Here is a 123,120-nt window from a genome sequence, read left to right on the forward strand (position 1 = left end):
GGCCCTCACAAAGCAATAATAAGTCCTTGTTATGTTTTTTTGTTTTTAAAATAAAAGTTTTTTAAAAACTGAGTACTCTGGAATACTTTTAGATTTACAAAAGAGTTGAAAAATAGTATGGCCAGGTGCGATGGCTTACCCCTATAATCTCAACACTTTGGGAGGTCAGGGTCAAGGTTGTGAGCTCCCTTCTTCTGAGACTTAAGGGGAAAAATTACAATGAGGTAGACGCTGAATCTGGATTTCTCTCCAAATCACACTGGTTAGCTAAACTGAGCTGGACTTGATCCTGAGTTGAGAAATTGTGGAGAATTCAAGTATGAAAGTCTCCATGGAAGTATGTTTAGAGACTGATAAGCTTGCGGAAATCCAGAAATGATAGTTAGAGCACTTGAGAAATTACTTTCTTATCTTTAATCAAATAACATTTACTAAACCCTTAATTATATATTGATTTTTAAATTATATCCTGGGTTCGGTGTTAAATATTGCAGAAGTAGTTCAGATGTGATTGACACTGACTATTTTGAAATTACTCATATTTCAAAGTCAAGTCTCAAATTGAGTTATACTTTCCTCAACTAGGAAGTATAAATAACTAATGCAAATCTTCTTGGATGCTTGCTGGGAGATTTGGATGACTTAATGCATAGTAATTAGTAATTTCTCAATACAAAGATTGTTTTTGAAAGATGAAGTTAAATTATTCTAGTAAGGGTCTATGGTTAAGCAAAAAATTATTTCTTTCAGGAATTGCAAGTAACAAAAGTGACTGGAATAACAAACCACAGGGAAAGGTGGGAGAATGAAAAGATGTATAAGGGTCATACCCTACAGGTGTTGTGGCCACACCAAATGATCTGACTCATGTGGAGTGGGCAGATACGTTTATTTGTAAGTGTATCCTCAGCCACTTGTACTAAGCTTTGGGCATTTTGATTACTCTACAAATGTTGACTAAATTATTTTTCAGAAATGTTTTTCTGGAGTAATGGGAACAATACACTAAGCTGGGGGAAGACAGGATGTTTCCAAAGTAGTTAGGATGTCCTAGACTTTCTCATAGAAAGTATTTCATCGAGCTCATTGAGGAGTAATAGTATATTTATACTCTTCAAAATATCTTATACATGAAACCGACATAGCTTGGGAACAATTGCCCCTCTTCCCTTTGTCTTTATTGCTAACATTCTCTCCTGATGTAAAAAATGTGGGACCTGGGAATAAACTAAATGTTTCCCTTCTCTTCTCTGAGCTCCCAGAAGCAGAGTTTATGCAGAAATATGAGGAGCTATGGAGAAAGTCACTAGAGAGGTGTGCAGGCTCATTTCTTGAGCAAATAAATGTATAGTCCTAAATTTAGTTATCTTCATTTGCTAAAATATGCTCCTTTGTTGCAGAAGCAGTTCCAGAAGCTGGGTTGTAGTCAGAGAATATTAGCAGCTCCAGGTGCCAAGTTGGAGTCACAGAGAGTTCCTAGACCTAAGATGTGAATCTTAAATCACCCCTCATATCTAAAGCTACTTTTCATGAACTGGAGTTCTGTGAATCCCAGGAAACAATGTAACTTTAGAGAGCGTCTTTAGTGTGTGACTTTTCATTTCTAGTCCCAAATGCAATGTGCAAACAGCTAAGGAATTCTGGGTTGTCATTTCTTAGTTATGTGGTTGGTTGTTTCCTTTAATTTACTTGTGATATTTCATCCATCCATTTACCGCATCTTCGTGTCTCTGCTTTTCTGTTCCTGTCTCTTTCTGTCCTCTTTCCTCAACTTACAAATGTCAATTTAAATTTATATCATAGTACTCTATTAGTAATACATACTTAGATGTGAAAACTGCTTCCTGGAAGATAACAATCAGATGTTGCGAAGTTACTATTATAAGCTTTTCAGCTGTTTTTATTTCCAATCAACTCTAGATGTTTTGATAATTACACAAACAAATGTTAGAAATGTTTATTCATTTTAATTTTGATATAATTTTAAAGGTACCAAAAATTGCCAAAATATCAAAAGAACTACTCTTCTTTATCCATTTAGCATTTACTTCATTCCCTTTACCCGTTTCTCCTGAGCTGCAGATATCATACCCTTTACCTGAAATTCATCAATATGTATAAGAACAAAAAGATCATTTTATGTAACCGAGTACAATTATCAAACAAAAATATATTATTATATTATGCAAAGTTCATATGCGAATATTGCCAATTGTTTCAATAATATTATTTGTAATGACTTTTTCTTCTCATCCAGGATTCAGACAAGGATCATGCATTGAACTTAATTGTCATGTCTCTTTATAAAGTCTTCTTTGATCTAATGAATTCAGAATATTATAGATAAATGTATAGATATATGGATGGATAGATATACATCAATACATATAGATATATAGATAGATAATACATATAAATATGTATATGTATGTAATATGTGTGTGTGCATACATGTGTATGTATATCTATTTTTCCATCTTTCTGCTGAGACGAGTATGCCTTAGCTTGAGCATCCATAACAAAATACCACAGACTGGTAGCTTAAACCACAGGAATTTATTTCTCACAGTTCTAGAGGTTGGAAAGTCCAAGATCAACATGCCAGATGATTTGGTTTCTGGTAAGGGCTTTCTTTCTGGCTTGCAGACAGCCATCTTCTCACTGTGGTCTCACATGGTGAAGACAGAGCACTCTGATGTCTCTTCCTCTTCTTATTAGGCAGCAGCCCTGTCAGATGGGACTCACACCCTATGATCCCATTTAACCTGCATTACCTGCTTAAGGCCCTGTCTCCAAATATAGTCACAGCAGAGATTAGGGATTCAACATATGAATTTTGGAGGGACCAACTGAATATATATCAGACTACAAATGACACTTCAGGAACAATTAGATCACTTAGAACTCAGATATTGCTTTCTAAATTTTATTTCTCTCTAAAATAAACCAGGGCTCCTTGGAAAGGTGCCTGATTCTAGGGTTGGGGAAGAGAAAGCACAAGATAAGTCTGAAAACTGTAATTGTCCCATAAGTTAAGGAAGTCAAAGAATGACGTAAATGGGTCTAAAGGACATAGGAACTAATATGAGGGGCTCCTGCTGGCCAAATGTGAGATGGCTTTGCATCAATATAAATAATGTTAGCAATAGGATATAATCATTCAATGAAGTAAGAGCTTTTGAATTTATATTGAATAAATAAAGAAAATAAAGTAAATAGGGAAGAAGAAAAAGCTCTTACTAACAGTAGAATTTCAACAAATAAAGTAAAATCATGAATGGATTTAAAAATAACTTTTGGCAATCATCATATTAACAACTGATAGTATATGAATGTTAACTCTGGTAAGTGAGAGATGATAGAATGAACAGATTGACAAATCCTGTCTCCCAAAAGGAATTATAAAACTAAACAAAACAGTCAAAACTGACCATTTTAGAACTCTGGAAACTGACCAAAGGCAAAAAATAGTTTGAGAACTATTTATTCAAGAAAAATGACTAAACTTAGAGTAAGAACAGTGGAAATCTTTGGCTTTATTGCTGGGGTTGCTCTCTTCTCCCCACATCTCTAAAAATAGAAACCACCAGAGGACTAGGAGGGTATTTAACAGGGAGATCTGGTAAGCGAGATAGCAATAGATGAGCCATATAGGATTCCACACATTCCTGACTGACTGAAGACCACACACACATGCAGAAGAAGAGACAAAAGAGACTCTATAGAGAAATTTGAAACAAGGGCAGACTTTAAAAGTACCTGAACTTAGAATATGTTTCCTAACACACAGAGAGATCTATTGGCAGAGGATGAAGCTTTACCGGTTCAGTGTGTTTGGGTGCAATGTTTAACCAATTACTGGCTGAACACTAAGCTAGACAGATAGAGGGATGACCTGTTTAAAATCCAGGTTTGAAAATAAAAACAAGAATAAAAAACTCGGCAGAGACATCAGAGGCTGCATAGTATGGAGGACTTAGAGTCCATAGATGTAGTCCAGGCAAGTTAGCAGACAAGTAGATCAAAAAACAAACAGCAACAACAACTGCCCTGGGGAAGACAGATTAGAAACCAGAATTACTGCAGTATATTATCTAAAATGTACAGATCTAAACAAACAAAAAAGAGATATGAAAGAAACAGGGAAGTGATCTATTCATACCAAGAAAAACAAAAGCAATCAATGAAAACTAGCTCTGAGGAGGCCCAGGTGCTGGACTAAATAGAGAAAGACTTCAAAGTAGTTATATAAGTAAGTTTGAAAAACTAAAGAAAATCATATTTAAAGAATTAAAGAAAAATATAATGACAATGGCTCTACAAATAAGAAGAAATAAAATCTGTAAAACAAAAAACAATAGGAATTCTTGAGTTGGAACATGAAATAAATGAAATGATAAGTTTATAAAAAGGCTAAATGGTAAATTTAAAATTCCAGAAGAGAAAAAAATGCAGCAAATTTGTAGTTTAATAGAGATGATCAATCTTAAGAACATGGAAAAAAATACTGCAGAAAAATTAACAGAGCTTGTATATCAGCACACATGTAAAGGGAGGCATAGAAGAAGAGAGAAAGAGGTAGAAAAATATTTGAAAAAAATAACAGCTGAAAATGTCTCAGATTTGTATATTAATTTGAAAATCCAAATAATCCAGTGAAACTTAAGGAAGAAACACAAATAAATCCTTATCTAGATACCATCAAGCTGTTGAAAGATAGGGACAAGGAGAAAATCTTGGAAACAGTAAGAGAAAAATGATTCATCATGTGCAAGAAAACAACAATACGATTAATGTTGCATTTAATGGAAGTTCAAAAAATAATATAATAAGAATTAATAATCTTTATTTTATGTAGGTGAATAATTTCATTCATTTATACATGAGAGAGGACAGACAAAAGAGTGACAGAAACATTCCAAAATGTTAACAGTGCTTATTTCAGAATGATAGACTTTTTCGTATTTATTATTGCTCTTTCAATATTTTTGAAACATGTATTGATGTTATAATAAAAACTTAAACTTTCCAAACATAGAAATAGGGACAGCTCTTTATTTTAGTGTGTGGATCTATAATAATTTTAGTACAGTACAACAATATTAATGAAATATATATTAATTGGCTAGGATTAAATTGTAGTCTTTAAACTCTCTACTACATTTCCTCATAATATACACTGCAAACATATTGCACAGAGAGGCCCCAGTATTTGAAGTACAATCTAAAATCTTGCTATCTCTTGAGAAGAAGGCTTCAGACAAGCTTTTCTTGGCATTGGAATAATTATCCTTTTTTCTTAGATTTGTGAACAAAAGTCTCCTGATTTTTAGGATTTCCAACTCTTTGAGGGTAGAGATGCTAAATGAATAAAGCTTATTTAGGGTCTTAAAGATTTTAAAATGTCTTTTCTAATAACCTAGGCTTCTTTTGTTTGTTTGTTTTACATCTCTTGTAACAGCTCCATGAAGCCTACTGATTTTTTAAAAATTATTTTTCTCTTATGATAGGTACTTGTTACTATAATATATGTGTTATAATTCCTATAGGAACAACAATATGTTCAAAATCTGAGGAAGCCAAGTTAGAAGCAAGGGCAATTGAGCAAAGCTGTCATTAATCAATCTATCAGGGATAAAAATAAAGATGACTATTCTGACATTAAATTTTGAAAATGATTTCTATGTTCAAATATCTATGGAATTACACTAATTTGAACTACAAGAACAGCCACAAGTCAGCCTCAAATAATGTTTTTCATTGCTCAGCAGGAGTAGGACTAGGACATGGTATGGAGTGGTTTTTTAGTTAGTGATTGTCTCAGTTTGGGCTGCCATAAGAGAGTACTATAAACTGGTGGCATATAAACAACAGAAATTTTTTCCCTCACAGTTTGGGAAGTTATAAGCCTGAGATCAGGGTGCCAGCATGATTCAGATCTGATGAGGGCTCTCTACCAAGTTGTAGACTGCTGACTTCCCATTCTACATTCACATAAGGGAAGGACAGTGACAGAGCTTCTGAGGTTCCATTATTAAGGGCACTAATCCCATTCATGAGGGCTTCATCCTCACGACATGATTACCTCCCCAAAGCTCCACTTCCTAATACCATTACATTGGCCGTTAGGATTTCAACATACGGATTTTTTTTTTTTTTTGTGGGAGGGGAAAGGAAAACACAAACATTCAGTCCATTTAACAGTGATACACATAATTCAACTTTTATTATCACCAGCCTTTATCAATTTAGTTGCTCTCCTACTGTTCAAGAAATGTTATTTGGACCAGTTTTCCATAGGGCAACTTGACTTCATCTTTATTCATTTAAAAGTTGCTGTCTCCTTCAAAGACATTTAGAGGTTTATCTGAAATTATAAAACAAGAGGCAACAAGTTACTATTCTTCTAAATAAGAATGCTAGCCTACATGAGGTTAAAGTTAAGACACGTGTGTGCGTGCACACACAAACACACACACACCTCACAAAGAATTGATCGATTAGGACAGATTTAGTAGGTGCTATGTACTGATATTTCTTTTTTGTGCATATGCAAATATGATGCAATTTTCTTTCTGTCCCATAGTCTAGAATTCTGAGTCTCAGAATGTAATAATTTACTTATCAAAGAAAAAGTGTTAAATAACACCAAAATTAAAAAGGAAGGTACAATTACATATGGTTTCGCTTTTTGGAATGCTTCTGGAAATTAATCTTTCAAAAGTTTTTAGGATGGATTCTAAGTCAGAACTGATGATTAATGAGGTTTAGACAGGGCAAAAGTAGTTTTTTTTGTATCACACAGTAATAGACTTGCTCAGTGTTATGAGCTGAATTGGATCCCCCCCAAATTCACATGTTCAAGTCTTAACCCCTAGTTCCTCAGGATGTGATTGTATTTGAAGACTGGACCTTCAAAGAGTTAATTACAGTAAAATGAGGTCACATGGGTGAGCCCTAATCCAGTATGACTGGTGTCCTTACAAGAAGAAATTAGATCACAGGCGACACAGACCAAAGGATGACCATCTGAGGGCATAACAAGAAGATGGCCGTCTGCAAGGGAAGGAAAGAGGCCTCAGAAGAAACCAGACCTCCCACCATCTTGATCATGGACTTCTGGCATCCAGAATTGTGAGAAAACAAATTTCCGTTGTTTAAGCTGCCCAGTTTGTGGTATTTTCTTTTGGCAGCCCTAGAAAACTAATACACTAAGCACAATAATAAACTAAGCAGAACTGCTGAGGGAAAATGTTTTCTAATATAGAACCCTAATTTCAAGTACTTTAAAAACAACACATAGTATCCACTGGCAAAGAAAAATTGTGCTAATATAAATTAGTATTTATTAAAATTGGTTTAGAATAATATAGACTAAATCATTTGTTCCTTATATCATGCAGATGATAACACCATAAGATACACTTTAGGATATATTTTAAGTTTTTCAATGAACCTTTCCAAATAGAGAAATTATCAATAGCATATAAAGAGGAAAAAGGCTTCAATCATAAATATAAGTCTTGGTATTAGAAGAGTTACCATTAAATTATGTTGGAGCTAGTTATTATCAAAATGGTTTTTGTGCATTTTGCCTCTGGTATTTCTTTTATTGTTATTATGGTAATAATATATTTTCGAGAAAAAAATGGAGAAACTCAAGCCCATTCACTTGGATCTTTGGGTCAAATTTGAAATAGTTTTGTGTTGGTGATGTCTAGTTATTCTGTAATAAAAATCAGGAGATATGACTTATCTTTGCTCCCTGGCATTTATTCCCATAAAACATTTAGAATTATCTTTGGGCTACACAGAAATGCTCTTTTCAGAATTGCTAGCTCATTCATGCTAGGAATTAAAAGGTGTTCTCAACACTATTTAGAAAGCACAGTGCTTTCTAGTCCTTTGACTTCACTGAGTTCAATTTTTCTCTCCATCATATTTGGACCATCCACTGTACTTGAGAGAAAGCACTGTTCTTTTTGTGCTGGATTTTCTAGTTGACTTTGATTTTAGTTATTTGTCCTGGCACCAGTGAGTATTTTAGAATTGCCTCAATGCAACATTATTATATAATGAATGCTTGTTTCTCTAAACCTTTAGAGAATGATTTCATTACTATTATATTAATGTTTTCTCATCAGACAAAGCCACCTACATTGATTAAATATGAAGCATGTATCATCTGTCAGGCACTGGCGATTAAAGCAATAAGAAGTGATATTCATGCATGGAATCTAGGCTGTACTTAAGAGAATAAATGTGAACATCCTACTCTGTGTAACAAAAATGAACAGAAATCCTAGGAATTGAGGTTATCAATGAGCAGTATGTAAAGCTGAGATCTAATCAACCTCTTCCTTAGTGACAGACTATCTGCAGCCCCAGCCAATGCTCAAAACCAATTCTGATAAACTCTGTAATAATTTTCTATAGGAACAACTTTCTTACCAACCTCTCTGCTTTCCAGAGGTTAACATAGAATATTTGATATACTGGGGATAAGAACCAGTGACATAATATATGGTAATATAAATACTGGAAAAAATGTGTTTAATTCTGCAACAGTGGGACATTAAATTACTAGTTTTAGTAAGAATGATACTTCTCAACTTACCTGGTGAGCCCTGGAAGTCTAAAGTCATTTTGTGGCTTCAGAGGCAGGAAGAACCTCCAACAGTGATGTGTCTCTAGCATCTTCACAACCATGACTGGGGGTATCATCTGAAAGAGGCAAAATCTGTATTATTGAGTAGTAGAAAACCCTTCTGCAGAGGGAAGGGCTGTTAGGTGCAGTGTTTGATCAGCTGGGAAAGTATAATAGAGCAAGAAGTGACTATTACATAAACTAAGAGCATGCTTAGTTACTGTTTTGAAGTAAAACAATTACCATATTTAAAAGGATAAACCATTAAGTGTTACCAAAACAAATAATACAGGTTTTTATCAGATTATTAGATTTGCTCCCAATATCTTAAAAGCCTAGAATTGTGATATTTATATTTTGAGTTTTAAAATGGGACAAGTGAAACTCAATGGTAAGCATCATTGTCTAAAGATAGGAGGGTACTAAAAATTGTATTTAGGGAGTTGTTCCATTTTTGGCAGAATTGAGAGAAATAAAGAATTGTTGTCCGTGGATAAATTTAGATAACTAAATATCAAGAAGGTTGAATATGACTGCATCTTTTAAGAGTAATTATTTGAACTTCTAGTTGCCCATGCAGCCTATAAGAAGCTTGGGAGTCATTACTGCCAATCACATAAGAAGAAAAAAGGTGAATAAACTGAAAATCAACAACTCTTCTTAGGTCCATCAAAGAACTGAGGTCATAGGGCAAACCACGACCACCAAAATTGGGAGAGACAGACAGGCAGAGACAGAGAATTACAACTTATAGAGCAGGACCTCACAGGCAGAAATCCCTGTGGAAATCAGTAATGGGATAGGGAAATCTAAACTGTAATTGACAAATTACTGTAGGCTCAGAGTGGAAAAGTTTCAGTGTTAAAAACTCCAGGGGATCTACATTTTTGTTTTACCTTTAGAAGCCCTACCAAGTTATCACAGTGAAAACTGGAGCAAAATCATCTTGTGCTTTCTATCAGGAGAGGCGAAAGCAGTCATTTTGAAGTACGTATAAAATATTGTGTTCTTCTTAACGAAGAACACTTCAATAGGGTTCCCATAAAATACCGGGGAATACAATGAATAAAATTGCACATCAGAGATCTTATTTAAGAACTCACTGGCCGGGCGCGGTGGCTCAAGCCTGTAATCCCTGCACTTTGGGAGGCCGAGACGGGTGGATCACGAGGTCAGGAGATCCGAGACCATCCTGGCTAACACGGTGAAACCCCGTCTCCACTAAAAAAAAAAAAAAAAAATACAAAAAACTAGCCGGGCGATGTGGCGGACGCCTGTAGTCCCAGCTACTCGGGAGGCTGAGGCAGGAGAATGGCGTGAACCCGGGAGGCGGAGCTTGCAGTGAGCTGAGATCCGGCCACTGCACTCCAGCCTGGGCGACAGAGCGAGACTCCGTCTCAAAAAAAAAAAAAAAAAAGAACTCACTAGGGAGCCCCAAAGACAACAGGAGAGACAAAAACAAGGGCACCAGAGGAAATATTAGCCTCTGACACCTACAGCTACAGCAAACAACAGATACAGCCTAATCCCTGGCCAGATAAATATAAAACCTTACACCGACACCCTCTTTACATCAATTCTTTGTGTCCACTATATGTCATGTCTGACTTTCTACAAAATAATTACAAGGCACACTGAAAGACAAAAAACAGAGTCTGAAGAGACAGCAAGCATCAGACCAGACTCAGATATGAGAGAGATGTTGAAATGATAACACCAGAACTTTAAAACAACTATGATTAATGTTATGGGATCGAAAAGAAAAAGAGGACAACCTGCAGGAACATATGAGGAATGTAGGCACAGAGTTGGAAATTCAAAGAAAGAATTAAAAATGCTAGACGTTAACAACACTGTAATAGAAATGAAGCATGTCTTTTAAGGGCCTGTCAATGGACTGGACACGGCTGAGGAAAAAAAAATGAGTGAGCTTGAAGAAACATTAATGGAAACTTCAAAAACTCAAATGCAAAGAGAAAAGAATAAAAAAGACAGAACAGAATATCCAAAAATTGTGAAAGAACTACAAAAGATGTAACATACATACAATAGGAATGCCAGAAGGAGAAAAAGGTGAGAAAGAAGCAGAAAAATATATGAAGCAAAATGACAGGATTTCTCACAACTAATGACAGAAACCAAAGCACTTATCCAGGCTGCACAAAGAACACCAAGCAGAATAAGTGCCAAAACAAAACAAAACAAAACAAACAAAAAACCCCGGAATTTAGGCATTCATATTCAAACTGCAAAAAATCAAAGACAAAGGAAAAATATTAAAAGAAGCCAGAAAAAAAAATTGTCTATAGAGGAGCAAGGATAAGAATTAAATTGAACTTCTCTTCAAAAACTATACTAGCAAAAACAGTGAGTATAATATTTAGGGTGAAAAAAAAGAACCATCAACTTAGAATTCTGTGTTCAGGGAAAGTATCCTTCAAAAGTGAATGAGAAATAAAAGGTTTTCTCAGACAAATAAAAATTGAGGTTATTTGTTGCCATTACAGTCACTTTGGAAAAAATTATAAAAGAAATTGTTCAGAAAGAAAGAAAATGATATAGGTCAGAAGCTCTGATCTACAAAAAAAAAAAAAAAAAAGGAAGCATTAGAGAAGAAATAAATACAGGTAAAATAAAATAAAATCCTTACAAATTTTTTACTCTTATTTGATCTAACAGATAAATTTGCTCATCTTCATTCCTGAAAGTTATTTTTTCTGGATATAGAATTCTGGATTGACAGTTCTTTTCATTTAGTACTTTAAAGATTTTGTTTGTTTCCTGACCCCTTTAGAAATCTGTATTCATTTTAATTGTTGTTCCTCTAAACATAATGTGTCATTTTTGTCTTCTTGCTTTTGATATTTTTTCCTTTGTGTTTGATTTTCAGTAATTTGAGCATGGTGTGTCTGGGAATGTATACATTTATTTTGGTGTTTGCTAAGCCTCTTAAATCTATGAATTCATGTCTTTCAAGAAATTTATGAAGTTTTCAGCCAATATTTCTTTAAAAACAAATCCTGCACCATGTCTAAGCTGTCTCTTTTTCTAATACTCCAATGATATGTATGCCTTTTTTTTTTTTTTTTTTTTTTCCAGATGGATTTTCGCTCTTGTCACCCAGGCTGGAGTGCAATGGTGCGATCTCCACTCACTGCAACCTCTGCCTTCCAGGTTCAAGCAATTCTGCTGCTTCAGCCTCTCAAGTAGCTGGGATTACAGGTCCCCCACTACCACACCCAGCTAATTTTTGTATTTTTAGTAGAGATGAGGTTTCACCATGTTAGCCAGGCTGGTCTCAAACACCTGACCTCAGGTGATCCACTCACCTCGGCTTCCCAAAGTGCTGGGATTACAGCCATGAGCCACCACACACCACCAGTATATATATCTTTTGATATATTCCCATAGGTTCCTCTCTCCCCATTTTTAAGGCATCTTTTTTCCTATTTTATTGAATAATTTCTATTGGTCTGTCTTGAAGTTCACTGATTTTTTTTCTGTTATCTTCATTCTGTTGTTGAGGCAATCCAGTGAGTTTTTGAAAAATTTTCATATACTGACATTTTTAATTTTTAAATTTCCATGGGATTCTGCTTCTCTCCTGAAAAAATTTCTCTATGCATTTCTAGAAAGCTTGCCATTGCCTCATAGAATATGGCTATAACAGCTTTCATGATGTTACAGTCTTTGTATGATAATTCCAACCTCTGTTCAATGTAGGTTGGCAGTTGCTGGTTGTCTGTTTCATGAGAATTGATCAGATATTCCTGGTTGTATGTTGAATAATTTTGGTTTGTATGTTGGATATTTTGATTATTATGTTGTAAGACTTCTAAGTCTTACAAAAGTTTTGTTAAAACACTTTGGAGAAAGTGGATTTTTGTTTTGTTTTGTTTTAGCAAGCCATCAACCCAGTTAGGTTCAGATTGCAATCTGTGGTGGTTTATTTAGTGCCAATTCAGTTCTCAAAGACTTTGCTATTCTGTTTGGGTATGCTTTTTGTATGTACCAGTATGAGTTGCTCTGGGATTTGAGTAGTATACATATTTTTGTTCAGTTCTCAAATACTTTGCTATGCTTTACTGTGGATGTTCTGTATATTTGCAGCTAAAAGGTAAACCTGGTACTCGTATTGCTTCAAGACCTCTTCTCCTGATCTTCCCTCTATGGAATTTCCTCTATTGTCTCTAGCTTCCAGTGGCTTCGTTTTCTATTTTCTCTGGCAAGAAAATAAATGGGTTATCTCACAGTTTTATTTTCTCATACTGCAGTAAAGTTTCACATGACTAGGAAGTAATAAGAGAAAAGAGAATAAGGATTTTCCACAAACGATTTGCATAACAGGGGTCATTCTTTCATGCTCTGCTATCCAGAGAAATAAATCTTCTCTCTAACTTGGGTGCCTGTGCCACATTGGCTGTAGCAGGGCAGATATGCCTTTGAAACTGGACTAGGGCTAGGGCCAAAAAAGCAAACTAAAAAATAGGAAGATTCCCCCATATTCCCTGGATTTTCCTTCCCCTGTCCTTTGGCCAGAAAGATGGGCTTTTTTAGGAGTCCAGGAAGAAAAAAACACAAACAGAAAATTTACCATCATGATCACAATAGTCTTTCCTCAGTTTGACGTCTCTTTTCAATGTGTTATTTACTTTTCAGAGTCCCAAGATTTTTTTTTAAGTGTATGATTTGATGAAATTAAGTACATTCAGTTGTTTGTGCAACCATTACCACCATCTATCTCCAGAATTCTTTTTATTTTGCAAAATGAAACTCTATACTAATTAAAGAATAACTCCCCATTTTCCCTCCTCCAGCCCCCAGAAACTACCATTCTACTTTCTGTTTTTATGAATTTGATTGCTCTATGTACCTCTTATAAAGGCAATCATGTAGTATTTGTCTTTTTCTGGCTGACTTATTTTACTTAGCATAATTATTTCACTTAGTATAATTTCCCTAAAGTTCACATACATTCCATTGTGTATATACACATACATGTAAAATGGAGTATTTACATATATAAGGTACATTTGTATATTATATATACTATATATTATTTTTATATATTATATATTACTTATATAAATTATATATAGTATATATTACTTATATATTATATATCATATATTATTTTTATATTATATATTATAATATATAACTTACCTATTATAGATTATATATTATAATATATAACTTATATATTATAGACTATATAGTAATTATGCTATATAATTACATTAAATTATATAAAATAAAATATAATATATAATATAATATAAATATATCAAATATTATATAATATATAATAATTATTATAGATAATTATATAGTATGTTATTTATAATATATAATTACATATCATTAAATTATTCTAATAATTTATTCTATAATATAGTATATATTAATTAATATATTAAATAATAATCATAACATAATTATATATTAATATATTGTATATTAATTTAATATAATATGTTGTATAATATAATATTATATTGTAATTTATATATTACATATAAATATAATAAATTACATATTATATTGTAATTTTTATATAATGTAATTTATATATTATATTAATATAATATAAATTTATATCATAATATAGTATAAATATAATATATAATATATAATATAATATATGATTTATAATATAATTATATTATTTACATAACATTAATATATAATAATATAATATAACATAATGGTAAAAGGAGATCTACCATTTGATCCAGCAATCCTACTACTGGGTGTCCACCCAGAGGAAAAGAAGTCATTTTATGAAAAAGACACTTGCACATGCATTTTTATAGCAACACAATTTGCAATTGCAAAAATATGGACCCAGCCCAATCAACAAGTGGATAAAGAAGATGTGGTATATATGTATAGATAGATGTATAGATAGATAGATAGATAGATATGCACCATGGAATACTACTCAGCCATGAAAAGGAAAGAAATTAAGAAAATTAAGAGTTTTTTAAAAAATGGAAATGAAAACACAACATACTGAAATATATGGGATACAGCAAAAAAAAAAAAAAAAAAAAAAAAAAAAAAAAAAAAAAAAAAAAAAAAAAAAAAAAAAAAAAAAAAAAAAAAAAAAAAAAAAAAAAAAAAAAAAAAAAAAAAATAAAAAAAAAAAAAAAAAAAAAAAAAAAAAAAAAAAAAAAAACACTAAATAACAGTACTAAGAGGGAAGTTTATAGCAGTAAACACCCATATCAAAAAAGTAGATCGATACCAGTCTGGCCAACATGGTGAAATCCCATGTCTACTAAAATACAAAAAAAAATTAGCCAGGCATGGTGTCATGTGCCTGTAATCCTAGCTGCTCCAGAGGCTGAGGCAGGAGAATTGCTTGAACCTGGGAGGTAGAGGTTGCAGTTAGCTGAGATTGTACTCCTGCACTCCAGCTTGGGTGACAGAGTGAGACTCCATATTAAAAAGGGGAAAAAAAGGTAGAAAGACTGCAAATAAACAGGCTAATGGTGCACTTCAAGGAACAAAAAAGGAAAGAACAAACCAAACCCCAAATTAGCAGATAAAAAGAAATAATAATAAAAATCAGAGAAGAAATAAATTAAATTGAGACTTAAAATCTACAAAGGAGCAGCAAGATTAGTAAGTTGATTTTTTGAAAAGATAAATTGATAAACCTTTAGCTGGACTAAGTAAGAAGAGAGAAAACTGAAATAAATAAAATCAGAAATGAAAAGAGAGACATAACAATTGAGACCACAGAAATACAAAGAATCATTTAAAAATATTATGAACTATAGACAATTTGGAAAACTTAGAAGAAATGGATATATTCCTAGTCATATACAAACTTACCAACACTGCACCATGAAAAAATAGAAAAGTTCAACAAATCAATAACAAGTCATGAGATCAAAGCCATAATAATAATAATTTTAAAACACCTGTCACTAAAGAAAACCCCAAGACCTGATGCTTCACTGCTGAATTCTACCAACCATTTAAAGAAGAACTAATGCTGATTCTATTCAAACTCTTAATGAAATTGAAGAGGAGAGAACACTTCTAAACTCATTTTATAGAGCCAGCATTAGCCTGATACCAAAACCAGACAATGAAACAACAAAGAAAGAAGACTCCAGGCCAATGTCACTGAAGAACAAAAATATAAAAATCCTCACCAAAATACTAGCAGACTGAATTCAACAACAGATTAAAAGATTTTTCACCAAAATCAAGTGAAATTCATTCCAGGGATGCAAAGATTGTTCAACATGAGCAAATCAATAAAAAAGTGTCAGAATCAAGAACAAAACCCATATGATCACATCAATAGATGCTAAAAAATCATTCATAAAATTCAACATCCTGTTATAATGAAAAGCCTCAACATGCTGGGTATAGAAGGAACATATTTCAACATAATAAAGGCCATGTATGATAAATCCACAGCTAATATGATACTAAATGGGGAAAAATAGAAAACATTTCCTCTAAAATGTGGAACAAGGCAAAGATGTCCATTTTCACCACATTTATTCAGCGTAATACTGGAAGTCCCAGCCAGAGCAGTTAGGCAAGAGAAAGACATATGGGTCATCCTAGTTGGAAAGAAAGAAGTCAAATTAGCCTTCTTTGCAGACAATATGGTTTTATAGTTAGAAAAATCTAAAGACTCCACCAAAAAACTGTGAGAACTAATAAATACATTCAGTAAAGTTACAGAATACAAAATTAACATATAAAAATCGGTAGCATTTCTATATCCCAAAAGCAAATAACGTGAAAAAGAAATCAAAAAGCAATCCAATCTGCAATAGCTATAAATAATATAAAATACTTAGGAATCAATTTAACCAAGAAGTGAAAGATGTATACAAACAAAACTATAAAACACTGATGAAAGAAATAGAAGAGGACAAAAAAATAAAACTATATTTCATGCTCATAGATTGAAAGAATTAATATTGTTAAATAACCAAAGCAATTACTCAAAGCAATTTACAGATTCAGTGCAATCCCTATGAAAACACTAATGACGTTTTTCACAGAAATAGAAATAACAATCATAAATTTTAGATGGAACAACAGAAGACCTCCAATAGCCAAAGCTATTCCAAGCAAAAGAACATAATTGGAGGTATCACATTACCTGACTTCAAAATATACTACAAAATTATAATAACCAAATCAGCATGGTACTAAAACAGACACATAAACCAGTGGAACAGAATAGACAACCCAGATATAAATCCATGCATTTATAGCCAAGCCACTCTTGACAAATACAGCAAGGACATACACTGGGAAAAGACAGTCTCTTCAATAAATGGCACTGGGAAAACTGGATAACCACACGCACAAGAATGAAACTAGATTCTATCTCACACAATATAAAACATCAAATAAAAACGATTGAATAACTAAATGTAAGACCTGAAACTGTGAAACTTCTAGAAGAAAACATTGGGAAACACTCCAGGATATTGGTCTGGGCAAAGATTCTTGGGTAAGACCTCAAAAGCACAGGCTGCCAAAGCAAAAATATAGACAAATGGGATTACATCAATCAAAAAAGCTTCTGCACAGCAAAGGAAACAATCAACAAAGTGAAGAGACAACCCACAGAGTGGGAGAAAATATTTTTAAACTATCCATCTAATAATGGGTTAATAATCTAAATATAGAGAGAGCTCAGACAACTCAATAGCAAAAAACCAACTAATCTGATTTTTAAAATGGGTGAAAGAACTGAATAGACATTTCTCAAAAGACATACAAATGGCCAATATGTAAATAAATGCTCAACAACACTAATAATCAGAGAAACGTAACTCAAAAAGACAATGAGATATCATACCTCAGGCAGAATGGCTTTTATCAAAAAGACAGGAAATAATGGATGCTGGCAAGGATATGAAGAAAGGAGAACCCTCATACACTATTGATGGCAATATAAATTAGTATAGTCATTTTGGAAAACTGTATGGATTTTCCTCAAAAAACTAAAGATAGTATTACTATATGATTCAGCAATTCCACTTCTGGGTATGTATCCAAAAGAATGAAAATTATATAACAAAGTGATAGCTGCACCATGTCTATTGCAGCACTATTTATTATAGCCAAAATATGGAATCAGCCTAAGTGTCCATCAATGAATGAATGGATAAAGAATACGTGGTATATATACACACACATTTTTAGCCATAAAAAATGAAATCATGTTATTTGTAGTAACATGATGGAACTAGAGGTCATTATGTTAAATGAAATAAGCCAAGCACAGAAAGACAAATATCCATGTTCTTATTAATATGTGGGAGCTAAAAATGTCCCATGAAGATAGAGAGTAGATTGGTGGTTATCAGAGGCTGGAAAGGGTAGGGGAAAAGGAGGATAAAGAGAGGTTGATTGAGTACAAATATATAATTATAAGAAATAAAATCTAGTGTTTGATAAATCAATAAGGTGACTATAATTTACAATAATCTATTGCTATTTCAAAATAGCTAGAAGATAATAATTCAGATGTTTCTGGTATAATAAAAAGACCAATATTTGAAGTGACAGATAATGCAATTATATTAATTTGATCTTTACAAATTATATGAATGTACTGAATTATCACATGTACCTAGAAACTAGGTACATCAATACAAAAATAAAATTTAAAAACAATGTTAATTAAAATAACAATGAGATGCCACTTATCAAATACTAAATTAGCAACATTATAAAAGATGAAACTATTTAGTGTCAGTGATTATTCAGTAAAATACATTCTCATTTATAACTCAGAGGAGTAAAATTTGTTACAGCTATTGGAAAGTCGCTTTGCCAGATGGTGTTCATTGTATTGTCACAGTAATTCCATTATAAGTTATTCCAAAAAAGATGTAGTTTTATGCACTGTTTTGTCCACACTGCATATCATAATAAAATTATTTTTAAAATAATTATAAATGTACAAATATAGATAAGATTCAAAGAACTTAGCCACCATATTAAAACAGAATGTAACAAAATTGGAAAACAATTATTGTTTATTGGGTTTGTAATGAAACTGTGGACAAGGTATTTGACTTATTATTAGAAGAAACAATACTTTTTATTTTAGTCTTCTCTGCTTGGTGCCTCTGCCATGAACTAAATATGACACTGAGGATGAAATAAGTGAGAATGTATATTCCAGTTTTCTTAATTTTGAGTCATATTTTATTTTATCTATTCCCCATTTGTTTCCCTTTCGTGTAGTTTGTATCAGAGGCTGAGACACATCTCCACCGGTGGGAATTCCTAAATATCAGTGGCATTTACATTCCCACCCTCTCCATGGAGTGAGGCCCCTGGATTGCACAGACCTGAGGTTCTTGTCCCATGTGGGTCCTCTCTCTTGAGACAGGTCTCCATCTCCTGGAATAAATTCTCCTCGAGAGAACCCCTCCTTCTGGTTGAAACTGAGAATGGATGCTTCATGGTTAGGATTCAAATTCAAATGGCCTATCCCTTATACTAGGACACTTAATGCTAAGGTTTGACATATATTAATCCCTCTGAGCTAAAATCCATTGGCCCTTTCAGCACCTACCCTGCTAGTGAATTTTTAACAATTTTAATATTTATCTTCCTTTTTCTTGAACCCTTGATATTCTTCTACTTTTATTACTAAGTTCTTTACATAGTACTTACTATGTGATGGCCATTTTTCATACAGATGATTAATTTATTTAACTATCTTAACCTAATGAGGTAATACTATTATTATCTTTACAAATTAGGAAATTGGATTTTGGAAAGGTAGTTTCTAGCGAAAGGCCACACAGCTAGTAAATTATGTAAGTGGTGTTCAAACCCAGGACACTCTTGTTCTTAATCCTCCACCATGCTTCTACATTTTCTATTGGCTATTTCTGCAATCTAGATTCTGAACCCAAACATACAATTCCTTTCCTTCTATCAGCTAAGATATTTGCCTCTCTGACTCATCATCTGTATTGCAAGCTACAGCTTCTAAAAGATTACATTTGTGTAAATGGAAATTGTGGATGGGCTGATTCTTGATCCTTCCACATGCTTCTGCATTTGGCCTGGCACTTTCCAATCCATCTCACTCAAAGTTGCAAGTGCATTTCTTCCCCTCTGCAAGAATCCCCCATCCTGTGTGCCCTTGGTGGCAAGTAACTCACATTTTATACAATCCTAGTGGGGCTCTCACCTCTGAGGGACAGATGTTTTTGTTTCTGAACTTGGCACCACGTGAGAAATAGAATAAACAGAACCAGGAGAAGGAGACCAAAGATACTAGATAAAATAAGTGCAGAATGACCTGTATAGAAATTAAGCATTGATAAGTATTAAACTAGTAGATATCAGTTGTGGGTTTATACATTGTAAAAAAAACTGGTTCCCTGGTTGCTGAGAAGAATAATGGCTATACATTTCAGCATATTCATGAACAATACATAATTTTTGAGAGCTATTTTAGATGAAAACTATCTAGGAACAACTGAATCCAAATCTTTCCATAATTCTATTGCCCTAAATTACTTCCAATTTTATGCGAAAGATTTGATAATTAAACCTTTCCTCTTGCATTGCATTCACTACTAAAACATCAGAAATCAGAAAATACTAGAGCTTGAGCTGTGAGCTGTGTCTTTTTTTTTTTTTTTTTTTTTTTTTGAGATGGAGTCTCACTCCGTCACCCAGGCTGAGTGCAGTGGCATGACCTCGGCTCACTGCAACCTCTGCCTCCTGGGTTTAAGTGATTCTCCTGAGGCTTGAGCTGTTTCTGCCAGTCTCATAAAGAATAGTTGAGAATCTAGAAAGATAATTCTATCTATGAGGGTACCACGAGAGTCTTATCCTTCTCTGCGTGTAAAAAGGATTTTTCTAGAGAGAAGGCCGGCATAGCAAAGCAATCATAGAGCTATTGATACCACTGGCTGCGACCCAGAGACTCATATTTCTGCAATCCAGAGTCTTCTTTGAGTATCATAGCAGTTTCTGCCCTCCCTTGATCTTCCTTATAGCCTTAGGTATTGATGTCAGCACTGATAGGCAGAAGACTATACCTGAGGAGGCATTCGGTGATTTCAGCGACTGTCCTGAGAGAGAGAAAGACATAAATGAACGAAAAGGAACTGGGTATTTCTTTTCACATCTCCTGTGAATATTGGATGTCATTTAAATATCCTTTTTACGTCTGTGAATATTGGCTGTCATTTAAAATATCACTCCTCAGAATCCTCTTGCTAAGAGGATTTAGTCTAAGGCTAAATCCAGCTTTCTTCCCTCAAAATTATGGGGGCTATTTTAGATAACTGTGGAACATTATCTTATTTAGTTGTGGAAAAACATTAGTTTAACATAGCCTTTCATTCTTCAGCAAGAAATCCTAGTATCTTCAGCTCAACTCTCTGAGTAAGGCTGTTTCCCAATGTTCTCTACCATTACTGGGAGGCTCAGTTTAAGCATGGCCTTTTCACACTTACCAGAGCACCTCACGCCAGCATCTTCCTTGTGTCCACAGTCACTTTGTCCCCAGGGTTTGGCATGACAGTCCCATAGAAATGACTCATTTCCTTTGCACTGCATCTCATCCAGCCAGATGGTTCCAGTTCCCTGGCCAAACGAAGCCTCCTTCAGGGCAGCCAGAGCAGAGCCACAGCCCAGCTGCTGACATACCACTTCCGCCTCGGCCAGGTCCCAGGAGTCATCACACACTGTGCCCCAGGAGCCTGCGTGCCAGATCTCCACTCTCCCAGAGCACTCGGTGTCTCCTCCACGCACTCTTATTCTATCTACAAAGGCACAAAACATGGCTGTCTTTACTCCTGAAGGAGATTGTGGGAGAATGCTGAGGTAGAAAAACTTGAAGGTAATAAATGTGCTTGATGAATATGGGTGTGGTAAGGAAGGCAGAATTTCAATGTTACATAGATTAGACAAGAACCTGTAAAGTGAATAAGCCCCTACACATGACTGTGGTTTGTCCTAATCACAGTCAAGGGGTGAAGCATCTCCAGCGAGGCCAAACCAGATATTCATTTTCTATTCTAGGCGTTTGAAAACAAAACATATTGATTTCATTTTCCAAATTTCAATGTCCTATCTGACACAAACCTCCTGTCTTGTCCCTCTCATTTTCACAATTTCTCCAAATATAACTAATGTTCGTTTGGCTCAAGTCTGATCCATAGACCATTGCTTCTTCTATGTCTTCCAATTATCAGTCCTTTCTTGCCTTCACTTTGCTCCCTGTAAGTATGTATACTAAGATCATAACTACAAACACTCTCTTTCCCAAATGAACAATGCCTTGGCACTAGTGACCTCTCATTACATGGCTGTGTGCAAATGCAGGATAAGCCTAACTCTCCACCTACTTTAAGCTGGTTCCTGAAATACTGAGTTTCACTGCAGATAATTATAACTGGGGTCATTTTAAACTTGCTGCCAAAAAAGTTGGCAGAATCCTCGATATTTTAGAATGATCTTATCATTTTTATTTCTCATTCTTTATTATTTTGTTACACTTTCTTTCATATTCTAAGCCTCAGCCTTACCTCTGCCCACCAACCACATGAAGACCAAAAGAGAATCTCGGGATTTCTCTATTGGATCTTAGTTCCTGTAATAATATAGGAAAAGTTACAGTTTCAGTAGTTAATTAACTTTTAGGTAATTTGGCTTCTATTCAAAAGGGTGTTTTTGATCTAAACATCTCATCCCCAGGTCTGATAAGTCATCCCCAAGTCCCCAAACCTGATAACTTTCACATGTACCCTTTAAAAATTTTCCTTTCTCATTGTCATAAGAGTCCCTCTCCAGTTACCAGGTTAACTCTTTTCTCTCTCGCATAGCCAAACATCTTGAAAGAGTTTATTTTTTCTCTTCATTTTTGTAAATCTCCTGCTCATTAATAAATACTTTTAGACTAGTTTCTACCTCCTACCATTGAATGGCCTATATAATAATAAATCATTGAATGGCCTATATAATAATAAATTCAGAGTATCGTTTTTAATCCTACTTCTTTGCTATGGTTTGGCTGTATCCCCACCCAAATCTCGAACTGTAGCTCCCATAATTCCCATGTGCTGTTGGGGGGACCTGGTAGGAGGTAATTGAATCATAGGGATGGGTCTTTCCTGTGCTGTTCTTGTGATAGTGAATAAGTCTCACAAGATCTGATGGTTTTATACAGGGGAGTTCCCCTGCACATGCTCTTTTGCCTGACACCATGTAAAACGTGACTTTGCTCCTCCTTTGCCTTCAGCCATGATTGTGAGGCCTCCCCAGCCATGTGGAACTGTGAGTCCATTAAGCCTCTTTCCTTTATAAATTACCTGGTTTCTGATGTTTCTTTATTAGCAGCATGAGAACTGACTAATGCATTCTTTCATCCTTTCACAAAATTGACTCAAGAAAATGAGAATAAGCCAATAGTCCTGGACATTCTTTTTAAGTATTAACAAATTACTATCCAAAATAGCTGTAGTTATTCTCTTTCAAATATTGAAACACAATGATTTTATTCCATATACTATTAAAGATCATAAAAGCTGGCAGAATTCATCCTAGTCAATTTTATATTTCAACAAATCTCCAATACTAATACCAACAAATATAAAAAGAGCACTGAAGATCTATTGCATAGTATCATTCATATACATATAGATGTAAAATTTTAACATACAATATTGATAAATTAAAACAAGATAGTTGAAATCCAAAATTTATTATTGGATTTAATTTAATTTATTATTGGTAATATAATTGATCAAATAGGAAAATAGATTTTGGGAAGAAAATATTGAGAAATATGCTTAAAATAATTTTCTCTATATTTAAAGATATTTAATGTGATGTTACTTAAAATGGAAAAATAACTTGAATTTTTTACATGTCCAATGACAGGGATTTGGTGTGTCAGATTACAGTGTATCATATGGTAAAAAAAATATACTTTAACTTGAGAAAATACTGCTAAATCAAAAGAGCAGGCAGCACAAAAATGCATAGTATAACTTTTTTGCAATAAAATATACGAATATATATAAAATATATACACATATCTGATACTCAAGAGTGTAACATCAGCTACATATCATCAACTGATCATGGTACTATAGGTGATATTTGTGGTTTTTTTCAAGATTTCTGGGTTTTTTTCAATTTTTGGGGGAATGATATTTTGTGACAAAATTACAATAGTAAAAAGAAGCAAAATGCTTAAAAGTATGAACCACAAATGGACAATACTCATAAATAATGTCCATATCCACTACTAACCAAGTCCATGCAAATTATGTTGATTTAGGTGAAATTTTAATTTGGGAAGTTATGTGTATGTCTGTGTATATGTTTCTCTCTGTGTGTAACATTGATGGGAAGGGTGAAATAAAATCAATGCTCTCATATACTGGTGATAAGAATGAAAACTAATGCATAGGTTTTCTGCTGGAGTAATTAGTTAGTACATATAAAGAATCATAAAAATGTTCACTCATTTTACCCACTCATTATGGGACTAGAAATATAACCTTCAGATATAATCAGAGATTCACTGAAAATGAATAAAGATGCTTATAATGGCATTATTTATACTAGTTTGACACTGAGAAATAGCCTTAACACCAATAATCACATGGTTATTTATGTTTACATGATAAAATATTACATGCCATTTGAAAGTTATTAATTGAAATTAGAATATATTTACAGTATACTTTTACATATAAAAGTAGGATACAGAAATCCTAAATATAGTGCAATGCTATATATTACACGCATATATATCATACTATATATACATATACACATATACAGTATCTATATTTCATATACACATATCTATATTTCATACACACAATCATAACTTCAAGTTTTTGTACAAAAGGAAGTCTAATAGTTAATGTTTCTGAATATTAGTAATGGTTATTTTTGATAATCAGATTTAACGTGGAATGCATTTTATTGTTTATAATTGTACAATTTCTAAAATCTCTACAATAAACATATGAAATTTTAATCAAATAAGACAATTTTCTTATAAATAATCAACTAACTTCCCATAGTAAAATGTTCTGCAGGAAAAAATAGAGCTGTTTAATCTCCCTAATTAATTCACGTTTCCTCAAAAGTTCTGGGCTTTCTAGAATTTCTAGGACAAAGTATATATATAATATTTTCATTTTTTAAAACACTATAATTTTTTATGAGTTGTTATCCCTTTATGTGCTTTCATCCAGCTTCTCACAAGGAGCTTAAAGGAATCAAAAGAGACAATATACATTTTTAAATACCCTGTAAAATACTAAACCAAAATAATAAAATTTCAATATAGAATAGATGTGATAAATCAGGATTTATTGTCATGCACTTTTCAGTGAGTCTGTCATGTGCTCCTGAATGGAAAGATTTGCTATTTGTGCTAAGTTATATTTCACAGGGCTTCAGTGACAGCCAGTGTTTAGAAAGATACCCACCTTCACATGTGATCCAGGTCTCTTCTGCTGGGCTGGAGATTCTTCGCTCCCATGGGGCAGATAGGCACTGCCATATGGAGATATGCGTTTTAGAACACTGAATGTCATCCACCCACATGAAACCAGAGCCTATCTTAGACAAAGGGGCGAGGCTGACAACTCCATTCTCCCCACAGCCCAGCTGCCTGCACACAATCCCTGCTATGGCTGTGGTGATGTTCCTCCTGCCAACGCTGCCCCAGGTCCCATTATAGAAGACTTCCAATCTCCCAGCACAGCTCTCCACTTCAGTTTCACTGTAGAGCCTCAAGGCTGTGAATTCTACAGAGAAATACAAAACTTAGTGTTAAATATTTCCTTTGGAGTTGGAAAATTCCTCCCCAAGGAATCCATTTTTCCCTTGGAAATAATATATTAGGGCTCACGATACAATTTCATAAATCACTCTGACATATTAACAGCATAAATCTGATGGAAACTAAAGGTCTTGTGTGATTTCACAATTAGCGTGAGTTTCCCTAATATAGTATTTGAGCTTTAAATTTGTATCAACTTAAGTTAAAATGCAACCTTCTACGTTCTACTCTCGAACATAAATTCAATTCAGGAAATAATCAGGAGGTTAATCCCATTTGCAGGGATGTCCAAGGGAGAGAATACAGTTATGGGTTCTTAGTTTCTGTTTCTGGTCAGGCTGGTAAAGCCCCTTCCTCATCCCTCTTTTCCGCTTACCACTAGAGACAGAAACTAATAACCATGGCTTCAGGCTACTAAAAGCCTAAAACAAAACAAAACAGAACAACAAAATAAGGCAGATTGGACACGGTTGACAGTGTGTTCTCAGAGCCACGGTGGATGTAACGTAAAGTCCCTTTCTTGGGGTCTAACCTGCTCTGACAGTAAGACCAATCTTATTTTTCTCAGTTATGAATGATACCCAGACAAGTGTAATATGACAAGGGTATTAAGAAGTCAGTATAAGACTAGGATTAAAATCAAGTGCCTTTTTTTTTTATTCCTAGGCCATACACTTTTCACTATACTTTACAATTGTGTGTGTGCAAGTGTGTGCAGGTATGTGTAGAGGAGGGTGCAAAGGTAGTAGCACAGACCTGAGCAGATGACCCCTGCGTCCTCCTTGTGCCTGCAGTCGTGCTGCCCCCAGCCCCGGGAAGGGCACTGCCACAAGTGGGACTCCGTTCCTGTGCAGTTCAGGTCATCCAGCCAGATGGGCCCTGACCCCGCCCCAAAGTGAGCAGAGACCGTGGCATTGAGGGCCACTCCACAGCCCAGCTTTTGACACACCACGTGGGCATCGCTCAGGTCCCAGCCGTCATCACAGATGGTGCCCCACAAGCCGTTGTGATAGATCTCTACTCTCCCGGCACAGCGGCCGTCCCCATTCACCAGGCGGAGCCGTTTGTCCTCTTAGAGGAGAAAGTCCAGTTAATAGGTCACATTCTTTAGGGTCGCAGTGTTTCCTAAAACTGATTCTGCTTACCTAAGCAGATGAAAGCACGGCCCTCTGGAACTGCAGACAAATACGGGTCAGATAAATTTGCAACGCATGGAAACAGTGGCCCTGTCAGGCTTCCTGGTGGAGGGTGCAGGAAATGGGGCAAAAGTAAGACCAAAATACATGGAAAAGGTTGAAGAGTTCTGTGATAACATGGGATCAGCAATTGTGGTAAGGACTTCTCAAACCCTGTCGTCTATTGAAATCATTTTTATTAATGATGTCTACTTGTAAATCCCAAACACAGAGTTGTTAACTTCACCCTAGGAATGGCCCTAGTTATCATTATTTCTTACATGTTACTCTTTGACTGTCATGCCTATCCTCTCTCCACCTGTGCCCCCATTTTCTTACCCCTCTTTCCTTTAATCCCACGCTCCCTCTACCATCTCTGGGTTATATTGACAGTAGTTAACCATAAGCATTGTTCTCTTACCTGTGCAGGTCACAGAGGCAGTATTTCCGTGGATACAGGGAGGTGCTCCAAGAACTGTCATTTGACAGTTATCCAGAAGTGACTCATTCCCTAAGCAATGAAACCTGTGCCCCCACACACGACCAGTTCTTTCTCCAATATGTTTTCCTCCTGTGGTTGAGACAGCAGCCCCACAGCTGAGCTGTCTACATAGAACATGGGCATCTTCTGGGTACCAGTGGGTGTCACACAGTAAGCCCCAGTGTCCGAGCACCTTGATCTCCACTTGCCCGTCACACTGGGATTTGCCATTCACAAGTCGGACATCTGTATATCCTGGGAGGAGACAAGGCCATAGAAGAGACATCATGACTTATCCGCTCCAGCCTCATACTCCCCATCTCTAGCCCCACCAATTAAGATTATTTAAAAATCTCACGGGAACAGACAACTCCAACTTCTCTGCTGTGGATACAAGTGTCTTCCGGATGTTGAACCGTGGGGCATAATGCAAGGTGAGTTTCACTCCCTTCACACTGGATCTTTTCGGCCCAAATTAGACCACTCCCTTTTCCAAAGTGATCTCCCACAGAAAGAGATACGGCATCTCCACAATTTAATTCTCTGCACAGCACATTGGCAGCATGAAGAGAGAAATCAGAATCACAGACAGAGCCCCATGTGTCTGCACGTTTCACTTCAACACGTCCAGAGCAGGGCATATCAGCTCCAACCAGCCTGGGCTGCCTGTGGGCTACAAAATAGTATTTCAAAAGTTAGTTTTTAGGGTTTTCCAATATCTATCCCTGTCTCCAATCTCCACCTCTAACCCCAGAGCAATTTTTTTCCATTCATCTTTAGAATATCCCATTTGTAGTGGCTCAGAGGATGAGATTAGCAGTATAGACTTAAATTCATAGATCTGGATTACATATCTATTTTCTATGTCTTGGTGACCCACCAATCCTAGATTTAGAGCTCCTCAGAAGGAAATGAATTGCATAATTTGTTTACATTAAAAACTACTAAGTAACCTCAGCATTAAACAACATATATGAAGATTTGTAGTCATCTTAAGAAGATGGTGTAATGTAAGAATAGAAAGACTTCTACCTACTGGTTAGATCCCAGTAATCCATCTAAATGAGTAATTTATAAACAACAAAAAAATACTGCCTATTATTCTGACTCTATTCTTTGCAGCAAAACTACTTATATTAGTAATGTAAATTATCTGTCTCCAACCCAGCCATTTTTCCAAACTCCTGACTCATTTATCCAATTTCTACTTAGCATTTCCACTTGGATTTCTTATAGACATCTCAATGTGAATTCTTTGGAGTCTTTTCAAACTTCTATCCAAGGCTGCAGACTTCCATATTCCTATTGATAGAACTCTACCATTCCAGACATTCAAGTATTTTGAAATAATTCTTGACTTCTGTTGCATAATTTATCTCGCCTTTCAGAAAGTTTTGTTTTCTGTATTTTCAAAGTATGTCCACAATCCCAAAACTTCTCACCCCTTCCATCCTAGTGCCTGGATTGAGCCACCATCATTACTTGCCTGAGTTACTGTATTAGATTCCTACAGATTCCCTGTTTCTATAATTATTCCTCTATAGTTCATCTTTTAAAAAAATAAAAACCCAGAGAGGTCATTTAAAATGATGTATCAGGTTAAATCAGTATTCTGCCCCAAATCCTCCCATGACTCCATATTTTACTCAGAGTAAAAACTTAAACTCCTACAAAGATCTACTTGTCCCTCAGTGACCTTCCCCTGCTCATTTACTTCTTTTGGTGCCATGTTCTGATGCTTTACTTACTGCTCTTCAGCTGCACTGGATTCCTTTCTCTTCTTCAAACATATCAGGCATAATCCTACCCCAAGGCTTTTCAACTGGCTGTATCTCTATTTGTATTTTCCTTCTGCATATATGCATATAACTGACTCTCTCATGACCTTCAAGTCTTTGTCTATGTTTCACCTTTTAAGTAAGGCCTACCCCAATCATTTTATTTGGAATTTCATTCTGTCCTATAAACACTCTGGATTCTATTTTCTAGTTCTATTTTTTTCCCATAGCTTCTAACATCAGCTAATAGCATATATTTTACTTCATCACAGAAAGTGATGCTCTTTTGAACAGCACTACTCTAGAATCTCCTATCAATAAAAAAAATTGAGTAACTCCCCTGGAGATTATATTCCTTTTTAGTCATCACCTTATCTATTTCTTCCCCTTAAAATTTCAACTTTTTGGAAATAATCTATGCCTATTATTCCAACATTTTTACCTCCCATTTCCTTCTCAACTTGAAATGATCTCCTTTTTCTAATGTGACAAAACTACTTTTATTAAATTTATTCATGACTTCTCTGTTGCTAAGTTTAGTGGAAATTGTTCAGTTTCATCTATATTGGCTTCTTAGGGTTTTTTTTTTTAAATCCATGTCCCCATCTTTTTGAAACATCTTCTTCCCTTGGCTTTAGTGATGTGACATTCTGCAACCACTATTCCTCAGTATGCTTTTCCAACTTCTTTTATGTCAATAAACTATTAAATATTATTGTTCCTCAGACCTAAGAGCTCCTCTTTCTTTGATCTAGGCTTTAAAAATTCTCAATTTACATTTTATTCCTAGATTTAGTTTCCATCCACATATCTAGGACTCTAATAGTTACATCTCCATTCAGTAGAAGTCTTCTGATCACCTAAATTTTATATCATATTTCCTCCAACCCTCTTCATTTGATGACTGCTTTACTATTGACTCATATTTCACACATACAAAATTGGACTCATCATCCTACTCTCTCTAACCTGCTCCTCTTCCAAGATTATCTTTCCAGACAATGAAACTGCAGTGCACCCATCTGCTTAGTCTAGAAACCTTTATCTTTATTCCCACATTCAGTGTATTAAGTTCTGCTGGTTTCAGCTACTAAATATTTCTGAAATTTGGAAGCTTTTCAGCAGCTCTACAGTGAGCATCCTAATCAGAATTCCACATCTTCCCTAGAATTAGTCAACATGACTCCCAGCATCCAATAGCCTCCTCTCTCCAATACACACACAGACACACACACACACCACACTGCAGCCAGAGTGCTGTCTTTGAAATGCAAATTGTATCATGCTTACAACCTTCAATGGTTTATCATTCACTTTAGAATAAAGTCCAGAATTCCTATTCCATAAATAACCTTTCCCTTCCCTACATATCAAGACTTTATTATAACTTTTCACCCTTGTTCACTTGGATCTAATACCTCTTCTTTCAACCATCTTTTAGTTCCCGGAATAACACAAGCTTATTCCCAAGTGTGGTACTCGAATAAAATACTGCTGTTTAAATTAATTTTCCCAACACTTTTTCATATGATTAAATCATACCTGTCCTTCGCATCTTTCCTTAACTATCACTTCACAGAAGTATTCTCCAACTCTGCAAATAGGTAATATCTTCTAATTATGCCTTCTCATTTCATCTTGTGCTTCTACTTCACACAATTTTAAATAAACAATTATTTTATTATATATTTTTATTATATGCCTGTCTTCTAGATAAGAGGGTAGGATTACTTTTATCTAGTTCATTTACTTTTGACCTAATACTGTTAAGTAGCCACTTCATAAACATGTATTAAATAAGTGCAAAAAATAAATAATTGAATAAGTGTGTTTATCTTTGTCCAGAAATTACCTGAGCAGATCACACTTGCTTCCATATTTAAACGACATGCAGTCTGTTTCCACTCCCATCGTATACAATCCCAGAGAGACGCTTCCCTTCCAGTGCAGCCAGAATTAGATATAAAGATGTGTAATGTTCTTTCTGTGAAATGAGGCTCTCTGTAGACCAAGATTGGAGACCCACATTCAAGTTGCCTGCAAACAACTTCAGCAGTGTTTATTCCCCAGCTGTTAGCACACAGAATTCCCAAGGCACCCTGGACTTTCACCTCAACTCTTCCAGCACATCTGCTGCTTCCACCCACAAGCCTCAGCTCCATATCTGATGCATCTGAAACCAAATACCACAATGATTTTAGAGAAGCACTCTGTGTGAGACATTAAAGATTCTTATCCATTCACATACACTAACATAGACCAGTGGCCAAAAGTTGAGAGATTGTTCAGGTCCTGGCTTCACCAGTGTTTAATTTTATTTTGTACTTTCCTTCAAACTTAATTTTCCTTTTTATTGGATAAAAAATAAAATAACAAAAGTACACCAAGGTATGTTTCAAATCCATGAACATTTCTGGCTTATAAAGCAAGGATATAATTTCGCTTACAACATCTTATCAGAGACAGGATAAAAAATAATGTTACTCAATGGCCCTAATTCTTGCCTGAGTATTTGAAGAATTACATATTACATGTTAGATACCGAAGAGAATGTTAGGAAGAGGTGAAATAATTTAATGAAAAGGCGATTCCTCAAGGATCTAGAACTAGAAATACCATTTTACCCAGCCATCCCATTACTGGGTATATACCTAAAGGATTATAAATCATGCTGCTATAAAGACACATGCACACGTATGTTTATCATGGCACTATTCACAATAGCAAAGACTTGGAACCAACCCAAATGTCCCTCAGTGATAGACTGGATAAAGAAAATGTGACACATACACACCATGGAATGCTATGCAGCCATAAAAAAGGATGAGTTCACGTCCTTTGCAGGGACATGGATGAAGCTGGAAACCATCATTCTGAGCAAACTATCACAAGGACAGAAAACCAAACACCGCATGTTCTCACTCATAGGTGGGAATTGAACAATGAGATCACTTGGGCACAGAGTGGGGAACATCACACACCAGGGCCTGTCGTGAGGTGGGGAACGGGGGAGGGATAGCATTAGGAGAAATATCTAATGTAAATGACGAGTTAATGGGTGCAGCACACCAACATGGCACATGTATACATATGTAACAAACCTGCATGTTGTGCACATATACGGTAGAACTTAAAGTATAATAATAAAAAAAAAAGTCAAGGAAAAACTACATAGGGTTGTGATATTACCAAATCCAGAAAAATGGAGAAACTTGCCTATTAGTAATGCCAAATGAAGTAATTCTAAAAAGAAATTGGAGCTCAGGAAAAGAAAACATGAAATTCACTGTATGTGAGAAGAGGAGTAGGTGAGTTATTTATTTATTTATTTTTTAATGAAAAATGCTCAGCATCACTAATGATCAGGAAAATGCAAATCAAAACTACAATGCAACACCACCTTACTCCTGTAAGAATGGCCATAATCAAAAAATCAAAAAATCATAGATGTTTGCATGGATGCAGTGGAAAGGGAACACTTCTGCACTGCTGGTGGGAATGTAAACTAGTACAACCACTATGAAAAACAGAGTGAAGATTCTTTAAAGAACTAAAAGCAGAGCTACCATTTGATCCAGCAATCCCACTACTAGGTATCTACCCAGAGGAAAATAAGTCATTATCTGAAAAAGATACTTGCAAACGCCTGTTTATAGCAGCACAAATCACAATTGCAAAAATAATGAACCAGCCCAAATGCCCATCAGTCAACAAGTGGATAAAGAAACTGGTGTGTGTGTGTGTGTGTGTGTGTGTGTGTTATATACACACACATGTATACACACATATATACACATATATATACACACACATATGTATACACATATATATATGATGGAATACTACTTAGCCATAAAGAAGAATGAATTAATGGCATTCACAGCAACATGGATGAAATTGAAGACTATTATTCTAAGCGAAGTAACTCAGGAATGGAAAACCAAACATTGTATGTTCTCACTCATAAGTGGGGGCTAAGTTACGAGGATGCAAAGACATAATAATAATACAATGGACTTTGAGGACTCAGGGGAAAGGGTAGGAGGGATTGAGGAATAAAAGACTACAAATTGGGTTCAGCGTATACTGCTTGGGTGATGGGTGCATCAAAATCTCACAAATCAAAACTGAAGAACTTACTCATGTAACCAATTACCACCTGTTTCTCCCAAAAACCTATGGAAATAAAAAACTTTTTTAAAAGGAGGAAAAAAAAGAATTAAATCAGAAAGTAATTCTGAGCCAAATTGAAAGAGTCAGCTCTTGAAGGAAATTTTTAGCAGTATTGATGTAAAATGAAATGAATCTAATTCTAGAAAGGTTACTTTATCTTTTTAGGACAGTTTGGTAGCTTTGAGTGTGCTGTGGCATAGTCTGTGAAACAAAAATAATATTGCCTGCTAATTTGAGAATATATCTAATTATATAAGAGTGCAATACTTCTTTATCTAATTAAAAACTATAAATGGTATCAGCTTTTCTATTGTTTTAGTTAAAAATAAAAATTCATATTATTAAATGCCTATGTGATATCAAAGTATTTTTCTACTTTATATACTACATTATCTTAATACATTTATTGACTTCCTAATGTTGACAGATCTGACATGTCAGAAAATCAACTCTGACTTTGTCTGACCAGCTCAAACCTGACCAAGTTACTTCCTATTGGCCTTGAGAAGAAGAAAAATATAATGAACATGGTCTAGAGGACCTGGAATGTCTGTCCTTTCCTGCCACTTCAGCCCCACTTCCTGCCTTATAAAACAGCTGGATGAAATTTTACTACATTGGTTCTTTTGATATAATCTTGTGTAGACATGAGATGATTCTCTAAATAAAACTCTCATTCAGCAGAAAAATAGAGTTGCAATGTATTTCCATTTTAAGCCTATTCGTTACTCTGTGTCTCTGGAGCTCAGTAACAGGGTTTGTGAAACATGAGTTTCTGTTTGTAATTGGCAGGAGTTTCAAAACAATAATCGTGTGAGGGTGGCAGATCAGTCTTAGCAACTTTACCATAAAAGTAAAAAGAAAATTTTTAAAATGGGACTTATTGTAGGTACTGATGTCTAGAGAGCTCTAATTTTGTGTGTGGTGGCGGGGAGGGTGGGAAGAATAAACATATATATCTTGTAGGAATCTCTATCGAAATTGAGATTCCATGAAAGGGTGTCTAGAAACAGATGAACTTTCTTCCCTAAATGAACTACACTAAATATAGGGAAAAACATATTTCACTGCTTTGTAGCAACATATGTCCACTCTGAGAGAGAGTCTTAGATGGAAAAACCGGTGTTGTAGGTGATTCATCATAAAAAGATGACATCACATTGACTTTTAGTTTTTTCTGAATTAAAAAAATATATTTATATATAATTGTTTTATATACATAATTATATATTTTATATACACAATTATATATTTTATATATAATGGTTTTATATAGAATTGTTTATATATAATTGTTATAGATAATTGTTTTAAATATATATATACACACAGAGATATATATAATTCTCAATATATAAAACAATTATTACCAATAAGAAAGTCTGTAGTTTACAGTAACAGATACAAGCACAGAGAAGAAAGGTGTGGGTAGTTTCTACGGACTGGAGTTGGGTCCTGTGTTCAGGAACCCTCAACTGTCTTATTGAAAGACACACTGATACTCATGACTATGGAGAGAAGAACTTTCCCTTAAAAGAGAATAGCTCAAGCGAGAGGCTTCAAGATGGTTGCTAGAGGCATCCAACACTCACCACCAAAAACGATCAAAACAGCAAGTAGATAATTTCACAACGAATAGTGTCTAAGATAGAACACTGGAATTCAGCAGGGAAGTGATAGGGAACAGATCCTTCTGAGGCACAGAGAGAGAAAGAAGTGAAAAATTGTCTGGTTAGGATTGACTGGAAGCCTGGTAAGGATCCCCACTGTAGAAAAAGAATAAACAAGAGATTCCTAGCAGTCCACATTCCCACTGTGGGCCCTTGCAATCCTAGCCATAGGAGAGCCCCTCAGCTTCTGTGGGTTCTCAGACTAATATAGGGAGCTGCCTAGAGTTTGCACAATAGCATTGTTCCAGAGGGGAAGTTTATGCTGAGTCCTACATCCCCAATCCCAAGAACCAAGTAACTGCAGCATGGCACCATTTTGAGAGTCCAGCTCCCACAAGATTGCATCCTGTCCTGGGCCTCAGTAAACCCTACATCTCTGCAAGTCTAGAACCCCACTGATATCCTCCTTCGTCCATCCGGAGGGCTGCAGTGGTGCCATGCTGGCTGGACTGGCAGTGTATCTAGGTCCCAGCCATCTATTCCGCACAGTGTCTCACACACTGGGAAATGGGTAGTTCACAGAGGAGTTCCCCCATGATGAAGAGAGCTGAAGCATGTCTCCCCAGAGCCTGAGAGCCACCTGCCTGGGGTCACTATCACTGATAGCAGCCTCACTTCCTCACAGCAGCAGGGACACTGTACACTTGCATGAGCCTTCAGTGAGCCTGAAAATGGCTTGCCAGGATGCCATACAAGGAGCTACATGGAGGCTTGCCCCACCTGCTACCACCTAAGCATGCCACTCAATGGCCTGTAAATTGCCCCATTCCACTCATCATATCCTGACCCTGTGTGCAACATCAGTAGCCTTGAGGACAGACCTGCACTGCTGGGTGCCACCACCGCCTCCAGCACCCACCTACATGTGCCACCTGGGGGCTTGGAGAATTGCCTGCCCAGCACTGCTAGCACCAGTGTATACCAGCTTGGAACCTGAGAGTTGGCCTGCCACCACTACTGCCATTGGGGACATCGTGCATGTTACCTAGGGGCCTGAGAACTTTCCCACCTGCCTAACCCAATGCTGCCACTGCTGGTAGACAAGCAAGCCACCTGGAAGCCCAAGAATTGACCCACCTAGATCAGCTCACATTGGTGCTTGCATGTGCCACCTAGGGTCCCATGGACAGGCATGCTCAGCCTGCTACCACCACCACTGAGACCCAAGGACTGGCTTGTCTGATATCCTTATTCTTAGCAAAGCTTCACAACAGCCTTAACTAATAAATATAGTCTAAGCCAAAGAGGAAATCCCAGACACTCTTGACACTGATTACCACTGAAGAAATCATGGAGATTACACTAGAGCATGTACCCAGGATCAAAGATAAACTGTCCTACTCAACCAACACTATAGATATATCTATAACAAAAAGTTTTCCTCCATGAAAGCCAATCCCAAAATTTGAAAGCAATGATTGTTATACCAGATGCACAGATATCAATGTCAGGACACAAGAAACATAAAAAGGCAAGGAAACATGACACCCTCAAAGGAACACAATAATTTCTCCAGCAACACATTTCAGCAAAAAGAAAATTGATAAACTGCCTGAAAATAATTTTAACTAATGATATTAAAGAATTTCAGTGAAACACACACACACAAAAACACAGATAAATAATACAAATAAATTAGAAAAACAATTTAAGATATTAATGAGAAATTCAACAAAGAGATAGAAATCATAAAAAAGAAACAGAAACCATGGAACTAAATAATTCAATGAAAAACATAAAAAAATACAATAAAATAAAGCAGAAGAAAGAATTGCAGAACTTGAAGATAAGTCTTTGAAACAACCTAGTAAAAGAAAAAGAAAGAATTTTTTTTTTAATTAAAAAAGCTTTGCAACACATGGGACTCCATAAGGTGACCAAATATTTGGATTTTGGGTATTCCCAAATACCCAAAAGAAGGAGAAGAGATGGATAATGGCATAGAAAACTTATTTAATAAAATAATAGCTGAAACTTTCAAAGTTTTAAAAGATACTTAGATATCCAGATATAAGAAGTTGAAAGATCTCCAAATAGCTACACCTCCTCCCACAAAATGTATTCTCCAAAGCACATTATAGTCAAACTGTGACAAGCCCAAGATAAAAAAGTGTTAAACACAACAGGAAAAAAACGGCCACTCATGTGCAAGGAAACCCAGATCAGATGAATAGGGGATTTCCCAGCAGAAATCTTACAGGCCAGGAAAGAAAGGTATTGTGTATTCAAAGTGCTAAAAGAAAAAAATGCCAGCCTAAAATACAATACCCAGCAAAGCTATCCTTCCAAAGTGAAGGAGATATAAGGTCTTTCCCAGATAAGCAAAACACGAGGAAATTCATCACCACTAGATTGGTCCTACAAGAAACACTTATGGAAATCTATATCTGGAAGTGTATATCATCATGAAAGCACATGAGAGTATAAAACTCACTAAGCAGACAAATGAGAAAAAAGGGTCCAAGGGTTACCACCATAGAAAACCACAAAACAGCAATAATAAATGAGAGAAGAAAATAAAGGATATATAAAACAACAAAAAACAATGAATAAAATGACAGAAATAAGTCCTTATACCTATCAACAATAACCTTGAATGTAAATTAATTAAACTGTCCACTTAAAAGATATAGATTGGCTGAACGGATAAAAAAAAAAATGACCCGGGGGCGGAGCAAGATGGCCGAATAGGAACAGCTCCAGTCTCCAACTCCCAGTGCCAGCCACACAGAAGACCGGTGATTTCTGCATTTTCAACTGAGGTACTGTCCATCTCACGGGGAGTGCCGGACGCATCGGTGCTGGTCAGCTGCAGCCCGACCAGCGAGAGTTGAAGCAGGGCGAGGCATCGCCTCGACCTGGGAAGCGCGAGGGGAAGGGAACTTTTCCTAGCCAGGGAACTGGGCGACACAACACCTGGAAAATCAGCTAACTCCCACCCCAATATTGGCGCTTTTAAGCAAACAGGCACACCAGGAGATCATATCCCACACCTGGCCGTGGGAGGGTCCCACGCCCACGGAGCCTCCCTCATTGCTAGCACAGCAGTCTGTGATCTACCGGCAAGGCAGCAGCTTGGTGGGTTGGGGAGGGGCTCTGCCATTGCTGAGGCTATGAAATGTTGCCGGGGAAGCTCCAACTGGGTGAGCTCACAGCAGTCAAGGAAACCTGCCTGTCTCTGTAGACTCCACCCTGGGGACACAGGGCACAGCTACACAACAACAACAACAACAACAAAAAAGCAGCAGAAACCTCTGCAGACGCGAAACGACTCTGTCTGACAGCTTTGAAGAGAGCAGTGGATCTCCCAACACGGAGGCTGAGATCTGAGAAGGGACAGACTGCCTGCTCAAGTGGGTCCCTGACCCCGAGTAGCCTGCTAACTGGGAGACATCCCCACTAGGGCAGCTCCGACACCGGCACACTCACAGGGTGGAGTACACCCTGAGAGGAAGCTCTCCAAAGCAAGAATCAGACAGGCCACTCGGCTGTTCAGAAAATATTCTATCTTCTGCAGCCTCTGCTGCTGATACCCAGGCAAACAGGGTCTGAGGACTCAAGCAATCTCCAACAGACTCCACAGAGCTGAGGGTCCCACTGCTAGAAGGAAAACTATCAAACAGGAAGGACACCTACACCTCAAAACCCCATCAGCACATCACCATCATCAAAGACCAGAGGCAGATAAAACCACAAAGATGGGGAAAAAGCAGGGCAGAAAAGCTGGAAATTCAAAAATAAGAGCCGATCTCCCCGCAAAGGATGAGTCATCGCCAGCAACGGATCAAAGCTGGATGGAGAATGACTTTGACGAGATGTAGAGAGAAGAAGGCTTCAGTCCACTAAATTTCAGAGCTAAAGGAGGAATTAATGCATCTACAGCAAAGAAACTAAAATCTTGAAAAAAGTGGAAGAATCTGGACGCTAGAGTAATTAATGCAGAGAAGGTCATAAACTAAAATGAAAGAGATGAAACCATGACACGAAATACGCGGATGGGAATGCACAAGCTTCAGTAACCGAATGATCAACTGGAAGAAAGAGTATCAGCTGCATTGAGGATCAAATGAATGAAATGAAGCGAAGAGAAACCAAAAGAAAAAAAGAAGAAAAGAAATGAACAAAGCCTGCAAGAAGTAAGGATTATGTAAAGACCAAATCTACGTCTGATTGGGGTGCCTGAAAGTGAGGGGGAATGGAAACCAAGTTGGAAAACACTCTTTCAGGATATCATCCAGGAGAACTTCCCCAACCTAGTAGGGCAGGCCAACATTCAAATCCAGGAAATAAGAGAACGCCACAAAGATACTCCTTGAGAAGAGCAAATTCAAGACACATAATTCTCAGATTCACCAAAGTTGAAATGAAGGAAAAATCTAAGGGCAGCCAGAGAGAAAGGTCGGGTTACCCACAAAGGGAAGCCCATCAGACTCACAGCAGATCTCTCGGCAGAAACTTCCAAGCCAGAAGAGAGTGGGGGCCAATATTCAACATTCTTAAAGAAAAGAATTTTCAACCCAGAATTTCATATCCAGCCAAACTAAGTTTCATATGAAGGAGAAATAAAACTTTACAGATAAGCAAATGCTTAGAGATTTTGTCAACAATTCAGGCCTGCCTTTACAAGAGACCCTGAAGGAAGCACTCAACATGGAAAAGGAACAACCGTACCAGCCATTGCAAAACATGCCAAAATGTAAAGACTATCGAGGCTAGGAAGAACCTGCATCAACTAACGAGCAAAATAACCAGTTAATATAATGGCAGGATCAAGTTCACACACATAACAATCTTAACCTTAAATGTAAATGGACTAAATGCTCCAAACAAGACACAGACTGGCAAACTGGATAAAGAGAGTCAAGACTCATCAGTCTGCTTTTCATTCAGGGTGACCCATCTCACACGCAGAGACATACATAGGCTCAAAATAAAGGGATGGAGGAAGATTTTACTAAGCAAAATGGAGAACAAAAAGCAGGGGTTGCAATACTAGTTCTGATAAAACAGACTTTAAACCATCAAAGATCAAAAAGAGACAAAGAAGGCCATTACATAATGGTAAAGGAAATTCAACAGGAAGCATTTCAACTATCCTAAATATATATGCACCCACACAGGAGCACCCAGATTCATAAAGCAAGTCCTTAGAGACTTACAAAGAGACTTCAACTCCCATACAATAATAATGGGAGACTTCACCCACTGTCAACATTAGACAGATCAACAAGACAGAAAGCTATATCCAGGAATTGAACTCATCTCTGCAGCAAGCAGACCCATAGACATCTATAGAACTTCCACCCCAAATCAACAGAATATACATTCTCGCACCACACATCGTACTTACTCCAAAAATTGACCATATAATTAAAAGTAAAGCACTCCTTAGCAAAATGTACAAGAACAGAAATTATAACAAACGGCCCTCAGACCACAGTAATCAAACTAGAACTCAGGACTAAGAAACTCAATCAAAAACCAACAACTACATGGAAAACTGAACAACCTGCTCCTGAATGACTACTGGGTACATAACGAAATGAAGGCAGAAATAAAGATGTTCTTTTGAAACCAATGAGAACAAAGATACAACATACCAGAATCTCTGGGACACATTTAAAGCAGTGTGTAGAGGGAAATTTATAGCACTAAATGCCCACAAGAGAAAGCAGGAAAGATCAAAAATTGACACTTAAATATCGCAATTAAAAAGAACTAGAGAAGCAAGAGCAAACACATTCCAAAGCTAGCAGAAGGCAAGAAATAACTAAGATCAGAGCAGAACTGAAGGAGATAGAGACACAAAACCCTCCAAAAATCAATGAATCCAGGAGTTGGTTTTTGAAAAGACTTCAACAAAATTGACAGACCACTAGCAAGACTAATAAAGAAGAAAGAGAGAAGAATCAATCCCATCGCAATTAAAATGATAAAGGGATATCAACACTGACCCCACAGAAATACAAACTACCATCAGAGAATACTATAAACACCTCTACGCAAATAAACTGGAAAACCTAGAAGAAAATGGATAATTTCCTGACACTTACACTTCCCCTTCCAAGACTAAACCAGGAAGAAGTTGGAATCCCCTGAACAGACCAATAGTAGGCTCTGAAATTGAGGCACACTCACAGCCTACCAACCAAAAAAAAGTCCAGGACCAGATGGACTATTGGAAATGAATCTCTACCAGAGGTATATGATGAGCTGGTACCATTCCTTCTGAAACTATTCCAATCAATAGAAAAAGAGGAATCCTCCCTAACTCCATTTTATGAGGCCAACATCATCCTGATACCAAAGCCTGGCAGAGACATTACAATAAAAAAGAGAATTTTAGACCAATATCCTGATGAACATCGATGCAAAAATCCTCAATAAAATACTGGCAAACCGGATTCAACAACACATCAAAAGCTTATCCACCATGATCATGGGGCTTCATCCCTGATGCAAGGTTGGTCTAACATTCAGAAATCAATAAACATAATCCAGCATATAAACAGAACCAAAGACAAGAACCACATGATTATCTCTAATAGATGCAGAAAGGCTTTGACAAATTCAACAGCCTTCATGCTAAAAATGCTCAATAAATTCGCATTTCGATGGAACGTAATTTCAAAATAGCAAGAGCTATTTATGACAAACCCACAGCCAATATCATACTGAATGGGCAAAACTGGAAAAAATTCCCTTTGAAAACTGGCACAAGACAGGGATGCCTCTCTCACCACTCCTATTCAACATACGTGCCCTGGCTAGGCAATTAGGCAAGAGAAAGAAATCAGGGGTATTCAGTTAGGAAAAGAAGTCAAATTGTCCCTGTTTGCAGATGACATGATTGTACATTTAGAAACCCCATTGTCTCAGCCTCATCTCCTTAAGCTGATAAGCACCGCAAAGTCTCAGGATACAAAATTAATGTGCAAAAATCACAAGCATTCTTATACACCCAATAACAGACAAACACAGAGCCAAATCATGAATGAACTTCCATTCACAATTGCTTCAAAGAGAATAAAATACCTAGGAATCCAACTTACAAGGATGTAAAGGACTTCAAGGAGAACTACAAACCACTGCCTGTGCGAAATAAAAGAGGACACAAACAAATGGAAGAACATACCATGCTCATGGATAGGGAAGAATCAATATCGTGAAATGGCCATACTGCCCAAGGTAATTTATAGATTCAATGCCATCCCCATCAAGCTACCAATGAGTTTCTTCACAGAATTGGAAACCGCCAAAGTCTATATGGAACCAAAAGAGCCCGTGATCTCCAAGACAACTTAAGCCAAGAACAAAGCTGAGGCATCATTTACCTGACTTCAACCATACTACAAGGCTACAGTAACTAAAACAGCATGGTAATTGGTACCAAAACAGAGATAGACTAAATGGAACAGAACAGAGTCCCTGGGAAATAATACCACATCTACACATCTGATCTTGACAAACCTGAGAAAACAAGAAATGGGGAAAGGATTCCCTATTTAATAAATGGTGCTGAAATTACATAGCCATAAGTAGAAAGCTGAAACTGGATCCTTTCCCTTACTCCTTATACGAAAATTAATTCAAGATGGATTAGAGACTTAAATGTTAGACCTTAATACCATAAAAATCCTAGAGGAAAACCTAGGTAGTACCCATTCTGTGACATAGGCACTCCGGCAAAGACTTCATGCTGTCTAAAACACCAAAAGCAACGCAAGCAAAGCTAAAATTGACAAATGGGATCTAATTAAACTAAAGAGCTTCTGCACAGCAAAAGAAAACTACCATCAGAGGAACAGGCAACCTACAGAATGGGAGAAAATTCTTGCAATCTACTCATCTGACAAAGGGCTAATATCCAGAACCTGCTGAACTCAAACAACTTACAAGAAAACAAACAACCCCATCACCAAAAAGTGGGCAAAGGATACATGAACAGACATTTCTCAAAAGAAGACATTCATACAGCCAACAGACATATGAAAAATGCTCATCATCACTGGCCATCAGAGAAATGCAAATCAAAACCACACAGTGAGATACCATCTCACACCAGTTAGAATGGCTGCATCATTAAAGTCAGGAACAACAGGTGCTGGAGAGGATGTGGAGAAATAGAACACTTTACACTGTTGGTGGGATTGTAAACTAGTTCAACCATTATGGAAAAACAGTATGGCGATTCCTCAAGGATCTAGAACTAGATGCACCATATGACCCAGCCATCCCATTACTGGGATATACTCCAAAGTTGATTATAAATTATGCTGCTAAAGACACATGCACACGCAGATGTTTATTGCAGCACTATTCACAATAGCAAAGACTTGAATCAACCCAAATGTCCATCAGTGACAGATTGATTAAGAAAAATGTAAGCACACATACACCATGGAATACTATGCAGCCACATAAAAAGGATGAGTTTCATGTCCCCAGGGACATGGATGGCCGGAAACCATCATTCTTAGCCAAACTATCACAAGAACAGAAAACCAAACACCGCATGTTCCTCACCAGGTGGAACTTCGAACAATGAGATCACTTTGGACTCAGGAAGGGGAAACATCACACACCGGGCCTATCATGGGGAGGGAGGGGGAGGGATTGCATTGGGAAGGCACCTGATGTAAATGACTATTTGATGGGTGCAGCAGACCAACATGGCACAAGTGACATATATGTAACAAAACCTGCATCAAGCTAAGTGCACATGTACCCTACAACTTAAAGTATAATAATAATAAATAAATTTAAAAAAAAAAATGACCCAAATATATGTGGCCTAGAAGAAAATGACTTCAACTGTGAAAATAGACATAGACTGAAAGTGAAGAAATGGACAAAGATATTCCATGGAAATGAAAACCAAAAGCAAGTAGAAAAGTAGAAATAGCTATACTTACATCAGATAAAGTGAACTTTAAGTTAAAAACTGTAAAAAAAACCAACAAAGATAATCATCATATACAGATAAATTGATCAATTTATTAAGAGGCTATAACAATTCTAAATACATATACACCCAACAATGAAGCATTCAGACATATAAAGCAGATATTATTAGACCTGGAGGGAGAGAGTGACTCAAATACAATAATAATTGACACTTCAACTATTTATCTCAATATTGAAGATATCGTCTAGACAGAAAACCAGTAAAGAAACATCAGATGAAACTAGACTTTAGACCAAATGTACTTAATGGACATTTACAGACTATTTCATTCAACAGCTGTAGAATATACATTCTTTACATCAGCACATAAAACGTTTTCCAGAATAGACCATATTCAAGGCCACAAAACAAGTCTCAACAAATTTTTAAAAATCAAAATTATATAAAGTACCTTATCAGACCACAATGGAACAAAATTGGAAATCAGTAACAAGGTAAATTTTGGAAACTAAAAATACATGGAAATTAAACAACATGCTCCTGAATGATCACTGAGTTAATTAAGAAATTAAGAAGGAAATGACAATATTTCTTGAAACAAATGAAAATAGAAACACAACATACCAAAGCCTATAGGATACACCAATAGCACAATTAAGAAGGAATTTATAGCAATAAACAAAGCAAAAAGGTAGGAAAATTTCAAATAAACAATCTAATGATGCATCATAACACGCTAGGAAAGCAAGACCAAACCAAACCCAAAATGTGTAGGAGGAAAGAAATAATACAGATCAGTGCAGAATTAAACAAAATAGAGCCTAAAAACCAATACAATCAATGAAACAAAAAGTTGACTTTTTGAAAAGATAAGATCAAACTTTTGCTTAAAGAAGAGCAAAGATTCAAATAAAAATCACAAACTAAAAGAGAAACATTACAACTGATACCACAGAAACACAAAAGATTATCAGAGACAAGTATGAGCAACAATATATTCACAAACTGGTAAATCTAGAAGAAAGGATAAATTCCTGAACACATACAATCTGCCCAAGATTAATCAAGGAAGGAATAGGAATCCTGAACAGATCAGTCATGACTAATGAGATTAAATCAGTAATAAAAAGTCTCCAGACAATGGAAACCCTAGGACTAGATGGCTTTACTGCAGACCTCTATCAAACTAATAAAGAAAATCTAACATCAATTCTTTTCAAACTATTCCAAAAAATCAAAGAGGAGGGCATTCTTCCAAACTCATCCTATGAGGCCAGTATTACCCTGATACCAAAACCAGAAAAGGAAGCAACAGAAAGAGAAACATACAGGCCAATATCCTTGATGAACATAGATATAAAAACCCTCAACAAAATACCAGCAAGCCAAATCTGCCAACACTTAAAAAAATATATATATATATACTATGGTCAAGTGGGATTTAGTCCAGGCATGCAAGCATGATTGAACATATGCAAATCAATAAAAGTGATACGTTATATCAACAGAATGAATGACAAAAACCATATGATCATCTCAATAAATGTAGAAAAAGCATTTGAAAAAATTCAACATCCCTTCATAATAAAAACTCTCAATTAGGCATAGAAGGAACATACCTTAACATGAGAAAGGCCATATAGGACAAGCCCACAGCTAACATTATAATGAATGGGGAAAAGCTGAAAGTCTTACCTATAAGAACTGGAAAAAGACAAGGATGCCCACTTTCACCACTGTTATTTAATATAGTACTAGAAGTCCTAGCCAGAGCAATCAGACAAGAGAAAGAAATAAAAGGCATCCAAATCAGAAAAGGGAAAATCAAATTGTCCATCTTTGCAGATGACATGATTGAATATTTAGAAAAACCTTAAGATTCCATCAAAAAATCTCTTAGAACTAATAAACAAATTCAGCAAAGTTACAGCATACAAAATCAACATACAAAAGTGAGCAACATTTCTATACACCAATAACAAACTACAGAGAAAGACACCAAGAAGGCAATCTTATTTGCAATAGCCACAAAAAAGAATAAAACAAAATATCTAGGAATACATTTAACCAAGGAGGTGAAAGACTTCTACGATGAAAACTATAAAACATTGATGAATGCAATTAAGGAAGACACAAACAAATGAAATGAAGAGACACCTCATGCTTTTTGATTGGAAGAATTAATATTATTAAAATGATCATACTACATGATATAGTTTGGATGTTTACCCCTCCAAATCTCATGTTGAAATTTGATTCTCAATGTCAGAGGTGAGGTCTAATGGGCAGTGTTTGCCTCCTGGTGGTGGATTGCTCATGGTTGCCTTGGGGTCATCCTTTTGGTAATGAGTGAGTTGTCACTCTATTAGTTCTCTTGATATCTGGCTGTTAAAAAGAGCCTGGTACCTTCTCTTCTTTCATCATGTGATGTTGGCTCCCCTTCCCCTTTTGCCATGCTACCTGAGGACCTCACCAGAGGCAGATGCTGATGCCATGCTTGTTCAGTAGTAAGACTGTGAGCCAAATAAATCTCTTTTCTTTATAAATTACCCAGCCTCAAGTATTCCTTTATAGCAATGCAAATGTAGTAAGACACTACCCAGAACCTGAATAACCATAGCAACCCTGAGCAAGAATAAAGTTTGAGGCACATCATACTATCTACCTTCAAAATACACTACAAAGCTACAGTAACCAAAACAGCCTGCTATTGGTATGAAACAGACACATGGACCAATTAAACAGAATAGAGAACCTAGAAATAAGTCCATGTATTTGTAGTTGACTGATTTTTGACAAAAGGCACCAAGAACATACATCGAGAGAAGGATCCCTCTTCAACAAATGATGCTGGGAAGACTGGATATCCACATGAATGAAACCATACCCCTCTCTCACCATACATATAAATCAAAGGAAAATGGATTAAATACTTAAATATAACACCTCAACCTATAAAACTACTAGAAGAAAACATTGAGAAAATACTCCAAGACATTGATGGGCAAATATTTTATAGCTAAGATTTCAAAAACACAGGCATCAAAACCAAAAGAAGACAAACTTTTAGACAAACTAAAAAGCTTCTACACAGGAAAGGAAAGAATTAACAGAGTGAAAAGACAACCTGATGAATAGGAGAAAATATTTGCAAACAAACTCTTCATCTAACAGAGTGCTAATATCCAGAATATTTTAAAACTTGAATAACTTGACAAGAAAACAAAACAAACAACCCCATTACAAAGTGGGTGGGCTGGGCCTGGTGGCTTATGCCTATAATTCCAGCATTTTGGGAGGCCAAGGAGGGCAGATCACTTGAGACGGGGAGATTGAGACCAGCCTGGGCAACACAGTGAAACCCCATCTCTACAAAAAACTACAAAAATTGGCTGGGTATGATGGTGCATGCCTGTGGTCCCAGCTACTTGGGGGGCTGAGGTGACAGGATTGCTTGAGCCCTGAAGGTCGAGGCTGCAGTGAGCTGAGATTGTGCCACTCCACCCTAGCCTAGACAACAGAGTGAGATCCAGTTTCAAAAAAAAAAAAAAAAAAAAGGCGGGGGTGGAAGCAAAGGTTATAAAGGTTATAAAGGTTACGAATAGACATTTCTCAAAATAAGATAACAATATGGAGATTTCTCAAAAACTAAAAATAGACCTTAATCATATGATCCAGAAATCCTATTTATCCAAAGGAAAGGAAATCAGTATACCAAAAGAATACCTCCATATTGTTGCAAATCATTGAATCTCATTCTTTTTTGTCTGAATAGTACTCCTTTGTGTATATGCACATTTTCCTCATCCATTCATCTGTTGATGGACGCTCAGATTGCTTCCAAATCTTAGCAATTGTAAACAGTGCTGCAACAGACATAGGAGTGCAGATATCTCTTTGATATATTGATTTCCTTTTGGGGGGTATATACCCAGCAATGGGATTGCTGAATCACATGGTAGCCCAATTTTTAGTTTTGCAAGGAACCTCCAAACTGTTCCCCATAGTGGTTGTACTAATTTACATTCTCATCAACAGTGTTCAAGTGTTCCCTTTTCTTCACATCCTCACCAGCATTTGCTATTGCCTATCTTTTGGATATAAACCATTTAACTGGGGTAATATGATATCTCATTGTATTTTTGATTTGCACTTCTCTGATGATCAATGATGTTGAGCACCTTTTCCTATGCCTATTATGTTAAGTGAAACAAGCCAGGTACAAGAAGGCAAACATCGCATATTCTCACTTATTTCTGGGATCTAAAAATCAAAACAATTGAACTCATGGACATAGAGAGTAGAAGGATGTTTATCAGAGGCTGGGAGGGGTAATGGGGGGCTGGGGAGAAGGTGGGGATGGTGAATGGGCACAAAAAAAAACCAGAAAAAATGAATAAGACCTCCTATTGATAACACAATAGGGTGACTATAGTCAATAATAACTTAATTGCATATTTTTAAACAAGGTAAAGAATGTAACTGGATTGCTTGTAACACAAAGGATAAATGCTTGAGGGAATGGAAACCCCATTCTCCTCAGTGTGCTTATTTCTCATTGCACACCTGTATCAGAACATCTCATGTACTCCATAAATATATATACCTAGCATGTACCCACAGACATTTTAAAAAATAATTTTAAAAATTAAAAAACAAAGGAATAACTGTACCCCCATATTTCTTGCAGCACTATTCACAATAGCCAAGATATGAAATCAACCTAAGTGTCCATCAAAGGATGAATGAATAAACATTATACACACACACACACACACACAATGGAACACTATTCAGTCCCCCAAAAAATGAAATCTTACTATTTGCAGCAACATGGATGGCCTGGATGACATTACATTATGCAGAATAAGCCAGGCACAGAAAGACAAATATCACATGTTCTCACTCATATATGTGAGCTAAAAAAGTCATCTCATGGAGACAGAGAGTAAATGATAGTTACCAGAGTCTGGGAAGTGTGTGTGTGTGGTGGGTGGGCAGGATGAGGAGAGGTTAATAGGTCCAAACATACAGTTAAACAGAAGGAATAAGTAAGTTCTCATGTTCAATAGCACAGTAGGGTGACTATAGTTAAAAACAATATATTGTATATTTTTAAATAGCTAGAAGAGAAGATTTGAAATGTTATCAATACAAAGAAATGATAAATATTTGAAGAGAAGGATATCCTAAATACCCTGACTTGATCATTTACACTCATGCAGCGTTCCATGCTTGAGTTAAAATGTCACATGTACCCCATAAATATGTACACACATTATAGATCAGTAAAAATAATAAAAAGAGAATAGTGCATTGGAAGAACAAGCTTCCAGAAAACAACAGGTAAAATTCATATTGGAAGATCTTCTCTGAAGAAAGATTGTGACTATTTGTAAATCATAACTCTATGTCTACCTACATTAAAAGGGAGAATAGAATTATGAAAGTTTAAAAGGAAAATTTCAAATTTATATCAGAGCTTAATGATTCTTTAAAATATAATTTAATATCTTATTCACTCATCTTAGAAATAATGTATAGACTAAGGAATAAATATGTTGAAAACAAGGAAGCCCAAAGACCAATGATGTATCTGAGTCAGGGAATCCAACTCTTTTAAAAATTTTACAACATGAGTAGTTGTATATCAAATTTTTCTTTGTACCATTTTACAGTTGTCTAATAAAAACTTTCATCTTAGAGAAGGAATCTACAAGGCAATTCTTGATATCTTTAAAATTATGTAAAGGACGGCCGAATAGGAACAGCTCCAGTCTGCAGCTCCCAGTGTAATCAACGCAGAAGACAGGTGATTTCTGCATTTCCAACTGAGCCTCCGCTGTTGATACCCAGGCAAACAGGGTTTTCAGTGGACCTCCAGCAAACTCCAGCAGGCCTGCAGCTGAGGGACCTGACTGTTAGAAGGAAAACTAACAAACAGAAAGGAATACTATCAACATCAACAAACAGGATAACCATACCAAAACCTCATCTGTAGGTCACCAACATCAAAGACCAAAGGTAGATAAAACTGCAAAGATGGGGAGGAACCAGAGCAGCAAAGTAGAGAATTCTAAAAACCAGAGTGCCTCTCCTCCAAAGGATCGCAGCTCCCCACCAGCAATGGAACAAAGCTGGACAGAGAATGGATTTGATGAGCTGACAGAAGTAGGCTTCAGAAGGTCTGTAATAACAAACTTCTCCGAGCTAAAGGGGCATGTTCTAACCCATGGCAAGGAAGCTTAAAAACCTTGAAAAAAGGTTAGACGAATGGCTAACTAGAATAAACAGTGTAGAGAAGACCTTAAATGACCTGATGGAGCTGAAAACCATGGCATGAGAACTTTGTGATGCATGCACAAGCTTCAATAGCCAATTCAATCAAGTGGAAGAAAGGATATCAGTGATTGAAGACTTGAACAAAGACTCAAGACCCATCAGTGTCTTGAATTAAGGAGACCCATCACCTTCAGAGACACACATAGGCTTAAATAAAGGGGTGGAGGAAGATCTAACAAGCAAATGGAATGCAAAAAAAAAAAAAACAAACCGGGGTTGCAAACCTAGTCTCTGATAAAACAGACTTTAAACCAACAAAGATCAAAAGAGACAAAGAAGGCCATTACATAATGGTAAAGGGATCAATTCAACAAGAAGAGCTAACTATCCTAAATATATATGCACCCAATACAGGAGCACCCAGATTCATAAAACAAGTCCTTAGAGACCTACCAAGAGATTTAGACTCCCACACAATATTAACGGGAGACTTTAACACCCCACTGTCAATATTAGACAGATCAACGAGACAGAAAGTTAACAAGGATATCCAGGACTTGAACTCAGCTCTGCACCAAGAAGACCTAATAGACATCTACAGAACTTTCCACAGCAAATCAACAGAGTATACATTCTTCTCAGCATCAGATCACACTTATTCTAAAATTGACCAAATAATTGGAAGTAAAGCACTCCTCAGCAAATGTAAAAGAACAGAAATCACAACCAACAATCTCTCAGACCACAGCTCAATCAAATTAGAACTGAGGATTAAGAAACTCACACAAACCCACACAACTACATGGAAACTGAACAACATTCTCCGGAATGATTACTGGGTAAATAACGAAATGAAGGCAAAAATAAAGATGTTCTTTCAAACCAATGAGAAAAAAGATACAATATACCAGAATCTCTGGGACACATTTAAAGCAGTGTGCAGAGGGAAATTTATAGCACTAAATGCCCTCAAGAGAAAGCAGGAAAGATCTAAAATCAACACCCTAATATCACGGTTAAAAGAACTAGAGAAGCAAGAGCAAACAAATTCAAAAGCTAACAGAAGAAACAACAAAGATTAGAGCAGAACTGAAGGAGATAGAGACACAAAACACCCTTAAAAAAATCAATGAATCCAGAAGTTGGTTTTTCAAAAAGATCAACAAAGTTGATAGACCGTTAGCAAAACTAATAAAGAAGAGAGAAGAATCAAATAGATGCCATAGAAAATGACAAAGGGAATATCACCACCAATCCCACAGAAATACAAACTACCATCAGAGAATACTACAAATACCTCTATGCAAATAAAATAGAAAATCCAGAAGAAATGGATAAATTCCTGGACACATACACCCTCCCAAGACTTAAACCAGGAAGAAGTTGAATCTCTGAATAAACCAATAACCGGCTCTGAAATTGAGGCAATAATTAATAGCCTACCAACCAAAAAAAAAAATCCAAGAGACAGATTCACAGCCGAACTCTACCAGAGGTAAAAAGAGGGGCTGGTACCATTCCTTCTGAAACTAATCTAATCAATAGAAAAAGAAGGAATCCTCCCTAACACATTTTATGCAGCCAACATCATCCTGATACCAAAGCCTGGCAGAGACATAACAAAAAAAAGAGAATTTTAAACCAATATCCCTGATGAACATCGACGCGAAAACCTTCAATGAAATACCGGCAAACCGAATCCAGTAGCACAACAAAAAGTCTGTCCACCATGATCAAGTTGGCTTCATCCCTGGGATGCAAGGCTGGTTCAACATACTCAAATCAATAAACGTAATCCACATAAACAGAACCAATGACAAAAACCACATGATTATCTCAATAGATGCAGAAAAGGCCTTTGGCAAAATTCAACACTGCTTCATGCTAAAAACTCTCAATAAACTAGGTAATGATGGAACACATCTCAAAATAATAAGAGCTATTTATGACAAACCCATAGCCAATATCATACTGAATGGGCAAAAGCTGGAAGCATCCCCTTTGAAAACCAGCACAAGGCAAGGATGCTCTCTCTCACCACTCCTATTCAACATAGTATTGGAAGTTCTGGCCAGGGCAATCAGGCAAGAGAAAGAAATAAAGGGTATTCAATTAGGAAAAGAGGAAGTCAAATTGTCCCTGTTTGCAGATGACATGATTGTATATTTAGAAAACCCCATCATCTCAGCCCCAAATCTCCTTAAACTGATAAGCAACTTCAGCAAAGTCTCAGGATACAAAATCAATGTTCAAAAACCGCAAGCATTCCTATACACAAATAACAGAAAAACAGAGAGCTAAATCATGAGGGAACTCCCATTGACAATTGCTACAAAGAGAATATAATACCTACGAATCCAACTTACAAGGGATGTGAAGGACTTCTTCAAGGAGAACTATAAACCACTGCTTAATGAAATAAAAGAGGACACACACAAATGGAAGAACATTGCATGCTCATGGATTGGAAGAATCAATATCGTGAAAATGGCCATACTGCCCAAGGTAATTTATGGATTCAATGCCTTCGCCATTAAGCTACCAATGACTTTCTTCACAGAATTGGAAAAAACTACTTTAAAGTCCATATGGGGCCGGGCGCGGTGGCTCAACCCTGTAATCCCAGCACTTTGGGAGGCCGAGGCGGGTGGATCACGAGGTCAGGAGATCGAGACCATCCTGGCTAACATGGTGAAACCCCGTCTCTACTAAAAATCCAAAAAAAAACTAGCCGGGCGTGGTGGCGGGCGCCTGTAGTCCCAGCTACTCGGAGGCTGAGGCAGGAGAATGGCGTAAACCCGGGAGGTGGAGCTTGCAGTGAGCCGAGATCGTGCCACTGCACTCCAGCCTGGGTGACACAGCGAGACTCCGCCTCAAAAAAAAAAAGAAAAAAAAAAAAGAAAGTTCATATGGAACAACAACAACAACAACATCGACAACAAAAAACCCACATAGCCAAGACAATCCTAAGCAAAAAGAACAAAGCTGGAGGCATAATGCTACCTGACTTCAAACTATACTACAAGGCTACATTAACCAAAATAGCATGGTACTGGTGCCAAAACAGATATATAGACCAATGGAACAGAACAGAGGCCTCAGAAATAACACCACACATCTACAACCATCTGATCTTTGACAAACCTGACAAAAACAAGAAATGGGGAAAGGATTCCCTATTTAATAAATGATGCCAGGAAAACTGGCTAGCCATATGTAGAAAGCTGAAACTGGATCCCTTCCTTACACCTCATACAAAAATTAATTGACTTACAGACTTAAATGTTAGACGTAAAACCATAAAAACCCTAGAAGAAAACCTAGGCAATACAATTCAGGACATAGGCATGGGCAAGGACTTCATGACTAAAACACCAAAAGCAATGGCAACAAAAGCCAAAATTGACAAATGGGATCTAATTAAACTAAATAGCTTCTGCACAGCAAAAGAAACTATCATCAGAGTGAACAGGCAACCTACAGAATGGGAGAAAATTTTTGCAATCTAACCATCTGACAAAGGGCTAATATCCAAAATCTACAAAGAACTTAAACAAATTTACAAGAAAAAAACAGCCCCATCAAAAAGTGGGCAAAGGATATGGACAGACACTTCTCAAAAGAAGACATCTATGCTCATCATCACTGGTCGTCCAAGAAATGCAAATCAAAACCAGAATGAGATACCATCTCACACCAGTTAGAATGGCAGTCATTAAAAAGTCAGGAAACAGATGCTGGAGAGGATGTGGAGAAATAGGAATGCTTTTACACTGTTGGTGGGAGTGTAAATTAGTTCAACTATTGTGGAAGACAGCGCGGCCTAAAACCAGAAATGCCATTTGACTCAGCAATCCCTTTACTGGGCATATACCCAAAGGATTATAAATCATTCTACTACAGACACATACACATGTAGGTTTATTGCAGCACTGTTCAGAATAGCAAAAGCTTGGAACCAACCCAAATGCCCATCAATGATAGACTGGATAAAGAAAATGTGGCACATATACACCATGGAATACTATGCACTCATAAAAAAGGATGAGTTCACGTCCTTTGTAGGGACATGGATGCAGCTGGAAACCATCATTCTGAGCAAACTGTCACAAGGACAGAAAACCAAACACCGCATGTTCTCACTCATAGGTGGGAATTGAACAATAAGAACACTTGGACAGAGGGTGGGGAACATCACCCACTGGGACCTGTTGGTCAGTTGGGGACTGGGGGAGGGATAGCATTAGGAGAAATACCTAATGTAAATGATGGGTTGATGGGTGCATCAAACCAACATGGCACATGTATACATATGTAACAAACCTGCACGTTGTGCACGTGTACCCTAGAACTTAAAGTATAATAATAAAAAAATTATATAATCCATAAGACCAGACCTCTGGACGAAGTTTTTTTGTTCTAATGCTGTTGGGATGGATTGACCTTACATAAATAAGCCTTTCAGGTAACAATGAGTATTTGAGTAATCTTGGGTACCAATTTTTGAGAAATTGGGTGATTCAACATAAGGGTTTATTTATTTAAATAAATAACTGAATTCTCATTATTTTTTCCTGAACTGATTTGACTATGGATAACATCTTTTTGTAGAATTGTATTGACTAGTGGTTTGATGAAACTAACTTTGGGAAAATTTGGATAGATATTAGAAAATTAGGTTTCATTTCTTGAGAAAACAGGTTTGATCTTATAGAAAGATATTAAAAATGAATGAGAATATGAGGTATGGTTAGCTCTAAAAAAAAGTGAGAAATGAGTACTCGGTCATAAATGTACTGATTAAGAAAAAAGAAGGTATGTAGAAGGTATGTTAGAGAACCCAGGCAGTTTCTTTTAAGGAAGCCCTGGTTTGGGTATCTTACCAGAACAGATCACTCCAACATCTTCACCATGACTGCAGTCATTATTTCCCCACCCACTGTTCCTGCATGACCAGAGATCTGACTCATCTCCATCACAGGAAACGTCATCGAGCCAAATTTTTCCATATCCTGTAGAAGTGTTTCCCAGACCCATGCCAATGATAGAAGTTGGGCAGTCCAGCTGGCTACACACCACAGCCGCAGCAATACTGTTCCAGCCATCATCACACACTGTGCCCCACTGTTCTTGAAAGTACACCTCCAGTCTTCCCGAGCAGCGGTTGCTGCCACCCGCCAGCCTCAGGCCCCATGTTGCATTACCTGCACCAAGGACAATGAAGCAAGTAGTTAATGGGTGTGATGGTTTATTTTATATGTCAACTTGGCTGGGCTATGATACTCAGTTATTTGGTCAAACACCAGTCAAACAGACAGTGCTGTGAAGGTATTTTTTCAGATGTGATTAACCTTTAAATCAGCAGACTTTGAGTATAGCCAATTATCCTCCATAATGTGGGTGGGCCTCATCCAATCAGTTGAAGACCTTAAGAGAAAAGACTGAAGTCCCCCAAGAAAGAAGGAATTCTACTTCCACACTTTCTTGAGATTCAAGACTGCAACATCAGCTCTTCTCTGCAGTCTGCTGGCCTCCTCTTCAGATTTTGGACTTACAAGTCCCCACAATTGCTTATAAAATTGATGAACCAATTCCTTAAAATAAATCTCTGTCTTTCTCTCGCCTTCCCTCTCTCTACATACATACATATGCACGCGTGCGTGCACACACGCACGCGCGTGTGCGCACACACACACACGCACACACACACAGAGAAGAAAGGCTCACATTCCATTGCCTTTGTTTTCCTGGAGAACCCTGAATAATGCAGATTTTGGTACTAATAGTGGTTCTAGAGGAACAAAATCTTAAGGATGAGTTTTATGAATTGATGCTATAATTCATAAATTGATTCTGGAATTGGTTCTCTAACCTGACAAAAATTTAATGACATGAATGATTCTATATCCAGTAGTAAAGAGGGCACTGAAATCCATGGCATGATGTGGCAATAGATATATACAAAATCTCATCATTAGATATTCCTAATCAAATACTCATACGAGGTAAAGTTCTGAATGAACATGTATTTGTTAACCTGGGACATTTCTGTCAAACTTACAAGTATAATGAGATTGGCTGGCTACTCCCCATTGCACTGGACAAAGTGGGGAAAGAAAAGAATGAACTTAGAGATTCAAATTCCCACCTGAACCTGCAAGTTTTTATGTCTTCCTGGAAAGAAACTCATGTCTCTTATAGCCACAGAACTGAGATTACTGAAAACCTTCACCTGGTAAGGTACTGAATTCTCAACCTCACAAGATGTCTACTGTCTAAGTGAGGGATTTAATTGGGATGGAACGGAATTCTGAACATTGGGATGGGGTAATATGGGGAGACCTGATAAGGTTGGGAACATTGAAACCCTAAATTCTACTGTTTCTCCTTTAACAGTAGAGACAACCATCCACCTCTGTATGAGAATATTAATTCTACTTTGCTTGAAGAAATTGAATCTCTCCTGAGATAATTGCCTTGAAAGGCACTCCTGATTCTCCTCAGCACCCATTCCATCAGCTCTCTTTACATCTAGACTCAAGTCCCAGCAAGCTCCAAAACATGAGGTACAAAGTGTCTAATGTGGAAGTGCACACAAACAACCATGATTTTTCCAATTTACACAGACAGGTATCAGAATATATGTGAGAATGAATATTAAGGATCTGAGATAATGCTGGAAGGAACATAAAGTTGGATCAGGGTGAATTTACTGATATGAGCCCTAAGCAGAGATTCTAGATTTAATGATGCAGCTAAGGGTTAGAAAGGCTCTAATAGTTTGTTGGACTGGTTGGGCGAAACATGTACCCAAAGGTGGCCTACGCTTAATGAAGTTGAAAGGCCAGACTGCTTCTGTATTTGATAGGGGAAGGGATCAAAAGGGTCATGGTCAGGGTTGTCTACTAATTTCTTACTTTACCTGTATAAGCGGAAGAGTTCCAGGTAAAGTGAACTTAAGTCTAACTTAAAGACAAGAGTCATGACCCCTCAATCAATTCCCAGATGTGAGCCAGTTTATAGACCCAGAAGCCCCTCCTATGAGGAATACTATTTCTCTTGTCAGGAAATAATAAACAAGAACAAGTCTTACCTGAGCAGGTTACAATCACATCCTCTCTGTGTACACAATTATGCTTTCCCCATCCATTATGTTTACAGTCCCAGATATCTGACTCATTTCCAATGCAAGAAACATCATCCAGCCAAATAGGTCCTGATGCTTCTTTTAAATAGGTTATACCAAACATACGGATAGGCTTTCCACATCCCAGTCGTTTACACACAACAGCTGCATTCCTCGTACTCCATCTGTCATGACACACAGTCCCCCACTGTCCTTGGTATTTCACCTCCAATCTCCCATAACAGGGGCTATCAGCCCCGGCAAGTCTTAGGTCCAGATCTGCCTTATCTGCAAGCAAGACAAAACCACATATTTGAGATCAAATGAGAGGGTCTTTTCAGAAGACTGAAAAGACTCTCTAAATTCACCACTATAAGGCTTTCCCTAATAGGTGACATATTAGGCATACTTTTGGATGAAAAGTTTGGTTTTCTTTCTTTTGACAATTTTTTATTCAATTTTTGGAGAGAATGTGTCTCTAAAGCATGAAACAACAAAAGCAAATTTACTGAAGTAAAGCCTGGGGAATGTTATAAAGCCTCCAAGAATGATGGGTTTGGATAAGATGAGCAACGTGGAAGCATGCAGAGAAGTTCTTTGAGGTATGGATACAATTCAGGAGATAACTCTGGCAGGTTTCTGCAGTGGAGTCCAGCATCAGCACCAAAGTTCATTCCCTCATAGTCTTCATTTTAGTTTGCCTGCCATGTTTTATAAGATAAAGGGAGGCATATGGACATGAAACTGCCCTTTCATAAAATAAATTCCTTTTTAATTCTTAATTTTTCCAGTGTTCAGAGCACTTGATAAATTTTGAGAAAATCCTTGCTTCCTTCCTTCCTCCCTCCTTTCTTTTCTTCTTTCTTTTCTTTCTTTTTCTCTTTCTTTCTTTTCTTTCTTTCTTTCCTTCTTTCCTTTCCTTTCTTTCTTTCCTTTCCTTTCTTTCTTTCTCTTCCTTTCTTCCTCTTTCTTCTTTCTTCCTTTTTCTGTCTTTCATTCTTTCTCTCTCTTCAGTTCTTTCTTCTTTCTTCCTTTCTTCTTTCCTTCTTTCTTTCTCTTTCTTTCTCTCTCCTCTTTCTCCTCTCTCTCTTTTTCTTTCTTCTCTCTCTTCTTTCATTCTCTCTCCTTTCTCTCTCTTTCTCTTTCTTTCTTTCTGACTTGTTTCTCTTTTCTTTCCGTCCTTGCTCCCCTCCCCCTCCCTCCTCCTCCTCTTTCTTTCTTTCTTTCTTTCTTTCTTCTTTTTCTTCTTTCTTTCTTCTTTCTTTTTTCTTCCTTTCTTCCTTCCTTTCTTCCTCTCTTTCTCTCTCTCTTTCTTTCCAGGGCCTCGCTCTGTCACCCAGGCTAGAGTGCTGTGGCACAATCTTGGTTCACTACAACCTCTGCCTTCAGGGTTTAATCCTCCCACCTCAGCCTCCCAAGTAGCTGGGATTACACGCGCACACCACCACAGCCAGCTATTTTTTGTGTTTTAGTAGGGACAGGGTTTCACCATATTGCCCAGGCTGGTCTAGAACTCCTGACCTCCTTTCAGCCTCCCAAAGTGCCAGGGTTACAGGCATGAGCCACCGTGCCCAGCCGAGAAATATTTTGCTATGCAGGTACTACTGTGATATAGGAAAGGTATAATATTTTATAATGGGTCACTTTAAAAATTCTAAAAGCCTTCCAATTTCCTTACTTGCTATCCAGTACAACAACTCTTCCATGTGTCTATAATAATCTTACATTCTATTCAACCTAGTATGTGTGTGTGTGTATTTTAAAACATAATATTTAATAATTGCATATGATACCATCATATGGAGATATAGAGATTCTGTAAGTTATTTAATCAAGACACAATTCTTGGTTACTTATGTTATGGTTAATTTTTCATTTTCACAAATTACGCTGCCATGGACATCCTTACACATAAAGTTTTGAGTATGTCACCAAGTACTTCCATGATATAATGGAAACCAATGTATTCAGTGTAGGTTAAATGTATGGGTGTATGAACAGATATATGATGTATGTATATATAATATATATCATTTCCAGATATACTAAATAAAAATTCATAGAAACAAAGCAAAGAAAAAATTTAAATTCCTGATGCAAATAAATATACAAATGAAGTAGTGTATCCTATTCTAGTATAGGGTAACTGGATAGTATAATGATATAATTTCTGCACAAATCAAACCAATTTATATTTATATGGTATTTTAAGAGACTGGGCTTTTCTACATTGCCCAGGATAGAGTGGAGTGGCTATGTACAGGTGCGATCATAGCACCTTACAGTCTCTATCTCCTGGGCTCAAGTGATATTCCTGCCTCAGCCTCCTGAGTTGCTGGGACAACAGGCATGTGCCACCATGCGCAACCAATTCATAGGTTTAATATTACCTTAAAAACAATTCTAATTTTAATCCATATTTAGAAGAATAAGAAGAAAAAAGTAGCAAGGAATTTTATGAAAAATAAGAATACTTAGGGAATATATATCTCAGTACATATTAGCCTATAGAAAGCTACGATAGTTAAATGTGTTAAAGTTAGTTAAAGTAGTTAAAGTAAAATGTGATGGTTCTAGAAATAGAAGAGGGGGACTACGTATTTTATAAAGGGACTCTGTAAAATACACAGAGTTCTTACACATTATGAAGACAAAGACCTCACACAACTGAAAAATGGCCAAAGAACCAGAAATGCTAACACATGAACAAATACAAATAAGTTGCTAATAAAGAATTGGGAAAAAGCTCTCATTTGTTATGAAGTAAGATTTTTGAGCATTGACTTTGGAGCTAAAACAGTCCATATTTGAACTCCAGCTTCACTACTGCCCTGATAGCTGAGTGACCTGGGTGAGTTACTTTCTCTCAGTATCTCTATTTCCTCACTGTAAAATAGAAATTAGAATAGTAACCCCCTTCCTGGGATTCCATGAGGATTCCACGAACACATATATGTAAACTAATAGAACACTGCCTGGAACACTATAAATATTCAATAACTGTTCATTAATATTATTATATTTTTAAAATCAGATTAACAGTTATTCTAAAATATGAAAACATTCAGTGTTAATATGATACAGTGGAATAATAGGGAACTTAAATCAAAAAACACAATTTATAGACAATAATTTGTTAATATATATCCAAGACTTAAAAAAAAGATGCATATGGTTTTACATGACAATTTCATTTTTAAGTATTTGGCAAATTACATAATCAAGTGTGAAAAATTTATTTCTCAGTATATCAAATAAAATCGTATTTTTAACAATAAAAATTTGAAAACCTTTTAACTTAACATGATGAGATAGTTAAATAAATTATAGTACATTTATGCAATATAGTAAGTAGCCTTTAACATTAAGATAGATTAGTAATGGCCATGTGGAATATGTCTGTGGTATATTGTTCAGCACAAAGGGTACACACACACACACGATCCAGAAATATAAACAACAACAACAAAAAAACAAAAGAATGAATGGCAGCGTTGCATGTGGATTTAAAAAATTCTTTTAATTTGTTTGTATTTTGACCTTTTCACTGGGTTTATAATTTGAAAAAGTAGTTTCCAAAAAGCAAAAGCAATTTTTATAATGTTTTATATCAATCTATGAGAAAGAGAAAACTAAAATAAAATTGATGTGTACAAAAGAATTGATAGTTAACTTTGCCTACCAAATTAATCACATTAAATGTGAACAGAATAGATAGATAAATAGATTCATAAACCAAACTCCACTCTGCAATTTCTGGATACCATTATATATTATACTAATCTGACATTCTTGAATATAAGGTGTATGTAAGGTGTACATTCAAGAATGTCAGGTTAGTATAATATTAACAGTGAAAAATTATCAACAGCCTAAACACCAAGAAAAGAGCTCAGGTTAAATTTACTGTACTCATATGATAGAATAACATAAAGTTTTTTAATTTTAATTTTTAAGAAATTAGTTTTGGCCGGGCGCGGTGGTTCAAGCCTGTAATCCCAGCACTTTGGGAGGCCGAGACGGGCGGATCATGAGGTCAGGAGATCGAGACCATCCTGGCTAATACGGTGAAACCCCGTCTCTACTAAAAAATACAAAAAACTAGCTGGGCGAGGTGGCAGGCGCCTGTAGTCCCAGCTACTTGGGAGGCTGAGGCAGGAGAATGGTGTGAACCCGGAAGGCGGAGCTTGCAGTGCGCTGAGATCCGGCCACTGCACTCCAGCCCGGGCACATAGCAAGACTCAGTCTCAAAAACAAACAAACAAACAAACAAAAAAAAAGAAATTAGTTTAAGAGTGTGGGAAAATGCAAATGTTATAGCAAGTGAGAGACAAGATACAAAATAAGGAGTTGCATTATCTATATTTCTATCCTTCCATCCACATACAAGGGGTGTGTGTGTGTGTTTCATTTACAAGAACATCATTCTTCATTTATCCTATATCTATCATCTATCAGGCTTTTAGGATATCAATAAATAACAGGACTATCTAGGTATGCTCTCATGTAAATAGCATCATTGGAAATGGTTATGTAGGCTCACAATACTCCCCTGACACCTGTGCCCCCTCCCACTCAGGACTCTCTAGATATTCCTTTTTTTTCCCTTCATAAAGTGCCACAGAGAATAATGATGACTGGATTTTATTTATTTATTTCATTTTTTTTTTTTACAAGATGAGATCTGACTCTGTTGCCCCAGCTGGAGTGCAGTGACCCAATCATGGCTCACTGCAGCCTTGAATTTCTGGGATCAAGCAATCTTCCTGCCTTAGCCTACTGAGTAGCTAGGACCACAGGCATGTGCCACCACACCCAGATAATTTTTAAATTTTTTGCAGAGGGAGTCTTGCTATATTACCCAAGTTGATTGTGAATCTTGGCCTCAAGTGATCTTCCTGTGTTACAGGTATGAGCCGCTGTACCTAGCTTTGTTTTTTAAATATCTAACCTGTTTTTTTCTGTTTAGAAGGTCTTGGAAATGTTTTATACTTAAAATAATTCATAAGTATTATACACACAGATTTTCTTTGTTTTCAATTCTACTAATGATATTCTAGATTCTTACAGAATTACACATCATATCAACATATGATATAAATATATCTATATCAGCTATTTGGATTTGTATATATTCCTAATTCTCTATAATAAGCCTTAATTTATAATCAGAAATAAACAATGTATATTATTAAATAAAAAACTTAAAAAGCAGCAGAAAAACTGTTAAGAAAACTGTAAACTAGTACAACTCATTAGTTTAATATGAAGAGAGTTTTCCCAGTTATTTTAGAGATACAGATTATACTCATGCAGTGGTACCAGCTGTATCTGATTTCAGGAGAGACTGCTAGTGAGGAGAAACTCTTTTTTTTTTTTTTTTTTTTTTTTTGAGACAGAGTCTCGCTCTGTCGCCCAGGCTGGAGTGCAGTGGCGCGATCTCGGCTCACTGCAAGCTCCGCCTCCCGGGTTCACGCCATTCTCCTGCCTCAGCCTCCCGAGTAGCTGGGACTACAGGCGCCCACAACCGCGCCCGGCTAATTTTTTGTATTTTTAGTAGAGACGGGGTTTCACCGTGGTCTCGATCTCCTGACCTTGTGATCCGCCCGCCTCGGCCTCCCAAAGTGCTGGGATTACAGGCGTGAGCCACCGCGCCCGGCCAAGGAGAAACTCTTTTTACAATGTGCATTTGAAAAGTTATTTGTGCTGCTTAAGAGTACTTTGCGGTTTTTTTTAAGGACCAAAAAACCTTTTTATCAAGCTACTAAGTGCTTCTAACCTCCCAACAAATTATTTCTAAAAATTCAAATGTGCACTCTCTCATGATCTTTGAACCTTACCAGAACAAATTACTCCAGCATCTGATCTTCGGAAGCATGTTCGCTTTGCTTTTCCATCATATATGCAGTCCCAGAGAGATGACTCATTCCCAGTGCAAGATATGCTGTTTATCCAAATGTCTCTAGCTTCATTACTAGGTTTAGCACGACGACTGCCAAAGACACTAAACGGACATCCTAGCTGCTTACAAACCACAAGAGCTTGTTCATTCTTCCAGTTCTGGTCACATATTGTCCACCACTGTTCATGGATTCTCACCTCTACTCTCCCTGAACAATTGTCACTTCCATCTGCTAGTCGTAGTTCCAAATCTGCTCCATCTAGGATGAAGTCACAGAGAAACGTCTGAATTGGATTTGGGACAATATCATCAGCATCCCTCTCCTCCAACCTCCCCATGTGAAGATTAGATGTATCCTTCACATACTGAGAAAAGTAAAGACTGGAAATGCATTTTGTTTCAAAATTTCAACAAGAAGACTTCAATGCTAAAGTACTTGTCGGTCTTTATGACAACAATCTTCTTTTAAATATGAACATTGAAATTAGAATCCTAAGAACCTTGCTTTAGCTTTGCTAAAATTTAAGAAACTAAACATTACAATAAAAAGCCTTAGAATCCTATATGCCATTAATTACATTAATTTTCAAAATATTAGAGTGATTATTTTTAACACCATAAAATAAAATAAAGCGTTGGGAAATACTTGCCTTTCAGTAACTTCAGAAAGAAAAGGGACAAAAAGAATGTGCAATTAGGAAAAAATCTCTCTTGGATTTAAATAGAAACATGTTCTTTCTCGTACTGTTTTCTATGAAGAAGCAAGCCTTTGCTTATTAAACATATTTGCCGTAGGAAATGAAATTTGTTCAGTGGTAATTTTTGAAGGAACTGTGTGTTTTCGCTCTGTCAGCATGTACATCACGTGACTTCTTTGTGTCCCTGTGACTCTGCTTTTTCATGCATACAAATAAATATATTAAATAACCCCAAGAAAGTAAAAATGTGGAGAATTTTTCTTGAAATAATTGAGGAAAGAAGATATAATTTCTATGCCTCATCTCCTCCCATTAGTCAAGCTTTTCATACATCATTACAAAAGTGTAATTTGCTATCTAGTGAGAAATCTGGTTCACATTGAATAGGTTAGTCTCGGGAGATTTGGGGGTTTATTTTCCTATAAATAATGTGGGTCATAATGATGATAATAATTATGCCTAAACCTATGGAGAACTTCTTGGTTGCCTGGCACATTTTAGGTATTTTCCCTGCACTATTTTATTTAATGCTGTTATCCTAGTCATGATATAAGAAATCTGCAACTTAGAGACTGATTTATACAGGGTTGCATAATTATCAAGTGACAGATTTTAAACTGTGAAACTGTGAACTGTTTTTGTTTGGTGAAAAAAAAAAAATCCTTTGACTACAGGGCTGCAGAGAAGGCCAATGTGTCTAACTACCCATTTTCCTGTGGGTTGGCCACATACACATCTATTTTCAGTGTTGGGATTGTTTTCCCACCTTGTTTTCACATCTGCATCATTCTTCCTGGCCCTTCCTTACTCTTCCAGAGGCACATCGTTCTGGAAGTTCCAGAGTTTGAATAGCAACTGGTCTTACAGTTAGGGATGTTATATCAAGTCAGAAGCACACTGTTATGAATTCACTTCATTGTAAGAAAATGTATCAAAATGATTAAGATTCTCTCTCTCTTCCTGTTTCCTCCCCCTCTCCTCTCATCTCTCTCATCTTCTCATGTCTCCCTCTTTTCTCTACCTCCCTTTTATGTGGAGGAAAATTTTTCTTGTAAAATGATGGATTGATCACATATACTGTGGGAAACTCTTTTGAATGGTGAAAGTGGTTGTTCTCCAGATAAAACTTGCAAGCAAACTAGTATAAACAGAAAGAAAAGGATTAAAAGATGTTCTGAATATATTATCCTTCCCAAAAGTCCTATGAGGATGGCATAAATCCTGTGGCTAAGGTACAGCTAAACCCATAAACCTCTGTCTACATATGTTTTTCTATGTATATCGTTCCCTGCTGCATACTCTAGACTTAAGCAAAACTCTTCTTAAAAGAGGCGACCTGATCTCAAATTCTATAGGAAATAAGATTAAGGCATCCTGTGTAAGGCTGGTAGAATAAGGTCAGTAATAATTTACTAAAGAAGCCTCTTCCATCAAGACAAATTGACTCTCAGAGGAAAATACTTGGCTCTACATCTAGGGATTCTCCTTTCATAAGAATATTAGAAGGTGTGGATTTAATCTTATTAAGACAGTGAACACGTTTAATTACATCTTTGAACATAAAATACTACTGTGAGAGAAATATGAGCGATATTTTAACCCCTGATATACAAAACCATAAATAAACAGTGAGGGGTAACTTGCTTGTAGTTGAAAGTTGCAAACTAGAAAACAAATGGCTGCAGACAAAAATTCTACTAGTATAAGGTACAAAGTAATTAGCAAAGTCATAAAGTTTTAGATAGGTACTCTTTGGAAATAGTTTATTTTAATGAGAGGAAGTGCTAAAACAAACTCAATGATAACATAGAAAAATATAGTTGTATCTATGAATATGCAAAGTGATTACACATTTAAAAATTATACTGAATATTAATATAAGCCATACACTTGTATAGATTAATAGCAATTTTGACTAGATTGGATATTTTGTTGCACCAATTAGAATTAAGTAAAATGGTGTGCTGGGGGTGGGTAAAAACCTTATTCCCATGAGGCTTACAATGTAATATGCTGCATAAAACGCAGGCATGTTCCCTGAGGAAGAATTGAAAGTGTCAATTCTTACACATCACAATTGGTTGTAACTTCTTCAGGGTTTGGTCCTAGTTCTCCAAAAAAGGAATTTTATCTGATGTAATCATGTGGATGTAAGTCTTACCTGAGCAGATCACAGACACATCGTTCTGATGAATACAGTCCATATTTATGGTTGCAGAATGTCTGCAGTCCCAAAGAAAAGACTCATTACCGGAGCAGGAGACACCATCAAGCCATACAACATCAGATCCTGACTGCAAATGAGGCAAGCCAGCGAAGTGAAGTGCAGTTCCGCATCCCAACTGCTTGCATACGACATCGGCTGCAGCATTGTTCCACTTATGGTGGCATATGGTCCCCCACCTTCCTTGGATTTTCAGCTCTACTCTCCCCACACAGCGGTTAGTTCCGCCTACAAGCCTTAGTTCAAGATCACTACTATCTGAAACAGAGATAGAAACACAAAGCCCAGGTGAAGTTTTGATCAGAAACTTCAGATTCCAGATCCTGCTATCCAAATTGAGATTCAATGAATGCCTAACTCTTGCTTTTTAAAATTCTTGTACACGTACAAGATTAATATAATAGAATCTATCCCAGGAAAGGATCATGCTATGATGTTGACAATCCACCAGAATCTCTGGCATTTGGGGAATAAAGCACAACAGAGAGTAGAAATGCCCTTTCTGATTGTGAGTTAAGAATAAATCTATCAAAGGTCAAGAATGCATGTAAATTTGTTGTCAAAACATGAGCCTTGCTGGCTCTCAGTCTAGCCAGCAACCATTTTAGAACTTATAACTGTGTATAAGCAGTGGCAATAAGATATCATTGTCATCACTGTCATCATTCTCTTATTCCTACTTCAAAAATTTTTCTTCCTTTAAATGAACATTTAACTCCAACTTCTTGCAATATAACTTCTAATTATTCATCTTACTGGAATTTACTCTTGAATGAAATGGAACAAATGAAACAAATGAAAAATAAAACTTCCAAAGGTGAAAGCAAGTGTGGCCAGCCATAAATTATGGACTTGTCATATTATTAAAATACTCTGTTGATTTAATTCAAATTATCAGCCTTTCCTTATTACCTTATTTCTTTATATCACTTAGCAAAATTGACCACTACATATATATATATCATGCGTAGTGGTCAATTTTACTAAGTGATATAAAGAAAAAAGGAAATAAGGAAAGGCTGAGAATTTGGATATTTTATATACGTATGTATATATATAGTGATCAATTTTGCTAAGTGATATAAGGAAATAAGGAAAGATTGAGAATTTGGATATATATACACACACACACACACACATCCATACACACACACACACACACACAAAATCATCTCACCATATCCACGGGGGTGTGGTTCCAGGACTCCTATGGATACTAAAATCTGCAGATACTCAAGTTCCTTAGTTGGCCTTCTGTGTCTGCTGGTTTCACACCCACGGATTCAACTAAATGCAAAGTTTCCATCAGCGGTTGATTGACTCCATGGATATGAAACCCACAGATTCTAAAGGCCAACTATGTGTGTACATACATATTTTTTACACTTAGCAAAATATATAATATAAATATAATATATAATATATTATATTTGCCTAGGTCTTCCAAGAATCCAAGAATACATTGTCTGTCTGTCTGTCTCCCTCTCTCTCCAATTGCTTGTTTTGTCCCCATATCTGTCAGTTAAATGAATGAGTCTTTTTTACAGATTATTTACCTTTATTTAATAAATTAACATACAGTAAAATTGACTGGTTTTGTGTACATTTGTGTGTGTATAGTTCTCTAAGTTGTAATACAGGCATTAATTTGTGTAACTATTACCACAGTAAGAATATACAACTTTGTTACCCCATTCATTCATTGAAAGACAGTTAGTTACAGTGTATTATTGTTTTAATATATTGCTAGGTTCAAGAAACAGAATGTTATACTAGCAATATTTTAAAACTATTTCTTTTTTTATTTTTGTTGATATATATCAGTTGTATGTATTTTGGGGATACATGCGATATTCTGATACCCATATACAGTATGAAATATTCAAATTAGAGTAATTTGGATATCTGTCACCTCAAAATTTTGTCTTTTATTCGTGGCGAGAACATTCCAAATCTTCTCTTCTAACTATTTAGATGTTTTTTTTCTTAATCTAATTATTGATTAAGGAAATAGATTCCCAGAAATAATGTGGAACCTTGGATCTAGGCATACTCAAAGTGATTCACAATTGGGCATGCCAGCTCTTTGAGTCAAAACAGTGCCTCTGCTTTTGTTATTTTGATGGGCTGGTTTGTTTTTTCCTGTAGATTTGCTTAAGTTCCTTGTAGATTCTGGATATTAGCCCTTTGTCAGATGGACAGATTGCAAAAATTTTCTCTCATCTGTTCACTCTGACAATAGTTTCTTTTGCTGTGCAGAAGTTCCTTAGTTTAATTAGATCCAATATGTCAATTTTGGCTTTTGTTGCCATTGCTTTTGGTGTTTTAGTTATGAAGTCTTTGCCTATGCCTTTGTCCTGAATGGTATTGCCTAGAAATATCTAGAAAACCTAGAATAGGTTTTCTTCCAGGGTTTTTATGGTTTTTAGGTCTTACATTTAAGTCTTTAATCCATCTTGAGTTAATTTTTGTATAAGGCGTATGGAAGGGTTCCAGTTTCATTTTTCTGCATATGGCTATCCAGTTTCCTGATACCATTTATTAAATAAGGAATCCTTTCCCCATTGCTTGTTTTTGTCAGGTTTGTCAAGGATCAGATGGTTGTAGGTGTGTAGCATTATTTCTGAGGCCTCTGTTCTGTTCCATTGGTCTATATATCTGTTTTGGTATCAGTAACATGCTGTTTAGTTACTGTAGCCTTGAGGTACAGTTTGAAGTCAGATAGCATGATGCCTCCAGCTTTGTTCTTTTTACTTAGGATTGTCTTGGCCAAACAGGCTCTTTTTTGGTTCCATATGCAATTTAACGTAGTTTTTTCTAGCACTGTGAAGAAAATCAATGGTAGCTTGACGGGGATAGCATTGAATCTGTAAATTACTTTAGGCAGTATGGCCTAAAGTAATTTTCATGATATTTTCATGATATTGATCCTATTTATGAGCATGGAATGTTTTTCTGTGTTTGTGTCCTCTCTTATTTCCTTGAGCAGTGGTTTGTAATTCTCCTTGAAGAGGTCCTTCACATCCTTTGTAAGTTGTATTCCTAGGTATTTTATTCTCTTAGTAGCAATTGTCAATGGGAGTTCACTCATGATTTGGCTCTCTGTTTGTCTATTATTGTGTATAGGAATGCTTGTGATTTTTGCACATTGATTTCATATCCTGAGACTTTGCCGAATTTGCTCATGAGCTTAAGGAGATTTTGAGCTGAGACGATGGGGTTTTCTAAATATACAATCATGTTATCTGTAAACAGAGACTATTTGACTTCCTCTCCTTCTATTTGAATACCCTTTATTTCTTTCTCTTGCCTGATTGCCCTGGCCAGAACTTCCAATACTATGTTGAATAGGAGTGGTGAGAGAGGGCATCTTTGTCTTGTGCTGGTTTTCAAAGGGGATGCTTCCAGCTTTTGCCCATTCAGTATGATATTGGCTATGGGTTTGTCATAAATATCTCTTATTATTTTGAGATACATTCCATCAATACCTAGCTTATTGAGAGTTTTTACCATGATGGGGTGTTGAATTTTATTGAAGGCCTTTTCTGCATCTATTGAGATAATCATGTGGTTTTTGTCATTGGTTCTGTTTATGTGAAGGATTATATTTACTGATTTGCATGTATTGAATCAGCCTTGCATCCCAGAGATGAAGATGACTTGATCATGGTGGATAAGCTTTTTGATGTGCTGCTGGATTCGGTTTGCCAGTATTTTATTGAGGATTTTCACATCAATGTTCATCAGGGATATTGGCCTGCAGTTTTTTGTTGTTGTTATTGTGTCTCAAAACAGTGTAAAATAATTAACAAAATGGCATCAACAGGTTCTTACCTATCAATAATTGCTTTAAATGTAAATTGATTAAATTCTCTAATGAAAAAACAGAGTGGAGAGGTTAGAAAATGGCAAACAAGCAGCAGAACAAACGGACTTAACGCATTTTTACAGAAAATTTTACCCAACAGCTGCAGAATATGCATTCTATTCATCAGCACATGGAATATTCTCTAAAATAGACCATATGATAGGCCACAAAACAAGTCTCCACACATTTAAGAAAATCAAAATTATATCAAGTACACTCTCATACCACAGTGGAAGAAAATTGGAAATCAGCCCCAAAAGAAATCCTCAAAACAATGCAAATACATGGAAATTACATAATCTGCTCCTAAATGAGCACTGGGTCAACAATGAAATCAAGATGGAAATTTAAAAATTCTTTGAACTGAATGGTAATAGTCACACAACCTATCAAAACCTCTGGAATACAACAAAGGTGGTGCTAAGAGGAAAGTTCATAGCCTTAAATGCCTACATCAGAAAGTCTGAAATAGATATTTTTAAAATTATTATTATTATACTTTAAGTTCTAGGGTACATGTGCACAATGTGCAGGTTTGTTACATATGTATACATGTGCCATGTTGGTGTGCTGCACCCATTAACTCATCATTTACATTAGGTATATCTCCTAATGCTATCCCTCCCTTCTCCGCCCTCCCCACAATAGGACCCGGTGTGTGATGTTCCCCTTCCTGTGTCCAAGTGATCTCATTGTTCAATTCCCACCTATGAGTGAGAACATGTGGTGTTTGGTTTTCTGTTCTTGTGATAGTTTGCTGAGAATGACGGTTTCCAGCTGCATCCATGTCCCTATAAAGGACACGAACTCATCCTTTTTTATGTCTGCATAGTATTCCATGGTGTATATGTGCCACATTTTCTTAATCCAGTCTGTCACTGATGGGTTTCTACCCGGAGGAAAAGAAGTCATTATCTGAAAAAGGTATTTGCACATGCATGTTTATAGCAGCACAATCTGCAATTGTACAAACATGGCAACAACCCAAATGCCCATCAATCAATGAATGGGTAAAGAAATTGTGAGATATATATATATATATATCACAATTTATATCTATATCTATATCTATGTATACACCATGGAATACTACTCAGCCATAAAAATGGAATGAAATAATGGGATTCACAGCAACCTGGATGGAATTGCAGACCATTATTCTAAGTGAAGTAACTCAGGAATGGAAAACCAAACATGGTATGTTCTCACTCATAAGTGGGAACTAAGCTATGAAGATGCAAAGGTATAAGAATGATATAATGGAGAATAGAGCAGCAGATCCTGACAAGGAGGATTCAACCACTACAGTGCTTGAGCTATGTGCTAAGGAAAAAACTGCCTCCTCTAGGGGGTCCCTGAACTCCATGACTTCTGACTGGGAGAGAACTCCCAACAGGGGTTGACAGACCCCTCGTACAAGAGAGCTCTGGCTGGCATCAGGCCGGTGCCCTCTGGGACAAAGCTTCTAGAGGAAAGAGCAGGCAGCAATATTTGCTGTCCTGCACCCTCTGCTGGTGATAACCAGGCAAATAGGGTCTGGAGCAGAGCCCAAGCAAACTGCAGCAGACCTGGAAAAAAGGGGCATGACTGATAGAAGAAAAAACTAACAAACAAAAAGCAATAACATCAACATCAATGAAAGAACGTCCACACAGAAACCCCATCCAAAGGTCTTCAGTCACAAAGATCTAAGGTAGATTAACCCATGAAGATGAGGAAAAACCAGTGCATAAATGCTGAAAATTCCCAAAACCAGAATACCTCTTCTCCTCCAAATGATCGCAACTCCTCTCCAGCAAGGGCACAAATGAGTTTGTATATATGTATTATACACACATGTATATAAACGTATATACATACATAGAATGAGTTTGATGAACTGACAGAAGGAGGCTTCAGAAGGTGGGCAATAAACTCCTCTGAGCTAAAGGAGCGTGTGTTCTAACCTAATTCAAGGAAGCTAAGAACCTTGAAAAAAGGTTAAAGAACTACTAACTAGAATAATCAGTTTAGAGAAAAACATAAATGACCTGATGGAGCTGAAAAATACAGCACAAGAACTTCGTGAAGCAAACACAAGTATCAATAGTCAACTCAATCAAGCAGAAGAGAGGATATCAGAGATTGAAGATCAGCTTAATGAAATAAAGCATGAAGACGAGATTAGAGAAAAAATATTGAAAAGGAAAGAACAAAGCCTCAAAGAAATGTGGAACTATGTGAAAAGACCAAACCTATGATTGATTAGTGTACCTGAAAGTGATGAAGAGAAAGGAACCAAGTTGGAAAACACTTTTTGGGATATTATCCAGAAGAATGTCCCCAACCTAGCAAGACAGGCTGAAATTCAAATTCAGAAAATACAGAGAACACCACAAAGATACACCTTAAGAAGAGCAACCCCAAGACACACAATCGTCAGATTCCAAAGGTTGAAACTAATGAAAAACTGTTAAGGGCAGCCAGAGAGAAAGGTCGGGTTACCCAAAAAGGGAAGCCCATCAGACTAACAGCAGATCTCTCTGCAGAAACCCTACAAGCCCAAAGAGATTGGGGGCCAATATGCAACATTCTTAAAGAAAAGAATTTTCAATGCAGAATTTCATATTCAGCAAAACTAAGTTTCATAGATGAAAGAGAAACAAAATCCTTTACAGACAAGCACCAGACCTGCCTTACAAGAGCTCCTGAAGGAAGCACTAAATATGGAAAGGAAAACTCAGTACCAGCCACTGCAAAAACAGACAAAAACATAAAGACCAATGACACTATGAAGAAACTGCATCAACTAATGTGCAAAATAACCAGCTAGCATCATGATGACAGGATCAAATTCACACATAACAATATTAACCTTAAATGTAAATGGGCTAAATGACCCAATTAACAGACACAGGCTGGCAAATTGGATAAAGAGTCAAGACCCATTGGTGTGCTATATTCAAGAGACAAATCTCATGTGCAAAGACATACATCAGCTCAAAATAAAGGGATGGAGAAATATTTACCAAGCAAATGGAAAGCAAAAAAAAAAAGCAGGGGTTGCAATGCTAGTCTCTGATAGGAAGACTTTAAACCAACAAAGATCAAAAAAGACAAAGAAAGGCATTACATAATGGTAAAGGGAATAATGCAACAAGCAGAACTATCATGTATATATGAATATATATAAAAATATACACATATATACATATGTACATATACACATATATGTGTATATATAAGATCCAAATAAGCTGAATTAGAAACAAAATATGCTATATACATACATGTTTATACATATATTCATATACATATATACATACATATGTATATCCATATACATATGTATGTATATACATGTAGATATTTGTATATACATATGTGTATACATATATGTTATGGACATGCATATATGTGTATTATACACACGTATAATACATGTGTACATGTATAATACATGCATACATATACATGTATGTATATACTTGTGTAATACATATATGTAAACATATATACGTATATATGCATGTATGTATATATATGTATATGTACATGCATGTATGGATATATGTATATGTTATTATATACATGCATGTATGTATATGTGTATGTATATATGTATACGTGTATACATATACATGTGTATAATACATATATTTATATATACGTATATATGTATGTGCATGTATGTATATGTATACACATGTATATATGTATATGAATATATACATGTATATATTCATGTGTACATATATACATGTATATATTTATACATATATATGTGTGTGTGTATATATACACAGGTGCACCCAATACAGGAGCACCAAATTCATAAAACCAGTTCTTAGAGACCTACAAACAGACAGACTTCAACACAATAATAGTGGGAGACTTTAACACCCCACTTTCAATATTAGAAAGATCAAGGAGACAGAAAATAAACAAGGACATTCAAGAGTTCAACTCAGCTCTGGGCCAAGGAAACCTAATAGATATCTACAAAACTCTCCACAGCAAATCAACAGAAGATACATTTTTCTCAGCACCACATAGCACTTATTCTAAAATCAATCTCATAATTGGAAGTAAAACATTCCTCAGCAAATGCAAAAGAATGGAAATCATAACAAACAGTCTCTCAGGCCACAGTGCAATCAAATTAGAACTCAGAATTAAGAAACACACTCAAAACCACACAACTACATGGAAGCTGAACAACCTGCTTCTGAATGACCACTAAGTAAATAACAAAATTAAGGCAGAAATAATGCAGTTCATTGAAACCAATGAGAACAAACAGACAATGTAGCAGAATCTCTGGGACACAGCTAACACAGTGTTAAGAGGGAACTTTATAGCATTAAACGCCATCAGAAAGCAGGAATGATCTAAAATTGACACTCCAACATCACAATTAAAAGAACTAGAGAAGGAGAGCAAACAAATTTAGAAGCTAGCAAAAGAGAAGAAATAACTAAGATAAGAGCAAAACTGAAAGAGATAGAGACACAAATAACCTTCAAAAAACAATCAACCCAGGAGCTGATTTTTTGAAAAGATTAACAAAATAGATAAACTGCTAGCCAGACTAATAAGAAAGAAAAGAGAGAAGAATCAAATAGACACAATAAAAATGATAAAGGGGATATTGCCACTGATCCCACAGAAATACAAACTACCATCAGAGAACACTATATCCACCACTACACAAATAAGCTAGAAAATCTAGAAGAAATGGATAAATTCCTGGACACATACACCCTCCCAAGACTAAACCAGGAAGAAGTTGAATCCCTGAATAGATCGATAACAAATTCTGAAAAAGAGACCCTAATTAATAGCTTACCAACCCAAAAAAGCCCAGGACCAGAGGATTCACAGCGGAACTCTGCTAGAGGTACAAAGAGGATTTAGTACCATTCCTTCTGAAACGATTCCAAACAATAGAAAAAGAGACACTCCTCCCTAACTCAATTTTATGAAGCCAGCATTATCCTGATTCCAAAACCTGGGAGAAATACAACCAAAAAAAGTAAATTTCAGGTCAATATCCCTGATGAACATCAATGCAAAAATCCTCAATAAAATACTGGCAAACTGAATCCAGCAGCACACCAAAAAGTTTATTCACCATGATCAAATTGGCTTCATCCCTGGGATGCCAGGCTGGTACAACATACACAAATCAATAAACATAATCCATCACATAAACAGAACCAATGACAGAAACCACATGAATACCTCAAAAGATGCAGAAAAGGTCTTTGATATAATTCAACACCCCTTCATGGTAAAAAAAAACAAAAAACAAAAAACAAAAAAACTCTCAATAAACTAGGTATTGACGGAAGACATAAGAAGCTCAAAATAATAAGAGCTATTTATGACAAACCCATAGCCAATATACTGAATGGGCAAAAGCTGAAAGCATCCCCTTTGGAAACCAGCACAAGACAAGGATGCCCTCTCTCACCCCTCCTATTCAACATAGTACTGAAAGTTCTGGCCAGGGCAATCAGGCAAGAGAAAGAAATAAAGTGTATTCAAATAGGAAGAGAGGAAGTCAAATGGTCTTTGTTTGCAGATGACATGATTGTATATTTAGAAAACCCCATGTCGCAGCCAAAATCTCCTTAAACTGATAAGCAACATCAGCAAAGTCTCAGGGTACAAAATCGATGTGTAAAAATCACAAGCATACGTATACAACAATAATAGACAAGCGGAGAGCTAAATCATGAGTGAACTCCCATTCACAATTGCTACAAAAATAATAAAATATCTAGGAATACAACTTACAAGGGACATGAAGGACCTCTTCAAGGAGAACTACAAACTGCTGCTCAAAGAAAGCAGAGAGGATACAAACAAATGGAAAAACATTCAATGCTCATGGATAAAAAGATTCAATACTGTGAAAATGGCCATACTGCCCAAAGTAATTTATAGACTCAATGCTATTCCCATCAAGCTACCATTGACTTTCTTTACAGAACTAGAAAAAACTACTTCAAATTGTATATGGAACCAAAAAAGAGCCTGTATAGCCAAGACAATTCTAAGGAGAAAGAACAAAGCTGAAGGCATCATGCTACCTAAGTTCAAAACTACACTACAAGGCAATAACCAAACCAGCACGGTACTGGTACCAAAACAGAAATATAGACCAATGGAACAGAACAGAGGCCTCGGAAATAACACCACACATTTACAACCATCTGATCCTTGATAAACATGACAAAACCAAGCAATGGGTAAAGGATTCCCTGTTTAATAAATGATGCTGGGAAAACTGGCTAGCCATATGCGGAAAAACTGAAACTGGAACCCTTCCTTACACTTTATACAAAAATTAACTCAAGATGGATTAAAGACTTAAATGTAAGACCTAAAATCATAAACAATCCTAGAAGAAAACCTAGGCAATACCATTCAGGATATAGGCATGTGCAAAGGCTTTATGACTCAAACACAAAAGCAATGGCAACAAAAGCTAAAATTGACAAATAGGATCTAATTAAACTACAGAGGTTCTGCTCTGCAAAAGAAACTATCATCAGAGTGAACAGGCAACCTACAGAATAGGAGAAAATTTTTGCAATCTGTCCATCTGACAAAGGGCTAATATCCAGAATCTACAAGGAACTTAAACAAGTTTACAAGAAAAAACCAAACAACCCCATCAAAAAGTGGGCAAAGGACGCGAACAGACACTTCTCAAAAGAAGTCATTTATGCAACCAACAAACATATGAAAAAAAGCTCATCATCACTGGTCATCAGAGAAATGCAAACCAAAACCACAGTGAGATACATCTCACACCGGTTAGAATGGCGATCATTAAAGACTCTGGAAACAACAGATGCTGGCGAGGATGTGGAGATGTAAATTAGTTCAACAATTGTGGAAGACTGTGGTGATTCCTCAACAGTCTAGAACTAGAAATACCATTTGACCCAGCAACCCCATTACTGGGTAAATACCCAAAGATTATAAATCATTCTACTATAAAAACATATGCACACACATGTTTATTGCAGTACTATTTACAAAAGCAAAGACTTGGAACCAACCCAAATGCCCATCAATAATAGACTGGATAAAGGAAATGTGGCACATATACACCATGGATTACTATGCAGCCATAAAAAAGAATGAGTTCATGTTCTTTGCAGGGACATGGATGAAGCTGGAAACCATCATTCTCACCAAATTAATACAAGAACAGAAAACCAAACACCACATGTTCTCACTCATAAGTGGGAGCTGAACAATGAGAACAGATGAACACATGGAGGGGAACATCAGACACTTGGGCATGTCTGGGAATGGGGCGCAACGGGAGGGAGAGCATTAGGACAAATACCGACAGCATGTGGGGCTTAAAACCTAGATGACAGGTTGATAGGTCAGCCAACCACCATGGCACATGTATATCCATGTAGCAAACCTGCATGTTCCCCACACATATCCCAGAACTTAAAGTAAAAATTAAATAAATAAATAAATAAATAAATAAATAAATAAATATATAAATAGGACTTTGGGGACTTAGGGGAAAGGGTGGGAGGTGGGTAAAGGATAAAAACTACACTGTGGATTCAGTGTATACTGCTTAGGTGATGGGTGCATCAAAATCTGAGAAATCACTACTAAAGAACTTATTCATGTAACCAAACACCACCTGTTCCCCCAAAATCGGGTTGATAGGTGCAGCAAACTGCCATGGCACATGTATACCCATGTAACAAACCTGCATGTTCTGTACATGTGTACCAGAACTTAAAGTAAACAATAAATAAATAAATAAAAAGACAGAGTGGTTGAATGGATTAAGAAAAAACATGGTCCAAATATATGCTGCTTACAAGGGACTCACTTCTTTAGTTTTAGGACACACATAGGCTGAAAAGAGAGATGCAAAAACATATTTCATGTAAATGGCAACCAAAGGTAAGCCAGAGGATCTATGCTTATATCTGACAAAATAGATTTAAGTCCAAAATTGTAAAAAGAGACAAAGAAGTCCATTATATAATGATAAAGGGGTTAATTCATCAAGAGGATATAACAAGAAAAAATATATATGAGCCCCTGTCAAAGCACCTAAACATATAAAGCAAATATTAAGAGACTGAAAGGGAGAAATAGACAGTAATACATAATAGTAGGGATTTTAATACTCCATTTTCAAAAATGGACAGATAATTCAAACAGAAAATCAATAAAGAAATAGTGGACTTGAACAACACTATAGACTAAAGGAACCTAACAGACACATATGTAACATTCCATCTAAAGTACCAGAATATAGCTTCTTTTAAAGGGCGCACATATCATGCTCCACGACAGATCATATTTTAGGCCACAAAACAAGTCTTAACAAATTTAACAAGATTAATATAATGTCAAGTATCATGTATGGCTACAATGGTTTGAAACTGGAAATCAGTAACAGAGGAGAGCTGAGAAATTCACAAATATGTGGAAATTAAATATCATACTCTTGTACAATCAATAGGTCAAAGAAGTAATTAAAAGAGAAATCAAAAAGCATCTTAAGACAAACAAAAATAGAAACAAAACATGCCAGAACTTATGAAATGAAGCAAAAGCAGTTCTAAGAGGGAAGTTCAGTGACAAACACCTATGTTAAGAAAAAAAGAAAGATCTTAAACAACCAAACTTTACAACTCAAGGAACAAGAAAAAGAAGAACAAGTTATGCTTGAAGTCAACAGAAGAAAAGAAATAATAAATGGTAGAGAATAAATCTATGAGACTATAAAAACAAAAATTTTAACAAAACTAAGAGCTTTAAAAAAAAAAACAAAATTGACAGACTTAGCTAGACTGTGAAAAAAGAGGAAAGTCAAATAAATGAAATAATAAATGAAAGAAAAAACATTACAACTGACACCACAGAAACACAATCATAAAATATTACTAAAACAATTATTAAAAATGAATTTTATAATCTAGAAGAAATAGTTACATTCCTAGAAACATAAAATCTACAAAGACTGATTCAAAAATAAACAGAAAATCTGAGAAGACCAATAATAAATAAGGAGATTGAATCAGTAATCAACAATCTCCACAAAAGAAAAAGCCCAGGACCTGATGTTACAAGTGAATTCGATCGAACGTTTAAAGAAGAATCAATGCCAATAGTTCTTAAAGTCTTCCAAAAAATCAAAGAGGAGGAAAGACTTACAAACTCATTTGAAGAGGCCAGCATTACCCTGAGACCAAAGTCAAACAAGGACACTATAAGAAAAGGCAACTACAAATATCTTTTATAAAAATGGCTGCAAAAATCTTCAAAAAATACTAGCAACTGGCAAACCAAATTCAACCACATATTAATAGGATCACTAGCCATAATTAAGTGGGATTTATCCCTGAGATGCAACAACAGTTCAACATATAGAAAATAATAAATAGAATACATCACATTAATAGAATGAAAGATAAAAATCATATTATCATCTCAATTGATGCAGAAAAAAAATTTGAAAACATTTTCAAAGAAATTGAAAACATTTTCAAAGAATGTTGAAAACAAATTCAACACTCTTTCATGATAAAAATTCTCCCTGGGCAACAGAGCGAGACTCCGTCTCAAACAAGCAAACAAACAAACAAAACTCTCTCAACAAATTAGGTACAAAAGAAATGTACTTCAACGTAATAGATACCAGATAGTGCAAGCCCACAGCTAACATTATATTCAGTGGTGAAAGCTAAAAAGTTTTTCTCTAAGATTAGTAACAAGACAAGGATACTCACTGTCCCCCACTTCCATTCAATATAGTACTGAAAGTCCTCACCAGAGCAATCAGGCAAGAGAAATAAATAAAAGGCATTCAAATTGCAAAAGAAGAAATAAGGTTGTCTATGTTTTCAGATGACTTGAGCTTATATACAGTAAACTGTAGAGACTTAAAAAAAAATGCTTGAACTAATAAATAAATTCAGTAAATTTGCAGGATACAGAAAATATTTTTTAAAGCAGCTGCATTTCTTTTTCTTTTTTTCTTTTTTTCTTTTTTTTTTTTTGAGACAGAGTCTTGTTCTGTCACCCAGGCTGGAGTGCAATGGCATGATCTTGGCTCACTGCCTCCCAGGTTCAAGCAATTCTCCTGCCTCAGCCTCCCAAGTAGCTGGAATTACAGGCACGTGCCACTAGGCCTGGCTAATTTTTGTATTTTTAGTAGAGATAGGGTTTCACCATGTTGGTCAGGCTGCTCTGGAACTCCTGACCTCAAGTGATCTGCCCGCTTCGGCCTCCCAAAGTATTGGGATTACACGCGTGAGCAACAGTGCCGGGCCTGAAAAGTTGCATTTCTATATACTGACAACAAACTGCCTGGAAAAAAATTGAGAAAACAATTCCATTTATAAGAGCATCACAAAGAATAAAATACCTGGGAGTAAATTTAACTAAGGAGATGAAATATCTGTATTCTGAAAACCAGAAGTCATTGATAAAAATCATGGAAAGATATCCCACGTTTATGGATTAAAAGAATTAATATTGTTAAAATGTTCATTCTACCTCAAAAGACCTACAGATACTGTACTGCATGCTTAAAAGCAGCTACGAAGGTAGCTATTATATTAAATATTCTTACCATCAAAAAATTAATAATAAAAGGGGTGGGAAGAAACTTTGGGAAGTGATGCATATTCTTATGGCCTTGATGGTGGTGATGGTTTCATGGGTTTACAGTTTTTCTTAAACTCATCAGGTTGTGTATATTAAATATGTACAGTTTTTTACATGTCAAACAAACTCATTTAAGGGCTTTAATAAAATGATAAAGGCAGGCCAGATAGCAAGAATTTGACAATGTCATACTTGCTAATGTGATTCTTGTTCAGTGAACATGACAATCCATTCCCCTCATGCAGGCATCCTTCCAAGTTATAGAGGTTTCAGACTGTCTGTATTTAATGGTGCTGGTCAATGATTAATTACAACTTACTTCCCTTGCTTCTTTTGTTCTTAGTTAAGTCTCATCAAACTTATTATACAATTATATAATAAATTTCCTATGAAGAGTGTATATTCTGACCAATTTTCAAAAACATTCTGGCCTACTTGATAGTTACATTGCTAATTGCAAAACAATAATTTGAAGCTTTGTTTATACGTCATTCTGTTATAAATTTAGTAACAGATAAATTCTGCTGAATCAAATAATGTCTGGCTGCCCTTGGCAAAACTGGGTTTCTGTAACTGAAAAATCTGTAACTGAAGCCAAACACCTTTAAATAAAACTGTAAAATCCAAGACTATTTTGATTGCCAAGATACCCCCTTTATGGTTTTAACTATCATCCAGAAACTAAAATAAGGAGTAAAATTAGAGAATTGTATTTAGCTACATAACATAGACAATTGTACTGATAAAAAAATTTTTTTTAAGTCAATGGAATCTATTTAGTGTGAAATATACGTTCACTTTCAGTGTTCTTTAGATGGCATGTATTCATACTGTTTGCCCAGCAGATTATTAGTTCCTTGAGGACAAAATATGTAACACATACCTTTTTCTTATTTTTCACAGAATCAGTCATTGTGTCTAGTACACAACAAGAAAAAGCCCTAGAAAAATCATCTCTTTGTCACTTATTACTTATCTCTGTAGTTCCTTTCTTCACTCAGAGTAGTATTCTCGCACTGTAAGCCAGTATTTTCATATGATTTACCAGCTTCTGGACTAAAGCCCCCTTCCTCACTTCTTCATTCTCCCATTCAGTTGTATTGTATCAAACCTAGACTTGACTTCCCTTTGTTCTCTTTTGTTTCTATACCTATATACCACCCTCATCATTACCACTTGCTTTCAATAGCTGTAATTTTGGCGAGAATTTGATACTCTATTTTGCACTTTGGGGGACATTTGTGGTCACTTAAACGTAGTGAAAATATAAAACTAACTTTTGCTAATTCTGCTGCTGATGTTCCTTTCACATCCAGGTAGCTGGAAGAAGTAAATAAATTATGTTTGCAGACTCAAATAATCCAATCAAACTAGTCTATAGGTGTCAATACCAAAGTAAAAATATAAATAACAAATTATTTAATCCAAGTTTCTTCTACAAAAACCGACTTAAAAATATAATTATATATACAATATTGTGTTATGTGCCAAAATTGTTAAACATAATCAGAAGATATGTGTAGCAAAGTTTAATAAACAAGAAAAAACTATGTAAAATAAAGGATATTATCTCAAATTTGAAATTGTAACTGGATACTTTTATCTTCCCCATTTTGTCATGAGGAGAAATGTTTTCAAACCATGTAACAATTAAAACACATTTTAGGTTAAATAATAGAATTCTTAGGGGCTATTACGACATTTATAAATCAAAATAAAATGTCCACTTCAGTAGGCATTACTGCAAATTATCAAAAATATTTTAAGAATTTCCTTGGATTTGTCTTTATAGTAAATTTGTAAACCACAAAATCATATCTGTCTTAATTCCTCTAAAATCTCCCAAGATTTTATCAATTGCAAAGTCCTCACGCACTGCTGATATGCTGATACTAAATTTATATCTCTAATTCAGACATTTCTTCTGAGAATTTCCAGTGGGAATATCCACCTGCATATTTTCCAAGTACCTCAAAAATGTTCTAACACTCTTAGCATCTTGCTTTTAAATGGTACTACTAGCTACAAGGCTGTATACATAAGAAATTTGGGAAAAATTCTTACCCTTCTTTCTTTCTCACCTCTTTTTTCACTTCTCTTGGTACTATCAAAGCTGCTGTGTAATTATAACTCCAATCCATCCACTTATCTCTATCTTAACTATTTTAGCCCTAGTCAAACCACTATCATGTCTTACCTGACCTCCTTCAGGGTCTTCTTAACTCGTGTCTCTGCATCCAAGCTTGGCTCTCAAAAGCTGTTGTTCATTCAGTTAGTCCACATGATATTATAATAATCAAATTTTATCATGGTAATTATCTGCATAAAACCCTTCAAAGAATACCCTTGGCTATTAAAATAAAGTCTAAAACTCTTGCCATAGCTCCCCAGTCTCTGAGTACAAGCCCTCAGCTTCATCAACTATCACGCAACCTTCCTCATTAAGTTACAGCTACTCCAGTGTTTTCTCTACCCTTGGAGGCCACCAAGTCCTTTCTTACTTCAGGAGAATTGGGTTTGTCCCTTTGAAATACTGTTTGTTGAAAAACTGCTTTTAACACCTCAGATTTCAGTAACCCAATTCTAAAGACCTACATTAAGTAAGTCATCCTATTAAATAATCTGATACTAATTTGTATCTTTATTTCAAAACATTTATTGGAGTTTACAAACCTGTAGATATTCGTAGAAGAAAAAACAGAAGAAACTAGAAGGCTTTACAGAAGGTTCTAAGTACTCTTCCTGACTTTGAACTACTCCAAGACTTTAAGTTCTTTCAGATTATTATTCACTTTTTGTAAGAACTCTGTCAGCCAGTAGGAGACAGATCACTTAGAAATTAAAGAATATTGTATCTTCCTGAAATTCCAAACACAAAAAAATGATCGAGAGGAACTGGATTTTAAGAATAGGAACAAAGACATCATATTTTCTATGCCTCTTCCACCTTCCCGAGTTTCTAATAAATTAACCAGTTAAAACATAAACATGTATAGATCACCTAAAATTGCTGAAAACTATGCTAATTGTTAGGAATAAATAAGTCTAAAATAATTCCCATCCCTCTGGTATTAGCATATTTGAGAGAAGGCAAGAAATTAAATAACTAAAATGTTATTAACACATGAAGAATTAGGACAGAGTGCCATCACAGCATATGAATAGGATATGTTTATATTTGAGAAAGTCTTCCCTGAGGAAGTGTTCTTTAAGATGACGTTAATGGATAACCAAATTTAGCTAAAAGAAATGAAGGAGGAAGAGTTTTTTCCTACCTAGAGGAAAAGAATGTCTCAATGTTCTGAGGTGGGACAGAAAATATCACGTACATGAAAGAACGCAGCAGAGATCAAATAGAAAAGAGGAGAGAGTAGCAACATCTTGCAGATAATAAGAAATTTCCTGTATTACTTTAAGGTCAACTAAATGTGCTTCAAAAAACATCACTTCCGCTGCAGTGTGGAGAATGGATGTGAAGGTGTTTGTAATGAGTGCAGAGAGGCCACTGGGGAGAGGTCGTTGCTTTCCATAGTGACTTCTTAGAGGTGGTGAGTGATTGTTGCTTGGTTTATATTGATAGCAATGAAAATCGTGAAAAGAAGCCACATTCTTCAGCCGGATGTGGTGGCTCTGCAGTGAGCAGAGATCGCGCCACTGCACTCTAGCCTGGGCAACAGCCTGGGTGACAGAATGAGACTCTGTCCCCCCAGAAAAGAAGCCACATTTTAAAATATTTAAATAGTATAATCATTTCCATCTGGTCATGTAATGAATATAGTGTGCTAACAGAGAAATGAAGGACTTAAAAGTGATCCCCTAGTTGAACAACAAGAACACATAGACACAGAGCAGGGAGCATCACACACCGGGGCCCGTGCGGGGAGTAGGGGGCTGGGGGAAGGATAGCATTAGGAGAAATACCTAATGCAAATGACGAGTTGATGGGTGCAGCAAACCAATATGGCACATGTATACCTATGTAACAAACCTGCACGTTGTGCACATGTACCCTAGAACTTAAAGTATATATTAAAAAAGTGATCCCTTAGATTTCTGACTTGAACAAAGAAGTGGGAAGTAATGCTATTTACTGAGCTTAGGAAGATTTGATGATGAGTAAACAAGGATAATAAGCTTACTTTTGGAAACGTTAAGGTTCAGGTACACGGATATATGTATCTAGAGCTCTTAGGAGGTGTCTGGTGTGGAATTTTTGTTAAGCTAAGAAAGTAAATTGCCAAGGGTCCAAAGTGTACCTGAACCTTAACATTTCCAAAAGTAACGTTAAGCTAAGAAAGTAAATTGCCAAGGGAAAGAGTGTAGTGCGAGATTAGGGACTTAGTCCTGATGAAATCTAAGTTTTGGTAGCTGGAAAGAATTAGTAAAGTGGGGAAACCAGACTAAGAATGAGTGACCTCAGAGAAAGTAGGGGAAAATATGATATTATGTCAGGAAGTTATTTGAAAAAGGTTTTTAGAAAAAAAGATTTGATCAGCCTATGGAATACTGCTGAGTAATCAGAAATATTAAAACTCAAAATGTGCTTTACATTTATGAGGAAGAGCAGTTTTAGGAAGAGTGTTTAGGAAAACTCCAGAATGGAGCAATTTCAGGGGTAACAAAAATTTGTTATAACCAGAGAAAACTCTTCTCCAGAGAATGATTGACCCTTTTCTTTCCATACATACTATTTCTAAACAAATTGTTCCTTTCTTCTACATGTCTTGGGCTCTTACCATAACAAGTTAATGTGACATCCTCATAGTGACTGCAGTCATGATTTCCCCATCCACGATGTCTGCAATTCCAGATTGCCAACTCATTCCCCTGGCATATAATGTCATCCAGCCAAATGGGGCCCAATACAGCAGGGCTATCAACAACTCCAGAAGAAATAAAAGAAGATGGACATCCTAGTTGCCTGCACACCACGGCAGCAGTATTCGAGTTCCACCCATCATCACATATAGTCCCCCACCTTTCTTGGAATTTCACCTCCACTCTCCCTGAACAGGAGCTGTTTCCATCCACTAGCCTCAAACCCAGATTGGCTTCACCTATGAGAAAGACAAGCAGACATATGAAAAATTGATTCAACTTTGAACCTGAAATAAAATCAAAAGGATTCTTAGAAGATAGCCCTGTTATGAATGAAGTTACCAAAAAATAAAAAAAAAAAACCTAACTGAAAATACTTATAGGAGGGGTAGGTGAGACTGTTTTCTAAACACAAATATACAAACAAACAAACAAACAAAATCCTAGGTGAAAAAATCAATCATTAGCATGATATTCTTTATCGTTTTGCTTTAATTTTATACCTCATTTTTCAGAAAATATTTGTTCTGTTAGTGTACCTGGTACATGAAAAAGGGCACTGAAATCAAAACTATCCCTGCTCCCAACCTTCTTAATTTCTTTCTAAACTCAATTACAGTTATGATAAAGATATTACATTGGTAACTGTAATATATTCTCTCTCTCTCTGTCTCTCTCTCTCCATTTTTTTCTAAACTCAGTTACAGTTATAAAAAGAAAAGCAATTAAACATTACTTTGGAAGTAAGGGAAGGGTAGAATATATAAAATATTTTCTACACCTCCCAGAGGAATACCATTAAAGTCAAAATAGAAACCCCTACCTTCCAGCAGATGATTCCTGAGGGTAGGTCTTACCTTGCCTTCCTACTCTAGTTAGACTCTTACCATAACAGTTCACACCAACATCTTCTCCATGATTACAATCATGGCTTCCCCATTCCCGGTGTTGACATTCCCAGAGAGCTGACTCATTTCCATAACAGGAAACATCATCAAGCCAAATTTTTCCATATCTAGCCACGGCTTGTCCAAAATGAAACATGGTGAAAGAAAATGGACATCCAAGCTGTTTGCACACGACAATTGAGGCAGCAGGGTTCCATCCATCATCACACACAGTTCCCCACTGTCCCTGGAATTTCACCTCCACTCTGCCAGAGCAAGGACCATCTCCATCGACCAGCCTCAACTCCAAATCTGTTCCATCTACAAGAAAGACAGAAACATACATTAGAGATGGCAAAGATTAGAAGGCAGAAATAATATAAGTAGGTGAGATGGATGATGATCATTTAGCTTAAATGTTGTTATTAGAACTTATAGTAGAGAGAAAAGAAAAATGAGAAAATTTGAGGTGAGAAGCTTTAATTTTTCATGAAAGGGAACTAGAGACCACATTGCAGCATAGTTTTGCTTTGCATTGTAATGTGAAAATAAAAAGAAGGGAAAGAAATTTTTCCTTTCTATGCAATTCCCACCAATATAAACCACAGAAAAGGTAAGGTTGGCTGTTTTGCAGGCAGAATGAAAGAAAGTCCCTTGGCTAGTCAGTTTCAAAATACTCTGTATCTGAGGATTCTACCTCACATTTTTGAAGGAGATGTTTTATATACTTAACAATTGAAAACATCCTGTAAGGTTGACATAATAATTTTCTACTCAATAAAATCTACAGCATTAAATACTTTTGAGTATTTATATCCTCAAATGTTTTAAATACATTCTGCAATAGGCTTTGCAGGAGGAGAAGACCTAGTCATCCATGATTGTAGTATGTTACTCCACCTTCCCTAATCAACAGCTATGTGGATCACAGGTAGACAACCACTTCAGAAAAGGTCAGTCCTTCAGATGACCACTGACTACTCATAATCCCATCTTAAAAATTTGAAATAAGTAAAATGGATTTTAAAAAATCCTAAGTGAAAAAAATCCACTTAAAACAAGTGAAAATTAATATTAACCCAAATCTACTTGTAAGCCAAAATTTTGAGGAACAGACAATAAAAATCTAATTGGGAAGCCAATGTGAAGGGAGAAAACTTTAAAGCAACCATGACTTTTCAACGTGAAACTTTATGGTGAATTCTGTGCATATGATGACGATGAGAGGGTGTGTTAGTAAGAAGAGCAAGTGAGCCAAAGGGACAGAGAGAAGCAATAAGGAGGAAGAAAAAGAGGGAAAAAGAGAAAGAAAGAGAAGGAGAGAGGAAGAGACAGAGAGAGAGAGAGAAACAGGGTGAGAGAATACAATAGAAAAGGCTTCCCATTTCTGAGTTTCAGTCCACAATGGCTCAGTAAGAACATATTTTTCACAAGAGATAACAATATTCTTTCTGAAAGTGGATTGTGAGTTAACCATAAGTCTTCATTCAGTGTGGTCTTGCCTATACTATACTCATGAGAGTAACCAGAAATTTTGGTTTCTTTATATTTCTCTTTCTGAGTTCCTAGTGCTGCTAATGTTTCCTATTTCTTTCTATATGTACATTTTTCTTTTTAGTTGAAATGTGTGTGAGGGGCATTCTAATGCCTGTGCCCATATCATATAACTCATAAGTCTAATGAAAGCTCTTAAAAATGTAGTTGGTACACACGCACACACACATACACAGAGATATATATTCTAATATGATTGATATTTGCCATTTCTATTTTTTCAATATATTGATTAAGGTATTTTTTCAATGTGTACATTAGGATTTCTACTAATTTTCAGACATACCAAATTTCTACCAAGGTCTGACAAAAATTATTGAAGAAAACTTGATAAATTAAGAACTTCTATTCTTCAAAATACACCATATAAAAAGAGAAAAGTCACAAATGTGAAGAATATATTAGCAACACATATTATGACTATGGAAAAGTCTCTAGATTATATTTTTTAAATTATATATTTAGAAAAATAAGCAAAATGGGCAAATGACTTGAACAGATATTTCACAGAAGAAAACAAAAGGCATGACCATTAAATACATGGAGAAATGCCTAAACTTGTTAGTCTTAAGGAAATTGAAAGTTAAGATGAAAAGATATAGCTTTATACTCTCTTGATTGGCAAAACTTTAGAACTCTGAATATTTAAAATATTAGTGAGGATATGGGTCATTGAAAGTACATATACATTGTTGGCAGAATTCATCCTATTTGGTAAAGTTGAAAACATGCACATCCCAGAACCTGGTAATTCTACTTCTACCTATAGACCCTAGTAAACTCCCACAAATCTGCACCAGAGACATATTTATAGCAGTATATTTGACCATAGTAATGAAAAATCCACATAACTATTGACAGGATAATAGATGAATTCATTGGGAATATTTATTTATACAAGATAATATATTTTGCTTCATGAAAACTGAATTAATTATAGCCATTGTAACAACAGAGATGAAGCTTAGAAATATAATATTGAAAGATAAAAGCAAGTCCCAGAACACTAAATGCAGTTTGATATATTATAAAGCTTAAAATAAGCAAAACTAAACAATACATTATTTCTGCATCTATACCTATCATATTATTAGAAAGTATTTTATTATTAAAAAGTAAGGTAGTGAGAAATGCACAATTCAGGATAGACATTTTCTCTGGTGGGGTTGGAAGGTAGGTGGGAGAGAAGAAGAAAACATACTTAGAAAAAAGTGGTTGATAAAAATCCAGTTACCTGTTTGAGGAATGGATTTATGTGTGACATTACATTAGCTTAATGATTTGTATATATGTTGTAAAATGGCCATTTTTGTCTAATAAAATATAATATTAAACATCAAGAAATGTAAAGCATTTTAAAAGCAAATACATCGGCCAGGCACGGTGGCTCACACCTGTAATCCCAGCACTTTGGGAGGCCGAGGCAGGCAGATCACGAGGTCAGGAGATTGAGACCATCCTGGCTAACACGGTAAAACCCCGTCTCTACAAAAAATGCAAAAAATTAGCCGGGCGTGGTGGTGGGCGCCTGTAGTCCCAGCTACTCGGGAGGCTGAGGCAGGAGAATGGCCTGAACCCGGGAGGTGGAGCTTGCAGTGAGCCGAGATCGCGCCACTGCACTCCAGCCTGGGCGACTGAGCGAGACTCCATCTCAAAAAACAAAAACAAAAACAAATACATTAATCAAAAATATCTGTAACTGGGCAAGAACCAATACTATTTTGGAGTATACAAAGATATAGTAATATTATCTAAGATTAAACAGAAATAAGAAAATTGCACAAATAAAGTAAGCATTCAATTAAAATAAATAATCATTTGAATACCATGATTAAATCTCAACAGCATTTAAAATGTTAATTTAGCCCAGATGCCATGGCTCATGTCTGTAATTTCAGCACTCAGAAAGGCAGAGATGGGAGGATTGCTTGAGGCCAGGAGTTCCAGATCAGCCTGGACAACATAGTGAGACTCTATCTATACAAAAAAATTTTTTAATTAGCTGAGTATAGTGGCACACATCTGTAGCTGCACTCCAGCCTGGGTGACAGAGTGAAGCTCTGTCTCTTTAAAAAAAGAATCTACTTTAACGACAATGAAATTTTATTTAAACTACAAATTTGGCACTAATGAAAAATATAGAAAATAATGAAAAACCTTAAAAATAACAATTTCTGTGTCAGATCTATGAAATGTAATATATTTGAAAAATTATTGAAATACCAAGCAATTAAATAACTTCAATAATCACTCATAAGGTCTTATTAAATCTATTTGGGTATATCCAAATGATGGAAAACTACACAGCTAATAAAACAAGGTATTATAAGTGATATGTGATAAAATAAAAATGTTAAAGAACTATACAGGTAATAACCAATAGATAAAATATAATGCAAAATTTTCTTAAAACATTATTATATAAAACTATAAAAAATGCCACAAATTGGTATTTTAAACAACAGTGCTTTTCTCTGGCTGTTAATATATTAATACATATATTTATTTATTTATTTTTTATTATACTTTAAGTTCTAGGGTACATGTGCACAATGTGCAGGTTTGTTACATATGTATACATGTGTGTGTTGGTGTGCTGCACCCATTAACTCGTCATTTACATTAGGTATTTCTCCTAATGCTATCCCTCCCCCATCCTCCCACCCTGTGACAAGCCCCAGTGTGTGATGTTCTCCACCCTGTGTGCAAGTGTTCTCACTGTTTAGTTCCCACCTTATGAGTGAGAACATGCAGTGCTTGGTTTTCTGTCCTTGAGATAGTTTGCTCAGAATGATGGTTTCCAGCTTCATGTCCCTACAAAGGACATGAATTCATCCTTTTTTATGGCTGCATAGTATTCCATGGTGTATAACCCATATATGTTTTTAATTTTGTTTAATTCTTTGATTTCTGTATCTTGTAAGTTTTTATTAACCTATTTTTCTATTTGCAAAAATACAATATCCATATTTTTTCAATGAGACATTTTACATTTGGAAACTATCTTTATCTTTTTTCTTTTCTTTTTTTTTTTTTTTGAGATGGAGTCTTGCTCTGTCGCCCAGGCTAGAGTGTAGTGGTATGATCTAGGCTCACTGTAACCTCCGCCTCCTGGGTTCAAGCAATTCTCCCACCTCAGCCCCCCAGGTAGCTGGGGTTATAGGCGCAACCACCACACCCAGCTAATTTTTGTATTTTTAATAGAGACGTGGTTTCACTATGTTGGCCAGGCTGGTCTCGAACTCCTGACCTCAGGTGATCTCCCCGCCTTGGCCTCCCAAAGTGCTGAGATTACAGGACTGAGCCACTGTGCCCGGCTGAACTTGGAAATTATCTTTATCTGAAGGAGAAAAATGTCAACAAAAAATTTAATATGAAATGAGTAAAAATAATTTAGACACCTTTATTTACAGGATATAGTTATTGAAGGTCCAACGTTATTTTTACATGTTCTATTTCCCACAAAATATGCATTTAGAGTAGTGAGTAGGGGAAAGGTAGGATAGAGGATTGTAAGCCCAAAAGTCATCATCCGTCAGAACTCACTAAAACTGCTGATGAGAAAGCAGGAATTCAGGAGCAGGATGCAAGTTACCATAGCAGAGAAAAGGTTCTGATGACAGCAGCATCTTCCAAAATCTGGAGAAACAAAATATAGCAGGGTAGAATTTCATGTATTTCTAAGAAATGTCAGATGATCTCAATGACTTAAATCCAAAATAATATAGAAGGAGTAAGATGAATTATTCTTCCACCTGTCAAGGATACCACAAAAGAAAGTCCTTTTCCCAGGAAAAGCCACAGGATTAGCTCCTGTTTGTGATGGAAAGGCACCAAATGGTTTGTAACAGGGCAGATATTTTAGCACATGATTCACTGAAAAATTGCATTCTATGTCCAAATATATTCTGTGGCTGTTTGGGGTAATTGATTAGCATTTTGGGTTATTGAGTTATTTTTACTTCTCAACGCTTTGACCCTCTCCTCAGTTTTACTAATGTGTTTTTCCTCCTAACGTTATCACCCTACTTTGTTCATTCATTTGCTCCTTTTTGGAGTATGACATATGTACCAGATCTTGTGCTTCATTATGGGAACAGAGGAATGAATAAGAGTTCTTGCCTGCATTCCACTCAGTGGCTTGTGACTGGAATGTACAAGCAAATCAACATTTGGAGGTCACTATAATAACTGCTGATTGAGCTCATGATTATTTACCAAAGCTATCCACTTTTCTTCAGGGTCACTATGTTATTATTCCTACAGAATCTTGCCACTTCCTCACTACTCCCTGTCTCTTCAGTCATGCTCAGTTCTGCATCTAATAAAGTTTATGCTACACATGTGCAGAAAGAATGAATTGAGATAGGCAGGAGCAATACACAAGCGAAGGAGTTGAGAATTTATTCTGAGAGTTATTTGGAGACTTTAAAGAATTTAATCAGGGTGTAATAAATAAAATTTACATTATAGACAGATTATTTTAAAGGAAGATGGGATGATTAATTCATAGGGATAAATAAATATATAAGAAATGCTTAAAAATAATATTTATCATCCTGTTTACTTGAGGGGTATGTAACAGCTGTAACTGCTACAGAACTATCTTAAATAGTATTTTCATTAGTATCTTATGGAAAAGATGAAGTCAGAGTTAAACTGAGCATGTGTAATCCCAGACAACAAAAAACAACAACCCTAAGAGGACAGAAGGAACAGTACCCAACGTGGAAAGGCCCATGCTGCTTGGGCCATGCAAAAGCAGAGACAGAAGGCGCGAGCTGCTTTGGTGGACATCTTTAGTTTTTCAAGTGATGCTTTGAAACTAACATGGATCCTGGGCACTTCTCTAAGAAGAAGCAATCCCAAGTGAGTTTAGCAACAGTCAGCAATAACCATAGAGGAGACATTATTATTACAACTATCATCAGCCACATCCATCATTCTTGGAAAATGTACCCAAATCAAGAGAAAATCCTCCCTATAGAACCAAACAGGGAGAATAAGTGTGGAATGGGCAATTAGTGTCCCAATTTCCTTCTTTTCCATCTTGTCCAAAACACTTACTGAGTTGGTCTTCTTTTTTCTCTTATTTCTTTTGTTCCTAATGATAATATTTAGTTCCATCAAACCTCATGTGTACGATTATCCTAGGAGGTCATTTCATCTGCCTAAATCCTTCCAGAAAACTCTGAGTGCCCATTTGTAAGAATGGTTAGAGCTAAAGATGAACTATAAAGAAGAAAAGGATAGTAAGCTCTGACACCAACACAATCAAGATCTGATGAATGTGAACAAACATTGCAGTAGGAAAGTCTTGAGAAGGGGAACTATTAAAGTATAATTGCCAGAACTTGTGACCCTCTATATATCTAATACCATCTCACCAATTCAAGACCTTCATCTTTCCCATTCCTTTTCTAATTAGATACATGGCAGACAGCATGTTGAAAGTTAAATAATATTATCTTTTAAGTAACACACATGAATTATGAAAAACTGTAATTCATTAAGATGAGTCTTGCCAGATAGAAGGCAGCCAAGCTTCTCAAACTGTAGAAAGCCTTTTTCAAAAAGGAGGCTTTGAAAAATATCAGAATTTCTGCTGGTTTTCTAGAAATATGCTGGTCTTTAGTCATAAACAAAATAGTTACAAAATATTAAGTTGACTTGTAGTAATTGCACTAAGGAATGGCACAGAGACACAGTGCCAACAGAAGGAGCACTGCATTTTCAAAAGCCTCAATCCTATTTAGGAGTTATAAGTCCCGAATACAGCAAAAACCTCCCTTCGTGATTCTTTATTTCCACTAAATGTCTACAAAGTGCAAGTTGAAAGGATACTACTAATTTCAGATGTGCTCTGAAATACTTCTTAGCCATATATTCCTTTCTTAGTCCTTACTCTTTAGGGTCCATCAAAGACCTATTCTTTGTTTTTTATCATAATGTCTTTTTATTTATTTGCTTTATTAAAATTTATAGCAGAAAGATCAAGGGCTCAGACTTAGCTGGTCCTGAATTTAAATCATACTTTAGATTCTACTATATGACCTTACATAAATCAGTTAGTCCTTATAAGTCTTCATGTTCCATCTACCAAGGGAGACAATAATATCTGTAAAATAGGTTACATGCGTGAATTAAATTGAAATGACCTAAAGCATTTACTGTAGTACCTGGCACTTGAGAACAATAAGTTTCTAATTTATCCCTTCTTTCCATTTCCACAACTTTATATCCTTGTGTGACTTCTAATCTCCAGTCTTTAGAATACATTTTCTGTTTACTTTATTAATGATTTCCTCCTTTCTTGAATTTCAATTTTGCCTCCAATATTGCTGCTACTCTAAGTTCCACAAAACTTCCAATTTTTTTACATTTCTCATGTCCTGTTTTCTTTTTACCTTACTATATAATATTTATATCTGTCTGTTGTTACACATATTCTTACTATACCCACCATCTCCCAAATGGCAGAGCAAAATAAAAGTAAACCCTTACCAATATGCCAAGAGTTTTGAGGCAGCATCATTATGGGACTATCTCTTCCTGAGTCCTGATTTAACTCCTGGGTCCTCTTATATGTAATCTCAGAAGTGTACTTATGAGGTGAAAACAGATCTGCTATTTGGAAATGACAATACTGTAAAATTGAGTTCATAGTTCTCCAAAGGGGAAGTCATTATAAAAGCTGAGGTTGTTTTTTCTTTGCCACTTCCTTAGCACGTTAGGATATGGAAAACAAAGGAAGTTAAATAATATGCCTGGAAAGTCTCACAGAATAAAGAGAACTGTAAATTTCCACTCTAAATTTTAAAAAAGACTCATGTTTCACATTTAAAAATTTTTGCTCTATAAATGTGATCTTGTAAGCATAGTTTTATAGATATTTAAAAGATAAAATATATCATCAAATTTGTTTGCTTTAGCATACATATTTCAACCAGTTATGCTGAAAGGATCAGAAGAGGTTACATTGCTGAAAACTGGCTAGTCTATGAAAGCTTTGCTGATGAAACATGAGCACAGATAAACATATTTCAAAAAGTTCATGTCTATAAAAATGTTTAACAAAAATGGAGTCCTTTAAAAGTGGTTTTTTTATTGTTAATGATCATGTAAAAGAAAATAAAGCTAGGTCATCAAATGAGTTTGGAAAATATTCGTTTAAATGATTTCAACCATTAGGCAGAAAACCATGAGTGGCTTCTGAGCTCGTAGTGATTGCTCTGTGTTTGGATCGGCCTGTATGTCCTGCCCTGCTTCTTTGGGAAAATTGCTTTTTCCATTCCTTGATATGTTAAGAATGGTAGATTATATCTAAGAGTGGTAGATTACATCTTTTCACAGGCTCATGTCTCCCCGATTACAGTGACAAGTTCAAGGAAAAGTCAATGACCCAAGTGAGCCCATCAGAGGGTTTGCCAGGATTTTTTGTACCATACTTCGATATCGAGAAGACCTATTAGTGAAAAAGAAGCTAATATATACAGAAATTAAAATGAGATATACAATATCTAAATACTTTAGATAAATAAGTCCTTATAAATCTCCATCGATGAATTCAAGAACTTTGTTTATTCTTGTCCCTTTTCAACTTAGATACATGACAAACCTTTTTTTTTTTTTTAATACTTTAAGTTCTAGGGTACATGTGCACAACGTGCAGGTTTGTTACATATGTATACATGTGCCATGTTGGTGTGCTGCACCCATTAACTCGTCATTTACATTAGGTATATCTCCTAATGCTATCCCTCCCCCCTACTCCCTCCCCACAATAGGACCCGGGGTGTGATGTTCCCCTTCCTGTGTCCAAGTGATCTCATTGCTCAATTCCCACCTATGAGTAAGAACATGCGGTATTTGGTTTTCTGCAAGGGATGTAAAGGACCTCTTCAAGGAGAACTACAAACCACTGCTCAGTGAAATAAAAGAGGACACAAACAAAAAGAAGAACATACCATGCTCATGGATTGGAAGAATCAATATTGTGAAAATGCCCATACTGCCCAAGGTAATTTATAGATTCAATGCCATCCCCATTAAGCTACCAATGACTTTCTTCACAGAATTGGAAAAAACTGCTTTAAGGTTCATATGGAACCAAAAAAGACCCCGCATTGCCAAGACAATCCTAAGCCAAAAGAACAAAGCTGGAGGCAGCACACTACCTGACTTCAAACTATACTACAAGGCTACAGTAACCAAAACAGCATGGTACTGGTACCAAAACAGAGATATAGACCAATGGAACTGAACAGAGCCCTCAGAAATAATACCACACATCTACAAAAATCTGATATTTGACAAACCTGACAAAAACAAGAAATGGGGAAAGGATTCCCTACTTAATAAATGGTGCTGGGAAAATTGGCTAGCCACAAGTAGAAAGCTGAAACTGGATCCTTTCCTTACTCCTTATATGAAAATTAATTCAAGATGGATTAGAGACTTAAATGTTAGACCTAAAACCATAAAAACCCTAGAAGAAAACTTAGGTGATACCATTCAGGACATAGGCATTGCCAAGGACTTCATGTCTAAAACACCAAAAGCAATGGCAACAAAAGCCAAAATTGACTAATGGGATCTAATTAAACTAAAGAGCTTCTGCACAGCAAAAGAAACCACCTCCAGAGTGAACAGGCAACCTACAGAATGGGAGAAAATTTTTGCAATCTACTTATCTGACAAAGGGCTAATATCCAGAACCTACAAAGAACTCAATCAAATTTACAAGAAAAAAACAAACAACCCCATCAAAAAGTGGGCAAAGGATGTGGACAAACCTTTATATAACAGAGGCTAAATAAAATTTTGCTGCAATTAATGCCGTGTATTTTGAAGTCAATTAAACATCGGAGCTTGCTAGATATTAGTGAGATGTGCCTCTGAAATGATAAAGTGCCTTTCTCAAAATGTAGTTACTTTCTTACTTCTCAGAACTGAGGTAGATGCCCAAAGTCAGAAGAAATCAGAAAGAAAACAGGGAGAATATTTTCTGGGAAAGCTTGCGATGAAATGTCTTTGGGAAAATGTAATTTACTAACTAGGATAGGTCATATGATGGAAGAATGGAAGACACAAAAAGAGGATGCTGAAACTTGTTCTACTATATTATTTCTCAACCATGCTGAGAAAAATTGCCTGAAATTTTTAAAATACAGTATGACCGGAAACTCTTTCATGCTAACAGAATCCACAGCAAACTAACTGCTGGTAAAGTGATCTCACAGAAGTGGGAACTGAAAACAGAAAACAATAAAAACCTGATTATTGCTATTCTTTGATAGAACATATGCCTCCACAATATCTTTGCTACTGTTTTGAGCTTCTCCCATTTCTAGACTCCCAAGTCCTCTCACTCCAAATATTTGGTAGCAGATTCTAATCTAAATGAGTCCCTTTCTTGCCTTTATGATAAAAAGGCATAAGGGATGTGATAACTATCTCTTTGGGGAAATAGCTGAATATTCTGCTTCAAGATCTCACGCAAGGCTATAATCACATTGTAAACTGGGGCTGTGGTCTCACCTGGAAGCTTGACTGAGGAAGGATCTGCTCCCATGGCCACTGTTATTCCATGTATTGAATTGTGTCACCCCAAAATTTATAGATTAAAGCCCTAACCCCCCAGTGTGACTATCTTTCAAGATAGGGCCTTTAATGAGGTAATTAAGGTTACATGAGATTATAAGGGTAAGGCCCTAATCCAATAGGATTGATGTCCTTATAAGAAGGGACACCAGAGCTTGTTCTCTTTCTTTCCACATATGTGCAGAAGAAAGGCCATATGAGGACACAGACAAAAAGTGGATGTCTAAAAGCCAGTAAGAAAGCCCTCACTAGAAATAAAATTTCCCAGTACCTTGATAATAAACTTCTAGCCTCCAGAACTGTGAAAAAATAAATTTCTGTCATTTTTAAGTGACTCCAGTCTACAGTACTCTGTTATGTTGATCCAAGCAGACAAATGCAGATTTTGGTATTGAGAAGTGGGATGCTTCTGTAACAGATAACCTAAAAATGTGGAAGTGCCTTTGGAACTGGGCAGTGAATAGAGGCTAGAAAAGTTTTCAGGTGCATGCCTGAAAAAGCCTAAATTGCCTTGAAGGGGCTGTCAATAAAAATATGAATGCTAAAAGCAATTCTGATGAAGTCTTCCATGGAAGTGAGGAACATGTTATCGGAAACTGCAGAAAAGATGATTTTTGTTTTAAAGTGGCAAATAACTTGTCTGAATTGTGGCTTAGTGTTTCGTAAAGTGTAGAACTTGTGAATTACAACTTTGGATTTTTAAAAGGGAAGATTTGTGAGCAAAGTGTTGAAAGCACAGCCTCGGTTTTCCTAATTGCTCATGGTAAAAGGCTAGAGGGGAAAGATAAATTGACAGCATCGTTAGGTGAAAAAACAAAAACAAAAGCAACCCAGAAATTGAAGATTTGGAAAATTCTTGGCCTATTTATATAGTAAAAAAATGATAACGTGTGTTCTGGAGAGAACATCAATGGTGTGGCTCCTCAATCACTCCATAGAGAAATTAACCATGACTTTTTTCATCACCTTAGCAGGAGCCATGAATAGAGATGGGATTATATCAGCAGAGACCCTGCCAGTTTGGACCAAAGAGAATAGAGATGGGTTGAAATAAATCACGGAAGGCTTTCTGACTTCTGAGATTCTGTAGGATGAAATAACAGAGCTATTCAGCTGTGAATATGCTTTATCCTTCAAGGAAAGGGATAAATGACCTTGAAGGTGATTCAGAGGTCATCAGTGCTATCACTTCCACTGTAGGCCCAGGGAAAATGCTGTTTTGTCTTCAGTTTCAGAGGATGAGACCATCTCCTCAGTTTCAATAGACCAGCTGCCTCCATCTAGTACCTGAAGAGTGGAGCGTCCACAAAAAGTTTTAACAGGCTGCTACTTACAGCTGTAGTGGTGACAATGCCACCCCTGTGGGCCTGAAGGGCAGAGGATTCAGCCAAAGATAATAATTGTTGAACCTTAAGATCTAATGGAATTTGCCACTTCTCCTTTTTTGGAATGAGAATGTCTGTCTTATGCCTGTCCCACTACTGTTTTTTGGATGCACATAACTTGTCTGGCTTCACAGGTTCATAACTGGAAAGGAATTTTGTCTCAGGATGAATCATAACTTGAGTCTCACCCATACCTGATTTAAATGAGACTTTGCACTTTAGACTTTAGAACTGATGCTGGAAAGGGTTAAGACTTTATGTGTTGTTGGAATGGGATGAATATATTTATCATGTGAGAATAACATGAATTTGGGAGTGGAGGGTAGAATGTTATGGAATGAATTTTGTCCCCCGCAAAATCCACAGGTTGAAGCCCTAATGTGACTATATTTGAAGATAGGGCCTTTAGGGAAGTAATTAATGTTACATAAAGTTGTAAGAGTAAAGTCCTAATCCAGGATTACTATCCTTATAAGAACAAAACAAGACACACCAGAGAGCTGTCTTCACACATGCAAAGAGGAAAGGCCATGTGAAGACACAGAGAGAAGGTGGCTGTCTGCAAGCCAGGAAGAGAGCCCTCACCAGAAACCAAATTTGCTGGCACCTTGAACATGGACTTCTAGCCTCCAGAACTGTGAGAGAATAAATTTCTGTAGCTTAAGTCACCCAGTCTGTAGTATTTTGTTACGACAGCCAGAGGAGACTAATACAGTTCCTAATATGGTTGCTGGCAGAATGTGGTACTGAGGGGCTCAGTTTCTTGCCAAATTGGACTGAGGCTGCCCTGAGTTTCTTACCAGGAGGACATCCCCATAGAACAGAAAGAGTGTAAAATCTTGCAGAGAGAGAGAGAGAGAGAGAGAGAGAGAGACATATGGAGTCACAGTCCTTTCTAACCTAATCTTGAAATTGGTATCTCAGCACTTTTGCCATATTCTATTCATTAGACGCAAGTTACTAGATCCGGCCCACACACAAGGGGAGCAGATTACACTGAACACAAATATGTGAAGGCAGCCATAATTTGGAACAATTTTGGAAGAAATCTACAACAAAAAGTGAACAAAAAATAGACCAGAGAAACTAAAAACTATAGGACAATATGCAGCAGACTTATAATTGGAATGCCAGGAGAAAAATGATGACAGAATGGGGCAGAAGAAAGACTCAAAGAAATAATGGTTAAGAGTAATGACAGACAGCAAACCACAGTACAATGTACTGAAAGGACACCAAGTAAAAAAAGAATAACACACACACTCACACACACTCTACCTAGGTATGACATATTTAAATCTGCACAGGCATGAGAGAGAGAGACAGAAAGAGAGAGAGAGATGCAGCCAGAGGAAAAAAAAACACATTATGTATATATAGAGAGAAAAAAAATTACAGATGACCTCTTGTCAAAATTGTGCATGCATGAGGACAATGAAGATGATATCTACTAAGTGCTAAAAGAAAGAAAAGAATCTGTCGATTAAGAATACTCTGCATAGTGAATGTATATTTAAAAACCGAAGGAGAAATTTAAAAACCCTTAAACAAAGCTTGAGAGACATCATTACCAGGAGATCTATATTAGGCTTAGTGATTTACTTCCAAAGCATGGAGTATAGAAGATGGTAAATAAATTTACAGTGGAGAAATCTAGCAAATACCACTTCAAACAAATGATCAGTGATCACATCCCCAGTGATAACATGTATATATCATGTATGCCCTGATATTTTGTGATGAGTAGGGCACTTTACCTCTGTGGTGTTCTTTCCCAAACCCCATTACTCCAATCTATTCACAAGTAAAACATGAGACAAACCCCAAATGAGGGACATGCTAAAAAACACCTGACCAGTACTCTTCAAAACTGTCAAGGTCATAAGAAATAAGAAGAGACTGAGAACATGGCATAGACTAGAGGACACTACAAAGACAGGACAGCTAAATGCAATGTAATATCCTGAATTGGATCCTGAAACAGAAAAGAGGCATTAATTTTTAAAAACCTGCTGACATTTTAAAAAATCTGGAGTTTATTTAATAGTAATTGGATTTGTTTTCTGGGGCTACCATAGCACAGTACCACTAACTGGGTGGCTTAAAACAATAGTAATATATATTTTTTACAGTTCTGGAAATGACAAGAATGAAATCAGGGTGTCAGCAGGCCATGTCCCTACAAAAGCTCTGAGGAAGGAGCCTTCCTTGCCTCTTCCTGGCTTTTGCTTGTTGCTGGCAATCATAAGCATTCCTTGGTTTGAAGATTCATCACTCCAGCCTCTGCCTCCACCACCACACAGCATCCTTCCCGTGGGTTTCTAAGTCTACATTTTCCTCCTCTTTTAAGGACACATCATCGGATTTGGGCTTGCTCTAATCCAGTATAGCCTCATTTTAACTGATTACATTTGCAAAGACCCTATTTCCAATTGAGGCCACATTCATAGATACAAGGGATTAGGACCTGAACATATCTTCTGTGGGGACACAATTCAGTCCACGACAATAATGTACCAATGCTGGTTTCAAAGTTTTGACAAATGTTCCATGATATTAAATGATAATTATTAGATTACGGGAAATTGAAAATGGATGAGCAGTAAATGGAAACTCTCTTTATTATCTTTGCAAATTTTCTGTAAATCTAAATTATTCTAATATAAAAAGTTTATTTAAAAGAGAAGTGAGAAGTGTATCTTTTAAAAGTATGTTTATAAAACATTTGAGGAAATATGCTGAAAGAAGGAAAATGAGCAAGCTACCCTACATTTTCAAATGCAAACATAACCTATGTGTATAATTTATGATGTTATTATAAATCACAGCTATAGATTTATACATATATGTATATAATATAAGTTTCTTAAATTATAACATAGTCTTTCTTTAGATATATTTATTAGGAGTTTTTATAGTCCACTGTGATTCCAAAAATAATAAATTGCAGTGGTGAGGGACAAATTCCTTTTTCCTTCCCTATAGATTATGTGGTCTTCTTATAGATACTATAGCAGAAATTCGGGGTAAGCAACAATATGGTAAGGAAAAAGTGAGGAATTCTAGGGCCAGAAATATTTTTTAAAATTTTGGCTTTAAAATTTTCTTTCTAACTAGAAAACCTTTAGAGAAAACTAGAACACATATACAAACAAGATTTTAGATGACAAAAAAATATATTTACAACCACTCTAGGGCTACCTATTTATCAGATAACCATGAGATCATGCTAGGCAGGAACGGCAAGACATTGGAGGATATGACTAGGTAGGAGGACATAGCACTTGTTTTTGGTCTGAAAGGACAGTGGCAGGTTACAGAAAATAGACAGAGCTATAAGAACCCAGAAATCCCCACAGGCCAAGAAGGAGGGCTTATATTTACAGATTGAGCTGGTGAGATCACAGAGTCAACAGCAGCACCAAGCAGAAGACATGATGCTGTTTCATCAAAGTAATGCCAACATCTGTATCTATGACTCACCCAATCCTAAATAAATGCATTTGCCCATAGTGACGAGGCAACTAACGTAAATGCATGAAGTGAGTTGAGATCAGAATGTGGTACAGCGGCAGGTGCATGTCCTGTTGGAAGGAAGAAGAGGTTACTCACCTCCAAGTCACCGCTGTCATGTTGAAATGATGGCCCAATGTTTTCAGACCTCCTGATTTTCAAGAGAAACAGAAATCTGTATTATATTAGCAATAATCCAGTCAAAAATTGGAAGAAAAAAGATACATTTATAATGACAACAAATGCACAAACTTACATAGGAGCCAATTAAACAAGAAGTGTTAGGACTGTTATATTACAACATACAATAGAGAGAGAGAGAGATTATTAATAATGAATGAATTGTATTGGGTAGACAACAGAAGGAGATAATTCTGTAAAGGAGTCATTAAAAAAAGTAATCTAATAATTATTAAGGTGGCAAAGATAAACATTTTTATTTCTAAAGTACATATTTTCCAAAGAACATGATTTGTTTAACTAGGTGATTGAAGTGGCCAAGTGATATAGACATTAAAGATAAGAAAAAATTGAGACTAGACGGAGTCAAAAGCAAACCTTGAGAGGACAATTTTGCTAATATAAATTTGTTTCTTATCTGTATGGAGGTGGCCCTTATTCTAGGTTTGCCTTTGTTTCATCAAAGTAAACAGGTTACCTACAAAGAGTAACAGTTTCACAAATTTACACTTAAGTGGGTATAAGACAATGAAAATTGGAAATGTTTTGACTCCATATAAACTGTATTTTGTTTTGAAAAGCAATATAACATGATGGTGAGGAATGTGGCCACTTGATCCAGAGCACCTCGGTTCAAATTTCAGCTCTGTCATTACTAGCTGCATGCTTTTAAGCAAGTCATTTAACCTCTCTGTATTTTAGCTTTCCCAAATCTAAAATGGGTATTAAAAAGTATGTACCTCATAAAGTTATTGTGAGTATTAAGTTTTTAATTCATATAAAGCATTGAGACAATCCCTAGCACATAGTGAGCACTATGTAAATGTTAGCTCTTATTATATAGAGTGGAGATTTCACCATGAAGAGGAAATATTGAGCAATAAAAGAAGGGGAGAGAACATTACTACTAATATTCTGTCAAACAATGATGGAAAGTCTGAAAGCACCACAACAATATTTTTTAACCATCCAGGAATGTATTAACAGGAAATATTTTAACAATTAATGTCTGACACATAATTTTGATAAAAATAAATCTAAAATATAAGTAAAGACTCTATTTTATATTAAATATTACTTTGAAACATGTACATAAAGATTTACGTTAATTAGCATATAGGCAGAGTTCCTCAGTATATATACTCTAAAAAGATATATACATGTGTTCATATTTACACACACACATATATGTAGTACCTGGCATATGATTGGATGCATAGTATATGGAATATAATTGGGTATTCAATACATAATACCTGACACATAGTAGGTGCTCAAAAAGTTTTGTTGAATAAATGACTAAATAATTTAGTTAATTTATGTCAAATATATATTTGAAATTGACAAGAAGTACAAAAATACAGAAAGTGTGCCAAATGGCATGTTTCCACAAGAGGGTTGTTTTGGAGACTTAAGTGTCAGAAAGGGGTGTTTGTAATACCTGGATACTAAGAAAGGATTAAAAATCAATTTTCATCTTTCACCTGGATCTCGGCAAGATGGCACAATAGAGTTTTCCAACACTCGCTCCCTACAGAAACATTTGAACACTATTCATGCACAAAAATACCCTCACAAAAGCTAAGAAAACCGGGTGACAGACTATAGAACATATGTGTAGCACAGCAATAAGAAAAGATGCATTGGAGAGGAAGGACAGTTTTACATGATCAACATCACCTCTGCCCCAAACCAGAAAGCATGATGTGGAGACAGATACTCTCCCTGGAAAGGGAAGTAAGCATCAGACTTTGCCTAGAACTTCAACACTGAGCCTGCCCTAGCAAAACCCAACACTGGGCAGGCCCAAGGCCCCAGACTCCAGGGTCGCAGTCATAGACTGGGTTCCAGGCCCACACTGGTGTCAGGCCAGATCCTACAGCCCTAGGCTCCAACCATGCTTGTTGGACTCAGTCTTGGGTCCTGCCATACCACCAGACCTACTCCAATGGCCTCAGACTGCAGACTGCCTTAGTACCAGGCTGGCCCCAGCAGTCCTGGGCTTCAGATACACCCCAGGGCCAGGCCATTCCCCAAAGACTCAGACTCCCAGCCTTTTCCTGCAGCCCTAGACATCAAGCTAGCATCCATGAACCAAGTCTCCAGACTGACACCTGCAGTTATAGGATTGAGGCTCATCTAGCATCAAGCCAATGCCTGTGGCTCCAGGATCTATGCTTACTCCCACGGACCCAATCAGAAGGTAAACTCAAGTAGATCCAGGCTCCAGGCCCAACCCCATGGATCATGACACCAGGCTCACCCACCTTCTGGCCAAGGCCCCAGGCTTACCTGCAAGAGGACTTCAGTAGCATGCTTTTCTGCGAACCATGCCAAATGACCTGTCCATAACTTCTGGATGGGCTGAGTGATAGAGGGCTTTCCCATACAACGCAAGTCTCCAAAGACTGCAATAAGTCCCTACCTCTTTAAATGCACAGACACCAGCATAGCCACAAGGATCAAGAACACAGCCATGAGGATCAGGCAAACATGGCATCGCCAAGAAACAACATAAAGCACCAGTAAAAAATTGATACGGTTTGGATAAGTTTGTTTGTCTCCACCAAGTCTCATGTTGGCATTTGATCCCCAGTGCTAGGGGTGCAACCTGATAGGAAGTGTTTGGGTCACGGCAGCAGATCCCTCTTGAATAGATGAATGCGCTACCTGGGGTAAAGGTTAAGTAAGTTCTTACTCTGTAAGTTCCTGTGAGAGCCGGTTGTTAAAAAGAAACTGACGCCTCGACCCTATCTCTTGCTTTCCCTCTTGCTAAGTTTTCTTGGCACACATTGGCACCCCTTCTCTTTCTGCCATGAGTAAAAGCAATCTGAGGCTCTTATAAGATGCTCACTCTTGGATTCTCCAGACATGAGAATTGTGAGCCAAACAAATGTTTTTCTTTATAAATTACTCAGTCTCAGGTATGTCTTTATAGCAACACAAAACAGACTAAGACACTAACTCTAAAGAAATAAATATATGAACTGTCTAACAATGAATTCTAAATAATTGTTTTAAAGAAGCTTGGTGAACAAGACAATACAGAGAAGCAATTCAATATAATTCAGAAAACAATTACCAAAATAAATTTAAAAATTAACAGAAAGGTTAAAATTCTAAAAAAGAAAAAAATTTAATAAAAGTTCTGGAGCTAATAAATACAATGAAGAAATAAAAATGCAATAGAGAGCCTCTACCACAGAACTGATCAAGCAGAAGAAAGTATAATATATGTGAACTCAAAACCAGTCGGAGGAGAAAAAGAAATAAAAAGAAATGACAAAAATTTATTAAACAGCATCAAATGAGTAAATATCCAAATTATATGATTTAAAAAAGGAGAAGAAAGAGACAAAAGGCCAGAAAACATATTTTAGAAAATAAATACCGAGGTATAGGGAAGACAAAGGTCTCCAATCAGATTTAATGCAAACAAGACTCCAAGACATATAATTATAATCACACTGTCAAAGACAAAGAGAGAATCCTAAAGGCAGCAAGAGAAAAGACACATATCAAATGCAAGGGAGATCCAAAAAGAAGAGCAGTGGACTTCTCAGAAGAAAATGTACAAGCCAGAACTGTGTGAGATGATATATTCGAAGTGCCAAAGGAAAAAAACAAACAAGAATATTTTACCCAGAAAATCTGTCTTTTAAAAATGAAAAAGAGGTAGACTTTTCCAGAAAATGAAAAGCTAAGGGAGTTCATCAACACTATGCTTGTCTTAGAAAAAATACTAACGGAAGTTCCTCAAGCTGAAAAAAAAGGTAGCTGATTAGCAACATCAAGACATGAAAGTGTAAGGCTTACTAATAAAAGTACGTAGGTAGTCAAATTCAGAATACTCTAATACTGTAACAATGATGAATTTTTATATCTTTTATATCTTTAGTATGTAAATTTTTTATATCTTTAGTATGATAGTTGAAAGACAAAATGAATAAAGTAATAATAGCTCCAATAATTTGTTAAGAGGTACACAATGTAAAAAGATGTAAACTATGACATCAAAAACATAAAATGTATTGAGCAGCAGAGTGAAAGTCTTATTTTTAAATGCAACCAAAGTTACATTGTTGTCAGCTTAAAAATAGCCTATTATAACTATTAGGTATTTTATATAAGCTTCATGGTAATTACAAAGCAAAAACCCATAGTAGATACCCCAAAAATAAAAAGTAACAAATCAGAACCAATGCAGTGGTATATGACTGTAGTTCCAGTTACTTGGGAGGCCAAGGCAGGAGGGTCACTTGAGTCTAGGAGCTTGAGGCTATAGTGTACTATAATCACACTTGTGAATGCTACTGCACTCCAGCCTGGGCAACAGAGACCCCCATCTCTATTTTTAAAAAGAGTAAGAAATCAAAGCATACCGCTAGAGACAACCATCTAATGACAAATGAAGACAGTAAGCAAGAAAGTAACAAAACATCTACAAAACAACCAGCAAATCATTAACAAAATGGCAGTAGTAAAACCTTACTTATAAATAATTACTCTGAATGTAAATGGATTAAATTCTCTAATCAAAAGACAGACAGGCTGAATAGATTTAAAAAACAGGACTCAGCAATACACTGACCACAAGCGACTCACTTTAACATTAAGGACACACACAGAATGAGAATGAAATGCTGGGAAAAGTTAATCCATGCAAATGGAAACTAACACAGAGCAAAGGTAGCTATACTTATATCAGACAAAATAAACTTTAAATTAAAAACTGTAAAAGCTCCAGGCACGGTGGCTTACGCCCGTAATCCTAGCACTGTGGGAGGCCGAGGCAGGTGGATCACCTGAGGTCAGGAGTTTGAGACCAGCCTGGCCAACATGGCGAAAGTCCATCTCTACTAAAAATACAAAAATTAGCTGGGTACAGTGGTGGGCATTTGTAATCCCAGCTACTCGGGAGGCTGAGGCAGGAGAATCGCTTGAACCCAGCAGGCGGAAGTTGCAGTGAGTGGAGATCCTGCCACTGCACTCCAGCCTGGGCGACAGAGCCAGGCTCTGTCTCAAAAAAAAAAAAAAAAAAAAAAAAGAAAAGAAAAAGAAAAAAGAAACTTTAAAAGGAAAAAAAAAAGAGAAGGTCATTATATAATGCTAAAGGGGTCAATTAATCAAGAGGACATAACAATTGTAAATCTACACACATTCGACATAGGAGAACCTAAACATATAAAGTAAATATTAATAGATCCAAAGGGAGAGATAGAATTTAATGCAGTAAACAGTAGGGGGCTTACATACTCAACTTTCAGCAATTGTCAAATTATTCAAACAGAAAATCAATAAGGGAACATCAGATTAAACTACACTTAATAGACATAAACAAAGCATTCTATCAGCAGCAGAATAAATATTTTTATCAAGCACACATGGAACATTCTCCAGTATTGATCATATGTTAGGTCACAAAACAAGTCTAAACAAATTTAGGAAGACTAGAATTACATCAAGTCTCTTTTCCAAACTTAATACTATTAAATAGAAATCAGTAACAAAAACATTGAAAAAATTCACAAATATATGGAAATTAATCGAATGCTTCTGAACAACAAATGGGTCAAAGAAGAAATTAAAAGGTAAATCAAAAAGTATTTAGAGACAAATGAAAATGGAAATAACATATCAAAGCTTATAGGATGCAACAAATGTAGTTCTACGAGGGAAGTTTACAGCATTAAACATCTACATTAAAAAAATCTCCAATAAGCAACCTAATGCTATAACTCAAGGAACTAGAAAAAGAAAAAAAAACTAACCCTAAAGCTAAGTATAAAAAGGAAAGAATAAATGACAGAGCAGAAGTAAACCAAACAGACTAGAAAAGCAAACAAAAGATTGAAAAAATTAAGAGTTGATTTTTAAAAAGATGAACAAATTTGACAAACATTGACCTAGACTAAGAAGAAAAGAGAGAGCACTCAAATAAATAAAATCAGGTATGAAAAAGGAGACATTACAACTGATGTCCCATAAATACTAAGGACAACAAGAGACTAACACTAAATTGAACAAACATCCAAGCAAGAAAGCACAACCATAAGAACAAACAAAACAGAACAAACAGGTGAGAGATCATGGTACCTGGTTTTAACACAATAACAAGGAAAGAGACACTGAAGAAGGTAGGAAGGACAGTCTTGCATTCTCTACACTACCCACCCCCAGCCATAGGCAACACAACATGGAGAGAGGATCTGTGTGCTTAGGGGAAGAAGAGTGAAGTGAGTGTGAGACTTTGCATTGGAGTTCAGTGCCACCCTCTCACAGTGGAACTCAACACCAGGCAGCATTCTACCAGTGCCCACTTAGACCAGCACTGGGCCAGAGGGGAATCCTCAATCCCAATGGAAGAAAACTGAGTCCCAGCCAGCTTCACCACTGGCTGACTACAATGGCCTGGGAACCCTAATAAATTCAAGTGGCAGTCAGGCCACAGTGACTGCAGTCTTTGGGCAAACCTTGCTGCTGTACTGGTCTTGGAGACAGTGGGCTTGGAATACGACCCAGTGTGACACCAGCTGTGGTGGCCATGGGAGTGCCTGCATCACCTCTCCCTCAACTCCAGACAGTGCAGTATGTGGAGAGACTCCTTCCACTTCGGGGAAGAAGATGGAAGAATATGGAGGACTTTGGCAACTCAGGTACCTGTTGAGCCACAGTAAAATAAAGCACCAGATTCTTGAAGACCTCAGTTCCAAGCCTTTCCTCCTGAATAGCATTTCTAGGCCCACCCCAGGACAAAAGAGAATCCACTGTTCTGATGGGACAGACCCAACCGTAGCAGAATTCCCCACCTGCTGACTACAGGTAGCGGTGGATCTGAAATAAACATCAGTGGTAGCCAGGTAGTAGTGTCCTCAGACTTTGGGTGAGCCCAAGTACTGTGTTGGTCTGGGAGGCCATTGGCCTCAGGTGTGACTCAGTGTGGTGCCAGCTGTGGTGGTCATGAGAGTGCCTCAATCATACCTTTCACAACTCCAGGCAGCCCAGAATCCATCTGGGAACCCAGGGAATTCTCTTTTATCTTTCCCAAGTCCACCAAGGCTGTGTATCTTAGTCTGCAAAAATTGTAGCATTCTGAGGCTTGGGTGCCCTCTAGTGCTCAGAGGCTGCCATGACCACAGGCTTAGGTAACACCACTCAATCCCATTTGAATTCTCTCTCTCTTTTTTTGTTTAACTTTTATTTTAAGTTCAGGGGTTCATGTGCAGGTTTGTTACGTAGATAAACCTGTGTCATGGGGGCTTGTTGTACAGATTATTTCATCACCCAGGTATTAAGCCTAGTACCTGTTATTTTTCCTTATCCTCTCCCTCCTCCCACCTTCCACCTTCCAAAAAACCCAGTGTGTGTTGTTCCCCTGGAAGTGTTCATGTGTTCTCATCATTTAGCTCCTACTTATAAGTGAGAACACGTGTCATTTGGTTTTCTCTTCTTGACTTAGTTTGCTAAGGATAATGTCCCTGCAAAGGACAGTCTCACTGCATAGAATTCCTTGGTGTATATGTATCACATTTTCTTTATCCAGTCTTCCATTGATGAGCATTTAGGTTGATTCTGTGTCTTTGCCATTGTGAATAGTGTTGCAATGAACATACACATGAATGTCTCTTTATAACAGAATGACTTGTATTCCTTGGGTATATACGCAGTAATGGCATTGCTGAGTCAAATGGTATTTCTGTCTTTAAGGTCTTTGAGGAATCACCACATTGTCTTCCATAATGGCTCAACTAATTTACACTCCCAACAACAGCATTCTTTTCTCTCCACAACATTGTCAGCATCCGTTATTTTTTGACTTTTTAATAATAGCCGTTCTGACTGGTGTGAGATGGTATCTCATTGTGGTTTTAATTTGCATTTCTCTAATGATCAGTGATATCGAGTTTTTTTCATATGCCTTTTGGCTGCATGTATGTCTTCTATTAAGAAGTCTCTGTTCATGTCCTTTGTCCGCTTTTGCATGGGGTTGTTTTCTTCTTGTAAATTTAAGTTCCTTATAGATGCTGGATATTAGACCTTTGTTGGATGCATAGTTTGCAAAATTTTTCTCCCATTCTGTGAGTTGTCTGTTTACTCTCTTGATAGTTTATTTTGCTGTGCAGAAGCTCTTTAATTAGATTCAATTTGTCTATTTTTGTTTTTGTTGTAATTGCTTCTGGCATCTTCATCATGCAATCTTTGCCCTGCCCATGCCCTGAATTGTATTGCCTAGGTTGTCTTCCAGGGTTTTTATAGTTTTGGGTTTTGCATTTAAGTCTTTGATCCACCTTGTGTTAATTTTTGTAAATTGTGTAAGGAAGGAGTCTAGTTTCAATCTTCTGCATATGATTAACCAGTTATCCCAGCACCATTTTTTTTTTGAGACAGAGATTCACTCTGTTGCCGAGGTTGAGGTGCAGTAGTGCAATCTTGGCTCACTGCAACATCCACCTCCTGGGTTCAAGCAATTCTCTTGCCTCAGCCTCCCAAGTAGCTGGGATTACAGGCACCCACCACCATACCTGGCTAATTTTTGTATCTTTTGTAGAGACAAGGTTTCACCATATTGGCCAGACTGGTCTCGAATTCTTGACCTCAAGTGATCCACCCACCTCGGTCTCCCAAAATGCTGGAATTAGAGGCCTGAGCCACCACACATGGCCACAGCACCTTTTATTGAATAGGGAATCTTTTCTCCATTGCCTGTTTTTATCAGGTTTGTCAAAGATCAGATAGTTGTAGGTGTGTGGTCTTATTTTTGGGTTCTCTATTCTGTTTCGTCAGTCTATGTGTCTGTTCTTGTACCAGTACCAAGCTGTTTTGGTTACTATATTCCTGTAGTATAGTTTAAAGCCAGATAGCGTGATACCTGCAGCTTCATTCCTTTTACTTAGGATTGTTTTGGCTATTCAGACTCCTTTTTGGTTCCATATGAATTTCAAAATAGTCTTTTTTTTAGTTCTGTGAAGAATGTCAATGGTAGTTCAACAGAAATAGCATTGAATCTATAAATTGCTTTGGGCATTGTTTTAGTTCATTCTGACACTGCTATAAGGAACTGCCCAAGAGTGGGTAAGTTATAAAGAAAAGAGGTTTAATTGACTCACAGTTCTGCATGGCTGGGGAGGCCTCAGGAAACTTACAACCATGGTGGAAGGGGAAGCAAATACGTCCTTCTTCACAGGGTGGCAGGAGAGAATGAAAGCAGAGCGAAGGGGGAAGCTTCTTATAAAACCATCAGATCTCAAGAGACTCACTCATTATCAGAACGGCATGGTGGAAACTGCCCCCATGATTCAGTTATCTCCACCTGGTCCCACCCTTGACACGTGGGACCAGGTGGAGATAACTGGTCCCACATATCACCTTATTGATAGGTGATATATCAAATATCACCTTATTACAATCCAAGGTGAGATTTGAGTGGGGACACAGAGCCAAACCATATCAGGTACTATGGCCATTTTAATGATATTGATTCTATCCATGAGCATGGAATGTTTTTCAATTTGTTTCTTTCATCTCTGATTTCTTTAAGCAGTGGTTTGTAGTTCTTCTTGTAGAAATCTTTCACCTCCCTGGTTAGGTGTATTCCTAGGTATTATATTCTTTTTGTGGCAATTCTGAATGGCAACTGTGTTCCTGATTTTGCTTTCTGCTTGACTGTTGCTGGTGTATAAGAATGTTAGTGATGTTTGCACATTTTGTATCCTGAGACTTTGCTGAAGATATTTATGAGCATAAGAAGCTTTTGGGCTGAGACTATGGGGTTTTCCAGATATAGGATTATGTCACCTGCAAAGAGGGATAGTTTGACTTCCTCTCTTCCTGTTTGGATGCCCTTTATTTCTTTCTCTTGCCCGACTGGCCTGGCCAGAACTTCCAATACTATGTTGAATAGGAGTGTGAGAGAGGGCATCCTTGTCTTGTGCTGGCTTTCAAGGGGAATGCTTCCAGCTTTTGCATAGTCAGCATGATGTTGGCTGTGAGTTTGTCATAGATGGCTCTTATTATTTTGAGGTATGTTCCTTCAATAACTAGTTTATTGACAGTTTTTAACATGAATTGATGTTGAATTTTATTGAAAGTCTTTTCTGCACCTATTGATATAATCATGTGTTTCTTGTCTTTAATTCTGTGTATGTGATGAATCACATTTATTGATTGCATATGTTGAAGCAATCTTGCATCACAAGGATGAGGCCTACTTGACCGTGGTGGATAAGCTTTTTGATGTGCTGCTGGATTCAGTTTGCCAGTATCTTGTTGAGGATTTTTGCATCGATGTTCATAAAGGATATTGGCCTGAAGTTTTCTCTTTTTGTTGTATCTCTGTCAGTTTTTGGTATCAGGATGATGCTAACTTCATAGAATGAGTTAGGGAGGAGTTCCTTCTTCTCAATTTTTTTTGGTAATAGTTTCAATGTAAATAGTACAAGCTTTTCTTTGCACATCTGGTATAATTCAGCTGTGAATCCCTCTGGTGCTGGGCTTTTGTTGTTGTTGTTGGTTGGTAGGCTATTTATTAGTACCTTAATTTCAGAGCTCATTATTGGTCTGTTTAGGGAATCAATTGTTTCCTGGTTGTCTTGGGATGGTGTGTGTGTTCAGGAATTTATCCATTTCTTCCAGATTTTCTAGTTTATGTGCATAGGGGTGTTCATAATATTCTCTGATCATTGTTTGTATTTCTGTGGAGTTAGTGGTAATATCCCCCTTGTCATTTCTGATTGTGTATGTTTGAATCCTCTCTCTTTTCTTCTTTATTTGTCTAACTAGTGGTCTATTTTATTAATTTTTTCAAAACGCCAACCCCTGAATTTCTTGATTTGTTTTGGATGTTTTTTCATAACTCTATTTTTTTTCAGTTCAGCTCTAACTGGTAATTTCTTGTATTCTGCTGTCTTTGGAGTTTATTTGCTTTTGGTTCTCTAGTTCTTTTAGTTGTGATACTAGGTTGTTAACTTGAGAACTGTCTAAGTTTTTGATATGAGAATTTAGTGCTATGAATTTCCTTCTTAACACTGCTTTAGCTCTGTCCCAGAGATTCTGGTATATTGTATCTTTGTTCTCATTAGTTTCAAAGAACTTCTTGATCTCTGCCTTAATTTCATTATTTACCCCAAACCCATTCGGGATCAATAAACATGTCCATCAAAAAGGTAGAAAGACTTCAAATAAGCAACCTAATCATGCATCTTAAAGAACTAGAGCAAAAACAAGAGCAAATCAAAGCCAAAATTAGAAGATGAAACAAAATAATAAAAATCAGAGCAGAAATAAATAAAATTGAAATGAAGAAAACAATACAAAAGATCAATGAATCAAACAGTTGGTTTTATGAAAATTAAACAAAATTAACAAGCCTTTAGTTTAGTAAGCTAGACTGAAAAAGAGGGGGAATCCAAATAAAGTCAGAGATGAAAAGGAAGACATGAAAATTGATACTGCATAAATGCGAAGGATCATTAGTGGCAACTATGACTATAAGCTAATTAAAGACATGGAAAAACTCCTAGACACATACAACCTACGAAGATTGAACAATTAAGAAATCCAAAACCTGAACAGATCAATAACAATAATAAGATTGACGCCATAGTAAAAAATCTCCTATTTTTAAAAAAAAAACAAAAAAACAAAAAACCTGTGGGATCCAATGGGTTTAATGATGATTCTACCAAGCATTTAAAGAAGAGAACTAATACCAATCTTACTCAAATTATCCCAAAAAATAGAGGAGGAATGAATACTTCAAAATTCATTGTATAAGGTCAGTATTGCCCTGATACCAAAACCAAAGACATACATATATATATATACTACAGGCCAATATCACTGATGAATATTAATGCAAAAATCCTCAACAAAATACTAGCAAACCAAATTCAGCAATATCAAAACCAGACAAGGACACATCAAAAAAAGAGAAAACTACAGACTAGTATCACTAATGAATATTGATGCAAAAATCTTCAACAAAATGCTAGCAAACCGAATTTAACAATACATTAAAAAAATTATTCATCATGACCAAGTGGGATTTATCCCTGGAATGCAAGGATGGTTCAACATATGCAAACCAATCAATGTGATACCTCATATCAACAAAATGAAGTATTAAAACTATATGATCATTTCAATTGATGCCGAAAAAGTGTTTGATAAAATTCAATATCCCTTCATGATGAAATTTTAAAACTTCATGATAAAAACTTTCAAAAACCTGGGTATAGAAAGAATATATCTCAACATAATAAAAGCCGTATATGACAGACTCACAGCTAGTATCATAGTGAATGGGGAAAAAATGAAAGCCTTTTCTCTAAAATCTGGAACACACAAGGATGCCCACTGTTACCACTGTTATTTAACAGTACTGAAAGTAACCAACTGGAATGTTCATACACTGCAGATGGGAATGTAAATTAGTACAGCCACTATGGAAAACAGTATGGAGGTTACTCAACAAGCTAAAAATAGAACTACCATATGATCCAGCAATCCCATTCCTGGGTATATAACCAAAAGAAAGGAAAGCAGTATATTGAAGAGAGATCGATATTTCCACGTTTATTGCAGCAGTGTTCACAACAGCCAAGATACAGAGTTAATCTAGCCATCCATCAGTGGATTAATGAACAAAGAAAATGCCATCCAATGAAATATTATCCAGACATAAAAAGAATAAAATCCTGTCATTTGCAGCAACATGGGTGGAACTGGAGGATATTATGTTAAGTAAAATAGGCCAGGCACAGAAAGAAAAAATGGTATGTTCTTACTCATATATGAGATATAAGCAAATGGATCTCATGGAGATAGAGAGGGTGGAAGGGGAGTGGGGAAGGGGGATAAAGAGAGATTGGTTAATGGGTACAAATGTACTTTTGGATAGAAAAGATAAGATCTAGTCTTTAGTAACACAATAGTGTGCCTATGGTTAACAATAATTTATTGCATATTTCAAAATAACAAATTATGTAATTGATTTTAATCAATTACATTTTAAAGACTATAATACATTTATGTATTTTTAAGAATATAGTATAATTATATATAATTAATCAAATATTATTAAGAAATAATATTCAAGGTGATACATATCCCAATTACCTTGATATGATTGTTATATGATGTATGCATGTATCCAAATATCACGTGTATCCCATAAATATGTACAACTATTATATATCAAAAAAAAAATACTTTAGTGTAAGAAGTGCAAGTGTAGGGGGCAGTTCCAAGATGGCCGAATAGGAACAACTCCAGCCTTCAGCTCCCAGCACGAGCGACACAGAAGACAGGTGATTTCTGCGTTTCCAACTGAGGTACAGGGTTCATCTCACTGGGGCATGTCGCACAGTGGGTGCAGCCCACTGAGTGAGAGCCAAAGCAGGGTGAGGCATCGCCTCACCTGGGAAGCAAAAGGGGGAAGGGCATTCTCTTTCCTAGCCAAGGGAAACTGTGACACATAGCACTTGGAAAATCAGGTCACTCCCACCCTAATACTGTGCTTTACCAAGGGTCTTAGCAAACAGCACACCCAATGATTATATCTCACACCTGGCTCAGAGGGTCCCATGCCCACGGAGCCTCCCTCATTGCTAGCACAGCAGTCTGAGATCTAACTGCAAGGCAGCAGTGAGGCTGGGGAAGGGTGCCCACCACTGCTGAGGCTTGAGTAGGTAAACAAAGCAGCCAGGAAGTTCAAACTGGGTGGAGCCCACTGCAGCTCAAGGAGGCCTGCCTGCCTCTGTAGACTCGACTTCTGGGGACAAGGCATAGCCAAACAAAAGGCAGCAGAAACCTCTGCAGATTTAAATGTCCCTATCTAACAGCTTTAAAGAGAGCAGTGGTTCGCCCAGCACAGACTTTGAGATCTAAGAACAGACACACTGTCTGCTCAAGTGGGCCTCTGACCCCTGAGTAGGCTAACTGGGAGACACCCCCAACTAGGGGCAGACTGACACCTCACACCTCACATGGCCAGTTACCCCTCTGAGATGACGCTTCCAGAGGAACAATCAGGCAGCAACATTTGCTGTTCAGCAATATTCACTCTCCTGCAGCCTCCACTGCTGATACCCAGGCAAACAGGGCCTGGAGTAGACCTCCAGCAAACTCCAACAGACCTGCAGCTGAGGGTCCTGACTGTTAGAAGGAAAAGTAATAAACAGAAAGGACATCCACACCAAAACCCCATCTGTATGTCACCATCATCAAAGACCAAAGGTAGATAAAACCACAAAGATGGGGAAAAAACAGAGCAGAAAAGCTGAAAATTCTAACAACCAGAGCGCCTCTCCCCCTCCAAAGGAACACAGCTCCTCGCCAGCAATGGAACAAAGCTGGATGGAGAATGACTTTGACGAGTTGAGAGAAGAAGGCTTCAGACGATCAAACTTGTCCGAGCTAAAGGAGGAAGTTCGAACCCATCACAAAGAAGCTAAAAACCTTGAAAAAAGATTTGACAAATGGCTAAGTAGAATAACCAATGTAGAGAAATCCTTAAATGACCTGATAGAGCTGAAAACCATGGCACAAGAACTATGTGACAAATGCACAAGCTTCAGTAACTGATTCGATCAACTGGAAGAAAGGGTGTCAGTAACTGAGGATCAAATGAATGAAATGAGGTGAGAAGAGAATTTTAGAGAAAAAAGGTAAAAAGAAATGAACAAAGCCTCCAAGAAATATGGGACTATGTGAAAAGACCAAATCTACATCTGATTGGTGTACCTGAAAGTGATGGGGAGAATGGAACCAAGTTGGAAAACACTCTGCAGGATACCATTCAGGAGAACTTCCCTAACCTAGTAAGGCAGGCCAACATTCAAATTCAGGAAACACAGAGAATGCCACAAAGATACTCCTCAAGAAGAACAACTCCAAGACACATAATTCTCAGATTCACCAAAGTTGAAATGAAGGAAAAAATGTTAACGGCAGCCAGAGAGAAAGGTCGGGTTACCCACAAAGGGAAGCCCATCAGACTAACAGCAGATCTCTCAGCAGAAACTCTACAAGCCAGAAGAGAGTGGGGGACAATATTCAACCTTCTTAAAGAAAAGAATTTTCAACCCAGAATTTCATATCCAGCCAAACTAAGTTTCATAAGTGAAGGAGAAATAAAATCCTTTACAGACAAGCAAATGCCTAGAGACTTTGTCACCACCAGGCCTGCCCTACAAGAGCTCCTGAAGGAACCACTAAACATGCAAAGGAACAACCGGTACTAGCCACTGCAAAAACATGCCAAAATGTAAAGACATCCATGCTAGGAAGAAACGCATCAACTAACAAGCAAAACAACAAGCTAACATCGTAATGACAGGATCAAGTTCACACATAACAATATTAACCTTAAATGTAAATGGGCTAAATGCTCCAGTTAAAAGACACAGACTGGCAAATTGGATAAAGAGTCAAGACCCGTCAGTTTGCTGTATTCAGGAGACCCATCTCATGTGCAGAGACATACATAGTCTCAAAATAAAGGGATGGAGGAAGATCTACCAAGCAAATGGAAAACAAAAAAAGGCATGGGTTTCAATCCTAGTCTCTGATAAAACAGACTTTAAACCAACAAAGACCAAAGAGACAAAGAAGGCCATTATATAATGGTAAAGGGATCAATTCAATAAGAAGAACTAACTATCCTAAATATATATGTACCCAATACAGGAGCACACAGACTCATAAAGCAAGTCCTTAGAGACTTACAAAGAGACTTAGACTCCCACACAATAATAATGGGAGACTTTAACACCCCACTCTCAACATTAGACAGATCAACAAGACAGAAAGTTAACAAGGATATCCAGGAATTGAACTCAGCTCTGCATCAAGCAGACCTATTAGACATCTACAGAACTCTCCACCCCAAATCAACAGAATATACATTCTTCTCAGCACCACATCACACTTATCCCAAAATTGACGACATAATTGGAAGTAAAGCACTCTTCAGCAAATGTAAAAGAACAGAAATTATAACAAACTGTCCCTAAGACCACAGTGCAATCAAACTAGAACTCAGGACTAAGAAATCAATTAAAACCACTCAACTACATGGAAACTGAACAACCTGCTCCTGAATGACTACTGGGTACAAAACAAAATGAAGGTAGAAATAAAGATGTTCTTTGAAACCAATGAGAACAAAGATACAACATACCAGAATCTCTAGGACACATTAAAGCAATGTGTAGAGGGACATTTATAGCACCAAATGCCCACAAGAGAAAGCAGGAAAGATTGAAAATTGACACCCTAACATCACAATTAAAAGAACTAGAGAAGCAAGAGCAAACACATTAAAAAGTTAGGAGAAGGCAAGAAATAACTAAGATCAGAGCAGAACTGAAGGAGAGAGAGACACAAAAATCCCTTCAAAAAAAATCAATGAATCCAGGAGCTGGTTTTTTGAAAAGATCAACAAAATTGATAGACTGCTAGCAAGACTAATAAAAAAGAAAAGACAGAAGAATTAAATAGACGCAATAAAAAATTATAAAGGGGATATCACCACTGACCCCGCCGAAATACAAACTACCATCAGAGAATACTATATGCAACACCTTTATGCAAATAAACTAGGAAACCTAGAAGAAATGGATAATTTCCTGGACACATACTCTCTCCCAAGACTAAACCAGGAAGAAGTTGAATCCCTGAGTAGACTAATAATGGACTCTGAAATTGAGGCAATAAATAATAGCCTTCCAACCAAGAAAAGTCCAGGACCAGACGGATTCACAGTCAAATTCTACCATATGTACAAGGAGAAGCTGGTACCATTCTTTCTGAAACGATTCCAATCAATGGAAAATGAGTGAATCCTCCCTAACTCATTTTATGAGGCCAACATCATCCTGATACCAAAGCCTGTCAGAGACACAACAAAAAAAGAGAATTTTAGACTAATATCCCTGATGAACATCGACACAAAAATCCTCAATAAAATACTTGCAAACTGAATCCAGCAGAACATCGGAAAGCTTATCCACCATGATCAAGTGGGTTTCATCCCTAGGATGCAAAGCTGGTTCAATATACACAAATCAATAAACGTAATCCAGCATAAAAACAGAACCAAAGACAAAAACCCATGATTATCTCAATAGATGCAGAAAAAGCCTTTGACAAAATTCAATGGCCCTTCATGCTAAAAACTCTCAATAAATTTGGTATTCATGGAAAGTATCTCAAAATAATAAGAGCTATTTGTGACAAACCCACAGTCAATATCATACTGAATGGGCAAAAACTGGAAGCATTCCTTTTGAAAACTGGCACAAGACAGGGATGCCCTCTCTCACCACTCCTATTCAACACAGTGTTGGAAGTTCTGGCCAGGGCAATCAGGTAGGAGAAAGAAATAAAGGGTATTCAATTAGGAAAAGAGGAGGTCAAATTGTCCCTGTTTGCAGATGGCATGATCGTATATTTAGAAAACCCCAGTGTCTCAGCCCAGAATCTCCTTAAGCTGGTAAGCAACTTCAGCAAAGTCTCTGGATACAAAATCAAGTGCAAAAATCACAAGCATTCTTATACACCAACAACAGACAGAGAGCCAAATCATGAGTCAATTCCCATTCACAATTGCTTCAAAGAGAATAAAATACCTAGGAATCCAACTTACAAGGGATGTGAACGACCTCTTCAAGGAGAACTACAAACCACTGCTCAATGAAAGAAAAGAGGACACAAACAAATGGAAGAACATATCATGCTCATGGATAGGAAGAATCAATATCGTGAAAATGGCCATACTGCCTAAGGTAATTTATAGATTCAATGCCATCCCCATTAAGCTACCAAAGACTTTCCTTCACAGAATTGGAAAAAACTACTTTAAACTTTATATGGAACCAAAAAAGAGTCCACATTGCCAAGACAATCCTAAGCCAAAAGAACAAAGCTGGAGGCAGCACACTACTGACTTCAAACTATACTACAGGGCTACAGTAACCAAAACAGCATGGTACTGGTACCAAAACAGAGATATAGACCAATGGAACTGAACAGAGCCCTCAGAAATAATACCACACGTCTACAAAAATCTGATCTTTGACAAACCTGACAAAAACAAGAAATGGGGAAACGATTCCCTGTTTAATAAATGGTGCTGGGAAAACTGGCTAGCCATAAGTAGAAAGCTGAAACTGGATCCTTTCCTTATACCTTATACAAAAATTAATTCAAGATGGATTAGAGACTTAAATGTTAGACCTAAAACCATAAAAACCCTAAAAGAAAACATAGGCAATACCATTCAGGACAGAGGCATTGCCAAGGACTCCATGTCTAAAACACCGAAAGCAATGGCAACAAAAGCCAAAATTGACAAATGGGATCTAATTAAACTAAAGAGCTTCTGCACAGCAAAAGAAACTACCATCAGAGTGAACAGGCAACCTACAGAATGGGAGAAAATTTTTGCAATCTACTCATCTGACAAAAGGCTAATATCTGGAACCTACAAAGAACTCAAACAAATTTATAAGAACAAAACAACCCCATCAAAAAGTGAGCAAATGATATGAACGGACTTCTCAAAAGAAGACATTTATGCAGCCAACAGACACATGAAAAAACGCTCATCATCACTAGCCATCAGAGAAATGCAAATCAAAACCACAATGAGATACCATCTCACACCAGTTAGAATGGTGATTATTAAAAAGTCAGGAAACAACAGATGCTGGAGAGGATGTGGAGAAATAGGAACACTTTTGCACTGTTGGTGGGACTGTAAACTAGTTCAACCATCGTGGAAGACACTGTGGCAATTCCTCAAGGATCTAGAACTAGAAATACCATTTGACCCCGCCATCCTATTACTGGGTGTATACCCAAAGGATTATAAATCATGCTGCTATAAAGACACATACACACATATGTTTGTTGCGGCACTATTCACTGTGGCAAAGACTTGGAACCAACCCAAATGTCCATCAGTGATACACTAGAGTAAGAAAATGTGGCACATATACACCATGGAATACTACGCAGCCATAAAAAAGGATGAGTTCATGTCCTTTGTAGGGACATGGATGCAGCTGGAAACCATCATTCTCAGCAAACTATCCAAGAACAGAAAACCAAACACCGCATGTTCTCACTCATAGGTGGGTATTGAACAATGAGAACACTTGGACACAGGAAGGGGAACATCACACACGAGGGCCTGTTGTGGGGTAGGGGGAGGGGGAGAGATAGCATTAGGAGATATACCTAATGTAAATGATGAGTTAATGGGTGCAGCACACCAACATGGCACATGTATACATATGTAACAAACCTGCACATTGTGCACATGTACCCTAGAACATAAAGTACAAAAAAAAAAAAAAAAAGTGAAAGTATAAAACTACTAGAAGAAAACATGGGAAAATTTTAATGACATTGGTCTTGGCAAAGATTTCTTGTGTATGACCCCAAAAGAACTGGCCAAAAAAAAAAAAAAAAAAGCAAATATAAAGAAATGGAATTGTGTCAAACTAAAAAGCTTCTTTACAGCAAATAAAATAATTAACAGAATGAAGAGAGAACCCACAGAATGCGATAAAATATTTGCAACCATGTATCTGTTAAGAGGCTAATATCCAAAATTTATAAGGAACTGAAAAAACTCAATAGAAAAAAAAAAATTTTTTTAAACAAATAATCCAATCAAGAAATGGGCAAAGGTCCTAAATTGACATTTCTCAAAAGAAGATATACAAATGTACAACAGATATATGAAGAAATGTTCATTGTCACTGATCACCAGGGTAAGGCAAATTAAAACCACAATGAGATATCAATTCACAGTTCTTAGAATGACTACAATCAAAGAGATGAAAGATAACAAGTGTTGGTGAGGGTATAGAAAAGGGGATCCCTTGTGCATTGTCAGTGGGAATGTAAATTAATGCAGCCATTATGGAAAGAAGTATGGAAGTTTATCAGAAAACTAAAAATAGAACTACCGTATAATCTAACAATACCACTTCTGAGTATACATCCAAAGGAAATGAAACGAGTATGTGAAAGATATTTGCACTCCAGTTTTTATTGCAGTATTACTCACAATAGCTAAGATATAGAAGCAACCTAGATGTCCATCATCAGATGAATGGACGAAGAAAATTTGGCATACTACTGGAATACCATTCAGCCTTAAAAATAGTAGAAATCCTATCATTTGTGACAACATGGATGAATCTAGAGGACACTATGGTAAGTGAAATAAGCCAGTCACAGAAAGACAAATGACATGTAATCTCACTTAGATGTGGAATCTAAAAAAGTTGAACTCATAGAAAAGTAGAATGATGGCTACCAGACACTGGAGAGTAGTAAATGGAAAATAGAGGGATATTGATAAAAAGTAAAAGGTTGCATTTAGACAGAATAAGCTTTACTGAAAGAATAAGCTTTACTGCTCTATTAACAGAGTAGTCACTCTAATAAATATTAATGCATTGTATATTTCAAAACTGCCAAGAAAATAGATTTGAAATGTTTTCACCACAAAAAATTGTCTGAGGTGATGAATTTGTCAGTTGGCCCAATTTAATCATTCCACATTGTAAACATGTATCAAAACATCACGTGGTATTTAATATAATATCAAACCAAATTCAACAGCATATTAAAAGGATCTATCACCATGATCAAGTGGAATGCAAGGATGGTTCAACATATTCAAATCAATAAATGTGATATATCACATTAACAGAAGAAATGATAAAAAACAAACCTG

The 123,120-nt window shown here is 36.5% G+C and overlaps 1 protein-coding gene across 5 annotated transcripts; it reads right to left on the reverse strand.

Annotated features, from left to right (window-relative positions):
* Nucleotides 1-6,196: 6,196 nt before the first annotated feature.
* CD163L1 (CD163 molecule like 1) lies at nucleotides 6,197-94,421 on the reverse strand. Of its 5 annotated transcripts, none has more exons than XM_003919466.5 (20): nucleotides 94,189-94,333; nucleotides 91,231-91,323; nucleotides 86,131-86,451; nucleotides 85,162-85,482; nucleotides 65,842-66,162; nucleotides 62,921-63,241; nucleotides 57,048-57,368; nucleotides 54,838-55,158; nucleotides 30,774-31,094; nucleotides 27,502-27,816; nucleotides 27,084-27,398; nucleotides 26,633-26,725; nucleotides 26,244-26,558; nucleotides 25,132-25,452; nucleotides 21,133-21,441; nucleotides 20,713-20,745; nucleotides 19,854-19,964; nucleotides 19,000-19,095; nucleotides 8,618-8,724; nucleotides 6,197-6,367 (listed from the first exon to the last, which is right to left on the reverse strand). In XM_003919466.5, exons 1-19 carry the CDS (start codon nucleotides 94,217-94,219, stop codon nucleotides 8,642-8,644), a joined length of 4,362 nt encoding a protein of 1,453 aa, XP_003919515.4. In that variant the 5' UTR covers nucleotides 94,220-94,333; the 3' UTR covers nucleotides 6,197-6,367; nucleotides 8,618-8,641. The 5 variants fall into 5 exon arrangements, 4 of the variants coding, with proteins under 4 accessions (XP_003919515.4, XP_021777672.2, XP_021777674.2 ...); XR_002515512.2 differs by lacking the exon at nucleotides 6,197-6,367 and adding an exon at nucleotides 12,771-12,869 and having other exon boundaries at nucleotides 8,620-8,724; nucleotides 94,189-94,342; XM_021921980.2 differs by lacking the exon at nucleotides 91,231-91,323.
* Nucleotides 94,422-123,120: the final 28,699 nt, after the last annotated feature.

The sequence above is a fragment of the Papio anubis genome, chromosome 9 (genome assembly GCF_008728515.1).
Source record: "Papio anubis isolate 15944 chromosome 9, Panubis1.0, whole genome shotgun sequence".
NCBI classification, from domain to species: Eukaryota; Metazoa; Chordata; class Mammalia; order Primates; family Cercopithecidae; genus Papio; species Papio anubis.

Bases quoted from the DNA above. Each gene is read 5' to 3' on its own strand.
- CD163L1 (XM_003919466.5), bottom strand. From the start codon at position 94,219: ATGATGCTGCCTCAAAACTCTTGGCATATTG. The intron at 91,324-94,188 runs GTAAGGGTTTAC...TTGTTTCTCCAG, and splicing joins TCAAAACTCTTGGCATATTG to ATTTTGGAAGATGCTGCTGT. The intron at 31,095-54,837 runs GTAAGATACCCA...ATTTGGTTTCAG, and splicing joins TGTTGGAGTGATCTGTTCTG to ATGCATCAGATATGGAGCTG.